This window comes from Tupaia chinensis, unplaced genomic scaffold, assembly GCF_000334495.1.
Source record: "Tupaia chinensis unplaced genomic scaffold, TupChi_1.0 Scaffold000689_1, whole genome shotgun sequence".
NCBI lineage: Eukaryota > Metazoa > Chordata > Mammalia > Scandentia > Tupaiidae > Tupaia > Tupaia belangeri.
In genome coordinates this window covers 700,587-842,578 of record NW_006160212.1, presented here as the reverse complement: position 1 = coordinate 842,578, position 141,992 = coordinate 700,587, and the positions used below count along the sequence as shown (strand labels likewise).

Here is a 141,992-nt window from a genome sequence, read left to right as displayed (position 1 = left end):
ATGTGTGCTTGCCAGAAAGAGAGAGACAGAGAGATAGAAAGCGAGAAATCACTCCCCAAGGGGGATGGCCACGCAACAATCCCTTCTTCTCCATCCTCCTCTTGGGATCCTGGGCACGCAAGCCCATGAGTCCAGCATAAGTTTAAGCCACCAGCTCCAGGACTTGAACCACAGTCTGCTACGTGGGAGTTCAGCGATATAGCCATTATGCTAACTGCTTGTCCCCATTATGACTATTTTGAAAAGGCATGCCTTGAGGAATTTTTACCTATTAGATGAATCTGAATACGTTAAGAACCTTAAGAATATACGTAAAGTGGAAGCTAATAAACGTGTAAAGTAAGCACTCTCAGAAGCATTGGGTAGTACCAGGAGGTCCCATTTTAATCTTGAATCTGTCTTTAACTTTTTTGGGACTTTGAACAATCGTTAGGCTTTTCTATATCTCAGTTTGCTCACCTGTAAAATAATTCCACTGTATTAGATAATTAAAGTTCTTTCCACACTCCACAATCAATTATTCCATGAACACTAGGACAATAGGTCAGAATTAATTTTGATCAAAGAGAACATGATCTCAGAGGAGCAATGAGTTGAGAGAGGCCAAGGCTTACTGTTAGTCTTGCTCTTAGAAGGGACAGGCTCAGGTTACACATGATGCAGAAGAGTTAAAGTAGGGTGTCCTTGTATATAGTACATGGTGGCTGAAAAAAAGGCCGAATGGGAGAATATTAACTGAGTTCAATGTATTCTGAAGGCTTGAACCCTGGACCCAGTGGCTTGAGAATTACACTGCATACTTGTGCATATGTGCCCAAAATCCTAGGTGGAGAATGAAGGAGAAAGGATTGTGGTGTGGCCATCCTCCTTGGAAATGATTTCTCACTTCCCCGCTCTCTCTGTCTCTTTCTGTCTCTCTTTGGTGAGTCCACATGCCCTATGGCAAACCTCCTGCCCCCGACCCCAAAAAGAACAAGATATGATCAAAAGGAGTACAAGAGATGGATAATTGAGCCTGTACTTAGAATTACAGAGCTGGGGGACCAACAGTTAGCGTAATGGCTATGTCCCTGGACTCCCACGTAGTCAACCACAATTCGAGTCCCGGACCCGGTGGCTTAAACTCACGCCGGGCCCGTGTGCGTGCGTGCCCAAGATCCCGAGAGGAGAATGGAGGAGAAGGGATTGTGGCATGTCCATTCCCCCAGGGGGGTGATTTCTCGCTTTCTGTCTCTCTGTCTCTCTCTGTCTGTCTGGCAAGCACACACGCCCTATAGCAAAAAACCTCTCCAAAAAAAGAAAAAAAAAAGAATTATAGAGCTGAGATTTAGGTACTGATGTTCAGATTTTATTATTTCTGTAAGTTAAGTGAAGACTAGAGGTAAAATAACATGCCCAAACACTAACTGGGAGATTAAATAGCCTGCCATGTGAAGTTCTATCTGTTCGCTTTTATAGATTATTCCAATTTAAAAAGAGAGGTTAATTCCTAGGGATAAAGGAAGTCTTAGGAATTAATACATAATTTACAATTCACTCAAAATTATTTAATCTACCATATATTGTGGAGGCTCTGTAAGTACCAGATCTATCTTCTGTGCTGCTAAGGCAATATGATTTCTTTAAAATCAGAGAAATAGTATTTCATATCTTCTCTTTTGTATCTTGCAAATATCTTTTCTGGTCAAGTACCCTATCTCAGGATCGGGTATTGATTTTTTCCCAGCTATAGTACAATGCTTCAGCCTTACTCACTCCATTCCAATAGCTTCTAGTTTGTAATTATAAAATGTTAAAGGTACAGTAAGTAATGTACTTTGCTATACTCACCAGTGTATTTAAAAAGCTAGCCACAGCTTATTAATAAATAACATTATTGATAATAATGAATTTGGGGAGAGAAGCAGAATCGTTGCTTGCCTAAACCATTTCATATCCTCCCATAGGGTCAAAGATAGCTTTTAAGACAGGAATTGGTAGTTACTCACTACTCAAGGCATAAAATTTCTTTTGCTCTGAGTATTTTTGCTACTGAGATTCTCAAAACTATTCAGGGTGGGAGATGTTAGGAAGAACTCTGGTTCCATGTCAAACGATCTGCTTTCTAGTCCTGAGTCTGTCACCAACTACTGTAGTTACTGTTGACTTAAATCATGGGAAGGGAATAAGGGGATCCTATTTTTCTACTTACATAATTGAGGGAAAAAAAAAAAAAACTCCTTCTAATCACCTCACCTGCACCTCACCTGGCTTTTATTGGGAGAAATATGGAGAATGAATGTTTATTTTTTTTTCATATACATGATTTATAAGGGTTTATTTTTATTGTATGGAAAGATATTTTACAAATAAATTTAAGCATCTATAAATATTATATTTCTGTTTCTTCACCTGGATAAACAAGAAATAGACTGACATTTCTGTATTTTTGTAATATAATTTGATGGTTAAATGAAATGGAGTCATGAATAACACGACTTAGAAATTACGAGAAAAAAGTGGGTCTTTTCTAACTAAAAATTACCATAACCATTCTATAAGAGACAAATTAAAGAGGCTTTCTGTAAGTAGGTTTCCATTCTGTTGAGAATAAGAAAACTGAATCATAAGGATGGTTTTACCTATTAATGTTCATTTACATTCAGAAGAACATAGGTTCTTGATATTTTAGTGCAGAAAACACACCATTTAGTAGAAATAACAGGGTAAGAAATAATAACTTTTTCTGGAGGGCACGTGCACTTGCTGGAGAAAGACAGAGAAAGAGAATGTGAGAAAGCACCCGTTATCCTCGTCGGGTCTTTGGTACATATGCACATGCACCCAGTGTGATTTTTTAAGCTGCCAGTTAGCGACCTGGACCACGGTTGATCATGTGAGAATCCAGTGTCTTAACCACAAGGCTACCTGCTGACCTGGCAGCCATATTTAAAAACTCCTTCTAATCACCTCACCTGGCTTTTATTGGGAGAAATATGGAGAATGAATGTTTATTTTTTTTTCATATACATGATTTATAAGGGTTTATTTTTATTGTATGGAAAGATATTTTACAAATAAATTTAAGCATCTATAAATATTATATTTCTGTTTCTTCACCTGGATAAACAAGAAATAGACTGACATTTCTGTATTTTTGTAATATAATTTGATGGTTAAATGAAATGGAGTCATGAATAACACGACTTAGAAATTACGAGAAAAAAGTGGGTCTTTTCTAACTAAAAATTACCATAACCATTCTATAAGAGACAAATTAAAGAGGCTTTCTGTAAGTAGGTTTCCATTCTGTTGAGAATAAGAAAACTGAATCATAAGGATGGTTTTACCTATTAATGTTCATTTACATTCAGAAGAACATAGGTTCTTGATATTTTAGTGCAGAAAACACACCATTTAGTAGAAATAACAGGGTAAGAAATAATAACTTTTTCTGGAGGGCACGTGCACTTGCTGGAGAAAGACAGAGAAAGAGAATGTGAGAAAGCACCCGTTATCCTCGTCGGGTCTTTGGTACATATGCACATGCACCCAGTGTGATTTTTTAAGCTGCCAGTTAGCGACCTGGACCACGGTTGATCATGTGAGAATCCAGTGTCTTAACCACAAGGCTACCTGCTGACCTGGCAGCCATATTTAATGGGGCCAATCTAGATTTTCCTTTTTTTTTTTTTTTAGATTTCATTAAAACTTTGAAGAAACTTATTATAAATAATTCTACTTCATGGCAGATCAGGCAATTGTTACTTTCCCCGTGATCTTTTTAAATTTGAAATTCAAAAAGAAAATTTCTTTTAGAATTAACCCTGTATTATGATAGTTTAATCACACAATGCAAGTATGAGAAATTAATCTCTCTGAAAGTAGATTCTTTTTTTGTCCAGACCATAATCTGATGGTTAAGTTAGCTAGATTCAATATGGCTGATCACACCACTAAGAGTCCTAGTCCTGGTGGTGGAGAAACACATCAGGCACATATGCAGGTGTGTCCAAAATCTCAAAAGGGGGGAGGAATGTAGGAGAAAGGATTGCAGTATGACCATGCCTCACAAGAAGTATTTTCTTGCTTTTCCTCTTTCTCTCTCTGGCAAGTGCATGAAATCTCTGGCAAATTAAAAAATAAAAATGTAAGTAGCATTTTTATATATTTAATAAATATAACTTTTGTTATTTCTCAGTGTAAAATTACTATTACACTTCCCCAATAAAGCTGAAATAAAATTGGCAAAAGCCCCTGTCAACTCACAGATAATCTTATCATTAAATGCTTGTGATATGTAATGGAAAAATTATCCATGACTCCATAGACATGTGGCATACTACAACTACCTACTCCTCCACATCAGACATCTTTCAAAGCAAGCTTCTGTTCAGGATGTAATTCATCACAGTTATCCCAGGTCACCACGTGTTCCACCGTGTCATTTCACAGGGAAACACGACATGACATGGTGTAATTAAAGGAATGCAATGTGGTGGCTCCCATTAGAAAGAAAGGACGTATTTTCCAGATCAACTCATAGGTCTCCACTCCAGCTGCCACAGAGAGGCTCAGAAGCTTTCGCGATGAAAGCTGGCCAATCTTGTGTGTTTGAATGCACAAGGTCTCTACATTTCTGCCCATTTCTATTAAAAGTCAAGTCAACCACTGTCAGAGAGTATTACAGATCTCCTCCCTCAAGCTGTGATCTTGTCAGATCTCATAAGCCAAACAAGGTTGGGGCTGGGTGCATACTTGGATAAGAGATCTATTAGGGAAAAACGAAGGTATGCTGGGTTGAGACCAGGGGGCCATTTCACCATCCCAATGCAAATGGGCTTACCTTATGGTTAGTTCATCCCTGTCCTAGGAACTTGGCCCATGAGCCTAGACTGGGAACATGCTCACGTGTCATACATTACACACTTTTCCCAGAGTTGGGGAGTCTTGTCTTGCTTTCTTGGCTCTTTTCCAGTTCAGCTAATTGCTTCCTCTCACTTTAAATTCCCCCTGCAGTGTCTATTGAAGGCTGTCTTCTCATTTATGATTCTAAACTGTTGTGCCATGTTGCTGTGTGCTGGCAAGCAGCTGTTGCTCTCCATTCCAGCTGTGGTAAAATTTTTGTAGTGGCCAGAGTGAATTGTACACATGCCATACTCAATGGAGTAGAGAGAAGTCGTAAAGTCCTGGAGCTCGTCCCAATGATGCATGCTATTTCAGTGAAAAATTATTCTATATAATCATATAGATGCAAATGCAGATATATACTCCCACAGTCTAGACTTGTTAACTCACTACCATCTGTCTGAGACAAATTCTCAAAAGAAAACCAGGGTGGTGAGGCAAAGCGTGGGTTGGAAGTTATGAAATTGAAAACCCTTATTTTCATGACATTTATTTTTATTTTTATTTTTGGGTTTAGCAAGAGGATTCCAATTTATATAAGTCATTGAAAATACTTACCCATGTCAGTTTACAGAATTTTATTTAAACATTATTTCTTTATTTTTATTTTAAAAGGGAACAGTGCACTATTTTTCCATCTATGAAAATAACTTTAATGTACTAAGAATTGTAGAGCATAAAATATTTTTCCTGGACACATATATAAGGGCATGAGAAGTCATTCAAAATGACTCTGTTTTGGACAAAGATCTCCTTAACCTCATTCCTATTCTCTTTCATTCCTCATTTTCACAATAGTCATATAATCTTTGGATCATTGGTAATTTTCCACTCTGATACTCCATCTTGATTTGTGTGTTCTTGCCCCCCACAGAAACTTAATCTCCTAACCAACTTGTTTTTCTGTATTTTCCTATTTTAAAACCTCCACTTTCTCATTAACAAGTGATCTACTGTAGTTTAAAAGGCAATGGCCTGCTTAAAATAATTCCTATTAAAATGAGTGTCACTATATTTGTCTGCCTGCTCTGTGGTTTGTTTTAATCCTGTCTCATACAGTCAAGCCAGGGTTTGAGGACCCTTATTCTATTTCCTCTGTCACCTTAGTCTTTGTTCCAAATCTGCTCTGTTTCAAATCCAGTCTCCACCAAATTTTGAAGTCCAGTTGAAATGCTTCATTAGAGATGATATTTTATCATCTTAGCCTTTGAATCTTGGGTTTCTCCCTTTTAAATCTCGGTTTGGTTGACTCCTCTAACTCTCCTAACATCCAGAAGACAGTTTCTTAGTATAGAAACTTTCCCTCAGCACTACCCACATGGATGGGACTGAGGAAGTCTACTTCTAATAGTCTCTTGTTAAAGAAGGCAAAAGAGGGAGTAAGGAAGTCATGAGTCAGAGAGAATTTCCTAAAACTCTCTCATGCATATTTACACCTGGAAAAGGCTAGAAATCCACTTCCTAAAACAAACATTTTATCTATTTCTTGTGTCTTTGGGTAAGTAAGTAATCCTTTTAAATGAAGAAATTATGTCAGGATTAGACTTCAAAATGTGAAATTATCAGAGTTTGTTTTATAAAAATTCTCTGTATATAGACAAATTTTGGCACATTCCCAAGGCAGCCCCCCATCCAAATGTGAAAGTTACAGTCTTCCAGAAACTTGATGGTTAGTAATCCTTGGATTTTCAAGACCCTCATTCAATTTTTCCAGTCCTTCTTTGGAATTGCTTAAGCAGGAAGGTAGGTAATATTTATGGACTATCTACTACTGTTAAGTTTTTTCTCTATATTATATCACATTTTCTCACCAGTCTTTTACAGTAGATGTTATTTGTCAATGATAAAGCTGAGGCAGAGATCTTAAATAGCTTGCCCAAGGGAATATGACCCATGAGTGTAGGGAGAGTGTCTGAATCCCACTCTGTGAGTCTGATGTCCCTCCTCAGGTAAGATGCTTTAGAGTCTTGGGTTTCTGGAACTTCTCTCTCTCTGAGGAAAGGGAGTTTGCAGGGAACTATGCACCTGTTTGTATTGACACTTATTTGACAGTGTCATTCCCAGACCAGAGGACTGAGGTATTCTAGAATTGTAAAGATTTTTAGATGTTACTGGATTTGGTATTCTTGCAAAGTTTGTATGCTTCTTATTGTCATCCTTTTCGATATTAATAAGCAATGTCCTGTTCATCAGGCTACCTGAATAGCATTAAGAAAAAAGGAAAACAAATATACTACTATCATGCTCCCAAAAGCTGAGATAGAACTTTCCACGAAATGCTTTAGTTTTTTTTTTTTCCCTTTCTTTTTAAAAATAGAAAATCATTAGGGGAAGAATTTACAAGTTCTAAAGAAGCAATAGTTCTGAAGTAGTGTTTCCAACTTATTACAGGGATATGTGGATATGAGTAAGAACAAATTGGAAAACAAATTGAGTGCTCAATAGGCATCTTGATATCATGTGTCTATTATATGTGATTTCATTAGCATTCAATTAAACAGAGTGGAGACATATGACCCAATCTCACTGCACTTTGGTAGATTGAACCTAATTTTTCAAACTCTTCATACTATGCAGTTTTGGCTGTTCTGATTTGCATGTCCACTTCTGGAATTAGCATTAGAATCTCCCACTGTCACCTCTCATGGAGGACCATCTTTGTGGTTTTGTGACATTGCCTTGATCCTCAGGCTAGTCAATAAGCCTAGGATAGCCTTTTTATCCTGTCAGTTGTGCTGATTTTCAAGTCCTCTTTTCTTTGAGAAGTTCCTTTTTTTTTTGTGAGAGAGATTTTTGCTATAGGGCCTATGTGTTTCACCAGAGAGAGACAGAGACATAAAGTGAGAAATCAACCCTTAGGGGGATGGCCGTGTCTCAATCTCTTCTCCATTCTCCTCTCAGGATCTCTCAGGCATGAAAGCACACATGCCTAGCATGAGATTTAAGCCGCTGGGTCTGAGACTCCAACCACAGTTAACTATGTGAGATTCCAGCAACCTAACCATTAAGTTCCATTTTTTTTTTTTTTACCTCACCTGTGCTGTCTGTTCTCTCTTACTTCTGGAATCCTATTTAGTCTAACAGATAATCTGATGATTTTAGTCCTCTGATATCTTGTTTTCCTTTTGGCATATGTTCTTCAAGGTCAACATCTATGTGGTGTGAGTGTAAATGTTTATTAATATGATAAATATCAGTAACATGGTAGGCATGCAGAAGGTACTCAAGAAATTATTGCCAAATAAAACTCCATATTTCACTTACATATGTTACCTCTGATTGAAAACCAAAGAAAGACCTAGACTGGGGATGTCACTTGAATAGAAAAAGAGGTTCCAAGCACAAAACATACTTGTTTGCTCAATGTGCATATATTCTACATTTGGTGAAATCTAGAAAGGTCTTGGCTTATCTTTCAAGGCCTTGGGAGAGCACCTAACCAATAACTGCCCCAGGCATTGAGAGAAATGATTCCCCAGTAACTGAGTGGTATATTTCTCCCTGGATCAGGTTGTCTATTTAATCACTTTTCAGCAGCCTCCTCTATTCACATGTCCACTTGATCTACATTAATTATTTTAACCGACATCCTTGTTAAGTGAAATTGTTTTTCCTAGCCAGACTATAAATAGCCTCCACCTTATTCATCATTTATCTCTTTAGAGATCACACTGGCTGCATTTATAAGGAAAGAAAGACATGGCTTGGCTAAGATACAGGAAGCAGCCCTCTCTAGAGGCAAAGAAATTTCACAGTTACTGGAGAGACACAGTTTATTTTTTTCTTCACAACACACACAGGACAGGGCATCGGCCTTTTTAGGTGTAAAAGATTGCTTTTTGTAGTGTTCTTTCTCTGATGTCCAAGGAAGAGACAAAGGGGAAACACCAATAATAAGAGAGAAACATCAGGAATAACTAAAATTCATAAAGCCTCAACTCTGTCACTTCTTCTCATACACACACATACACATACACACACACATATATACACACACAAACTAATTCAAGGTTAAAAGTTACTTTAAAAGAGAAGAACAAAAGGGAATAAATTTACTGTGACAATGTGTAAAAGGGTTAGGGTTAGTTAACTTCTCAACATCTCTAGTTCAATAAAGAATCCATAGCTCATGGGCCAGCAGGTGGCATAGTAGTTAAGGCACTGGATTCCCACATGGCCGACCACAGTTCAGTCTAGACCTGGCGGCTTGATAATCACACTAGGCATGTGTACATGCATGCCAAAAATCCCAAGAGGAGACTGGAGGAGAAGGGATTGAGAGATAGTCTATACTTTCTTACTGGGTGACATCTTGCTTTCCCTCTCGCTGTCTCTTTCTGGTGAGTGCATGCGCCCTGTAACAAAACCAAAACATAAAGCACAGACAGCTGAAAAGGAGATGAAGTTCAGTGCAAATTATGCCCAAGAGATTCTAATTCTAGCTCATATTATCACTATTTTTACAGAGATATGGTGGTCCCCTGTGTCAATCAGGACTTGATCATACTAAAGCAACAAACAATCCTACAATTTCAGTGGCTCCCAAAAGCAAAACTTTATTCCTTTTCATGGTACATCTTCACCTATGATCAGAAAGGTATGCTATTCTCTATCATGTTCAATCAGATATCTGTGAAGACTATACCATTTGAAAATTTATAGTTATCTGTTAGAGTACAAGTAGCTGGCAAATTGGACATAGAGTTAAACCCTTTTGACCTTAAAGTAACTTGATACTTTTACTATGTGATTAGCTGAAGTAAAACCCTGCACCACCTATATTCTGGCTTCCAGTAAAGTGCAGTCTTGTTATGTTCTTGGAAGAGAAATAATGATCTCAAATATCTCAGTTAAACAGCAAATAACTTCCGTGAACTGTCTCTTCCCATGTTATATATGATTTATAGTTTTCTTCTTGCATATCTTTTTTTATTTAAATGTGATCATCCTGGGGCCAGCAAGTGATGTGGTGGTTAAGGTGCCATACTCCCCACATCACCTGTCTGACTATGGTTTGAATCCCAGACTCAGAAGCTTGAAACTCAAACCAGATGTGTGTGCATGTTGCCCCAAATCCTAAGAAGAGAATGGAGGAAAAGAGATTGCAGTGTGGCCATCCCTCCTGTGGGATGATTTATCACTTTTTCTCTTTGTCTCTCTGGAGAGTACACACATGCTATAGCAAAAAAAATTTCTAAGAAAAAAAAAAAGAAGATCAACCTAAAATCGCTTCTCAAAGCTCAAATTTCAGAATCTTTTGAAGATGCAGAGTAGTCTTTTTAAAATAAATAAATAAATATATGTTTGGTTGTTTCTTTCTTCCATAGTAAGAGAAAGACAGAGGAAAAAGGGAAAGAAAAAAGACACAGTACCTCCATTGAATCCCAATGCCATAATCCACCTCCAACTTCAGCCAGCCCTGGATCATGGTATTTGCCTGTCTGGCATAACTCAGGAAGCCCAGATCTTTTCTATGTGGGTCAGTCTTACAGAGTGTCACCTTTTACTCTGTGCCATCATCCAGCTCCCTGCTGAGAAGTCTTCATACTAGGATGGGCTATGGCTGCTCTTGGTCTTGACACCCGTACATTAAAAAAGAAGGCACTTTGGGCATTACATCGATCATTCAGAGACTAACTACCCCAAAAAAATCAATGAGATTGTCACTTTGTCTGTTAAAACAATTGTACTGTCAAGCTGGTTATTTCACTAATCTTAATTAACAATTGAATTTCTTGATCCAATCAGAAGTATACTTGACTATGGAAAGATGCCTCAAACAAAGTAAAGACAAAACATTCTATTTAACCAAAAGGTCTTATGAATAAGACCTGGATATTATTCTAGTTTTTATTTTGAATAATTATTATTGTAGCTGTTTTTTCTAAGAATTATTTTATTTATTTAACTTGTTATTATTGTTATTATGTTAATTTGACCTGAGAGAGACAGTGAGAGAAAGGGAAAGTGAAAAAGGAAGTCACCAGCTTCAGGACTCAAACCAAGTTTGACCATGTGGGAGTCCAGTGCCTTAAGCAACATGCCACCTTCAGCCCCTGTTGTCTTAATCATTGTAAAATTTCATTCTGTTTTCTGTATTTATTATTGTACTGTGTGTATGTATGCATGTGTGTTCATGGTCAGGATGAAGGATAGATAGAGAAAATGAAAAGTTAATAGAATCCTTTCTTTTTTAATTAATTGCCAGAAGGCTTGTATGCTCACTAGAGAGAGAGACAAAGAGACAGAGAGGGGGAGAGAGGTGCATGGTCATGCAACAATCAGTTCTCCGTTTATCCATCCTGTTGGCATATTGAAGCCAATGGAGCCAGGATTTCAAACATTATTAGCTAAGTGGGATCTGGCTCTCTTAACCACAAGGCCACAGGACCAACCCATTAACTGAATAATTTCTAACCTTATTAAAACTTATAGTGTGTTTTAGAAGTTTGAAGTCAGCATGTAGAATTAGTACTGATTGTGACTACTCTCACCATTTGATATTATTCCCACCTCTCCCTTATTGTCTCAACACTTCTTATACTCTCTTTATTTTTCAGTTCTTTTACATCCTTCCTGTATACTTCATGTAAAGTTTAAAAATAAAGCAGGTTGTAGATTTTTCTCATTTATAAATGTCTGACTACTATATTATGGGTTTATTTCAAAGAAATAAAGTTTCTAAAGTTTCTATATTATTAAAATTCTTTCCATAGCAAGCAATTGATTCATGACTCAAAGTAGGTTACATTTTAAAAAATGCATATATTAGTTATTGGTCTGCCTCAAATCACCCCCCCAAATTTAGTACTTTAAAATAACAATAATTTATTTTCATTCAAGAATCTGTGGTTCCTCTTGTCTCAGCTGAATAGTTCAGATTTAAACTGTAAATATAGCTGAAGTTGGCTTCTTATTGTGGGTTGGGCTTGTATCTATCCAACATATATAAATTGTGAAGCTCAGGCTGAAAGGATAAGTAGTGCTTTTCCTGGTGTGGAAGAGGCATCATAGTCTACATGTAATAGTGCAAATACCCTTTTAAGCCGCTGTTTACACCACATTGATAAACATTTCATTGGCAAGGGAAGTTATAAAGATGAATTCAGCATCAAAGAAGAGGGGAAATATGCCCCTCCTAGGGAAGAAGGAGAAAGGGAAAACCTACTTTTGAACAGTAATCTAATCTTTCACAAGAGCATTACATCAGTTCACATATCATGGCAACTCAGAGTAAATAAGACTGAAGACAGCAAGATCCAGGTCAGATCATTGTCTTTCTCTTTTTTCCTTGGTCTCCTTCTGCCCATATTCCATCTCTGATCCCTTAGTGTGCTGATTTTATTCTCTGGCAGGCTTCCTAACATAATGAAAAATATAGGCTCCGGTAGTTTGTGTATCATTTTCTTATGTACTATTACTTAAATAGAAAAGGAACTTTTCTTTCACCAGATTCTTCTTTGAGAATCTTCAAAGAAGGTTCTCACTGGTTTAGCTGGGGTATCAAAATTGGTACAAATCAATGAAGAAGGTCAGGGGAATTGTGTGTGTGATTAAAAAACCTAGTTAAAGCCATTCATTGAGAGAATGAGGCATACATTATGATCTAACAGTCTCAGTAGAATCCTACGAGTTGAGATTAGAAGGCACTACAAACACAAACTGGGTGGCTATCATAAGCGAAAGAACTGATTAATGATAAACAAGCCAGAAACAATAGATGTTCACTACAGTAATGGTGTGTAAGTGATTTGCACAATCTTACATAAAATAAGTATGTGATTCCACAAAAATGCATAAATTGTGGAATGGAATTTAGTGGCCTTTACCCATTTACAAGCATTCAGATTAACCTTTTATCTGAGTTTTGGAAAGGCAGGCTATTCTTTAAATACCAGAGTTCAAAGGTGACTTTTTCCCTTAAGACTCACATAAAAGTGATTATTTTTACTTTACCTCTAGATATTATATCTATATTTTAGTTAAAATGTTTGTAATGAAAGTTTGATAGCATAACTGAGCTGCCATGGAGCTTAGACACACATGATATAGCACCCTCACTTAAAGAAAAAGAAAGTAAGGCATCAAGATAACAAGTGCTTTTCCCAAAATTATAGCTAGAGATTGACAGGACTCAGCTAGGCCAGATTTTGTAAACAAAAATAGACAATAATAATAAAATCAGATTATATTCAACCATACCTATTTCTTAAATAGATCATATCAACCAGATCACATCGACCAGAGAATGGATAGTGTCCTCTTTATTTCTTAATTTATAGATGCAAGCCAACCCTTCTCAAACCAGAGAAGACTAGGTCTAGTCAACCCAGTTGTTCACAATTCAGAGAATTACAGAGATGCTGAAGTGCATACCCTGCATCCCCATACCTGGAGCTGTAAAGAAGCACTCATCTCTCAAGCTCTCCAGACTCCGTATCTAGGCAGAGTCATCTATGTGTTAGGCCTTGACAGAATTAATTTTAATTTTTAATAAATTTGTTTGGGGAAGATATTTTGGCATAGTAGATGAATGGAAGATATACAAAAAGACATACAAAAGAGAGGGTTAGAATTAAAGAATAATAGAATTTAGTCAAAAAAGTAGTGTATATGTTATTTATTTATTTGTTTGTTTTTAGAGAGAGATTTTTGCTGTTTGGTGTATGTGCTCACCAGAGAGGCAGAAAGCAAGAAATCACCCCCCAGTGAGAACGGCCTTGCAGTAATTCCTTCTCCTCCATTCTTCTCTTGTGATTATGGTCATGCATGCACAGGTGCCCGGCATGATTTTTAAGTTGCTGGGTCCACTACTAGAACCTCGCTTGGCCCTGAGGGATTCTAGTGATGTAGCCATTATGCCATCTGCTGGTCCCAGTAATGTACGTGTTTATGAGTGAGAAAAATCCCAGAGGAAGGCATCGTGGTGGTATTGGTTTCCTGTCTGGGAGGGCAGGTATGTAATCAAAGGTATAGTATATGTGGTATACATATGCTCACATGATAACTTTTAGAGAATAAAAAACTAAGACTTTTAGTTTGGTTAGAATGTTAACTGAATTGTATACTGTTCTTTCTCACTTTGGCCAGAGCCAATTTAAGCAGATCTTCATTTTCTTCTCATGCTCCATTTCCACCAAATGTCTTTTCAGTTCAGATAAAGCCTCTCTCAGCCAGACTTTACTTCTGTCTTGCACTGGCATAATTACAGAAAATTGCACTGTTTGCTCAATTTTTGCAAATTGAGCTAATGCAAAACTATGTAAATTATTTACCAAAAAGGAGCAAAATCAAACAAGTAAATGGGTTTGTGCTACACATTAAGGGAGCAGAGTGGCACAGCCAGCATCTTGGTTCCAGAGCCAGCTTGATTAACTCAGCCCTGGGCAACACAGTGGGACCACCCTTGCTTGGCTCCATTGAGCATTAGAAGGGGTACCCCTTTTTCCATTCTCCAAAACCCTAATCAAATTATTTTCAACATTTGAGTCAGCTCGAGAATGTGAAGTGGTTAATATTTTGAAGTCTGATTAAGGCAATGTTTTCTTCTTACTCCTTCTCTTCCTTTTTATTCTTTCTTTTCCCTTCTTTGTACTGCCTTTGTCTCCTTTCCTTCTCCTCTTTTATGATAAAAAATGGAATATGGCTAATTAAGAGTACAACTTTTAATTGCAAGATTGTTTCACTTTGTTATTGTTGTTTTAGGTCAGACCATTATAATAGACTGGATCAATTAAGAAAAATATCTGTACTTTGGTAGACTGGATCACACGTGAAATATTCTCATACTCTTGTGTGGTCAGTAGAAAGCCCAAGAGGAGTTTTTGTGAAAATGAGTATTCTACTCTCACTTAACCCTAAAGCATGCACTCTATCTGGATCTTACTTAAATTAGCACTTCTGTTCTTGATGACTGCTGACCTCTCTCCCACACTTAACTTTACAAAGGGTAGAGAGTGATCAAGGAATGGAGCTGGAAGCTGAGATTACAAGATACTTCATTTATTTCTATGTCTTTGTCTATGGATTATATATTTATGTTGATCCAGGGAAGAGAAACTTACTTTTTATTTCAGTTAATTTAATTTGCTATATCTTTAGGTTCTTCAAAATTAATAAGAGAAAGAAGGAGCCAAATCACTTGAGTATGCTGTGTAGTAATAATATAGTGGATTTAGATTGTATGTTGTGTAGGTATTCCGAAAAGGACTAGGTTGATAGAGATATGTAAATTCCAGGGATTAAATAATTTATAGTTATTCAGCATATACTGTGCAAAGCATACAGTGATGAACAAGACAAACATGGTCCATTCATGGGGTATATTTGGAAGAACAAAAACCTGAATTGGACTTTGAATAATAGGTGATTTTGAAGAACTTTACTAGAGATATAAGGGTGTTACTAGAAGAGACAGCAGTATGATAAAAGTTACTGGAATGTGAGAAAAATTTTTAAGAACTATAGACACAAAAATATGTCTGAAAAATACTATATATATAAATATACATATAGACATCACACACATAGTTATGTTTATACTCATACACATATATTTACATGCATTTATGTGTGTGTGCTTGAGTGTGTACCAGGCTTTGAATTCTATTTAAAAAGTAATTGACTTGATTAATTGGTGTATAAGGGAAAATAACCTTGAAAATCTCTATTTGATTTTAGGGTTTTCTTTAACAGTTGGTTGGTTATGGTTTCCTCTATTGTTACACTAGTAGAATTAAACTTTAGCTGCTTTTTGATCTTTATGATCTATTGGGTTGCTGGGAAAGTCATGATGCATTTGTGCATCGAAAACATGGAAAAATACTTGTGACTTTCCCAAAAACCTAACATATGCACCTAGAAATGATATAATCTAAGCTCTATTGGTATGTTTTTGTGCCAGAGATGGTTCCCCTCTTTTCTTTTCTGTCTGTTGTATTTGTAGAAATTAAAATACAGAGAAAAATAAGCCTTCCTAGGCCACCTATTGTTTGTTGTCAAGGATTTGTAATTTTGATGTAATATACACAGTAAATATCAGAAGTACAGTCCCCACACACATACAAAATACAACTAATTCATTTTATTCAGTTCAACTCAATTCAATTCGACTTGAAAGCTCTTGGGAAAACAGTTGATCTCCTGAATAGTTATTATGATAATTTTAATAGTTGATATATAAGATATTCCACTTTGGGATTGGTTTAATTAGTTTAAAAGTAACATTAATATATGGGACATTAAGACTCCATCTTCTCCAACTGTTAGAACTGCTTTAAAATATCAAAAAAAATCCAATTACAACAATGTAGTAATTTTATTTTGAATCCAGTTACCCCAATCTTAACATTTTCCTTTTAGAATCTCTTTGATGACTTTTTTACTTCACTAGTTTCATTTTTATATTACTGATAATTCTTTTCCCATCATTTTCTATAGGTCCTTTGCTTACTCATGCTTCCTTAAGACTTTTGTTTTTCATTTATTTCTCTTTTCTCTTTTCTTCTCTTCTAAGTGTTCCAGAACATTTTCCCTAAATAATCTCATTGATTGTCAGAACTTCTCTTCTTAATCCTAAAATGACTAACACATTTTACAGTTTGTCAGAATCTGAACAATTTTCTGCATCTTATTTTTCCTTTTCAATCTGCTGTTGAGTATTACCATTGGGATGTCTGGCCATTTACAACCCTTCAAATAAAATTGTTCTTTCAAATATTTTTTCCCCTGTTTTCTACCATTTCATTAATGGAAGTACCACTCTCTTACCTGGGCTCATAATCTCAGAATTAGGTTTAAGCCTTTATTTTCAATAAATTATATCAATGTTATTTAGAAATCTTTTATAACTTTTTTTAATATTCACATTCATGTTATTTGAGTCTCTTATACTATCTAAAACCTTCAGTGTTCCTTGTCTGATGGTGACCTGGACTAATTCTCCTCCTTACTGTGTTCACTGTTAATTTGTTGTGCAGGGACCATTTTTTCTAACATGAGACTTCACCTAACTCCCTTGGTCAGGGATGATGATCCAATAGATAAAAGTGCCTATGGTTTGTAGAAAGTTTAGAACCAAATTCGGAAACAACTCTAACTATTTTAAGGAAGTTTCATTATGTATTACAGGCTAAGCTCACATTAAGCTTTATTTTATCTTTACTACTTTTACTCTCCACTTTCAGTCTTCTCTTCCTTTTGAATTCTTAAATTTTATTTAATCATATTTCATGAATTTTTGAAAGTTTTATGGTTCCAGATACTCCTGTCATCTAATGCCTTGTAACAAATCACACTAAATGTTGTGGCATTAAATAAAAACTGTCATTTAGTATCTCTTACAGTCTTTCTGGAGGGGGTGAATGACTGGGATCAACTGGGCAGCTATTATTCAGAGTGCCTCACACAGTTGTATTCAGACAGTGGCTAGAGCTGAAATCCTCTTCTAGTTTTCTTCATGTACATATTTGGTATCTGAGCTGGGAAGATGCAGAAGGTTTGTGAAGGAATAGCTGGGATTCCTCAAGCACCTCTCTTTATCCTTACGATCCACAAAATATCGCATTTAGGGTCTCTGGACTTCTTTTTTTAATTTATTTTACTTTCTTTTTATACATTCAATCACATTACTTAGCTTACAGAGTGAACATTTCAAGACGTGACATTTCTCCCCAGTCCAGTTGATCAAAATATCTTCAAAAGATAAGACCATATCTCCCCGTCTCTTCAATGCTCTGTCTCCGTATCCCTCCTCCAAAAGTCCTTCTCCAGGCCCCACTCCTCCACACACACTACATCTGGTATTCACATCTACCTCTTGTGTTTGTACATCCTTTAGTCCGTCAGTCTCAGTCATAGAGTGCGGACACTGGGTATATATTAAGTGGCTCTGCAGTTCCAAAGTGCATAGCCTGAAAGAGTCAGGCAGAATTTGTATCCCCTTTTACGACCTAACCTCAGAAGTCACATGTTGCAACTTTTGTACCTATCATTGTTTTAATAGAGGTACCCACGAAAGGTGAATTAATTTCAAGGAGAAAAGATTTATTCTCTACTTAATGTGACAGGGACAAGATGCTGGGAGACCATGTGTGATGTAAGATATTGTTTCATATGTTTTCCAAAAATACAAACTGCTATACATGATTAAGTGGTAAGATAAGTGAAAATATAAAAATAAAAATTTATCTTCTTACTTCCAATGTTTGTAACCTACTCTGTCAGCCTGTTAAAGATTAATCTCCCTATAGCATAACATTTATCCTATAGTTCCCTTCCAATCAATAGACAACAACTCTCATTTTCATGATATGTTAATTTGTGTCCTGTGACAAAATGATTTCTGAGCTAAAACATTGTTAGAACATTTAAATAATGTGCTACACTACAATACCTGTGAATATGCATTGTGAATGTTCAAGGACAGGTATTGCATACAAGATTTTCATAACAGTCTATAGAAACCATTCGTTCAGAGTCTCTATCAACATTTTTTTAGTACTTGTATTCTGTAGTATGCTCTGTGGAAAGCATTGATCTACACAACACTGTCCTACTTCCTTATGTGCGGAATAGCCATATAATCTGCTAAACCCAGACACTTTTGAGAGAAAGGAGTTTATCATTAATAACAGGCATTAACTCTTCCTGGACCCTAGGGTAAGGGTCACTCTATTTAGATGTTATTGGAGGCTCTCTGTGTTGGGTCCTAAACAAATATCACAACCTCATCTTTAGCAGCATATTCTCTATCTAATGCTCCTCATAAGCATTTGAACACAGCACATTCTTTCTATTCTTTGTGTTTTTGTATGTACTCACCCCTAAAATCTACACACTCCCATCAGGAACCTTAACAAGTTCTGCATTAAAAAGACAAAAAATCTTCGAAGAACTGTAATAGCAATTTTCAAGACAAGCTCTTGTTCTGTCCTACATCACATAGATATTATCTGTTGGGTTGTTGGAAAAGTCATGATGCATTTTTGCATAGTAAAACATGTCGTGACTATCCAACAATCTAATATATACATGTTTAGTCCTTCATTTGCAATGTGAGATGCATATGATTTGCTTAATGTTTTATTGTGCTTAAACTGATAAACATCAAGGTATATAGTATCTAACTGCAGATGATTATGTATATATGTCTCCATATTGAAGAGTTAACAATGGAATTAATTTTTAATCAAATATAATTAATTTATAGTGGTTTGGAGGACTTAAGTATCAGCCTTTCTAGTACCGGATGTCAGGGAAGATTCAAATAAAGACATTGACAAATCTTTGAAGAAGAAGAGACCCACATCTCTTTAATATGTGTAAGTGCTCAAGGCAACCAATAAGCAAGATAAAAATGTGTTGAGATTATGATTATTGGCATACAGTTCTATGAGATAGATTGGCATTATTATAGCCTTCATTTGCAAAAAAAGGGGAAATGAATAGTTATTGACTAGAACATTTAGAAGTGGTAAGGGAAGGAAAGGATGAACTTCTACTGAGCGGTTATAAAGACAATATATTTATTTATTATTGTCTGCAATAATAAAGTTCGAGATACTTAGCTGTTTGTTTTCAAATGCAAATAAGAGAAATAAAAGACTGAAGATACCCTATACCCAACATGACCTAAAAGAAAACTCAAAGGCAGATACCAACAGTTGGCTTAATGTCTATGTCACTGGACTCCCATGTAGTCAACCATGATTCGAGTCCCAGACCCAGTGACTTAAATTTATGCTGGGCACATGTGTGTGCATGCCCAAGATCCTGAGAGGAGAATGGAAGAGAAGGGATTGTGGTCCTTCTGAAAGTTGTATCTTCTTCTCTTTTCTGTTACCATTTATGCTCTCTACTTCAGCAAGTTCATACATTCCTACTACTGAAACGACCTGTAATAAGAAAATAACACAAATATGATCCAGTAGGTGGCATGGTGGTTTTAAGGTACTGGATCCCTTATGGTCGATTCCACAGTTAGAGTCCTGGACCTGGTGGCAATGTTGTGTGCATTTGTTTGCATGCTCAAAATCCTGAGAAGACAATGGATAAGAAGGGATTATGGCTTGACCATCTTCCCTGGGAGGGACATTTCCTCATGCACCCTGTGGCAAGATATCTAAAGAAAGAAAAATGAAAAGAAAATAAATATGTACCCTTAAGTGAGATGTCGCTCTCCTCCAGATATATTTAGCTATATGCTCACCTGGCATCTCCTCCTAAATTTTTCAAAGATATTTAAACTCAGTATGGTGGAAATTAAATTTAATAAAATTATCTTACTTTATTTCTTATCTCTGCAAATGGTACCACCATCCATCCAATTTATGTGATCAGAAATTACGAGTAACTGTGACATTAATAGTATAAGTTTGATTCTAAGTCTTGTCCCTATCACTGTCTAAATATCTTTTTATCCCCTCTATTTCTCTTTAAATCCACATCTACCACTTTAGTTTGGGGTACCATATGTTCTCTCTAGGACTTTTACATCAGCCACTTTTCTGGCTTATCTTTATCTTTTTAACACTTATATCTTTTCTCCACATTCTTGCCAATTATTTTCACAATGAAAATTTGAATCATATCCCTCTTTAGCTAAAAATCATTCATGTCTCATTTTTTTAAATTTATATTTTTCCATGAGAGAGAGCAAGAGAGAGAGAGAGAGACAATGAAGCAGGTACTTCAAGTCTCAGTCCACCCCTATGCTCAACTGACTCAAATCATGGGCATGTGCATGTAGTATGTTCACGGAGTTTCTGAAACTCGAACCCAGGATCTTTCCTAAATGGACCAGTTGTTCTATCACTGATCTAATACCTGATGCCCCAAATCTCATTGTTCTTCAATTCTGCTTTACATTTCTTCACTTGCTCTTCAAGTCCTGGTGTGATCTGATTTCTACCTAACTTCTCACCCTTGTCTTACTATTTAATATATTCCAATCTTTCTGTTCTAGTCACTATAGTCTTCTCTTAGTTATTTTCGGATTCTATGCTCAAATCTTTTTGCATCTCAATGTCGGCACACTCTGCCTCCAATATGCCATAGTTTTCCCTTCATCATTCAGTACTTTTCATAGCTGCTCAAATGTCATTTATTCAGGAAACTTTCCCTAACCTTCCTGACTGGGGTCAAATGTGCTTAGGGAAGTATACCTTTTAACTTCATAGAGTATTATCGCAGTTACAGTTTTACATTGGTTTGTGTGGTTGACAATGTTTGTCCCTTTTATTAGAATAAATATTCTATGAGATCAAGGACTATCTTTCCTTTTGATCATCATTGTATTCCCAGTACCTCAGACCATACTTCACACATATCAAGTACTCAGCAAAGACTTGTTAGATGGTTAAATGTATCAATCAATGAATCAAAAGCACATGATAGTCCAGATGAATATGAATAACATATCCTTTTGTCCTCATCAGAAATATGGTAGAGAGCAGAGTCAATATGTATGATACTAGTTAAGGAAAGTAATTAATTGTTGAGTTTCTTTTCTTGTGAATTTCAAAGGAATGTATTACTCCAATGAGGATCATCTTGATGGCCATGGATGGCTTGTAGTCAGGGACTTAGACTGTTTTTAAACTGTGTTATGAAAACTTAGAGTGCAGAAGCAATAAAAGAAAGAAATACAGCAGGCCAGAGCCAGTTGGCAGTAATGAGGGAAGGAGTGATTGCCAACAACTGCACTTTTCAGTGAGACAAGAATGTGATCAAAACGATTAAAACCTCAGGGATCACACATCAAGTCAGTGTACTTGCCAGCCAGCAATCAAATCTTCATCCAATGTACCAGAAAAAACCATTGGCAGGAAACCAGAGCCAATTTGTATTTAGTTATAAAGTGTCTTAGTTGTCATCAACTTTAGGAGTGTTATGTTTCATCTGCTGATTGTCCTAGAAAGGTTGTTCAACATGAGCTTCAACAAAAGCCTCTGCATTCAATAATCCAAACACGGATAAGGAACTCCAGGACACAGACATCTCTGAACTCTCATGGATCCCAATTTTGTCTTAGGCACTGGACTATGTTCTGGAATGTGTGTGTGCATACATGTTCACATATATGTTTGAGAGAGAAGGGGTTAAAAAGTATGTCTTTATGTTTTTTTAATTGCCACAAGGCATATGTACTCATCAGAGAGAGAGAGAGCAAATGAGAGAAAGAGAAAGCATGTTTCAGTGCCACAGTACTTTTTCTTCTTTCTGTCCTTCTTCCTCTCTTTATCTATACTGTCAGGATATGAGGCATGTGCAGAAACACATCTAGTGTGCTTTTCAATCTACCAGGGACAGGATTTGAACTGCATCAGTCATGAGGGATCCAGCTTCCTATACCCAGCATCCAACCACTCTGCTGTGGGGCCAGTCCACATTTTGATCTGTAATAAGTTTATTTTAGCTTAGCAACAGTCTCAGCTTTCTGTTGCAACCTGGAGTTGACTCATAAACTTACAAAGACCTTACGGTGCCCCATGTACAATAAGATGGCTCACATACATCACTTAATTTAACTTTCATGACAAATCCATACGTAGGTATTACTATGTCCTTCAAGAAATTTAAGAAACAGAGGCATGGAGAGGTTATAAAACCTATCTGAAATGGGAATTGAACACCTCTGTGTTACTGTAAAGCCTGTGTGTCAATCACTGCAGGATTTAGCCTCCAATCTCTTAGCCAACTGCAAATATAAGCTATAGTATACGTTTGGTTGGACCTTTGGGGCACATAATCTTAAGACAGTGTCTCGGATATATCATATGATACCATACCTTGGTGCATTAATTCAATAACATGCCCGGAGCAAAAAGAAAAAAGTAGACTAAGCATTTAAGTCTTACAGGATTTATCATGCCCATTTCTCCATTTCCACAAACACAAATAAAACAGATGCAAACACTTTATGGTAGATATTACTTTGTTTTTGTTTTTGTTTTCATTTTTGTTTTTCCTTTGGAGAGGTTTTTGCTATATGGTGCGTGCGCTCACCAGAAAGACAGAGAGATAAAAAGCGAGAAATCACCCTCTGGGGGAATGGCCACACCACAATCCCTTCCCCTCCATTCTCCTCTTGGGATCTTGGGCACGCATGCACACGCGCCCGGTGTGAGTTTAAGCCCCCGGGTCCAGGACTCGAACTGTGGTTGGCTACATGGGAGTTTAGTGACATAGCCATTATGCTAACTGCTGGTCCCATGATAGATATTATTTGTATAATCACCTTACTTGGCCTTTTGACTGGGTAATAATCCATACAACTTGCATTTGTCTCTGAAGAAGAAACCAAACTACAATTGACTATCCATGAGCAGTCCTCCCAGCTTTCTCCCTGTTAGACTATTATGATTTGGAAGGAAAAAGCACCAGTTCTAGCCTGGTCACTGCACATAGGTATGATGGGTTTAGACTACAAGTCAGTTATTATTGTACAACTTGTGATATTACAGCCAAATGGAGCTAGAGGAATAGTAACAATAAAATGAACCAGACTAGGATGATTCTGGAAATATGACTTACCCAGAGATGTTTGGAAACCTGGATAACAGGATTTAGATACCAGAAGACTTGATCAGTTCATTGTGATCATCTTCCCCACAGTGTCTCCAGGGAAGAACTAGAAGAAACGGGGTGTGGGGGTGGGAACAACTCACTGAATAATCTTCATTTTTATCTTCACCATCATTTTCATCTTCACCATCATTATCTCACTTTATATAATTACTACTTTTTGCTAAACATGTATCCCCCCTTGGCTCAATGAAATAAACCATTATTCATATGCTATCTGTGGGACCTAAATGTCAGTTTTCTATGATCTTTACACCCAGAGGAGACTGATTTCTTCTTTGGTTCTCTCCATTAATGATATTCATTGCCCACAAGTCTTACTTGCTTAGTTAAATTTGAGTGATAGTGAATCAACAACATTTTTATTTAGTATATTCAGGTGAGAATTTTAAGCATATTCTTTTCCTCTTCACCCCACCCCATTTTTCTTGCTTCATTCCTTTTAATGGTACATAACTCACAATGCATCTTTCTTTGAGAAACAGAATTAATACTTATCATTTATATTGTATCTACACAATGAGGATTTAAGCTAGCATGTGTCCTTATCCACAGTGCTTGCAATTTATACATTATTTTGAAGTTTCAATAATTTTTTTTTGGTAGAATGTTTAAGGAACAACAGACATCTGTAGAGGAATAGATAGGTATTGTTTCTGTGGAAGGATCAGGACTGAAAGAACATCCAGAGTCTCTGGGATCACACAGCAGGAAGACCCACTCATCTGCCAATGAGAGACTAGCTGGCACCATAGGGGGAATGGGCAGAAACAGATAAAGTGGCTCTCTCACTGGATGCACTTGTACCTAAGCCTCCAAATGGCACCCAACATCCTTTCCATGCAGCAGGCTCCCTTGACATTAGAGGAAATATCACCGATACCAGCCTGCCATATGGGCATCTCCAGGCAGGGCATCTGCTGTGTGCTGTGGCGGCACATGGTGGAGACGAGAAAGGTTTAACATTTTTCATTAGTGTATGCCATAGACAGTTGAACTCCATTATAATGTCTGCAGGAAGAATCCGATCCATTCCATTATCACAGTGACAAAGAGAAAGGATGGCTTGTGATTTCAGAAAGGTCAGAGTGAGCTGGTATTCAGCTGTAAGCACTCAAGGTATGATGATAATAATGGAAGAAAGGGTTTAAAAGATGAAGTTTACAGTCAGACAAAAATTAACATTTAAAAAGAAAGCCTTATCTGTGAGATATTCCTATTCCTCTCTATTTCTCTCTTCTCGAAATTGCTAGTTGTTCGTGTATTTATATAAAAATATGCTCTTTCTCCTTCCAAAATTCGTATCTGCACTCTGATTATTTCCATACTGAAGCGTTAGAAGGAGATGCCTGTTGCTATGAGAGTGATTGTGATGTCACAAATGGATGCTAATTGTTTCATTGTGTGATTAAACAAAAGAAGAAAATGAATTGGGAATGGAGAGCAGGTGGCTTATCTATGTTTCTGGCTATAGGTAGCTAATTATTAATTCCTTTGGCAATCTTGGGAATAACATTAATCATAAGGAAACTCCTTGGGGTAGAAAGGTGGATGGGGAGTGATGTGTAATTGCACTAGAAACCACATTTTACAATGACGTGTCTAAAATAGCTACTTAAAATTACCTATACATTTTAGAACACTGTCTGCATAACTGACAAGAGAGATCACGCTACTGGCTGCTCCCTCCTGAAAGTCTCTCTAATTAATGAAAACCTTTATGATCTGTTTACCTCCACCCACTCACCCATTTCTTTCTTTGTTTTTTTTCAGTAGTTTCTATTATGACGCACAAAAAGAAAGAAAAATAATGACTTAAATTTATAAATAACTTCCCTTCACCACATAAATTGCAAAGACAAAGCCTTTATTGAGACCGATATTACCCCGTCTTTTCCCTCCCAGCTCTCACCTTCATCAGAGGAATTTCTTTTCATCTATTTAATATTTTATTTAGTAGTCAGGGAATACTATCTGAAATAAATCTAGTGCTAGATATTTGAGACTCTGCAGCTTTAAAGTGACCCAGTCCTTGGCTCACCAGGTTAGTGTGTGCTGGTTTTTGTGGTTACTGTGCAGGTTGAGGCAACAGGAGAGGCCAGGTCTGACCTCTGGCCCAGCTTAAAATCAGGCACAGAGGTCAAATGGTGGTGTGGAGGGAAAACAGTCTGTGAGGTTGACCCCCATGGGAAGGTACCAGGTTTGCATCCAAAGACCTCTCTGAATATGCCATGTGTGCTTTGCTTATGATCAGGGACTGGCTGAAGCTGGGGCTGTGGGGCTGTGGGAATACATCATGGCACCAATAATCTCTTGGGGTGCTCTCTCTCCCTCTCTCTTTTTCACTCATAGAAGAAAAAAAGAAAAGAACAGAAAAGAAAAAAATAAGAAAGCTGGGACAGTAACATGCACCTCTAGTCCTAGCTACTTAGAATGCTGAGGCAGGAGGATCATATTATTGGCAAACTCTGACATAAAAAAAAAAAGGCTCAATCTCATCTAGGTATACTGCAGCTTCTGCTCAGTTAAAATCAACGAGGTTTGGTGATTAAGGTGCAAGACTCCCACATTCCCACATGACCTACCATGGTACAAGTCCTGGATCTGACGACTTGAAACTCATACCAGGTGCATATGTGTGCAAGACAAAATCTCAGGAGAAAAACAGAGGAGAAGGTATTCTGGGTGGTCATCCCCCCCAGATTTCTCACTTTCCCTCTCACTGTCTCTGTTGGTCTCTCTCTCTGGCAAGCACATGTGCCCTACAGCAAAAACCTTTTAAAAAAAATAAATAAATCACACCAGGTGTGTGAGCATGTGTGCCCAAAGTCCTGAGAGGAGAATAGAGGACAAGGTATTGTGGTATGGCCACACAAACCCCCTGGGGAATTGATTTCTCAATTTCTCTCTTTCTGTCTCTCTCAGGCAAACACACATGCCCTGTGGCAAAAATCTAACAAACAAACAAGCAGAAATCAATAAGAGCATGTTAGCAATGTTTCCTGGATTGAAATGAAATCTTACATTGAATTTGTCATCCTAAATCCAGCCCTTAATATCTCACCCTAAATCTAAGTTCTAATTTTGAACCCCAATACTACCAATGTTTTCAGCCAATATCCAATTTGTCCTAATTCATCATGGCTAAGGCAGGTAAGCTGAACGCTACGATATGCATACAACTGCTATATCCCTTTAACTTTTATCCCACATACCTAATAAATCTTTGATCATACACTCTTCATCCATCGCTGCTAAAACCAGACAGCTTCCAGATGAAATAACATTACTTTTGCTTAGATAATTCCCTCATTCAAAGATATTTGTTGGGCCAGCAGGTAGCATGGTGGTTCAGGTGCTGGAAACTCCCACATGGTCAACCATGGTTTAAGTCCCAGACCTAGTGGCTTACCTCCTCACTTTTCCTCTCTCTCTCTGTCTCTCTGGTGAAATTAAAATGAATGAATAAATTAATTAATTAATAATTCTTTAAAAAAAGATATTTGTTCATTTTTTTCTTATTGCTCTGGAGCAATATTTGATATTATAGAACTATTTCTCCTTTTCCACATTGGTTTTCTTCCTTAGATTTTGCAGTGTCATCTCTCCTTTCTCATTTCTAACTATCCCTTGATATATTCTCTCAACGTTCTTTTTTCTAATTATGCTCAAAATGTATACAGCACTTTAGGTACTCTCTTTGTTTTATGCTCTTCGGGCTCTACATATTTTGCTAAGGAATTGATATTTGTATGTTGCTCACTTGTGGTTCCAACTACCATTTATTTACTCAAGTCATATAAATCCTCAAATAAATATCTCAAGATTATATATCTTGATTAAACTCTAACTTTATATTAGTTACTAAAACTCCCATAGGCAGCTCTTATGCAATTTAACTGTAATATAAATTCATTAATTGATTAAGGACTTGACCTTCTTGTGTATCAAACTTCTTTAACACAAGAATTTTCCATTTCAGTCTATGGCCAAATTACATGAAGATTTCCAACATCCAGTGAATTTTTTAGCCGATAGATCCTGCCTCAGAAATATTTCTAAAATACCTTTGCCTCCCCTCCTTGATTCTCATGCCAATATCATAATTAATATTCTCATAGTCCCTTCTACTGTATGTTTTTCTAACTGGAATTCTTGTTTTTAGCTTCCTACCTCTCAACCATCAACAGTTTTTTCCACATCTTGTGTTTCTTCTTTCTAAAACATAACTGCTTTATTCTTTCTTCAAAAAGCCTGAGAATTGATCAAGTTGAGCAATTTAACAATATCTTTTAAAGCCTTAAGATTTTGTTTTAGTAATTTAAATTCCCTCTCAGTGCATACAACCTACACTAAACCATAAACTAATATCAAATACTACAAAACCCAATACCAAATTTCCAACTAAACATACAGAAGGAAAGGACCAAAAAGAAAAAAGAAACCCATGATCTAGCCACAGCAAGTCCTAACACTGAAATTAATATAAAAACATTAACCAATAATAATAAAAAATACTAAAAAAATAAAAAAACTCCTAAAATCTTAGACATTACTATATATGCCAAATTTGCAACTAACTCTCCTAAAAACTTATTCATTACTATATATGCCAAATTTGCAACTAACTCAATAAACAATTACTATCAAAATCTCAATCCTACAAAAACAAAAAATTATTAACTATACTATTAACTTTATTCAATTGTCTATAAACTAGTTTTTTACATGTAAAATCTACGCATTTAATTATATTTTAATTAATCAATCTCATAAAACCTTATACTGCCTTAATTACATAACACTAATACGACTCTCTAAAAAAATAATATTAACTAATTTTATACTATACTACTTAATTATTATAATAGTCAATTAATTTATGTTCTAATTCTAACCTCCCTCCAAACAACTAATTAAATTTTTAGTAAATTATCATAAAGAATATTTAGGCAAGTTAAGAATTATGTAGAAAGAAAAATGTCCACCAAATAATTGCTTAAAGAATCAAAAACTATCTCCAAATAAAGATTGCCATTATTCCATTATGGCAGCTCCACATAATAGAATATAATATTAGTCACTAAGATTTATTTTACAGATCTGTACACTCACTATATCTATATCGATGTACGTACATTGATATAGATATATTGATAAGATATATCTACTTATATTCACTATAGATATTAACTAAATAGATAGATAAAAATATCTACTTTTTTTTCCTCTCAACAAAAATTGTATTCAGTTCATTCGGGAAACATTACCAAAATAAATTTCAGTTCTAATTCCACATGTATCAAAAATACAGGTGATACTTACAAGAATAATTTACAGATACAAATTAATGATACACTACATTTCACAGAAGATTGTAAACATTTGGCTCACTAGTCAATCCTTTCTTTCAGGAAAGTGCTCTTTTGATGACAGATGATAACAGATACACAATAATGTGAGCTAATATTTCAGACAATGCAGAAAAAGGTTTTGATTTGTTTTTCTCTCATAAACAAAAGTTTATCATTTATAATTTTTCTTACCCTAACTGAGGAGCCCAGAGCTGCCCCTGGGGAATCAAGGCTTAGTGCACCCCCAAAGAGCATCTGCCCAGATCTCCCATCCTCTGCACGGTCCATCTCCTGTCTGAGGCCAGGGAAGGAGGAAACGATAGGGGATATGTGACTAGCTGTGGGAGTCCCAGTCTTTGGGAGCTGGAGCAGCCCCCACCCAGGTTTCCCAGCTCAGCTCAGCCCAGCCTCCTTGCCTGCTGGTCCTCCTACCCTGCGAGTCGGGGCTACAGGATTGTTAGATGGAACACAGCTCCATCATCACCCAGGTGTGGAGGGATGATGCTCTGGTGCTCACTAAGCAAGCCTTGGTCCCCAAGTCCTCTCCTAAGAAGCTTTGTGGACGTAATATTGTCAAGTCCCTGTTTGCTGTTTACTCACCCCAGCATGTTGAACAGTCAAGCTCCTGTTCTGAGCTCACTGTGTGCAAAGAGAAAGCCAACATCATCATGAAGTAAATCCTGTGCTACTGTCTCCAGTACTAGCTTTATCAGATCTCAGGACCTCCCTGCTCCCAGAGGTGACAGAGGATGGTCAAGAAGCAATCTGTGCAGTCATTAACCTGAATGAAGCCCTTGTGCATAATTCCTTTAAGCCAATAAACAATGCTGACTTTGTAACACCTGTAGAAATTGAGGGTCCCACCTACCAGGTGTGCGTGATCAAGAAGCCTATGTGGATCAGTTCTTGAGACTAATGGGAAACTTCAAATGTGTTCTCTTCACTGCCAGCCCGACCAAGTTTGCTAGTTCTGTAATGGTCTTAGACAACTGTAGATACTCAGGACCAGTCTGTTGCAGGAGTCCTGTGTGTTCCACCAGGGTTCCTATGTGAAAGCCCTCAGCCACCTGAGGTCCCTTCATCCTAGACAACTCACTTGCTTCTTTGACCTTCTACTCCGAGAATACAGTGCCTGAGCAGTTCCAGTTTAATGACATGGCAGATAAGTTGTTTAACCTGATCCCAATCTTCTGTTGAGTGGAGCAGAGAAATCTATGCCAGCCTTGGGCAGCTGCAGGCCCCTTAGCCCTCTTGGCTCCTGAGCAGTAGCCATCCCATTGGGGAATTTCCCACATTGTACCTTTATGATCATCCTGACATGCAGAGTGGAAGCTGGAGCACCTCATCAAATGGGGCCTGGGAGTAGTGAAAATGACTGAGAGGAGTGCTTGAACAGGCTAGGTGCCAGGCAGACAGGTGTCAGACCAAAGAAGCCCAGAGCTGCTCCCTAAATTGGATTCCTAAGAGATGTGTGTGTGTGTGTGTGTGTGTGTGTGTGTGTGTGTGTGGTAGTTAGAGGGAGAGTTTGTGAGAGAGTGCGTGTATGTATGGCCGTGAACTGTGACCCTGGAATGCAGCATTTCAGGGGAAGAGAAACTGACTCTTCCCAAGTCAATTCCTTTCCTCTCACCCTAAGAGCCACTGAACTCTAAGAATGAAGACTATGGAAGGCTCCATTGCCAAACCATGGCCTGTCGTTGGGGTTGTAAGACCTTTGTCAAAGGGAAAGGAAGGGTCAGAAGCTGCCTTTGGATACCCCAGGCACGCACCTTCCTGATACCTTTCTCCAGCCAGCTGCTGCATACAACGCGAACAAACGAAAATGTCTGGGCAGTTGAGAACTTGTTTCTACCCCAGTGGCCATCAGGTCCTGTGGACTGAGGACTAAACCTGCCTCCTGACCTGGGCCATTTCTATGTTTTGGGAGGACTGAGTGCTGGGCCTGCCTTCTTCACAATATATTTTAATGTAAAAATGTAATTTTTAAAAATTCAGCTTTGGCCGATATGGAGTAACAGGGAACTAATTTACCCTCTTTGCTAAAACAACTAGGTTCAATATATATAAAGCTATAAATGTTAATATTTTTAGTTTAAGTAAAAAAAGTAAATAAATAAATAAAGTGAGTGTTACAATTGTCCCAATTTACCGTCTAGATAAAATTCCTAGGTTTGGGTACAGGGAAAGTAAACCAAGTTTGAACCTTGAAATCTTCAACAGAATATACAAAAGCAAAGTATGGACAAGGCCAAGACAGGTAGATTTCACTTGAGAGAATGAGAGTGAGAAGAAAAATGCACTGCACAGAGGAAACTTTGCAAATATGCAGAAGGTCTCTATCAAGATTTTAGCTGAGTATTGCGCATTTAGTGTTCATAAAAAAATTAACTAAGACTGGGGACAGAGACACTCAAGATGATTAAAGCAAGCAATCTTTAGAGCTTTCACAGGACTGGTAATATTTTATATTACTACCAGCCACTGTCACAGTCCATGGGACAATGGTGGCATGAGGAGAAAGAGTTTGGTTTGGTAGTAGAGGAAAAATGGGCCTTAGAAGAAGTGCGACTCTTGTTACACAATAATGAGTTAAGAGTGAGACCTTATATGATAAAACAGTTTCCAAGAATATATCTGTATCCTAGAACTCAAGTTAAAGAACACAAAATGCTAGGAATCTTCAAAAAGTTTATAGCAAATGTGAATTATGAAAAACCTATACATGAATTTCAAAGAAATTTTGCATAAAATATGTGCTTCCATCATAACATAGTAGTTAAGTATTGTGCAAAGGAAGTCAGATCCCATGTGACCAACCAGAGGTCAAGTCTCAGCCCCAGTAATTTAAGAGACATGCTGGGCTTACACTCCTATGACCAGGATCTTGAAACGATAGAGAACTGGAGAAGAAAGGTTGGTGTTGTGACCAGGCTTCATTGGGAAGTGCTTCATATCTCTCTCTTCCTGGCTCTTTCTCTCTCATTCATACATGTACCTTCTGGCATAAAAAATAATAAAAAAATAAATCTATATCAACTTGTGATAACATGTCTTAACAGTATATAGTTTGAGGCACTAAGACATAAATTTGATAAGAGCCCTTATCAGAGCAGCATGAATTTTGTTAAAATGAAGCAGAAGCAAACATTAAATTTATTGTGAAACATAGGTGGAAGAATGGGGAAATCATTGATTCTTTAAATGCTGGTGGGGACAAGTTTCAAAAAAAATAAGCACTTTGCAAGTGGATAACTTCTTTTTAGAAGGGATGAGAAAATGCAGAAGATGCTAACAGCAGTAGACCATCTACATCAATTTGTGAGAAAAAAATTAATCTTGTTCATGCACTGATTGAAGAGGACTGATGATTAATAGCAGAAACAATAGCCAACATCACAGACGTCTCAACTGGTTCAGATTGCACAACTCTGGCTGAAAAATTAAAGTTGGGTAAACTTTCTGCAGGATGAGTGCCAAAACCGTTGAGCCCAGGTCAGTTACACAAAAGAGTAGAGTTTTCAATGGAAATTTTAAAGAAGTGGTTTCAAGATCCTGAAACAGATCTTCAAAGAACTGTAACAGGAGATGACATGTGGCCTTATTAGGATGATGCTGAAGACAAGACACAGTGACAGGAGCAGCTACCAGGAGGGGCAGGGGTCTAGTCAAAGCGATAGTGAACCTAGCAAGAGGAAAGGTCATGGCAACAGGTTTTTTAGGCTGTCAGAGGCATTTCCTTGTTGAGTTTGTGGACAGCCACAGAGTGATAGTATATGCTTACTAGGAGAATTTTGAGTATTTTGAAAAAGTTAGAGGACGTTTTAGCACAAAAACACCTGGAAAACTTCACCAGAGAGTCCTTCTCTACCACACAAATAATCCTGTTCATTTTTCTCATGAAACAAGGGTAATTTTGTTAGATTTTCAATAGAAAAACACTAGGCATCCACCTTAAAGTTCTGATTTAGCTACTTCTGACTTTGTGTTTCTTAGTCTTAAAAAAATCTTCAAGGGGCATGCACTTTTCTTCAGCTCATAATGCAAACACAAGCAAACAAACAAAAACTGCATTGCTGTGGTTAACCATTTAGGACCTTCATTTCTTTAAGATTGGACTAAAAGGATTGTAGAAAGTATCTTGAATGTGATGAAGCTTATATTGAGAAATACAATTTTTTTCACTTTCATCTTTTAATTTTTTTTCTTAAATTTTGAAAGTTTCCTCTGTACAAATACAAAATACAAAACTAAGACCCAAAGAGGAAAACTTTGCAAGGTCTGGCAAAAAGTCTCTTTACAATCCAAATGATGTATAGCAATTGAATGCGTAAATAATAATAGTAATAATAATAATAATTGGCAGCAAAATTAAAAAAAACAATAAAAATATGATTTTTAATGAAGAGAACAATTAGTCAATCAAACCTACCTAGTGGCAGTAAAATAGTTTTCATATTGTATATCATATGTTCAAGAAATTAAATGAGTTGAGGGTATTAAGCAGAGACATAGTATAAAGTTCAGAATAATTTTTTAATCTTTAAAATATTTTTATTCAGTCAAAAATATGTAAATAGTCTGTTTAGTTTATTTTTTATAAGTTCTTATTTACATTTAATTGTTGTCCATCCTTGGGGTTCAATATATTATAAATTTCTAAGATTGAAAATTACAACGTATAAGGTGAAACATTCTGATGAGATTATCTATGAAGTCTATACTGCAGAAGTTAAATTACTAAATGAAAGATATTACAGGAAAAATTATACGAATTAAACAGACAAGATATAAGGGTTTTAAAAACGGAATGAATATTAATGAGTTGTGGGACTTCTAGAGACTTGATGTACATGTAAATAATGCTTCTGAGTAAAGAGATAAGAAAGACAGAAAAAATATATACTTAAAGAAATTAAAACCTAGAATTTTCAAACAGAAAGATAACTATAAAATCATAAATCTAGGAAGCTCAATGAACCCCAAGCAATTAAACATGAATGCACTTACACCAAAGGTAAATAAATTACTTAAAACCACTGGTGCACAGAGACATTTTCAAACTTCCAGGAGAGAATGGCACATTATATACAAAATATAAAAGTTAACAAAGATAATATATTTTACATTAAAAGTGACTCAAGACAAAAAACAGCAGAGTAACATTTTAAAGAATATTGAATAAAAACTGTTTTCTTAGCATACTCAGAAAAAATATCTTCCAAAAACAAAAATGTGATGGAAACTGTTTAGACATGCAAAAGATGAAAGAATAAATTACCAACAGACCTGTACTTAAATAAAAAAAAATTCTCAATACTACATGGATTTTTGGATATATAAAAAGTAAATAGTGGGGGGACCAGCAGTTGACATAATGGCTATGTCACTGGACAACCATGTAGTTGACTGTGGCTCTAGTCTTGGACTCAGTGGCTTAAACTCACTCTGGGAGCAAATGCTTGCATGCCCAAGATCCCAAGAGGAGAATGGAGGAGAAAGGATTACTGCATGGCCATCCCCTGGGGGTGATTTCTCACTTTCTGTCTCTCTCTGTCTTCCTGGTGAGCACACAGCCTATAGCAAAAACATCTCAAAACAAAACAAAACAAAACAAACAGTTAATAGTGGGGCCAGCAGAAGGTGTAATGGTCATAGGACTTTCAAGAGGTCAATTGCAGTTCAAGTCCCAGACCTGGCAACTTAAAACTGACACCATATGCATGTGTTTGGTTGCCCAATATCTTGAGAGGAGAATGGAGGAGAAGGGATTGTGGCATAGCCATTTTGTCTCACTTTATCTTTCCTGCAAGCACATGCACTCTATAGCAAAAATCTCTCTAAAATAAATAAATAAATAAATAAATAAATAAATATAATAAATAAATTTGAGATTATCACCTGATTACTTTGGACTCCTTATGACTCTGAATAAACAAGGAAAGTCTGACTGTACTTTATGAGGTGCCAATCAGGAATAATTTATGCTGATTATCATAAATAGTAACTATATGAGTAAATGTATTAAAATATTAAAATCCATTTAAAAGTTAATTGATGATGTAGAAGGAAAATAATGAAAATGCACTGCATTGTGTAATCCATAGCATGTTTAAAAATATAATTACAATGAAAAAACCCAGAGACAGAAAATGAATATGTATCATTTTAAGTTTCTTAAACATAAAGAGTTATAATGTTACTTGAAGAAGGTGGACCGTGGGACCAGCAGTTGGTATAATGGCTATGTAGCTAGACTCCCATGTAGTTGACCATGGTTCGAGTTCCAGGCCCAGTGGCTTAAACTCACGCTAGGTGCACATGTGTGCATGCCCAAGATCCTGAGAGGAGAATGGAGGAGAAGGGATTCCGGCATGGCCATGCCCTCTGGGGGACATTTTCTCGCTTTTCGCCTCTCTGTCTCTGTCTTTCTGGTGAGTGCATGTGCCTTATAGTAAAAACCTCTCAAAAAAAAAAAAAAAAAAAAAAGGAGCTGTACCGTAGTAAGTTAAAAATGTATACTATGAAGCTAAAAGCAACACCTATTTATCATCTATCTAGCTATCATCTATCTACCTATATACTTCCTAAAAAATATTTCTCAATCCTAGAGTCTAGCAACTGTCATGGTGGTAAAGGCCCTGTACTCCCACATAACTGACCATAGTTTGAGTCCCAGATCCAGTGCCTTGAAATCATGCCAAGTGAGTATGCATGTGTGCTCAAAATCCTGAGAGGAGAGTGGAGAAAAAGGGTCATCCACTATGGTTATCCAATCTGGGGAAGGAAGGTGATTTCTGTTTCCTTCTCTCTCAGTGTTTCTCTGTCTTTGTCTAGCAAGCACAATGCCCTATGGCAAAAACCTAAAAATAAAATAAATTCTTATCCTAAAGAATACAGAAAAAAGAAGAAACAGAAAGCAAAAAACAAATGGATCAAAACAAAATCTTAGAGTAAATGAATCAGTATAAACACAATCATGTCATTAATCACATTAAGTCTAAATAAGCTAAACATTCAAATTAAGTGGCAGAGATTGTGATATCGAATAAAAAAGAAATCTAGACGAAGCATCATATTACCTGGAATAAAATCACTTTAATCCAAAAAAACAGAACAACTAAAAAATAAAAGGATAAAAATATATATGTCATGGTAAGAGAAACCAAAGGAAACCTGAAGAGGCATTATTGATTTATATTACAACTTTATATGGAAAATTTGATAATTTTATCATTTTTACTTTATATTTACTTTATTTTGAAAATATTAGTTCATGCCCTTTTTTTCTTTTTTTTTTTTTTGAGAGATTTTCACTGTAGGGCGCGTGCGCTCGCCAGACAGACAGAGAGAGACATAGAGACAGAAAGCGAGAAATCACCCCCCAGGGGGGATGGTCACGCAGCAATCCCTTCTCCTCCATTCTCCTCTCAGGATCTTGGGCACGCACGCACACGCGTCCGGCGTGAGTTTTAAGCCACCGGGTCCGGGACACGAACCGCGGTCGACTATGTGGGAGTCCAGTGACATAGCCATTACGCTAACTGCTGGTTCCCATCCTTTGCCCTTTTGACCTGATCATTGACATGTGCTTGGTACTCCAATTTTGTCTTTAAAATCCTTCCCCTGCATGTGGGGATTGCCTTGGGGAGACAGTCTTTCAGGATAAGCTGCCCCTTCTCTTTGCTTTGTGCTTTACAATAAAGCTGTACTTTCCTTAAAAAAATAAAATAAAGTATTAGTTTCATGGGGAAAAATACTATCAAGAAGCACAACAACTTTATTGAGCTAGAATTTGAGATTATCACCTGATTGCTTTGGACTCCTTGTGACTCTGAGTGAACAAGGAAAGTCTGGCTGTACTTTACTAGGTGCCAATCAGGAATAATTCATGCTTATTAGCATACATAAGTTTGTTTCATTACATAATAGAGGTAAGAAATAGTATGTTCAGACTATGGAAGATTTACATCTTATTACTACTACTTACTGTAATTATAAGTAATTAAAAACTACAACAACCCAGTTGAGGCAGAACTTCTAATCTCTCAGACCCTTTAGGAATCATTATTTGGTAATGAGACCCGGCAAAGAAGAAACTATAACTACATGACTTGTTATAGAATAAAGATCATCATTGTTATTAGTGTTTCTTTCTTATTTTGTTACCAATATGACTTTATACATATATTAATCAAATATTTTTCTTATTCCCTTATCATCCAATTTAAAGTATATTAATGATTAAGCTTCTATCACAGTATATATTTATTTTAATTACTAGATGGCATGTGCACTTGCCTGAGAAAAATGGAGAGAGAGAGAGAAAGTGAGAAAGCACCTCCCATGGGCTATAGCCACACTACAATCCCTTCTCTTATAGTTTTCCTTCCAAGATTTTAGGTATGCACACATAAAATGCCCATGTGTATTTCAAGCTATCAGATCCAAGGATAGATTTGCTGTCAGTCATATGAGATTCAACCACCTCAACCAACACACTACCGACTGACCCACATCATGTTTTTAATTAATAGAATGCAAAAAGAATAGGGAGCATCACTCAAAAACTTTGCATCCTCTTGGAAACGGGGAAAGGATTAATGCATTTTTCATATATATATATATATATATATATAGTATAGTTTTCTCATTTTTAGGCAGACTATTATCTTTGTTATTATCTTTATTTGAAGATCAATCGTGTATTAAGGAGCTATGCATGGGTGCCAAGTTGAGAGGAGAGAATGGTGATGGTCAGTTTTAGATGTCAACTTGGGGGGGTGATAGTCCCAAGTCATCTAAACACCGAACTAAGTGTTTCTCTAAGGTATCTTTCAAGTGTGATTAACATTTGCTATTAGTTGATGTTAAAGAAGATTACCCTAGATAATGTAAGTGCGGTATATCCATCAGTTAAAAGTTCTTATGAGAAGAATGAGGTTTCCCTGAAGAAGGAATTCCTCATTGTAAACTGAGGCTTCAACACATGCCCCAAATTTCTAGCCTGCCTTTCCTAATGGCCTGCCCAATGGATTTGAACCTACTGAACCTAACCTAACGATTGCATAATTCAATCCTTTGCAGTAAATTTCTCGTTATCCCACTTACTTTATTTTTCTAGCTGAACCCTGATCAATACATATATGTACTAAAATTTTAATGATGACTTTCTCTAGATAATATTTTCAGTAATTTCCCCCTTTCTTGCTCATTTGAATCAAAATGAAGAGTTTTCCTTTTTAAAATGAAGAAATGGATGTTCTTCTCTATTAAGTTTATTTTGATATTTCTACTCTTTTTACCTTTAATTGTTTTATTATCATATAATCTTATCAGGTTCTTTTCACTGCATTGCCATTATTTGTGTCCCCTTTTTCCACATCCTATTTTATTCACTCTCATGCAAGGGTAAATCTGCACAAACATAGATCAATACATAGGGTAATCAGATTACACATGTTGAATTAAAATTTTCCTAGTAACATTATGATATATGGTCCACATTCTGACATCTGTGCTCTATAGTCGTCAGGTTAAAACTCATGAGGTATATATAGATATATAGAGCCAGAGTGCATATGTTCACCAGAGAGAGAAAAAGCACTGACCAATGGGGCATGAATATGTCACAAACCATTGTCCTCCATTGCTCTAGCCAATCAAGATTTTAGGTACACATACACATGTTCCTAACATTTTTTATTATATTTTACCTTTTCAAGCTACCAGATCCCAGGATTCAAAACATAGCTGACCATATGGGATCTGGCTACCTATACACAGGCTTTATTCAGCACTATGGAGCCAACCCAGTCATCAGGCGTATCTTTTTTTTTCAGAGATATTTTTGCCAGAAGGTGTATGTACTTGGCAGAGGGAGAGAGAGACAGAGAGACAGAAAGTGAGAAATAATCCTCAGGGGGGGATGGTCAATCTTCAATCTCTCTCCAGTCTCCTCTCAGGATTTTGGGCACACATGCACATGTGCCTGGCATGAGTTTCAAGCTGTTGGGTCCAGGACTTGTATTGCAGTCAGTCATGTGGGAGTCCAGCGACCATCACCACAGAATCTCCTGGTCTCATCAGGCATATCTTAATCCCCGAGATATTATCTCATTTCCTGAGCTCTATTTCTGTATTTTTTGAGTCTTAGCATCTCTCACAAGGTCTTATCTTATCAATTCATGCATAACACTTTTAGATTAAATATGTGACTTGCAACAGACAAAAGCACTGGAGCAAAGCCTTGAGCAAGAAAAGTAAAAGAAGGTTAAAGCAAATAGAATCCAATTTTCTCATCAGTGTGTGACACCCTACACAATCACAACCTGGACAAGACAGAGACTCCATCTTTCCTTGGGATTTGTTTTGTATTGAATTTATGACACAAGTATACCAATTATTGGCTTCAAAGAAGGAGTGGTTGGGGACAAAATTAGAGAAGATGTAGTCAGTCTAACTATTACAGTGTAAAGTGAAGGGACTTAACCGTACAGCAACATGTTGATATGTGAAGTTGTTGGCTCCATGCCCCTAAGTGTAGCACTTGCTTACTAATGACCAACTAATAGAAAATGTTTGTTGCACTAGTATTTTACAAAACCAGTTTGAAACAGTTAAGTTTATATCCACGCATATGTATACACCTACATAAATAAATATAAATACACACACACACACACACACACACAAATCTCAAACTAATGATATAAATTATGATTCGAGAGAATTAGTTCTTGGTTTTCTTTTCCGGCTAATAACTGAAGTCCGCGCAGCTGCTTATACTTGCTGTCATGATTGAATCTCTTAGAGTATAGAAAATAGATTTTAGAAAGTTTTCATTGGGTCATACGAGATCCTATCTGTTTCCCAACATCAAGGCTAATATTGACATGAGACACAATGTATCCAAGTCCTTTAATAATCACTTTCCATTTTACTATCATGTTTCCCCTACCAATTGTTCAGTTAAATTCAATATGTTCTTGTTTTAACCACTGGTAATTTCTACCCAAGGACCTCACTTCTCTCTTCTACCTCCATCAGTAAGACTTCTGCCAATAGAATTTCATACTAGAATCCAAAATCTAACTCTTCATCCATCTACTCATTTGGCAGCATGGTTTTTAGAATCTTCTAGAACTTCAGTTCTGCCATGATTATAACCACCTGCCTTGCTATCCTCATATGAAACTCAACCTAACGATAGAATCCCTGTTGAAAATTATCCCTAATACTGACTACCTGCTTGTTTGTATTTATTCATTTCCCAATTTATTTGTTTCTACTCCTTTACAATAATATTCCCCTTCTCAATATACAAATTTTGTTTTACCTCATTTCCTCAGATCAGTGATTATTTAGTGTTAAGTGGTGAAATGTATTGTTATGTTCTTCTCTGTTTGTAGCTTTAAAAAGTCATCACTCTGTTTTTCATCTACATCTCCTATGGTATACAAAAGTACAAGCCAGTTTCCTGCCATAGCTTCTTACTTATTGACCCAGCAAAGTTAGAAATCAGTTGAATTTTGTATATAATCCTGTGCAGCAAAGAGGAATCAGCTTTTGAAGTGGACCTACTTTTATCCTTTGCATAAATTAGCAAGAGACAAAGCAATATGGTGACAGCGTTCTTCAACATCAAGCCAAATAATAATACAAGGAATCATGGATAGAGCTTCATCTAAAATAAAGAAATTCCACATCTCCCAAAAAAGTTATTGGCTTCAAGAATGAAAATAAAAGAAGCATATTTATCTCAATCCAAATACAGACACAAGAAAGACAAACTGGGACTATACAGTGAAGTAGCTTGCAGGATAATACATTGAAAACTGTAATTGCGCATAAATCATGCACAAAGTAGAAACCACAAATTCTGTATTTGGCAAGCCTTCGATTCCTTTGCATAATTCTTTCATTTTCATCTTGCTGTTTCCATTCTCCTCTCATAGAAATAGCTACATAAAACAAAGACATAAACTGTATGCAATTAAAATGGGAAAATAGCTGAAAGGAATGTATTGATAATTATGTTAAAATCTATAACGTAAGGATTCTTGCATTGTTAGGCATCTAATTTGTCATGTGTTGACATCAGCATCTCAGTTCTCTCCAACATCTGAAGCTTTGTTTTAGCCAATTTCTTTTAGAGTGAACAAACTTATATTCCATTGAATTGACAAAAGTATAACTATACCCGATAGAAAGAGACCTTGAATAAACCTCTAGCAGCCAAGTGGCCTTTGGTGAGGACAGAATGATTAGTGCGGGGCAGAGCTAGGGAAGACAGTTTCCATAGTCTGAAGCTTTGCTAAAGTGGTGGCCATTTATAAGGTTGGAAGGTGTTGACTAAAAGGAGAAGAAAGCCCATTTAGAGACATGGATATATTGGGTCGCTGGAAAAGCCATGACGTATTTTTGAATAGAAAAATACGTCAATGACTTCCAATGCCCCAATATATGTAATCTTGCTTTATCTTCATGACCTTGAGTAAGTGAGTCTACTTGGAAAGAAGAGTGTGTTGTCTTTATTTAAATGGGAAGGTGCTGGATAGCATTCCTCTGTCTTTTCTTTTAATTATTGCCATCTTGAGCATGAAGTTGGATATAAATGATCTCTCCTTTCTGTCACAACCTATTCAAACAATAAAAGCCCTAAATCTCACTTTGAGACTTAAATGTTGCATTGGAACTTAAGGGAAAACCTTGCTCTGATATTAAAATATTAAGTTGAGAAGCAATATCGTATACTGCTTTTGAGAAAGACTACACAGTTCTTTCTGAATGAAAATCTCAGATGAAACATCAGCTCAAATGATTTACCAGGCTAAGCGGCCTTTTTTTGTATTTCAATTTCCCCAATTATAAAATTGTAATAATAATAGTACTAACATTTAGAATCTTGTGGGATTAAAGTATAACATACACAAAAATTATTTAGTAAATTGCCTAACATTAACTGTAATTTAAACATTTTTTACTTTTAAAATATTAAAGAAAACTAATGAAAAGGAACAAATAAGATGGAGTAATGGTAAGATTTAGTAGGTAATAACATAGGATGATGTAGAAAACAGTTTTTTTTTTTTTTACTGTGTTCAATATTTTTATAACTCATTATTGTTCTTTGAAATAGATAATGTTATTATCTCCATTTTAAAGACAGGAATACTGAGGACTACTTTGTCAAGATTTATACAGGTAACAACTGACAGAATTTGACCAAGAAAATAGAAACTGAACCCTTTATCATTATATATATATATTTTCATTTTATAAAAATAGTTTTTGGGTTTTTGTTTGTTTTTAGGTTTTGCGATAGGGTACTTGTGTTCACCAGAGAGAGATAGTGAGAAAGAAAGTGAGAAACCATTCTCTGCCCAGGGGAGATGGTGACACTGCAATCCTATTGCCTCCATGCTCTTCCTGGGATTTGGGGCAAGCACACACTTACATCAGTGTAATTTTCAAGCCTCCAGGTGCGGGACTCAAAACGAGGTCAGGTTTGTAGGAGTCTAGTGCCTTAACCACCACATCACCTGCTACCCTTTAGAAATAGATGTTAATTCCTTATTAAATTTTAATAAGTCTAATAAAAATATAAAATAAAAATGGACATTTATTCATATTGTCTATGTTTTCTCTTCCCTCCCTCTAGTGGGATGTCATGAGAAAAATGTTTGGATAAGCAGTTGGGATATTTCCATTTTTGTTGCTGACTGGTAAAGGGACCGGGGTAGAACATGTGAAAGCCTACTGAAAACATATAAAAGACCATATACATGAAAGATACAGCAAAACATTTGCAGAGGCTGTTGCAGAATGTGGTACACTAACGGAATCTTATTAATTATCTTATTTATACTGCATATGCCTACTGCCTGAATCTCACAGTGGGTAAACTCCTAAAGATAAAACAAAGATTGAAGATGTTGTATTACAAACATTTCAGATACTATATTCATTAAAAGGATACCCTCTCCTTCTCTATTAACTGGTTTCTGGCCTGCTCAGTTCTTTACAATGTTTCTCAATCAGATGAAGCTTCCTTTGTCTTTACACCCAGGTATATTGACACATTTTCTCCTTGATTTGCAGCATTGAGAAGAGTACAGGCACTAGAAGAGACAAAAAAAAAAAAATCTAGTCCAAGGAGCCCTGCGGATAATTATTGTTAAAGTTCATTACGGTGGCAATGGAGAGAAATAGAGCATTCATAATTTGGTTAAGGAGGAACTTGAACATCAAAGCCGACTGCTACTGTGTGGAGCAGTGTCAAAGTGACATGGTTTGCTCTGCTTTGGAGTGGGTTGTGCACCACTCAACAAATCTTATATAAGCACTGGATGAAGCATGGCGAAGGCAGAAAGCAGCAATTAGATCAAGGCTTGGCCCCATAGGGAGCTGAGTCACAGAGTCAAAATTGGTGAAATTAGTAAATAGGCACAGTGTTTAGAACTTACCATCTCCCCTTCTTTGTGTCTCTACCTGTTCTTTTCTCTGGTCTCAAATAACGTCTCACATTAACTTCACTAATCTAAAGTGCTCTGCTGTGTCTGATTCCAAAGCCTTGGAGCAGTAGCATGTATATATAGCTTTTGTTGTTTAATTTGCATTGAATCATAGACTCCTATTTTAAAGGCAAGGAAGTTCGCCCAATCAATGCAGAAGAGGTGGCATCTCTTACACTTTTATATTATAGTTGCTGATCTTTAAACTATAATGTTTATGTATCCACATAGTGTTAGGATTTAGAAATCATATTTTACAAATAAGAAAACTGAAGTTCCCGTTAGTCAAGTAGCTGGTCCATACTATAAAACCAATCAAGTCAGGATTCAGCAACACATCTAACAAGATCTGAAATATAAACATTTTTCCCATCATGTTGCTTAGCATAAATGTGCTCTGTAAGAGACAATGTAGTCCACTTCCCCCAAGTATTTTATGACAAGTGAAAAGCTCACTATTCTGTGTTGTTGATTGTTTCTAGAATTCAGTATCGGGATAAACAAAAAAAGGAGACGCCTTTATGAACAGAAGAACCTAGTTCACATCTTTTAAATCACAAGCTTTGATGTCTCTGCTTACCTTTTCGTTTGTTATTTTTGAAGTGATTATTTTACTGAGTCACGTTATTTACTTGCAATTACATAAGCTCAGCAAATGTCTATGCTTTACCTCTTCAAAGCACGAGTTAAATTGGTAGAAGACTCCCACAAGTACTCTGTCCTTTCTTACTCATGGTCTTTCCATTTCTGCTGGCATAGTTAGTGTTTTCTCCTCTGAATTTTCTGAAATGCTGTTTCAGGTCCCTCCTGTGACTTTGAAAAAAGCACGTGTCATTTTAAAGCATATATCAATAGCTGTGTAGCCAATTCTTCCTTTACAACTAGAGTGGGTTTGGGGTAAAGATGGGTCCATCAGGGAAAAAAAAAAGAAAAGAATGTGCCTGCTTTTCCTTTCTTCCAGAAGGTGTGTGTAGTGATGATGTATTTCAGAGCCTTGAGATGGCACCATAATTCATGCAGGGTCACACAGAATTTGAGTACGGAGTGCAGAAGAGTTAAGTGTCTCACTTTATTGTGTCAGCATTTCCAAACAAAGAGTGAAATTATCTTATGATATGCCAAAATTGAACTTCTCAAAGAAGTAACTTTTAGAGGAAGCAAAGAAACTTTTAAAGTTTTGTAGCACTTTTATTGGGAAAAAAATTCCATTTTAATACTGAAATAATTCCTCTGCAATCAAATGGAAGATTTCTTAAAGGATGTTTATGCTAGAGGTTTTATTGTGCTAGCAAAATAGTTTCTCTTTTATGGCTTATCGCAGCAGAACAAGGAAAACCCTGCCTAGCAAAATGCCTCCACATGCCAAATGACGGGGTCTAAGGAGCTTTCAGGAAACCAAGAAATCTGATCACTGCTGAGGGCAGTTTAATACTTTTAATACAAAAATTACTTAAGCTTTGCTTTTCTCACTACTGATTCTCTAATGGAATGAGAGTTCAAAGTGTATTTTGATGGTCATTTTTCTTTTTTCTCAGCTCCTACTAACACTCAAAAAATCTTTGCTAATAAGCAGTATCTCAATAAATATTTATAAACATTCTGTACAAAGCTCTTAGCAGGATATTAGGGGAATACATAAACATAAGTGTATTTGCCTTCTAGAATTGTGTGGATCAACAAAGTATGAATAATACTGTTTTAAAAACTAAAGCAATAAATGCAGTGTCCAGAAACTGGTCCAGAAAAAGACATGCTGTGAGAATGTAGTCCCTCTCCCAAACTGGAAACTTACAGCAAAGAAACTTGATGTGTTTAGGGTGATGAGCATTTTTAATGCTCTCATTTGGACTGCACAACATAGAATAATGGCCACAGGGGCACATTTTTAAACATTTGTTTAAGTTTTCATATTCTAAGTGATAGAGTGGTTTTCTGAAGCTCATAAATAGGATTTGAAACAAGGGCTTTGACCCTGAGCCCGCTGTTTTGATAGATTCTCTGTTTTTTCCTTTGGCTTGATTTGCTGGCAGTACTAACAAGAAAACTGAGACTGATCCTCAGCAGGGAGTTTATCAAAAGTCTAAGCTCCAAAGCAGTCAAACTTGAGTTTGGATTTTAGCCCCAATGTGGAACCACCATGATAATATACGAGGAAGAGGAAATAGGAAGGGGGACACACTTTACCAGGCACTACACTGGACAAGGAAGAGCATCTCTGGAAATCCTTAGCACAGGCTTACTATTACACTACTTTTGTTTGTTTGTTTTTGTTACATGAGCTAAACTACACTTACCTGTTTTAATGGGATTGATTGCCTAAGCGAATAATGTTGAAGAATATCTCTGGTTAGAACAGCATTTTCTCAGGACCCAGGAAAACAGTAAAAAGAAGGTGTTTAGAGGATATTGAGCTGGTAATAGGGTTATTATTTATTTATACAATATATATTTGATGAATTCTAATTTGGGGCAAGCACTGGAGGTGTGGGCGTAAATAATATAAGGCTTTGCAAAATGTACATTAAAATAATGTGACCATGATGAAAGAAATACCTGCACTCTATGAGCACATTGAAACTAACTCAGAAATAGAGTGAGGTGGGAGAACTAGGAATTTTTCTCTGGAAAGAAAGTCTTTACTATGAAACTTGGAGCAGGCACTATGGAAGAGTTGGAGAGCTGGAGGGTGTTTGAGGAAGGGGAACAAATGCCTAGAGGTAAAAAGAGGGCCAGGGAGATAAAAGGAGATGCCCTATGGACCGTGTGTTGCTCAGAGGCCCTCATTCCACTCTGCAGAATCTCTGATTCAGATGAGGTGTTTCTATGCCACAATCTGAGTCTGACTTCAAGAAAGGAAGAGGCTAGTGGTCAAGACTTGACTATCTCTAGGCCCCTTGAATTTAAGCATGTATAATGTTAAACAGTTTAGAGATACAAGATGGAAAATTACCTACTGAAGATAACAGGTATGGTAATATTTTTGATTGGGCCAATATTGAGTGTATTCTGGATGGGAAAAATCAGTTTGTATGCTGTAATGATATACAGTAAATTAATATAAATTAAATTTAAAAATATATATGTATAATATTATTTCAGTTTGCTGTTACATAATTTTATGTACCCCCCCCCCACAAGCTAAATGGAGCCAAATGTTCATGTGTGGGAATCTAATGCGGGGTGTCTCTATTTATTACTATCAGCCTCTGCTACTTGTGTTAGTCAGACTGATAAAAATTAGCTTCTGTGTTTTAACTTTTGCCTCCCCTCCAAAACCATGTGTCTTGTCTTTCCTTGATAATGGGTCGCCTGGAAGAGAAATGAACGATCTTTACAACCTGCCATTCGAATACAAGGAATAAGGGCACATAAGAAAAAAAAAAAAAAAGAAAGAAAGAAAAAAGAAAAAGATGTAGGCCAGCAGGAGGAGTGGAAGTTTAGGTTCTGGATCGCAGATGGCTGACTATGAAGCTCAAGTTTCAGATGAGGTGCCTTGAAAATCACACCTGGCATATGTACTACATGCCCCAAATCCGGAGGTAATGGAGAAGAAGGGATTCCAGTCTGGCCATCTCCCTTAGGGAGTGAGTTCACACTTTTTCTTTCTGGCAAATGCACACACCCTATAACAAAAATCTTAAATAATGGATAAAATGAATTTGCAGGGGTACAAAAGTTCAGCTGGAGATAGGATTCCCTCACTGATGACTAACAATGTTGGTCTCACACCTGGTCTCTAAGAATGCCTCCATCAAAGGAAATTCAGAAAATGGTCTTGATGAAGAAAGAACTGGCTTCAGTCAAGCTTATCTTTTACAAAACTAAGGTCTGTGTATTGCAAATGGAGTGAAGATGGTTTAGTCTGGCTCCCTCACCTTCTATCTTATCAGTGTTTGAAAGCCACAAGATAAACAATTTATGTTATTCGTTGCACTGCACTTGTGTAATTGTTACATAATTATGACTTTGCTGTTTTGTGCCATTGAATATAACATGCCTATGCCTGTGCAATGGTCTGTTTTTGACAATGAGTCACTACCGTCTGCAGCCCCTTTAGAGAAAGGAGCACTTGGTCAGTCCTGGTCAGTGACGCTCTGCCCAGTTAGCTAGCCCTGCTCTACTGGGCCTTGGTTCAGCCTGGTGAGCCTGATGGCTCAGCTCAGCTCAGCACTGTATGTTGTGAGCTTCTGCTCCTAGAGGGAGAAAAGTGCTCCATAAACAATCTCTGCATATATTACTAGCTGCAAGAGGGAGAAAGTGCCCTAGACAGCTGCTATGCACTTTGCAAGTCTACTAAGAGTTCTGTGAGTGACTACTAAGCTTGGGCAATAAATAACATAACATTAGTGCCTTGCAACTTTTTCCAACTCCCTGCATCTCTGTTTGATCCACCCTTCAGAAGAGGAAAGAACCTCACAAAATAGACTCTTTATCAAAATATTTTCTACTTCTCTGGGGAAATCCAGCACCAGCCAACAAAAGGGGAAGAAAAAAAGAGATCTGTTGTTGGTGTCCTCTAGGAAGCAGAGCAAGTTGTAGTTGTAGCTTTTTAGTATTACAGAGAGGTAGAGGTGAATACAGATAGCTGAGATTACATATATATCAGAACATGCCATGTAAGGAATTACAGTATCACAGTTATTAATCTTCTGCTCAGAGGGTGTGATCCTGACCCTAATATGTGTCTGTGCCATTGTGTATTCGGTGAGAGGGTCTGCTTTACACTGAGTTTATCTATGGAGGCATAGAGTATAGAGGTCAGTTATGCTAGCATTCAAAGGGCTAGTTAGAAAGTTCTATGTGTTAGAGAGAGTGGTGTCTGTGAAATGTTTTATATAAAGCATTCTGGTTCATTCTGTTGCTAATAATAGAAGTACTGAGTCTAATTAATTTTAAAAGAATAGAGCTCATGGTTTCAGCTCATGGTCTGGAGGTCCAGGACCCAGGAGCTGCATTTGGTGAGGGCATTCTTGTTGCCAGAATCCTGTAATGTAAAGGTTCAAGGCATCACATGATATTACAGGTTGAGAAGGCAGACTATATGTGAAATACAACCTGATGTTGTCTTATTCCCTCTCCTTATAAATCCACCTGAACTCAATCCATGGAGGCTCCACCATGATTCCTAATTGCTTCCCATAGACTCCATCTTTCCACACTGTAATCAGATTAATTTTTCATCTTCTTAACATTAATGGCTGGCGTGACCAGCAGTTAGCGTAATAGCTATGTCGCTGGACTCCCACGTAGTAGACCGCAGTTCGAGTCCCGGACCTGCTTAAACTCACGCAGGGTGCATGTGCATGCATGCCCAAGATCCCGAGAGGAGAATGGAGGAGAAGGGATTGTGGCGTGCCCACTCCCTCGGGGGGTGATTTCTCGCTTTCTATCTCTCTGTCTCTCTCTGTCTCTCTGGCGAGTGCACGCACCCTATAGCAAAAACCTCTCCAAAACAAACAAACAAACGAAAAGCAATGGCTGGTTAAGGATGGCTCACCAGATTTCAATGCATGCACTTTGGGGGACACATTCAATTTTAGTAGATGTGCTGCTGAACTAAGTCCAAGGGGGACACATTTAAACCACAGTACAAACGTTATGGATAACAACAGGAATCTTTAGAAAAATGCACAGCCTGTTCCTGGATTGATCCATGTCATGACCAAGAGACTGAATTGTAGTTAAACTTTTTAAACTTTGTCATAGCTCAGATGTATCATGGATGTACCCAAAGCCAAGCTGCAGAACCCACAGGGGTGTTTTCCCATGGCATTTATACCCAAGTCAGAGTTGCATATTTAGGAGGAAAGAGGGAAAACTGTAATAATTGTAATATTAATACACAAAAAGCAACTACAAGCTGAAGCCAACTACACAGAAAACAAATCAAAATCTTCCCAACTCAACAACTCTGTCTTCTGTATTTGCCTGATTAATGTACCCTACGTGCATTGTATGGTTAGCTTTATCCACAGTAGCTACATTCATGTTTAAAATAATGGCAGTATTTAAGAACAAAAAATACACACTGATTATCACATTCCCCTTCATAAAGGTTACTTACTGAGTGGAGTGGCACGTGGACCTGTAGACCCATTTTATGTGGCAAACCTTAATTATTCTACTCCCTCACAAGATACTGCTAGTATTTAAAGCATATTATTTTAGAATAAAGGTTTCACTTTGCCTAAGCATTAAGACTTTAAAAAAAAACATTTAACTTTGACATTTCATTTATAGGCATTTTAATTATCTGGATGGTTTCCTTTAAATGCTAGATGTAGGCAGAGGAAATTTGTACTTATATAGAAGAAAGTGCTTCCAGGACTCCCTAATTTTCATGTGTTATGAATTTTAATGCCTTATGCGGGTCAGGTTTTCATAGCCATGGAGAGGGAATACATTGACCTTAGACTATTGTGTAGTTGTAACAGTATTTTAAGTCTCTGTTTGTTATGGGCAGACAGGAAATATATTTTGTTTATGTTTTCGTTTTTAAAAGTTCTTGCAGGAGAAGTAAGAGAGCCCCAGGCATCTAAGAAAGGTCTCGCATTTTTGCTATTTTCTCTTTTTATTTATTTATTTATTCGATGATGAGGTAGCAACTAGACAGGCTGTATCTGCATGGTTTAAAATCAATGAAGTGTTGCCTAGCAGATAAGGGCAGCTTGGCTGGCAGTAGTTTTCCACTCCCTCCTCCCCACACATACAGATATGACCAGTCATCTACTACAGGGCAAGGCAGATAAAACCAGCTATCTATATGTCCCACCCCTGGCAAGATGCTTTCACTCAAGTGTCCAGAGTCCCTTATTACTCCTTGACTCAAGCTCTGTTTCTTAGAGGTTTTGCCTTAGGTCCTGTGTGCTTGAAGAATTGTTTTTTAGAGGTTTTGCCTTAGGTCCTGTGTGCTTGCTTGCCAGAGAGAGAGAGACAGTGAAAGGAAAAGTGAGAAATCACCCCCTTGGGGGAATGGTCACACCACAACTCCTCCTTAATTCTCCTCCCGGGACCTGAGGCACACACACATGTGTGACTGGCATGATATTCAAGCCATCAGATTCAGGACTGGAACTGTGGCTGGCCATGTGGGAGTCCAGTGATGTAAGCACTATACCACCTGCTAGTCCCTCAAAATCAGGAATTCCTCTAGGTTGCCCTACCCAGCTGTTTCTCCCAGGGCATTAACCCTGCCCATGTATTTTTGTGTCTTATCTTACCTTATCACAACTTAATCAGTCACACTACTATTCTTCATCCAGTCTTCTCCAGTAATATAACCAAAAGACTTAGAATAAGCTGTTATATTAGATGCTATCTCAAATATATTGTGAGTTATTGCCTATAGAGAACAGTTAAGTTGTGGATGGATGAAAGGAAAATGCCAAAAAATCATTTGATTTGTCTTTATTTCCAGACAATATATACCCTTCAGGTTTGGGTACTCGGAGGCACAATCGTTCAGTGTAATAAATGTATCACCGACAGTGAATATCACAAGGAATATGGGGCATCATCTGTGTAGGTAATCAAGTGTTTTAAAAATAAAAGCCTGGCCTGCCTACACTCATGTTGACAATGTGATTCTACTTTGGTTATTAAAACAATGGAAGCCAAATTTGAGATTTGACATGAATGTAATAATAGGCAATCAGGTGAGGTTTTTTTTTTTTCTTTATGGTATTGATAATCAAAATATTTTCTTTTTCAAACACCCAGAATGCATGCATATATTCTATACCATATCATTTCATTTATAACTAGAAACTAGCATTTACTGTTCTCCAATACTCTGTGTGTGTGTGTAAACATTGTCTTTCCACATGATCTTTTTAATAGCATCTTTTGAATCCCCACACTGTCCAGCACAGGGCTGAGTGTGTGACAACCATTAATAAATACTCCTGGACTTCCTTTGTATCTAGAAGTCCCTGTGTGTCAGGGAGACCACTGCCAACCAGCCTACTGTGGCCCAGTAATTGCACATTTGCATCATCCCAGGGAATCCATCTGAGTGAACTCTCCTGCATCTTAAAACCATGCCAGTTTCTTTCATAATGAACTTAACCAAATATCCACAAACTTTAGTAAAATGGATTTTGTTCAAGGTCAAAAAAATCTAGGAAGGCTCTGTCCCCCACCTCCTGAACTCCCTCCCCAGACCTGGAATGACCATCTGTTGCTCTGGCAGATTTACAGTTCATTCACACTGTGAGTGATAGGAGGAGGAAGTGAGCAGAGCTAATCAGAGCTAAGTAGTTAACGAGCAGAGGGCTAACGAGCTGGTGAGTTAACGAGCTAAGCAGAGAGCTAATGAGCTGCTGTTTCCCACTACATGCAAGCAAATATATCTTTCAGGTGATTGTTTACCTTTAGCATTCTTAGCAGATGTCCGTAATGACATAGCTAAGTCTTTGATGGTTCCCCCACACATCTCAATTTAAAGCAAATTCTGACTTACCTTCAGTCCTAGGTACAAACACTTTCCTTGCTGCCACTCTGACCTTGGAATGAAGTCACCTTACTTTTGACTCAGGCTGATGACCACTCCATCATGGTATTTTGCATAAATATTATCGGTATTTACATAAAATTAATGATGGCTATCTACTGGGCACCTTTCTATACTAATTAATAGGTATAACACTAATGATGTAGGAAAATCACAAAATTTAAAAATTAATTTCTATCCCTCAAGAGTAGTCCATTTAATTGGGTAGAGACCTAAAGGACAGATGAAGGAATAGGGAAAGTAGTGTATTAGGTATCAATGCTAACTGTTACTAGGAATCCAGAAAAGTGATTCCATTGTATGACGGAAACCAAAAAGGGCCTGGGGCTAAGGACAGGCTACTCTTTATCTGAGCCTTGAGACTGAGGTCAGGAACCAAGGGAGGTATTCTAGAGTTGATATTCTAGAAGAGAAAAAGAGTAAAATATGGTCTGTAGTCCTTAATATTGCCCAAAACAGAATTACCCAAGCTTGGCTAACTTATAAAAAGTAAGGGTTTATTCAGCTCATGGTTTGGAGGTCCAATGACCGGGGCCTATCTAATGAGGGTCTTCTTATTGATGCTGAACATGGGGGAGTTAAGAATCTTGAGCAGAGAAGAGTCTGTCTCGTTCCCTTTCCTTATACCACCTGGACTCAATCATGGAGTTCCCACTCTGATGCCTAATCACTTCTCAAAGGCCTCACCTTTCCACATCCTAGCCAAATTAAGTCTCTTTTTAATACCATCACAATACAACCAAATTCTAATGCATTTGGGGGCAAAAGGGGCCACATTTAAAATATTGCAGCACAAATTGGCTAATTATGTCACAATTACCTTATGTGTAATTTTACATCAATTAGACATGAAGTACTCCTATTGCCACCTTCGTCTGAGTCAACTTGGCAGAGTTGCTGGCTGAAGTGGGGTTAACACTGTGCCATGAATGTGTAAAGATATGTGCAGAGCACAGTGCATGTTAACTGGCTAGTGAGGTTAAACTAGGGACCCTTCCAAACCTCTTTGCAGCCATGGGCTTGACAATGGGGAGCCACATGCCACACTGCTGTTTATCATTCAAGTTGGTGGTTTAAAAAAGGGATGGTTTTTGCCTACCAGGATCACTTGTGAGAATGTCTAGAAATATTTTTGATTATTAGAAATGATGGGGAAAGCTATAGTCCCACAACAAAAAATGATCTGGTCTATGTCCCAATTATGCCAAGACTGGATGAAAAAGGATCATTTTTCTATTTCTTACATAGCAACTGTTTCTGTGTACTTTTGAGACATTTACTTCTGCCACTTTTTGGAGGCTAATTCCCCCATATACCTTAATTTTTCATCACATCTAAATATGAATAATTTCTTTAGTCAGTAAATATTATGTTCCCAAAAGATAGTGAGCCTTATGGTTAAAGTTACAAAGTAAAACTATTAAGTCATCAGGAAAGTCATGAAGCATTTTTGCATAGAAATATATGTCATGACTTCCTCGATGATCTAATATAATAGATATTGGATATATTAGTCCTAGAGAAGATAAAGATCTGCACACAAAGATCAAAATAATGAGTTAGTTATCAACAAAAATTGACAATGTAGAATAAGTCACATGATGCTATTTATTTATATACTAAATGAATAATAAAAATTAAGTTTAGATGTAATAGTTACAGATTATTTGCAAGACTCTTAAATGGTCTTTCTGTTTCCTGACTTTTTTGGTTGGTTTGTTTTCATAGGGCATGTGTGCTCACTGGAGAGAGACAGAAACAGAAAGAAAGAAAGTGAGAAATCACCCCCTGGGTGGGCAGCCATGCCATAACTCCTTCTCTTCCATATTCCTCCTGGGATTTTGGACATGTATAAACACCCAACATAATTTTCAGGCTACCAAGTCTAGGACTTGAACTGTGGTAGGACATGAGAATCCAGTACCTTTACCCTCATGCCATCTGCTAGCCCCTGGTTGTTGACTTTTTTTTAAGTTTATTTATTTCCTTCGTCAATGTGAGAGTGAGTGAGAGAAAAAAAGGCGATACTCATGATAGGATCTTTATAACATGTACCACCCTTCAACCAGTTCCAGACCATGAGCAAGCACTCATGAGGTATACTCAAGGCGGTCTCCAGACTTGAACTGAGAACCTTCCCATGTGGGATTGCCTCTCAGGGCATCATGCTCTACCATTATGCCACCATCTAGCTCTTTTTTTCTGATCTTTTTTGTAGTGACTCATACTTCATTAAAAAAAAATGCAAAGTGGGGACTTAGAATAGCAGATACATTCATAGAGCTGATCTTATATTGGAACACAAGGAAACAAAAGTATAAATAATTTTTAAAATGACAATTAAAGCATAGTGAGAAAAAAATGTAATTTTAGAGTAGAGGGCAGGTTATTTTAGAGAGAGTGGTCAGGTCAGGGAAGGCCTTACCAAAAAAGTGATTTTTCAGCAGAGACCAGATAGAAGAGAAAAAGCCTTAACATGATCTGAGAGAAAATAATTCCAAGAAACAAAATCTCAAGGATAAATATTTAGCCAAGATAACAAGTAAAACTGAGCTGCTCACCAACAGGAAGAAAGATAGTGTGGATGGTCCTAAATGTAGGACTGGAGATGAGGGTAGAGAGTGAGCAGGGGTTGCCGTGAAGGACCTTACCAATCAAAGAAAGGGGTTTGGATCTTATTGAAAATGTACTAGTCAGTCATTGAAGGACTTTTGGCAGAGAAGTGTCATTAAATCATTTGCTTTTGGAATATTAATTCCAGTTGGTCCATTTTATGTGGAGGCTAAAAGATGGAGGGTAATTCTCTAAATTAAAATATGTTAAAGCATAAGGATTACCAAGGTGACAGAGAATGGGTAGGAAACAGGTCTGTTCATTGGTGAAGTAAATGATGGAATCATAGATTTTCTTATGCTGTTGTTGTTGTTGAAATATGTCAACTTTGTTAAAGCTAGGACACTTTGGGTTACAACCACATTGTACTGGATCACCATTCTGTTCCATCCTGTTGTCATTCCTGCACCTCAAGCACAGTTCACCACATTAATCAAAAACAACAACAACAACAACAAAAAACAGTGTTTTCTCATGCATGCATTGTTCACTAGAAAAAGTATAAGTTGTTTAAAATGGCTTTGATGTTACTCCATTAACTAACTCTAGTTAACCTGTTTCTCTTTATCCTGATAGTCTTTTTCATGAGTCTTTAAAACTAGTTAAATCAAATAAGTTGCAGATGTTTATATGTAGCCCATGACTTTTTTTTAATGTAATGAATTCCTGTTGATAGCTCTATATTCAAAATTTTCATTTTTCCAACTCTGCTTAAGAATGGTCTAAGTTCATTTTGTGTGTTCTAATAATATGCAGTGATTGAATATTAAATAATAATAATAATACAATATATATTTTGGAAAAAATGTCCTCTACTCACAAGCATTAAGTAACTTTCTCTTTCTCTCAGTTCTGAGTCTATGGGGCCCTGCTTACTCTTTTTACAATCATTCTTTCTGTGCTAAGTGGTTTTTTTTTTTGAAAGGTTTTTGCTGTAGGATGTGTGCACTTGTCGGAAAGACAGAGAGAGACCGAGAGATAGAAAGTGAGAAATCACCCCCCGGGGGGCATGGCCACGCATCAATCCCTTCTCCTCCATTCTCCTCTCGGGATCTTGGGCACGCATGCACATGCACCTGGCATGAGTTTAAGCCACAAGGTCCGAGACTTGAACCACAGACGGCTACATAGGAGTACAGTGACATAGCCATTACGCTAACTGCTGGTTTCTGTACTAAGGGTCTTGAAGACAGAGACCTACCTCCTTTACTACTTTACTACTGCTACTTCTTTTTTCAGAGATTTTTGCTATAGGGCGCACGTAGTCACCAGAGAGACAGAGAGACAGAAAGTGAGAAATCACCCCCAGGGAGGATGGCCATGCCACAATCCCTTCTCCTCTATTCTCCTCTCAGGATTTTGGGCATGCACCCAGCATGAGTTTTAAGGCAGCAGATCCAGGACTTGAACCATGGTCTAACTATGTGGAACTTCAGAATATAACCATTACACCATCTGCTGGGACCAATATCGCTTCTTCTGAAAGGCTTAGCTTTGCATCTCAGATGTACTTATTTAGTTTTAAAAAAATGTGTTAAATGACTAGTCAAGAAAATTATTATAGAGGAAAGTGAAATGGTTATGAAGTTGAAAGATGGGTCAGGACTCAAGTATGTGCAAAAAAAAAAAAAAGGAGGCATAATTATTGGGAAAAGGAACAAAAATCAGATTTTTGAAAGTGAAGTATGACTGTAGAATGGCCAAGGAGAACATTGCTAGAAAAGTATCTCTGGATCAGAATGTATGGGATATTAAATACTAAATTGAGGAGTATTGGATTTTTATTCTCTTATATTTTCTACCTTCTTGTACTTCAAAATAGACTGTCAGAAAATGTTATATTGAAACCAAATGAAAGCTGAAGCCGAACACCTTCAAGAAGTTAAATAGATAGTTGTCATTCAAGATGGTATCAGAGAGCATAGATTCCAAAATCTTGTGTGCAAGAAAACTCTATAAGAGTCACAATAATCTGAAGATAGTGAACATGACTTTGTTAGAGATGAAAACTGTGAATGCCCTCTGCTATGCAAAGAGCAGATTGAATCTTACTTGAAAACGAGAGTTGGCATATTGGCTTGCATTTGTTGTGGTTATAAAGAGGTGGGTATAGAGAGCTCATATTGATGTATAACTCATCTAAATAAGATGGACAGTAACTCTCTAAATTATAATACTATTTGCAACGAGTAAATACATTATTTAATCTCTACTTCATCAATTTATTCATTACAAAATTATTTATTGAGTATTTTCCTTGTGTCAAGCACTGTTATAACTATTGGGAATATAGTAGTAAAAACAGAGAAAAAATTAGAGACAAAAGTCTTCATGTTCATGGAACTTATATCATAGACAAGTGGATCTGATTTGGTGAAATAATCTCAATCAACAGGAAAATAAGACTCTCAGGAGGTCTTAGTTTGAAACTGAATTAAAGCCATTGCAAGGTGTTCTCAGGAATAAAGTTTAATTTCTATGAAAAGAAGACTAGATTGGAGTTTGGTTTCCAATGTCTAGAATTGTAATACTTTTGGAAAACCACCAGTGTGGCTCTTAGAACAACGGGAAATGCATATCAAGAGGAGGGGAGAATATGGTAGCAAAGTAGACATTTATGGACATTCCCATGCTGGACCTTGGGCAGTCAGATTCTTTCTATATCCCACCTCCTGCTAAAAATGACTCTCCCACTATAATAACTATTCCTCTAGGGATAAGAATGAACTGAGCACAAAGGTTGAAGGACCCTGAAGTGGTAGTACAGGGTAGTGGATCACAGTGGATTTCAGCAGTGCCTTCAATGTGCTTTAATAACTTACTAATTGTTTGATGTCAGCAATTTTCTTTTGTCTTCTAAATTTCAACTATCTTATTTGTACAATGCACCTGTCTCATAGGATTGTATATGTGTGTATATTCACAAAGGTGTGAGATTGTTTATGCATGCAAGAAAGCATGGTGTGAGGTGATTTATTTAAACCCTATATTGTAGTGTTGGGCTTGTCTTAGAGTAAACAATTAAATGCCATGCATATTTAACCATCTCCCATATGTTGGTCACGGTTCAAATTGTGACCCCTACAATTCAAAGAACGGCTTAGCTCATGTGCATGCATGCCTCAAATCATGATAGCATGGAGAAATGGAAGATAAAAGGATTATGGCATGACCATACCCCATTGAGATGTTCTCTCTTTCTCTATCTGGCTAGTGCATGTGCCCTCAGGCAAGAGAAACAAAACAAAACAAAACTATATTAAACTTGTAGCATAGTTCTAACATTCAGTGACACTCAAAATTGGCAGTTATCATCTCATTTTAATACTGCCAAGTGATGCAACCAGAGTGTGAAGGCTTGGTTTTGAAGCAGTGGGAGATATAGAGGACGAGACATGTGTGAAGGAAGGAAAGAGGAGGAAAAATGGGAGATTCTGCAGTAGGCTCAATCTCATTTTCCTTGACTGGGGATGTAAAAATGTATGAACCCTGTGTCATTACACAGAATTTCATTCACAGAAATGCATAAAAGACAGTCTCATGGGAGAGTTGTGACCTGGATATTGATTTGTACATAGTCAATTAAACCAACAATGCTTCCATTGCTTTTTGTCTGTAAAATGAAAATAATATTAAAGTTTTACCCACAAAATTTTACCCTTAGGGTAAAAGTACCTTACCCAGCACTTAATACATGATAAGTGCTCAAAAAATGTTTATTCATCCAAACCCTTGTAGAGTTGGATAAAGTAACTAAGAGGAGCATTTGTTCTTGCTATAGAGCAACTGTGATGGTTCATTTGATGAGATATTTGGACATTGTCCTGGTTGTTCCTTTGAAGTTAGTTTTTGGATGAAATGAACATTTACATTTGTGGATTTTGAGTCAAGCTGATTGCTTACTGCAGTGTGGGTGGATATCACACAGTAGAAAGCCTGAAGAGAACAGACACTGACTTTCTCTGAGCAAGAAGGAGTTCTGCCAGCAGACTGCAGATTTTGGGTTTACCAAGTGAACCTCCATACTGTGTAAGCCAATTCTTTAAAATAAGTCTGTGTGTGTGTGTGTGTGTGTGTGTGTGTGTGTGTGTGTGTATGAGTTTGTGTGTCTGTTCTTGGGGAACCCAGATTAATACGATAACAGAAAGTTGCAATCGGCGGGTGGCCACCTTTCTCAGTGGTACTGATAGGTGTGATGTGTAGACATGGGAGGAAGCAATGTGGCAACAGACTAGAAAAAGAAAAAACAGATGCCAGCCAGTGCTGGGATAGATACCTCACTAGCAGTAGAGATTCTCTGAAGAGATGTTGGTAGAAGACATGTGATTAGGATTCCACTTCAAAAACAACTGTATATTGTTTAAATATGCTGAATGATTTTATGAGTAATAATAAAACGTTTCTTTATTCTACAGTTAAATTTAGCTCTTCTTAATTAACAAAAGCTCATAGTTTAAGATAACTATTTCTATTTCAAATTTATTTTTCCCAAATTGAGTGCCCCTCAATGGCACTTTGAAATTATCATGATAATTTTACCAAAAGACAAAAAAAAAGTCCTTAAGCATTGTTATGAACTAAGTGTTTATATCTTCTGGCAAACTCATGTTGGGACCTTAATCCTCAATGGGATAGCATTTGAAGACAGGATCTTCAGGAGGTAATTGTGGTTCAATGGGGGTCATAAGGGTATTTCTCATGATACCATTAGAGCGCTTATAAAAAGAAACCTGGGAGCCAGCAGATGGCATAGTGATTAAGACACTGGACTCCCACATGGCCAACCCTGTTTCGATTCCCAGAACCGGCAAGCTTAAAGCTCAAGCAAGGCACATGTGACTTCATGTGCAAAATCTTGAGAAAAGAGTGGAGGAGAAGGGACTATGGAGTGGCCATCCCTCCTAGGAGGTGATTTCTCACTTTCTCTCTGTCTCTCTGGAGAGTCAAGTGCCCTATCGCAAAAATCTCTTAAAAAATAAAAGAGAGAGAGACCTGAGAACTAGTGCTCTCTGCTGTGTGAGGATGCAAAGGAGGTTGTCTACGTGTCAGGAAGAGTCCTCACAAGACACTGACTATTCTGACACCCCGATCCCAGACTTTCATCCTCCAAAACTGTGAGAAAATAAATTTCTGTTGATTCAATCACCCAGCCTAGGTTATTTTGTTATGGTAGCCCAAGCCAACTAAAACAAGTGTATTATCTTTAAAAATGACATTTTAAACTAGAGCAATGAAAAATTCCTATACGATCACTTTTTTATCTTTTCATATTATGGTATAGTATTTGTCTATATACATAGACTTTTTATCATAACTCCTGTTCATAAAAATGCCCACATTTGAAATCATTATCCCTGTGCTAACACTGGGTAAATCAAATAATGCAATCCTTACAATTATGCTGACCTCTTTTTAAGCAGAATTTTATGAACATGTGGAATTCAATAGATGTATGCTTATTTACAAATGTAATTTATAGTAACCAGTAAAATTTTATGATCATAGATAATGATATAATGAAAAATAATAATAAAAATACCATATATGTACTGGATGGTATCATATGCCACCGTTTGCGTAAATAGTGTATACTAACTCCATTTACATAAATGGTTTGGATAAATTGTGACTATTACTATGATTACTATATTAATAATGTGTCTGGTGGCAGTTTTAATGGAGTCTGTTTGCAATTGGTGACCCTCAGATTGAGTCTCTTTTATCCTTTTTTCAAAGCAGGTTTAAGTATCTCTCTACCCTTAAAATAAGACCCAACTGACAGGGTAGCTTTCCTCCCTATTTTGCTTAAGGTTTTAGTCATAGGGTGCATGTCCTCACTGGAGAGAGAGAGAGAGAGAGAGAAAGAGAGAGAAGGGCAGAGAGAGAAAAAGTGAGAACTTACCCCCCCTTCAGGCAGAAGGACATGCAATAGCCCTTCTTTTCCATTCCTCTGTGATTTGGGCATGCACACACATACACTCAGCATGATTTTCATGCGACCAGGCCTAGGACTCAAACTGTGGTCAACCATTTGAGAATCCGGTGCTGTAACCACTATGCTACTTGCTGGTCCTGAAAGTAACTTTAAAAACCTTTTTCAAAATATGTATTAGAAGTTTTCCTTCCATGGCAGAGGCATAGAATTGGAAAATGTAGCAATCTTCTTCCCGCAGGATTTAGGTACGTGAGGAATAAGCCCGAGAATAGTTTCTGGGAAGTCATTATGAAATGGTAAATCTGGAAAGTCCTGCCAGGGAGGTAACTGTTACCATGCCCAACCAGGACCACACTGCTGGGTGTATGCTGCAGCTAGATGGGGACTGGGCTCTCATTAAGTGTGGTGAAGGACATGGTTCTTGGTCAGGCTGCTTGTTCTAACTTTGGCTTTGATCTGAGGTCATCGATTCCCTGCCATGCCATGTTTACATAACGAGTGAAATACCTATTAATGATAAACTTGAGAATATGAAACTGGCAGCATTGCACAAAGACCATTTATTCTTTGTAGATATAGCATCTTAGTGTTAAAAGGGTTAAGATTTGGTGTTTGTGAAAGGATCCAGGAAGGAAGAGGTTTGAGACAGATGTTAGTAATCTAATCTAAGGTCTGTGGCAAGGTGTGTGTGTGTGCATGTGTGTGTGTGTGTGTGTGTGTATGACGGAGAAGCCGAAACAGGGTGACAGGGATATCACAATGAAGAGGACCTTTTATTTTGATTTATTCTATTTCTGTTTCTATATAGCAACAGCAAATCTTAACATAGCAAACTGATATTTATTTCCTCTGTTATGCCTTACAAGAATAGTATTAGTCTATATGATACATATATTACTTAGTCCCCAATTGAACCCACGCATTTTGATACTTGTTTACAATCAGTAAGACCCTTGACTATACATAGTCTTGTTTTGTAACTTCATTTTGAAACTTCTCAGTGTTGGGAGGTAGTTGGAAAATAAAACTAGATATTTTGGAGAAGGACTTCTTTTTTTTTTAAGATTTATTTATTTATTTCCATTTGTTATTGTTAGTTTTTTTTTTTTTTAATTTGATGAGCGAGAGAGAGGGGTGGGGGAGGGAGAGAGAAAGGGAAAGTGAGAAAGCAAGCCACCAGGTCCGGGACTTGAACCATGGTTGGCTATGTGGGAATCCAGCGCCCTTATCCACCACACCATCTGCTGGCCCCAAGAGAAAGACTTCTTATATTTTCAGTAAAATATGAAACATTTTCTATTATATCACTTGTTTTCAATATTTTTCTTATTTTCTAGTTTTAAAATAGTTAATAGAGAATAATTTCTGAACACTAAGTATTGCAAAGTATAGAAGTAACCATATGAAAAGAAAAGCTAAAGAAAATATGGTTATTGTAAAGTAAAAAAGGATATATATATATATATATATACATAACACACACACATATATATATATACACACACCTATATATTCTTCATACATACTGAAGAATATATGTACACAATACACCCACTTCCCCCCCACACACACACATACACATGAGTACATAAAACAATTAGAGAACAAAATATTGTACATTTTTTTCTTTGCTATGCAGTAGGAGATTTTACAGAAATAGGCTGGAAAAATTTGATGATTATGCAATACAGACTATAAATGTAAGAAAGACTATGAGATAAATCTAATATGAGGAAGGGTGCTGCAGTTTAAGCATGGTTTCAATAATTTCAAAACAGACCATAGTGAAAATAATAGTTCCTTTCATCTCTATAGTGTTTTAGAGATTTCAAATCCTTCTCACCTATCCTACATTTAACCAACATTATAATGTTGACACATCAGGTACTGCTTTTCATTTCTCAGTTTACAGATGAGGACATAGATTCCCAGGATAGTCTAGGTATCTGTATAAAGGAGAGGATAAATTAAAACACAAACTTCTCGCAAGCCATTGTCATTATTCATGCTACTGCTCTGGGCACTCCAACTGGAAGCAACCAACTTTGTATGACTGGCTTACAATATTTGCTATTTAGGAAGAAGTTAATTTGAAGATTTGTAGCCAAATAATGGAGTTTGCATTATTAGAATAGTTAAGTTGTTCACCAAATTAAATAAGTCCACAACTGTAGAGACATGTTCTTTTCAAGCATCTCCTGATACTAAATTACTCTATGCTGTTTGCCCGCCAGTAAGAAGCTAAAGAAAAGGAACAGAAATTAGAATTATTAGAAAAATAATTAATAATACAGCACTGGTAAAAAAAAAGTTACTATGTAGAGAACATAAATATATATGTACACATAGCATACTAGCTTATGAGAGTTGGTGTTATGTTTTCCCTCTATGCATACTAATCTTCTTGTTCCCAGTTGAATACCTTATTCTTAAAGGTTTCAGAGTAATCACTGCGTTTCTCTCTACTTGAAGGATACAGTTGGCAGCACTCACTGAAACACCTATTCAGAGCACATATAGGTTCTAAAAGCTACTGTCCTGGGAAGTGATTTCAAGCCATGCTTCTCAGTGGGAGGTTTTCTTCTGAGAACTCTGAAAAATCTCTGACATTCATTTGCAGGTCACTTATATCTTGATGATATTATTATTGTTTTTGTTTTAGTAATGGCTTTCTCCATTAGTGTTTTATAAAATCAAGCAAGAATTTCAATTCAGATGCCCATATCTTTCACCTAATCCAACTGAGGCATTTTTAAGATACTCCCAAGATTCTGAAACTGCTTATAGAAAGAGAAATGAATACATAGGCATTTTACTGTCACTTCACCTTTTTTTCAGGGAAAAATGTATTCTTTTTACAGAAAATTTAAGACTGGCCCTATTGCCTCAGAGAGCTGGGTCCCACATAACTGATCACAGTTTGAATCTCAGGCCCAGTGGTTTGAAAAGCACATAGGTATGTGGGTGTACATGTCCTAAATCCTGACATTCAGATGGAGAAATGGAAGAAATAGGATTGCAATGTTACCACACCCAAATGGGAGCAGGTGGTTTTTCCCCTTTCTCTCTTTCTCCATCTCTCTATTTCTCTCTGGCAAGTTCATACATCTCCAGCACTGACAATTTAAAAAAGAAAAGAAAAGAAAAGAAAAGAAAAGAAAAGAAAAGAAAAGAAAAGAAAAGAAAAGAAAAGAAAAGAAAAGAAAAGAAAAGAAAACAGCCTTGCACACACTAGGAATATAGCACATTTCAGATTTTTTTTTCTTCAACTCCTCTTTCTTTCCTACTTATTTCGATCTTGGAAAAAGTTAACAAACATGCGAATTTGTTCTTGAATTCTGATATGATGATGATTTCTAGCATGTGAAGAATTAAACTCTGTACACCTCACTTTCTAAAGTCTTTTATAGCTAAAACATTTTTATGAATTTAAGTATTTACATCCTTAAGGAAAAATATCTAATCTTTATCTCCATTAAAGTACTCTTAAGTGCAATAATTCTCCCTAGAAATAAAACAAGGGTATTATAAAATATAGGGTCCAATCTGGATTTGGTATTTACTGACTTGTTACCTTTTTGCAGTTTGGCAGACAAGTCACTGAGCCTCACTCAAAGCAGTTTTTCCATCCCATGAGGCATGAAGTAGAAAAAAAGTCTCAATATCAGTTATAAAAAGTCAATTAAATGTCTTCAATTTCTGGGAAATACAGTGTGAAATTAATGCTTGAGCATCAGGTTGAGCAGCCAAATGCTGTTGGATTTCACTCACTTGCAGGAGAAGGAAGATATTGTCTCACATGCTTTCTCATTCAGGACCCTTATATTTCTTATTCTTTCAAAAGTTTTCCTCTCACTTCTGAGAGTACATTTAAAAAGCTTGTGGAAAAATGAAATGAAAGTACCCATTTTTTCTGGTATAAAAAAGTTTGATATCCAAGCATAGTTTTTCCAGTAACTGTGAATTTCTCTCATATGCAGAAACAGAGTGAAACATACCAAGACCATGACAAGTTGTATTGGATGGTACAGTATGTGTCCACAAACCTAGTATTTATGTACCTTATTTACTGAATAATCTGAGACATTCTAACCATTATGTAGTAACTTTGCAGGTAGTTTTATTAATTAAAAAAACTACATTTACAGGAGAAGATTTGGAACTCTGTGGTTGGACATTATAGCTAGTAGTTCTGGAGCTTTAAAAATTGAACACTTTGAGGCCAGCAGGTGGCACAGAGGCTAAGATGCTGGACTCTCATACAGCCAACCACAGTTAGAATCCTGGACCTGGTAGCATGAAACTCATGCTGGACACATATGTGTGTATGTCCAAAATCTTCAACAGGATGGAGTATGAAAGAGAAAGGATTATGTTATGGCCACAAAGAAGAGATTGCTGCATAGCCATCCCCCTAGAGGGAATGATTTCTCTCTTTGTGTCTGTCTGTTTCTATGTCCACCAAGTACACATGACCTATAGCAAAAATCTCTCTCTAAAAACAAAAACAAAAACAAAAAAACTACTTTGCATTAGTTAAATAATAAAGAAATAATGACGTGGCATCTGCTTTTAGAGTCTCTACTATTGGAAAGTACTGAATTAGTAACTATAGGACTGAACTCATGATTTGGTACTTAGAGGAGCCACATACCACCTGGTCAAACAACAGCTTGAAAAATATGCTGGGCCCAAGTGTGTACATGCCCCTAAACCTCAACAAGATGGAGATATGGAGGAGAAGGGGTTATACCATGGCCATGTTCCATTAGGGGAGGGGTACTTTCTACCCTTCCCCACCATTTCCAGCAAGCACACTTTCTTGCAATAATAAATATAAATAAATAAATAAATAAATATATAACTATAGGAGGCCATATAATTAGAAATATAAAGGTGCTGCATGGGGAAAGAAACCTAGTAATACATTTTCAATAACAGTGAATTTAAAATAATAGTGTATTCTCAAGTAACAGGAAAATGAGTGATGCAGACAATAGAAGCTATTACCATACAGAGAAACAGGGACACTCCTGGTGATTTGAAACAGTAAAAGGGCAAGTGGCATATGAACCAGACCTTTGAGAATACGGATTCTAGGGAGAAGGGAGGAAAAATTGGCCTAAGAGTGATGGTAGTGCTCCAACTGGTCCTCTCTAATACAATATTGGATAAGATTCCTTTTATTTTTTAGTTCACCCGAGAAAAGTTCATAGTATTTCTAAGAAGTTATTTTTATTAAGTAATTTTAAAGGGGAATTAAAAAAGTAACAAAAAATGAAATAAACTGTTCATAAATAGCAAAGATTCCTAGATTTAGGTTTAACTAATACCTGATAGAATTTTCCATGAGTTTTGTTGCTCAACAATCTGGTCTGCTTCAGTTCCATACCAAGGAAGATACATGTGAGTTGGCTTTAATGCCCAGATTATAGAATTATTTTTTCTAGTTGTTTCTTGTTGTTGCTCAGTGGGTTTATTCTTTCTACTTGCAGTCTCCTCAGTTTCTGAGTGTACGTACACACACACACATACACAAACACACACACACACGCCCAGGTCACAGTATGCATTCTCTTGGCGCCTCAGTTGTTCTCAATCTGAATGTCTTGGATATGTTTTTCAAGGGTCAGTTTGTTTTGTCTGAGATGTTCCTATCAGCATGTTGTTAAGAGTAGCTACCTTCTTCACTTTGACATCTAAACCTCTGTTTTGGTCTTTCACCTCCTTTTGACAAAATAGACTATTGTTTTTCAAACTCATGCAAACCTCCATCACTTAAGTAAATTTGTACCATCTAATGAAGATTCCATGTAAATCCATGTTCAATAATTGATAAGAAAGCATTGACTTTTATGTCTTGATTCCCCAAATATCCAGTCTTCTACCCTACAAGTAACCAGTTCTGTTCCTTGTCCAAAGTTTCATTTATAAATTATTATTCGGATTCTTCCCAAAGGAACATTTTGTTCAGAATATTATCACTACCATTTCAAGTTTATCTAAAAAATATAGCAGAAAATATAGCAAAGCATTTCCTACAAGAGAACAAAGATAAATAACATTGTAAATAAAGGCTTGTCACTCTTCCAAACTAAATTTCATTGGTAGACACAGATCTACCAGAGTATAGAATCCTTTTCTATAGCCCTACTATGGGAGACTGCTGTTTTCTCAGTAGTTTAGAAGCCAATACATACAGGCAACAGGAGACAAGGAGTGTATCACCTTCTTATTCTCACATACTAGTAATGCATAACAAACAACACTAAATATACTATATGAATTCAGAAAAAAACTTCAGAACAGAGGGGATTGCAAGGAAGTACATTATTTCCAAAATGTCTTCTTCATAGGCAACTTAGAGGAGAAGGATACTTTGAATGAAGTCCTTCCCGCTCCCTCCATAGCCTCTTCTTTATCTTTTCCCTTTTCGTTCAGTCTCCAAGGAAAGAGGCCAATCCATGCTGGCTAAGTCAGCGACTATGCTATTTATTCTATTCCTGTTTGCCATGAACCACTGACCCTGCAGATGGAATTGTGATAGAAAATGTACATAAATATATAGGAGGAAAAAAAGAATCTCTACTCAGCTAAAATATATCAATGATTATTTAATATATTATGACTTACTTCACAGAATTTCCTTTCTTTCTTTAATTTCTTTTTCAATAAGAACAAATACTTTAGGAAACCCAAATACTCAAATGTCAAAATTTCCCAAATGTAGCTGTTCACCCATATCTGGGGACACAAAGATACTAAAGTGTGAAAGAATACAACTCTCTTGTACTTATTAGAAAATGAAAAAAGGAATTATGTGATATCCAGGATATGAGAGATTCCCAGAGAGATGTCCCTGGCTTTAATGAGAAATCACAGAGAAGGCTGCCATCGCTTGCCTGGATGCCTGGGCTTATCAGCAGGTCTCAGAGTTTAGGCCTCTGCGATATTGAGTGAAGATTATAAGCCAGATGGGCCACAAATTCTGTCAAGCCTTCTTGGCAGCTGCTCTCATTACAAAAGCCAGCCAGCCTTTTCCAAAAATAAGAATGTGAAGCAAATTGGGCTTATAGACCCTTATAATGCAATTGCACGCAGAGATAGGGGCCTGAGCGGGCAGGCAGAAATATTATTGATGGCTGGTGAAAACAGGGAATAAGATGTTATTAAGGCAACTCAGAGATAGATATCGATAGCTAATATAAAGCCTTTATTGGTTTACAGGCTCTAGGAAAAAGGGTTCACAGCTTCGACCCTTTACTTTGCTTTTAATTTCACTGGAGGTGCAAAGTTTATGAATAAAACATATCTTCACTCATGATTCTTATATTAGTCACTACTTTCTCTGTTCCTTGTTCACCAGAAGCAAGAAACACACACTAACGATGTGAACTTTAAAGGCTTTTACTGAGGAAGGGAATTCAGTTCGTGTGTGTTGGAATGAGGAGAGACCATTTTCTAGAAACACAAAAGCTCAAAGAAAATAATAAATGGCTTTAAAAAAAAATTTCCAGAACCAACTGCCAAGGTATAACATCACACACAAAGTAACTATGTGATAAAAGAGAAAGTCACTTGCATGACACAATAACTTAAATTGGAAGGGATGAAGAAAATCTCTGACGGTCGCAATGAGTCAGAATTCTAGTGCTTAAGAACACGTGATCCCGTGATAATATTGACTTGTGAATAGAGACGCTGGTGGAAGAATTAGTCATTAGTTTTGTCTGATATGCAGGTTCCAAGTGGAACTGATCCTCAGTTTTCATGAGGCAGGTATTACCATGATGGTGACAAATTTGCTTAGTTTCTTTCATCCTAATGGAAAATAATAGCTAAAAATGCACTCACTAAAATAATCAACCAACTATTTGTGGACTATTATGCAATCAGAATACTTTTTCCCATAGTATTGATAAAGGGTGCTGGAACCCAAATTTTATGTTAGTTTACAAATAGAGGTGGATTTATACAACGCCTCACTCCCCTCTCCTTTCTTACTTCTACAGAAATGTGGAAACCACAAGATTGTCTTGCTTTACTGGTATCTATAAACAGCTCATGGATCAGACTCTGCAATTTGAGAGGGCGTGTTTACCTGGTGTATGCATCTGGCTGGGTCTTGAATAAATTTTTCACCTTGAAAGATCTTGCTTGTTTCGCAGGTTGCCCAGCAAAGCTTAGGGCACACTAAAGTTTTGTCAATGAGGATCTGTTTAAACCTAAATCTTCTATCATTAGTGTGCTTATGAGGACTTGCTAAGCTCTAAGAGTATCTGTAACATATGAAATTATGAAAGAAACAAAAGCTTTTGTTAAAAAAAAGTGGTACGCTTTGAGACATGTCCCTTTTCCCCTCACTTACACCTTGCTGGTAACCATCATTAATATTCTCTTTTTATATGAGTTTGCAAATTTTAGGTTTCACCTATTTGTGGTATCAACCAATTTTTCCTTCATGTCCAGCTTATTTCACTTAGCATAACATTGTCCATGTGAATCCATGTTTCCATATTACCATAAGTGGCAGGATTTCCTTCTTTTTAAAAGACTTACTATTGGGCCAGTCAGTGGTATGGTGGGTAAGGTGTCTGGATCCCATGACTAAGTTCGCCATTTGAGTCCCAGACCCAGCAGCTTGAAAAATACACCAGGCACTTGTGTGTGCCCAAAATCTTGAGGGGAGAATAAAGAAGGGATTATGGTCTAGCCATTCCCCCCTAGGGGGTACTTTCTTACTCAACCCCCCACTTCTCTGTCTCCAGAAAATTCACCTACCATATAGCAAACAAACAAACCAAAAAGACTATTATTCCTTTACACACACACATACACACAGACACACACACACACACACACACATTTTCTTTATCCATTCATTTGTCAATAGAGGCTTTGATTGTCTTTCTATCTTTGCTATTGTGAAGAATGCTACAACGATCTTGAGAGTAGTGGGATTGTTTGAATATAAGGTTGTTATATTTTTTAAGGAAATTCCATACTGTATTTAGTAATGCTTCCAACAATTATATTGCCACCACAGTTTATTATACTGTTTGTGTGTGTGTCTGTCTGTGTGTGTGTGTGTGAATAAAAACATAAAGTCTTGGGACCAGCAGTTGGCGTAATGGCTATGTCTCTGGATTCCCATGTGGTCGACTGTGGTTCAAGTCCCGGACCCAGTGACTTAAACTCACACCGGGCGTGTGTGCCCAAGATCCCAAGAGGAGAACGAAGGAGAAGGGATTGCGGCATGACCATCCTCCCCGGGGAGGGGGGTGGTGATTTATCACTTTCTGTCTCTCTGTCTCTCTTTCTCTTTCTGGTGAGTGAACACTCCCTATAGCAAAAAACTCTCAAAATTTTTTTTTCAAATTCTTTGTCAGATTTGGTAGACCTCCATTTCTTTGGGATCAATTTCTGAAAACTTAGTGTGTTCATCTGGTGGTACCAAGTTTACTTTTTTTGGTGGGAGAGTATATCTCTTGAAATCTTGTACTACCCTCTGCATTTGAAAATGGTCATTTCCTCAGTCTTTACTGATTGATTTTGGGAAAGAAACATCTTTACTAATCAGTATTGACAGAGATTGTGAGATTCTCTGAGACATCTTTAGATATAGTCCTACTCCACATTGTTGTTTTTTCCTTGGGAAGAGGAAGTTCTTAAGATTGCATGTCTTTTCTCTATCCTGAAAATCCAAGAAAGTTTATGAGGAATTCTAATTCATTTTCCCTAGGGAAATACCTTGAAATGCTCAAATCTGTGTTGTTTTCCTAGCCCACCAGAGCTGAGCTGACTGACTGCTCATATTCATAAGTCATTTGCAAAAGTTTACACTCACCATCTGGATGTTATATATGGGGGCTGGCCATGCATGGAGACATTGCAAAGTATGTTGTGGGCACCTGTGAGGCACTGTATAGTAAGCAGGCAAAGCAACCAGAATGGTTCGTGTGTGGGGTCTCCTGATAGAGTTCACAAAGTAGTTAGTAAAATATGCAGTCTTCTATTGAATTTCATATTGTGGTTGCCGTGAGCTCATCCTTACTTTACTTCTTCAACCTCTCCTAGCCATTCTCCCATGCTCTTTTACTCAGTATTCTGGTGGAGTGAGAAATGGTTGAGCCTTTGAGTAGTGTCCTACAGAGCTAAAAAAGCCAGATGCTAATTCATGATGTTTTCACATTCCCTTGTGGAGGGAATCATAGACCAAGAGGGGATCTCTTGGCACTGAACTGTCCTGCTTTGGGATACAGGTGATGAGGTTAAAGTGACACTATTTTACTTACCCTGTTTAATGTGCCTGTGTTTGTATTTCATTTTTTGTGAGGAGGCCTCAAAAATGTACTGACATTTTCAGGAAACCAAGACATCCAGAAAGGCACTCTCATAATTAAGTGCTGGTCAAAATTGGTAATGTGAATAGATTACAGTAGAAAACTTCTATTTCACTAGCTTTTTGACATCTCCCCTCCTTTAAACAATTATTCAATTCTTTTTTAATAACAGGTTCTGGATTGTTTGAATTGATCAGTATAAAACGTATTTATATAAAATTACTTACTTGTTTAAATCTGTTATTATACTTATGTAAGCAGAAATATGTGATATATAAATTACCTATCATTCTTCACATGCTATTCCGATAATCCTGGGGTTATTGAAATTATTTTATCCAAATTCCTAAACCATTTATAAATCTTTTATTCTCTTAATTTTATAATAATGTCACTAAAAATGTCAGAAAATAGTCAAATGCTGTGTTTATATTAACTTGAAGCCCATTTGTGTCTGTATCACTGACAATCAAATAATTCTGAGAAATAGTTACCCAATATTGTTTGTAATTGTTTTGTATAGTTTAGTCTATACTCTTTAATGTGTAATAAACTCATTAAAAAGAATATTCATGAGTATAAATTTTATTTTTTTCATAAAATACAGAATGTCATTTTCTATACTTTATAAGCACAGATTGTGTGTCCTCATTTATATTTATTTCATGGAAACCTTGCTATGAAAAATATTTTCAGACACTGGCCTTTTGCCTATTTATTGTCCTTTGGCATTGGAAGAAAGTTGTATTTCTTCTTTTCTAATGCATTAGTTGTATTCTCATATACTCAGTCTTTAGTAAAATACATCCACAAACATAATTGTAACTCAATAAGTATATTTTATAGTGGGCAAGGTTTTAGTAAAAGGAGAAAAGGCATCTTTTTTTTAAAGTAGCTTATATATATTATAGGAAGATAGGTAATTTTTCTTTTGCAATGCAGACTTAGAGATGGCATAAACTTACAATGAAATTGGCCATGCTATCATGTACAAGCCAACAGAGAAGAAACCTTTGTTCTGGTACTTATTTTATTTCAATTCCTAGTGGCTCCAGGGTCACTGAAATGATGCCTCCTTGCTCTATGGCCTCATTTTTGCATCTTGTAGTGTCTATGTCCAGAGGGCTACTTGGGGGCATAGGATTCTTCTCCTGCTTTTCTGTTCTGTGCTGTCAGGTCTTCTTAGCATCAAGCCTTACGTTACTTATGAATTGGCAGTTGGCATACAGCAAAGAGAACTCAGAGTTTCCCAAAAGACTGATTATTGAAGTATTGGGCATGAGAGAAGAAACAGGAACTACTTTGTCTTCTCCTTATTCTTGTTAGTATTGCAAAAGTTTTTAATCACATTGAAGCCTAATTACATATACCTGGACAGCATCATGTGATTCTTGCATTTTTAACTACCCTCCCACCCTAGGGCAAAAAGTTGGTCTAAGCTTCATTGAGTGGGAAAAGGAATTGACTTGCCTTGATCAAACATTGTAAATCAAACATTATTATAGGTAATTTTTGCTTGTAATTGTCCAAAAAATATATACAGAATTTCTGAAACCACATATTAACCATTTATTTTCAAATTGAGCATTAATGTCTCTACAAATGCTTTAAGTTTTCCTTCTTCTTTAAAAAAAGAAAGAGTTAATTTCTTCCATAAGGGAGAGATGTGCACAGAGAAAAAGAGAGACAGAAGGAGAGAGAGAGAAACAAGCACCTCTGGTGCCTATGATTCATATCTGACTGAAGCTAGGGATAGATTGTGGCATAAAGACCCCGTTGGACTTGCCTTTCTCTTTCTCTCTCTCTTTCTCTGCATCTCTCTCCCATAAAAGAAGAAATAAATAATTTTTTTAAAAATGAAAAGTAAAAATAGTGTTTATCCAACTAAGAAGGAAATGAAGAAATGAAAAAGAAGTAGATGATGGATACAGATTCTATTTACAAAGGATAAAACCACTATCTGAAACCAATGATCATGAAATTCAGGATTCATCACTTGCATCTTCACTTTCCAAGGCCTGGTGTGTGTGTGTGTGTAGTGTGTGTGTGTTTTCCAGGGGATAGAGTTCCTAGTATTATGTTTACAAATTCATACATTTTTTTAAGTTTGCAAACAAAAAGCATTTTAATCATGGATCAGGACTTCCACATTTACTTCAGTTTCGCTTATGACATATTTTTCTAGTTGGAAAAGCTACATATTTTTTTGAACCAACAAAAGGGAAATAGACTTAGGGCTCTTTTTTAGTTAAAGTATAATTGGATATGTTCATGTGATTCATTGTCATTTCCATGAACTATAACGGAAATGTCTGATACCTACCACTCATCGTACCACATGCTCACTGGAGAGACAGAAAGAGACAGAGAGACAGAAGTGAGAAGTCACCCCGGGAGGGATAGCCACATAACAATTCCTTCTCCTCCATTCTCCTGTCAGGATTTTAGGCACACATGCACATGTGCCCAGCATGAGTTTTAAGCTTCAGAGTTTAGGACTTGAACCACAGTCAACTACTTGGGAGTCCAGCAACATAAACTTATACCATCTGCTGGTCCTGATAATTGTTTTCATTTAAAACAGAGTTTAATCATGATACCAGAAAATTTAAAATGCTTTGAAATCTTATATCTTGTTTTAAAAGATATTCTGATAAAAGTCATCCTAAATTTGGTAAGTAATACAAGTTACATACAAATTACAAATTTGTTATCAATCACAAGTTATGAATCAGCAAGAAACATTTATAGCTATAAAAACGCATACATTGATCATTCTAGAAACAGACTGAATTGTATATTTTCTCACATCATATAAATCATTACAAAATTATTTTCATATGAAGTGGTTATTAAATAATATATAGTCAAAAATTAAAGGGACAATAATATTAGAGGTAATATTATATTATAGATTGTTAATATAAAATACACGATTCCCTAGGTTTTAGAATGCTTGCATTTATTCATTTGCTGACATTTCTAATTTGTTGTGATATCTCAGTCAAAAGAAATAATGTTTTTTTAATCTACTTTTCAATCATAGTTTTGCATTATTTTAATTAGTGAGGGACAAATTGTTTGTTCTCTGAGCGTCACCAAACTCAGATCTGCCCTTGGGTTAGAGAAAACAAAATCTTATATAATATAAATCATGACAATGTGAAAATAAACAGATGGTCAGAGTCTGGGTAAGTTATCTGACTCCCTTGTCATTTTTGATAGGTGAGGAGCGATAGATATTTTGTAAACCTTATAACTCAAGTCATAGGAATATATTATTGAAAGTCATAAATATAACAACTAAACTATCTCAGAAAAAATATATAACCAAAGTATCAATAAAGGAAGAAAGCTGAAAAAAGGACAAAAGTTGGTTCATTTCCTTCTGTTTCTTGGTATGGGCCCTCAATAGTTATCAACAGAGCAGGAAAAAAATAGCAAGCTATAGAGGCATAACAGTGGTTTTTAAAGGCATATTTTAAATTCCTTAGAAATATTTTCATATGCATTCATTACACTCTATGTAATTTATGACAATAGTAATTTTAGAGGGTGGGAAACAGGATAATGGGATTAATTGGAACTTTAGTAACTCATTGTCATTCATATTAGATCCTAATAAACACTCCTTGGGGAAAAGGGAAATTAAAGCTATAAATGAAAGAAATAAAACAGATTGAAAACGCACAAATAACAAATAAATAAGAGGAAACACACCCAATATAGAGACATGAAGGTATTAGGAAAAACTGAATACTTAAAAGTATAACAAAAATTTAAATTTTGAATGAACATTCTGTGGTATTTCTTAAAAATATTAGATATGAATTCAATTTAATGGGATCCTTCTGTTTAATCTAATTGTTAAAGTCTAAGTTTTCACAAACAATGTAAGAAGAGTTCTCAAATTTATGAGATGAATTTGGCAAAAGAATCTCTGATTAGTGCTACATCTAAATTATAGAAATACGCCCTCCTTCACTTTATGTTTATGTATATCTTATATATGTGTATCAAAAATCGAGCCTTTTGTAAAGGAGGATGCTTTCCTTAGCTGGAATTCTCAGAGCAATAAAAAAGGAATTCTGTTTATAGTTTAAAAATAAGCAATTGCAAATATTTGCAAGCCTGTTTATTGAGTAAAGCAAAATGAACCTTCTCCCTGCTTGGGGTATCATTTTTGAACTAATGTTATCCAGTATTAGTCGACCTATACCAACAACTGGGCAGAACTGGAAGGCCAAGTAGATAATGTTTTTATTCCCCCATCTGAGCTTCAAAAAATATTCACTGTTGCACCCATGACATACCCACCTGGTGACTCTCCTATCGGACCCACTTTGAAAAATCCACATCAAAGTCAATACAAACAGACAGAAAAATTCACCTTCAAAACTCTTGAACTAAATCACAATCTGCACAGCAATGTGTGGAAGCAGTCGTCTATTTATTTCCAATTACCTGTGAATAGCAAGAAAAATTTGCTTTCAATATTCTTGCACCCCAGCTGGTCTTCAGCTTTCTGGGACGTGACATCGAGGGTCATTAAAGCCAGGAACACTTGTTTTCCGAGAGAACTAACTAAGTGTTTCACTGTACTGGCTGCTGTCGGCTCAGCTGCTGCTTGCTCTGGTTGTACTTCAATTTCTCTTTTCATTTTAGGTTTTGGTCTCCCCTTCGTCCATTATACTGAGTAATATATGATTCTGAATGATGTGTGTAATGGGAAACTGATGTTATGTTTGTACTTTATTGACACAGCTGCCCAAACAATGGCTTAGCCTACACCTCTAAATAGCACAATTTATTGTCCACTGTCCCCCACTCACCCACATATAATAGTAAATGAAATAGAGTGATGAATTATAATTTCAACTCTTTCCCCCAACACTTAAATAGAATCCAACCCTTAACCATTATACTTGAAACACTCAGTTCCTTCTACTAGAACGAGAGTCCTGAAATATATATCCCATTACAACACAACTGTCTTCTGGCCTTGGTGCCCACTGCTTACCCAACAAGAAGACAATTTGGGGCTCAGTTATCATCATTATCTTACTCAACAGCTAGAAGTTGCCCTTGGAGAATATTCCCGTGTCCTTTGCTCTGGTAGTAAAATGATGTATTTCTTCTTCTGTTGAACATAGAAACTTTTAAGCATCTCATGTTGGGCTGGATGACCGTGAGACTCCGGGAAAAGACATTCCTCAGTCATATGTTGGAGGAAATTGTCATTTTGTACTTTTAGTTTGCAGCTATAAATTATGGTTGATATGCTTTAACTGGCTAATACCCATAAGTATCCCCCTGGTACAGAGAAAATGAACTTCTCTGTTCCAATTAATAATATTTTATATAAATAATGGTTTGTTGATGTGCTTAAATATTTGTGTTAGAACAGTTAACTAGCACATTTAATTAAAATAAGTATATTGTAACAATCAACCTTGGTAATCAAAAGTGTAAGTGCAAGCATTGTTTAACATTTTGCCAAAGATCAAAAAATGTTACTTACTTGAGTATGTGTCTAGGGAATGGGAGGGGAGGGAGTGGGGGATCCAAGAGCCTGTAATGAGGACAAAAACCATCAATCAAGCAAAACAATATTCTCATAGATTCAAATGCCAAGCTACAATTTTGCTGGCTGCTGATAGATGTATCTACTTGATTTAGGATTGTGCATGTGTATTTGTGTATATAATCACTTTGTTTTACAGACAAACATGTTTACAAAAGCAAGTGTATTTTATGTATATTTTGCTACACAAGAAAGTGTATTTTATGTATATTTTGAAGTGCTGGAATAAGAACACGTTATTTTTTGCAAAAAGTAATCTAATCTAAAATATCTTTCTTGGAAATGAGATAATGAAAATGAAAATACCTGTAAGTTAGACTACCTGGGGGGATGGCTACACCACAATCCCTTCTCCTCCAGTCTCCTCTTAGGCATACATGCACACTCACCAGTGTGTTTTTGAAGCCACCATCTGGGACACTAATAGAGCAGTTGCTCATGAAGAATCCAGCCACCTTAAACATCAAACCACTGACTGGCCTGTAATTGTAATTATTAATGTGCAGTACAATGGTAATTTTCTAGTAAACAGTGAGGCACATCTTCAGACAGTTAGTTCAAATTAAATTGTTCTGTATTGAAGTGTCACATTTTAGCATATAAATACAAAGCTCCTCTGCAGAATCTCAAATTTTAAGTTGGAGAAGTTAAGTTTTGCTAATACAATGGCATCATCACTAAACTATTTTGGCTGTTTTCTAGTAGCTTTTGATTTAAGTGAAGATAGATAAATTATTTCTTTTTTTATCCCCACCTTTCCAGTTTGGGGACATGCTTGGAATAATAAATGCATAAATAAGATAGAACATGATCTATTTTTTAATTATTTAATAAAGATGATTTTATTTTATTTCATAAATTTGCTAGAGGGCACATACACTTGCTAGAGAGAAAGTAAACACATTCTATGGGGGAAGGTCATATTGCAATTCCTTCTTCTTTATTCTCTGGGGATTTGGGGCATGTGCACACACACATGGATAGTGTGTTTTTCAGACTGCTGATTCTGGTACTCAAACTATGTAGTCAGCCTTATGGAATCATTGCCTTCACCACCACACACTGGCTGAACCTGGCCTACTTTTCTAAGGCAAAATAATGCAATTATTTTAAGTTAAAAATCTACTTTTTTCAACATATACTCAAACCATTGATTTGCTATGTGAGTCCATTTATTTAGTGCCATATTTATAATATAATGTTACTCTGTGCCAGGCACTTTACTATCACTGCTAATGTAGCTGCAAACAATTAGACACAGCTTGTATTATCAATGCATTGGGTCCAGTAGAGACACAATTAAATAAACAAATAAATATTAAAATTCTAATCATTAAAAGACCACTATAGAAGAATACAGATTAAGCAAAATTCAACAAATTAGCTGCCTGGTAAAGTTTGAACAATATTGATAATAAAAGGTTTACTTAAGAAAGAAAAGTTGAAGAATAAGGAAGATATAGTCAGGTAAGAGTAATAAAAACAATAGATATGAGTGCACTGAGGCTGGCAAGAGCTTGGAGTGCTCAAGATTAGCAGAGGAGGGAACCAGCAGTTAGCGTAATGGCTATATCGCTGGACTCCCACATAGTCGACCGTGGTTCGCGTCCCGGAACCGGTGGCTTAAACTCACGCCGGGCGCATGTGCGTGTATGCCCAAGATCCCGAGAGGAGAATGGAGGAGAAGGGATTGCGGCGTGACCATTCCCCCTGGGAGGTGATTTCTCGCTTTCTGTCTCTCTCTGTCTTTCTGGTGAGCACACGCGCCCTATAGCGAAAAACCTCTCAAAAAAAAAAAAAAAAGATTAGCAGAGGAAGGTAGGAAAAGCACTTTAATGGAAACACATCATGGTTTGTGAATTCTTCCTTTTTTAAATGAAAATTCACAGGGATTACAAAGGAAATCTATATTAAATAAAGAGCAGTTTGAAGAGAGACCTTTAGGGGCTACTTGATGGGCAAGTTTCTTAACTGGCAACAAATACATTGAAAGATTTCAAGTGGGGGCTGATGAGGACATTTCAATTAATCAAATAACCATATTATATCATGTATTTATATAGACTAACATACCAGTTTACCCTCTGATTCTCTAGGGGAGGAGATAGAAACCTGTCAACTGAAACTAGACATATTTTGGCACAAGAATATATAGTATTGATTAGGTTGAATATAAAGAATGATGGAAAATCATTTAAACAGTATTTCTTAGCTTCATTGATAAAGTGAAATGTATTTAGAAAGGCGACCCTGAAAAAAATGTAACTGTGGAAACATATCAAAAATGGATTTTTACACCTCCATTTAGTTTGAGGAGCTTTTGAATTGCTGTTATGGTGCTGGAAATGTGCATCTATTTATGTAGTGAGGTCCAAGAACAGTCAGTCCAGAAGTCCTGTAGGGGCTTTATGACCACATCAGTGTTCTAGGCTTCAAACTTTATTCTGTCCACCTATGCCACTTCCATCCTTAAGGTCATGTTATAATTACAAAATGGCAGTTTAGTCTCCAGCTTGACTTCTGTATTCTAAGTAGAACTAGCAATGGTGATTGAAACTTTCAATGTTATTCATTATATTCTCTAAAAGAAATGGCAACTTTTTTTTAAAAAAGGGATTTTTTGCTATAGGATATGTATGCTTGCCAGAGAGATAGAGGCAGAGAGACAAAAAGTTACAAATCATCCCCCAGAAGGGATGGCCATGCCACAATCCCTTCTCCTCCTCCATTCTCCTCTTGGGATCTTGGGCACGCATGCACATGCCCTCAGCCAAGTCTGGGGCTCAAACATCAGTTGACTATGTCAGAGTCTAGTGACATAACCATTACGTCATCTGCTGGTCCCAATAGTAACTTTTTTTCAGTTTACCTATTTTATTTCTTCTGAGAGAAAGAGAGAGAGAGAACCCTTGACAGGGTACCATCATGCCATGGTCTACTTCCTCCTCACAGCCTTCCAGCCAGTCAGGATATAATCATGTGAGTCCATGTGCTTGGCATGTTTAAGGTGAACCCAAGATTTGGACTATGGTTTTCTATGTGGCTCTAGCATTACAGAGCAATATCCTATCCTACTGCCTGTGCTATTGTGTCTGGGCCTATAAATGACATTTGTTGAAGGCTGTTTTTGTGCCAAGTGTGATTCTAAGTGCTTCTCTTTCCTATTTATATTGTCTATCTTGATACCCCCACCACCCCTGCCCTTTGAATTGAATAGCATGCAGATAAGGAAGCACTCTGCAGGTTCTTGCCCAAGGTCACACATCTGACTCACTGTTGAGCCAGGATTGAAACTGTGGTCTATCAGAATTTAGAGCCCACAAGCTCACCATACATTTTGATAGGTAGCATTGTTAGACTATGGCTCAGGGACTGGTCTACTTTCAGTCTAGTACAGAGACTCAGATTCTGCATTTTTAAGCTGACCCATCTGCATTCAATTCTAGTTCCCAATCCTTCTTCATCATGTGAAAACAGGGAGCAATTTACTGATCATTCATTGCCTCTGCTTACACTTTGTAAAATGAGGATGATACTATTATATAACTCATAGAGTTGACATGAAAATTAAATGAGTTAATATTTGTAAGCCCTTACCACAAAGCAAGCATATTATATAGATAGATTAGTATACATATTTGTTAAATAAAAAAAAATTTCATTTTTGTGAACATTTAAACCTCTTGTTTAAATATTATTTTGATGTGTCTCATCCATTCAAATATTTTTTCAAATGAATATAGAAAATTATTCTTTTATTTGACTGTGTCTTCTGATTGTTTTTGTGTGTCTATTTTGACTTCAGTTGCTCAATTTCCTTAATAAATCCAATATATTCAGTGCTAGTCTAAAAATTTGCTATTATATTGAGAGCTTGGCAAACATGCTTTCTTTAATTTTAATTGCTCATGCAGTGATGACAAACAGTTATTTAATATCTTATACAATTCCAATATGTAGCTAACATACATGTAACTAATATCTCCCTTTACTCCCTCTGTTGGTAGACATGATGCCATTTTTTCTCAGAAATAGTCTTATGAAAGTAAGATCCAGAGAGAAAATAGAAAGTGTAAGAGAAACAAACCTGTTTCATTGCTTGACTTTTACTTCTAACAAACAGAAAAAAGATTTATTCTTTCTCTGGAAGATACATTTTTAACTAAGCCCTGAAAATTGTGTTTTACATTGGCTATTGCCATTATTAGAGTGTTTGTTATTTTTTTTTTTTTTGTATCATGTGCTGGTGAGGAGGTATTTACTAAACCAAGCATGATTCCAACTATAAGAAAACTGTGCATGAGCTTAACTGAGGCAGTCCTAGAAGCCATGGGATGGATGTAAAGCCAAGCAATCTGGCCAAGACTGAATTTCAACACTCAACTTCACAGCGATAACTCATGATTTTATCAGTTACTTGGATCTGATACTGGGCAGATTGTGGGTGGTTGTTATCTCCAAAGCTATAAACATCCAAGAAAATGGGGTACTTCTCCAAAGATCCAGCTAAATCCTGAGTTCCCAGGATGAATACATGTGCTAGTGAGGAGGTATTTACTAAACCAAGCATGATTCCAACTATAAGAAAACTGTGCATGAGCTTAACTGAGGCAGTCCTAGAAGCCATGGGATGGATGTAAAGCCAAGCAATCTGGCCAAGACTGAATTTCAACACTCAACTTCACAGCGATAACTCATGATTTTATCAGTTACTTGGATCTGATACTGGGCAGATTGTGGGTGGTTGTTATCTCCAAAGCTATAAACATCCAAGAAAATGGGGTACTTCTCCAAAGATCCAGCTAAATCCTGAGTTCCCAGGATGAATATTCCCAAATAGGGTGTTTATCTGGATTTAGAGGGATATTTTCCTGGATTTAGAGAGAGAGATTGGGGATTATGAGTCCGACTCCTTCTACAGATAGCCTTATGCAACTATAATTTTGACTCATTTTCTAGCTCTTGTCTGCATCTATTGATATCTTTTTGTCTTGGATTACTGTGACAGCCATGAAAATAGGAACACTGAACAGAACTTTAAAATTTACTAAATTCAGAGGGAAAGAACATGTAGAAAGAGAAGGATGTGTGATAAATTAAAAACCTTTTCTCTTCTATATTCACAACACGATGAACACCAAATGTGTTGTGTTCTTCCACATCAAGTAGTTCTCCAATTTTCTGAACACAAGCTGATTGTCTCACCACTCAGTCTAATTTTCACACTATCTACCTGGAGTTAATGACAAATCGTACAAGTTAGGAACTTGGTCCCACAAAGCTGTCTCCATTTCAGATGCTGTCTGCAAGTTCAAGCCTCCTGTTATTTCTGACAAACTGGTTTAAATCAGAACTTCCCATGCCCATCTTTTTCAGTGTTGTTAATATACAACTCAGAAAAAACATATTACTTACATTTACTGGTTTATGAAAAAAGATACAATTTAGGAGCAACCAAATGGAAGAGATGCACAGGACAAGGTATATGGAAGACATACAGAGCTTCAATGCCCTTGTAGGTGTGAGTATCCCTCCTAATGCATTCACATATTCACCAATTTGGAAGCTTCCCAAACCCAATTTAGGGTTTTATGGAAGATCAATTGCATAAGCATGATTGATTAAATAACTAATCATTTGGAGTTAACTCACTATCTAGTCCCTCTCATTCCCTGAGGTAAGGAAGAAAGCAGCAGGCACTGCTGAAACTTCTAACCCTGACATTCAGGAGCTTGGTCCCTCCTGGTAACCATCCTATCATCCTTAGGAGAGGTCCAAATGTCCCCTTTTTAACATAAATTCAGATGTGGTTGAAAGGGCCTTGTTAGCAACAAAATAGACTCCTTTCATCTTTATTTCTCCTGAGCTATCTCTGGAATTCAAGACACAAACCTAATATTACTGCAAAGATAATTCTATTACTCTTATCATTTAGAAAAATTATACAAGTTTTAAAAGCTCTGTCCAGGAACTTCAGATGAACATCTAAATATTTACTTATTTTATAACAATATTATAGGTTTTATGACTTGTATAATTTCTGTTGCCTAAGCCCAAAGCTCAGAAGTAATGGTTGTCATGTGGGTTAAGAACATTCCAATTCAAAGGGACTAGAGGGAAAGATTTAGGTTTCTTCTGCATGTAAAGACTGTGATGAGGTTGAAGTTAAGAGAAGGAAAAAAAAAAAAGTGGGAAAGATTTACTACTTAACTCTTTTTGAACCGATAAGTCAATAACACTCTAAGACATTCTTCCTGCCATATGGGGGCTATTCTATTTACTTATTGAATGTGTGTCTTGGTATCAGATTTGAGAATGGCACCTTATCTATCTAACAGAAGAAAGAATTGAAATGAAATAGTAGACCTGGAAAAGAAACAGGCTTCCTTAACCACTGAGCTATAAGGCTAGCCTGAGGCAAGTGTTTTTCAGTAAAAAACATACTGGATCCTCATCTATCAGGACAGCCTTTTTGTTAAAGTGACCTTGCACCAGAAAAGCTGAGGTCTGGAAGAGCCATACTATGCAACATCCTTCTCTACTCATTGCAACCAGACTCCAGTTCAAGATCATATTAGAGAGAGAAGAAAATGGGATGTAAATTGGGTTTAAGATGAAAGTTTTAAACTGGCATGAGTTTTTATAGCTAGATCAACTGGAAAGTTATGGTTTCTGCCCAAAATGTTATTAAAGGATAGGAAAGGAAGATTTAGCCGAGCTGTGTTGAAACCAATGGTCGGGGAAAAGATTCATATTTTCATCCTACTTTATAATTTAGAATGGTCATTAAATGTGTGATATATAAGATGTATAATATACACATCAAAAGTTAATCTTGAATCTTCATGCTTATTTGAGTGTTTACTTGTTTATTTTCTCTCTCATTCTACTAGATTATAAACTCCATTAAAATCTCAGAAAAATAAGTAAATTTTATAATTATGCTGCATTAAATCAGCCTAACAATTATAAAATATAAAAATCAAATTTTCTCAATCCATCAATGTTTATTAATAGACATTTAAATTTCCAAGACTCTCCCAGTCCTCTGTTCTTGAGACACAGTAATTCACTTTTTTATTTCCCCATTTAGTCACCCAGTAAGTATATATTCTACTTCATTCTCACTGTAATATGGTAGGTGGTGTGGGGACTACAAACATTAAGAAACAGCTTTTCCCAAGAATATAAAATCTGACCCAGACTGACAAGATAGAGTTCATGAAATCAGTTGAGAGGGTGTAAATTATAGAATGTAATTGTACTTACAGTTGCTGTTAGCTTTCCAGGAGACCATAGGTTGGTCAGATATGTGGTTATCTTCAAGAAGTAACAGGCACGTGGAGTATGAGGAGGTGACAGGCATTGATTATATTGGTATGAGGGCGTGAGGATGGAGAAAAAATAAAAATTGGGGTCATTAATGAGATGTGAGGACCTCTCAAGGAAAATCATTAAGTGTTTGTAATGTCTAGTAGAGGGAAGCCATAGAATATAGGGCTGAGGAATTTGATTTAATAGGAAACCTTGTGCCACCTTTCCATAGGAAAGTCTTAAAATACAGGGTTGGGTTTAGGGAATAAACAGAGATTACCAGCAGGAAGCCTAGGTGTTAAGCCAAGTTTGGGCCTAGAATGTGGGTGAGGATTCAAGCGGGATCAAGCTGCAGGTAGTAGAAATATCCTGAGGCAGAGAAACAGTTGTGTTAGTCTTTCTCTCTGTCACTATTATAAATCTAAATTTATAATCCCAGTTATGATATTTGCAATATGATCAACCTGATTTTAGAATTGTTTTGGGGCTAATAACTGGAGAACAGTGATTCTAACCCAAACTTCCTTAGCTGACTGATATAAATTGAGAAATTTAGAGGGCTATGGAGAGCAGTTTTTGTCTCTATGGTATAATCCAAGAAATGTATTAATATAAGATTATTACATTTGATGTAAACAGTAGGGGCCAGTATTCTTGGAACTAGGTACTTATATGGTCTTACAGCTCAGCCACTGGAACATCCACAATATGAACAAACTGAATTTAATATCTTTTCATGTTGCTTTCACCCTTAAGAAAAGTCCTAAACAGCTGATCAATATGCCAAGCAGAGCTCCTTCCTGAAACTGCTGGATAATTTTTACTGCAGTTATAATTATAACATTTACTCATTTTTTGGTGTAATTACTGATGCTCACAGTAGCTCAACTTGAATATTTCAAAATCATTTGAATATTAATTTAAAGTATATTTCTTTGCATATTATTTTATTTTTAGCTGCTGTAGTTGATTCCTTCCTAAAAAGAACCGAAAGAATGCCTCTTCTCAGAAGCCAACCCTGATATTTGTCACCTAATGATGAAATCTTAACACATGAGTTATGCACTATAATTTGTCAGATGCTGTGATATAATGAGAAATACATATTTGGTATTTGTCCTGAGTTCCTGGGTTAGAGCTTTTAAGACCCTTGTAACTTTCTGAGTAATAGAGTAATAGGAGTTCCTTTTGTTACAATATTATTTTGTGTGTTCCTGGAACAGAGCTCTTAAAATTCTCAGAATTTCTTGAGGAAAAAGGGTGAGAGGAATTTTTTTGTTGTTGTTATCTATTTCTTTTTAGCAACTACAAAATATAAAATTTTATTAAGTAAAAGGGGATATAATGTCAATTATTTGCTTCAAAAGTGGAAATCTCAATGAAGTTATTTTTTTTTAAATGTAAGGTAATCCAAAGAAAAGCTTAAAATGAAATAAAATCATACCATTAAAGGAATGGAAAATGAACATATTTAATAATAAAAGGCTTTCCATTCTTCCACAAAACAAATTATCTGCCTGAATATTTTCTGTACTTTTCAGTCCAAACTTTTATATGCGAAATATTTCTGTAGTTTCCTAATCACATTTACAACTGATTATTTATGTTTAATTATTTTAAGTCTAATTCTATCCAATACATTTATACTATGTTTTAGAATATAGAATATTTTTAAATGAATGACAAGTATGGAAAAGTCAAAAAACCTCAGGTTAACTCATATCAGCAGAAAAAATAAACTACATCTCATATTTTTAAAATATTTTTTAGCTTTTCTTATTTTTTGCATTTAATTACTGTACATCTTTACAGTATATGGAATGAACTTTCCCAACATAGATGTTCTGGATACCAGTCCCATCAAAGATGTAACCATACATATTATCATCAACAATAGTTTTCCATTTTTGTATCTGTTAAATGTTTTGCTTATATTTTTCCCTTGATTCCCTCCCTCCCCTCACAGTTGTCCACCTTCCTCTCACACTGTCTTTAGTATCCACAGTTGATCTCCATGCTTTGATACCTTCCAATCTTTTGGTTCTGCAATAGAGTGCAGACATTCAGTCTATACTAAGTGAGGACATGTAATGCCTCTCTTTCATAGTCTGGCTTGCTTCACTGAGCATTAAATCTTCCATATTCGTCCACTTTCTATCAGATGCCAAGGTCTCATTGTTTTTTATGTCTGAATAGGATTTTATAGCATACATGTGCCACTCTTTTTGATTTATTCATCTGTTTGGGTTGATTCCCTGTCTTAGCAATTGCTAAGAATAATGTGCAGAAAACATAGATGCACAAGTGTTTGTTTTTTTTTTTTTCAAATGAGTGTATTCCTATCTTTTGGGTAGATACTCAGGAATAGAATTGCTGGATCATAAGATAGTTCTATTTGTAGGTTTTCCAGGAACCTCCATATTGTTCTCACAGTAGCTGTACTAATTTACTCCCACATACAGAATAGGAGATGTCCCTTTTCACTACAGCTTTGCCAGCACTTATCACTCCTTATTTTTTTAATCTTAACCATTCTGACTGGGGTTAGGTAGATATCTCATTGTGGTTTTAGTATTCATCTTCTTTATGATAAAGGCTGTTAAGCATTTTTGCATATACTTTTTGGCTGTTTGTATGTCTTACTTGGAGAATTGTGTGTTCATCTCATTTGCCCATCTTGTAATTGGATTATTTTTTGGGAGTAAGCTTCTTAAGTTTTCTATATATTCTGGTTATCAGTCCCTAATCTGAGGCATATTTTGCAAATATATTCTCCCATTCCAATGGTTGTCTCTTCACTCTAATGCTTTTTTTTTTCTTTTGCTATGCAGAAGCTTTTAACATGACGAAATCTCACTTGTCTATTTTCTGAATGATCTCCTCTGCTTTGGTGGTCCTATTTACGAAGTCTGTCTACTCTGAGTCACCAAGAGTTTCCTCCTTTTTTCCACCATAATGTAGTTTGAGGTTTTATATCTTTGATGCACTTTGGGTTGATTTTTGTTAACAGTGAGAGATAAGTGTCCAGTTTCATTTTTCTGCAGATGAATCCAGTTTTTCTAGCACCATTTGCTGATTTTCTTTTCTCCATCAGGATTGTCTGGTGATTTTTGTCAAAAATCAGTTGTCTGTCTGTTTGAGTGTTTATTTCTTGGGTCTCAATTTTGTACCCTTGGTCCACCTGTCTGTTTCTGTGCCAGTACCATGCTGTTTTGATAATCACAGCTTTCTAATATGGTTTTGGGTCAGGGCATGAGATGTCTCTTACTTGATTCTTTTTGCTCAGTATTGCTTTGGTAATTTGGGCCTTTTATAATTCCATAAAAATGTTATGATAGTTTTTTCTATACCTATCAAGAATATCTCTGGTACTTTGATAAATATTGAATTAAATTTATAAATCTATTTGAGTGTATTTAACATTTTTATTATATTAACTCTTCCAATCAAGAAGCATGAGTTATTCTTCCATTTTTTTGTATCATTTTAAATTTCTTTTAACAGTTTTTTATAGTTTTCCTTGTAGTGGTCTTTGACTTCATTAGTTAGGCTTTTGTCATTATTCATAATAAACCATTTCAACTACACCTGTGTTTATGTTAATGAGGTACCAACTGGAAGACAGGGACTACTTTCCAGAAAAATAAATCATGTGATGAGAGAGTTGTAAGATTAGCTCCAATTCTCCACATTTAGGGAGGTAAGAGAAATGAAGCTATGGATTGAACTAATTACCAATGGCCTATTATTTAATCAATTACATCTACAAAATGAAACCCTTAAAAAAACACTAAACAACAAGGGTTAGGTGAGTTTCCAAGTTGGTGAATGCATCCATGTGCCTGAAAGGTGGCATAACCCAATGCATGGAGACAGAAACTCCTACACTCAGGACTCTTCCAGACCTAGCCCCATGTACCAACGATTGAACTGTTTGTATTCTTTATAATAAAATAGTAATAATAAAAATAGCATTCTCCTGAAAATGTGAGCTATTATAGTAAATTATTGTCGTAAATCCAAGTAGGGGTTTATAGAAACCTGGATTGATTGCCAAACTGGGCAGCAGTATGAGTAACCTGGGCCCCTCTACTTATGATTGGTTCCCAAAGTAAGGGAGCAGTTTTGTGGTACTGATCCCTTAATTCACAGAGTCTATAATAATTCCAGAGTTAGAGTCAAAATTAAGTTGAATGATAGGGCACCAAGTTGATGTCTGTGAAGAATTTAAGAGTTTCCTAGTGTGGAAAACTCATGCGTTTGGTACTAGAATCATGAGTAGAGAAACATTCCACTTAGTAATGAATTATGGAATGGAATGTGTGAATCTCTTATTTTGTTTTTAACTCTTACTTGCTTTAACTCTATATGTACTTATGAACTCAACCAAATTTCGTGCTCCTTCAAAAAATGGTGAGGGATCACAAATTGCTGTTCCTATGAAGTATAGATGCTATTTAAAAAATATATTTTATGCCTAAAGTCAATGGAATATGACCGCCTTCCCTTGAACCATTTTCATTTGCCCTAGGAATGAGATTTCAATTTTCTTTTTGCAATTCTACTCAAATGCTCTCACACAATCTGAGTTGTCTACTGACTCTTTCTCCTCCAACAGAATTTCAACAGCTTTCTCAGTTCTTCTCTGACACTTTTATTTTTCTCTACCTTGCACTCAGCTTGGAGACATAGAACCTAGTTTCCATAATTATATTAAATAAGTGACTGTCTTTTCAATGCAGTATAGTGACTTAGTCATTCAATAAACAAAGTCATAGTAGAAATTTTAGTAAAACGTTTGTTTATTAAGAAAACTTTTGTTGGGACCACCAGATGGCATAATGGTTATGCTGGACTTTCACATAGTCTTCCGCTGTTTGAGTCCCAGATCCAGCAACTTAAACTAATGCCAGGTGCATGTGCATGCATGCCCAGGATCCTTAAGGAGAATGGAGGAGAAGGGGTCATAGAATAGCCACTCCCCCTGGGTGGAAAGGGTATTTCTTGCTTCCTGTTTCTCTGTCTCTCTCCAGTGAGCTCATGTGCCCCATAATAAAAATCTCTCTCTCTAAAAAAAGAAACTCTTTTTATCAACGAACTTCAACTGCATTAGTAGTTACCTATTCTATAACCTGGACAACTTAAATTCATGATGATTCTGAAACATGCTCTTAAAAGTGGTTTTAGGGACCAGCAGTTGGTGTAATGGCTATGTTGCTGGACTTCCATGTGGTCAACCGCAGTTTGAGTCCTGGACCTGGTGGCTTAAACTCATGCCAAGCACCTGTGCATGCATGCCCAAGATCCTGAGAAGAGAATGGAGAAGGGATTGTGGCATGGCCATCCTTCCTGGGGGGTGATTTCTCGCTTTCTCTCTCTCTGTATTTCTGTCTTTCTGACGAGCACACACGTCCTATAGCAAAAACCTTAAAAAAATAAGAGAGAGAGGAGTTAGGGGACAATAGAGGGAAATGTCAGAAACTTAGGACTTTTCTCCCATCTTCTCAGGAGTATGAGGATGGCAACAGCTTCCAAAGAAGCCATAATTTTTTGGGGGGTGATGGGGGAGAGGTTTTTGTTATAGGGCATGTGTGCTCGCTAGAAATACAGAGAGACAGAAAGTGAGAAATTATCTCTCAGGGGGAATGGCCATGCTGCAATCCCTTATCCTCCATTCTCCTCTCAGGATCTTGGGCACACATGCACACATGCCTGGTATGAGTTTAAGCCACCAGGTCCAGGACTCAAACCGTGGTCGACTACAGGGGAGTTCAGCGACATAGCCATTACACCAACTGCTGGACCCCTAAAGAAGCCCTCATTTAGATATACAAAGTATGTGTGCACAAGTGTGTATTATAGGTGTTTGTGTATTTCTACCATAGCTTTCAGTCTTCTGTGTCAATATTGACTAATTTTCGCTAGTGAATTTCATAATAAGAGGGAAATCCAAATAACTCTTTTGTTCCCCTGATGGGTCAGGTTTTTTTAACTATGAGATTAGTATTTTCAGCAAACTAAACAAAAGTCAAGCCAGATGTAAACTTTCACAAATTTACTCTCCTTCAAACAGAATAGAGAATTTTCCTACAATCCTTGCCTTTTTACTAGCTCAGCAATGAAGTTGTATTTACATACTTGCTTCAGTTTTGAACTAGATTGTCTTTTCTATGTTGCCTGACTATGTGAATTGGTCAAAATTCTCCAGAGAAAAAGAACCAGTGAATCAATATACATGTAAAAAAAGTTTTGTTATATGCATAATCTCACAGGATCACAAGGTGGAGAAGACTCACAAAACAGAAAATCAGGGAAACAGTTGGAAGACTCTGAAGCAGGGAAGTTGATACAGTTCTAATCACAGGTCGGAAGGGAGCCATCAGGAGGCAAATGTGTGTGGTCAATGTATATATTAAAAACTAACCCATCATATTAGAGACTACACCATCCCTTTAACAAGTAACAACTAAAATTCTTAAAATGTTATCAATGTTAGGTTTCAGAAAATAATAATAAAACTAATCTGTTGAAATGGTAAAGATAACGGATTATGTTCTTAATGCAATATATATATATATATATATACACAATCAGAAGTCGATAAGACAAGGTCCAGCTATTAGGAACGAGGGAGATCTCCTTTTAACCAATACTTGTTGGGACCAGCAAGTGGTGTAATGATTGGACTCCCTTACGGATGACCATGGTTCGAGTCTTGGATATGGCAGTTTGAAACTGACGCCAGGTGCATGTGTGTGTGTGCCCAAAATTCTGAGAGGTGAATGAAGGAGAAGGGATTGTGCTGTGGTCATCTTCCCTGGGGGGTGGGGGGAGGTGTTATTTCTCACTTTCTGTCTGTCTGCCCAGGAAGTGCACACACCTTATAGCAAAATCTCTATAAAAAAAGTAAAACACTTTGTCAGTAGAAAAATAAAAACTGAAAAAGAAAAGTTGTCTATTACACAGTACTGAAATCATTATATATTTAAATGTAAGGATTCAGCCAAAAAAAAAGAGAGAAAAATTTACATACAAATATCAATAATGTTTTATAAAGAAAATAAATTAAGTAAATACTTTTATGTTTAGAAAACTTTTCATTTTATTTTTATGTGATGTGTTTGTATTCAATGCTACTCTATCAGTAGAATCAACTGGGGAGGTTTATAAAAAATGTTATACCTGCTTCCCAGTATTATATCTCTTATTTGATATAACTCTACATTAATAAAAATAAATTTCAGAGAAAATAAATTTTTAGATTTAAAAATGCAAGCTTATTTTCTTAAGAAAAAAATTCCCATATGATAGCATATATTTTTAAGTAATATAAAAATAGCACAACACAAAAAGAAGAGCTTGATAATTGACTACTATATAAGGGTTTTTTGAGTTTTATATATAGTACCAAACACCAGCAAAAATAGCCCAAAATAGTAAAATGTTTAAATAAGCATATAAACATATGTACATATATATGAAAATTAAGAACTCATTAAAAGTGGATCATTAAAACACTGAGAAAATGCTCATTAACCTCTAAATGCTCAAAAATGAGTGAAAAATTTTAAGATACAGATTTTATGTAGATTATAACCTTTTTTCAAGTTTATTTATTTTACGAAGAAAGACAAAGAGAGAGAGAAATAGGCACCGTCAATAGGGTGCTCTGCTGTAATCCCTCAGCCTTCTCAGTTGTCCAAGATTGTGGACACATGTGTTGGCACCCAGTATGCACTGGTGGGCCCAGGAACTAAGCCCTCAACTTCCATGTAGTTTCCAGTATTTCAGAGTATTGCACTATGGCTGAACCACTATATCCAGTCTTAACTGATTTTGAAGTTTATTTATTTACTTATTACATGAGAGAAAGAGAGAGAGAGATCCCCAGTAGGGACCCTATGTTGCACTCCATCCTTAATCTTGGCCTGCCCTATCAAGTGTTCACACTCTCAGTATGCTCAGTAAAATGCCTGGATACAATCCTAGGACATTTCCCACGTGAGCCCAGTTTCATTACTACTGCACCACTGCCTAGTCCCATGCAATCTTAATGTTAAAGAGACATATCCATATGCTCCTTCACATAACGAATGAGAGCAATACAAAAAATAGTTCAAAAATGTTGATTTTTGGGCAGTGAAATGAGTGTTGATCTTTTACAGTTTTTGACTCTTTTCTTTCTCCAGTTTCTGAAATGATTCTGTATTTGATCTGTTTAAAGAAAAATATGAGCATTTGAAAATGTAAGCGGTTTCAGGTGAAGTAAAGCATTTGCACTTTGACTCGATCCAGTCAAAGTCATGTCACCACATGATTAGATACACCCAGATGCTGCCTACATGCAGCCTTTCACACCCATGAATTTGAGCCTCTGCTCTGCCAAGTGGGCAGTAAATTGTCATACAGAAGACAGCCTGAAAGGAAGTGTGTTCTGCTAGATAGAATTAAACACTATAATGACAAGTATATGAATTATGTTCATAATGTAGTAACTTACTTTCTGTTCAACTTTGAAAAAGTAATTTAACTTATGTGTTTCTGTTCCCATTAAATTGATGATAATAATCTTTCTTTGTTAACAAAGTGCTTTGAAATCACTGTGTGACAAGTAATATATTACCAGAAAGTATTCTTATTTCACCCCGCATTGTAACCTCTCAGGAAAAGGATCTATGCATCATTGTATTTCAATATATGATGTTGGGGGAAAAAAATGAGGATATGATTGAGAATGATATGGAAAATACTGTAATGCTCTTCTGTAAGTCAGTGTTATGAACTCACCTTGAATGTTGAATTGACTAATAGTACATTTACATCAATGGAATGACAAATGTAAAGAAGTTTCAGAGAAAGCACAATGAGACCCTATTTATGAAGGAGGCAGGGAAAAATAGAAAGTAATATAACTTAGTACGCAAAAATAGGGCTGTATTTTAAGAAAGGCAACTGAATTGCAGAAAGTACATATCAGTGAAGCCAACGAAGGCATATTTCTATTCTATGAGGACTTACAATTTGATTGAGGGACTTTAGGCTTAAGTAAATGGAAGGACAATTTTACCAAGTTAGTTCCCATCTTATTATGCAACTCATAATCCAAATGGTGGCAGAGAGATGAAATATAAATTGATGCAAGATAAGTCTAAACATAGGAGTGCTCCTAAATTTGTAAATATACATGCTTGAGTTACTAGTGAAACAAGCTTCTCCTCTTGACATGAATGTCAATGGGGAAGAGTCTCTCTATTATCAAATTATTAATTGCTTTGGAGCTTCCTTAGTAGACAATGACTCTAGTTCAGGAAAACCAATAAATTGAGCAGACACATTGTTGAATTAATTACATATTCTTATTGTTCCTATTCCAAAGCAACAAAATAAAAGAAACAAAAGTGGTTATCATATATAATAATGTATCTTGTAACATAATACAGGATAATATCTGAAAAATAATTAAAAACCCTAATATACCATATGAGTAGTACTATGCTCTCACATGGTCTCTTTTGGAAAGCAGAGATTTTATCTGCACTTGGCTAGTTAAAATGGTGCACTCATGATGATGAATCTGCAACGTTTGTTCTGCCACAGTTCTGAAAAATTTAGGAAACAGCATTTCCTCCTTGTGTATGTGGCATATAGAGCGATACAGTCAGAATCAGTGAATTCTGGTAGAGTTGGCCTCACATTCAACACACCGGTTACTGGTGATCAAGTTTCAGAATGTTTCTGTCTCTATTCCATTAAATGTAAATGGAAATAAGAAACCACACTTAAAATCTGCACAGAGAAGTAAATGAAATAATGCATGTATAAATGGTGAGCAAAAATGAGGAAATTAACATTAGCCAATAAATACTAGATACATCATCAAATGGAGGATTTGGATATTAACTGTTCTTTGTTATTTGAGTAACAATCAGAAAATCACAAAATTGTCTAAGTGTGTCAGATTCTATGCACATGTCATGAGGATAATAACTTGAAACTGTTACTGAGAAGATTATTGCACATAAATCAGGGATCACTAATGACTTTCATCCTCACCATTCTTCCCATTCACATTATTCACTAGTTGTACCATTAACGACAATAGTACCAGGGCCGGCCCTATAGTGCAGTAGTTAGATCTGTGCAGAAGAAGCCACATCCCACATGGTCTATTGTAGTTCAAAATCTGGCCCCAGGGTTTTGAAAAATACACAAGAAACATGTACATTTGCCAGGATCCTGATGGGGTGAAGAAATGGAAAAAAATATTGATAAATAAAAAGGACTACAGAATGACCAAGTTCTATCCAGATTGAGATGCTCATTCTCTCTCTCTCTCTCTCTCACACACACACACACACACACACACTCACATCCTCTGTTTCAAAAAAAAAAAAAAAACAGCTACCACATTGAACATTTACAGATTGAATTAGTCACCAAGGGCTTAATTGCTCAATCTGCTTTGGTTATTTTAATGTTCAAACTAATAAGATTCAGCAGTTTTATACAAGTAAATTATATGAACCATTTAATGCTTATATAGAATTTAGTGATCAACTTTTAAATAATAAGTTACATTGAGCTCTCTTATATTCCTTTCAATACTATGTTTTAGCCTTTGCATTTCTGAACTTGAAGAAATAAAAATAACACTTTGAGCAAATTAGGTGGAATGACCAGAAATTTTTTCTTAGAACCTTAGATGAAGTTGAACAATTATTTTGGCTATCAAACAAGGTAACTGACTGTCAAATACTGAGCTATTTAAGGTCTACTTGAATTTAGTGAATGGAGGAGAAAGATCTTTGGCTGTCACAGAGAAATTTAAAGAACTTTCTGTAAATATGTTTTATATATTAGCTGTAAATCATTTCAAATTAGAAACTATCCTCATTTTAGTAGCACATTGCCCCTCCTGGTGCATTTAATCCAGATTGCTAATTGAAAAATAAACCCTGAAGTTTTATGAAATGGAAATAATTCTTTAAAAGTGTTAGGCAGAAGGAGTTGTTTACTAATTTTGGAGCACTGTTCAGTGTAAGTAAGATGAGAATTGTGGGCACATAAGCCTCTTTTCTATCCCTGCATATTGTGTAATAGGGGCAATAGGCATAATGTAAATAGCTGTCCTATGCCTTGGTATAAAAAATATCATCAGAGTTATAAGAAATAAGTAGTACCTTTATATTTTATCCAGGGTCTTTTTTTTTTTTCTGCTACACTACTCATAGAATGTTTTACACTAGATGGACTTACTCTGAATCAAAAACATTTTAACGTAAGCTGCCTGGCTGAGTTTAAGCCACCGGGTCTGGGACTCTAACCATGGTTGACTACATGGGAGTTCAGCAACATAGCCATTACGCTAACTGCTGGTCCCTCTACATCCTCTCTTGACATCCTACAGAAGCAAGATAGAGATTTTTAAACATAAGAAAGTAAATGTGAAACTCTAATATTTCTATGTAGGGATAAGGTGATTAGTTTCCAGTAAGAGAAGGAAAGAAGGGAAGTAATAAATGTGCACTTTACACTCAAGAACTTTTCATCAAAAAATCAGAAAAAGTGAAAGCTCTACACTTGGGGGCTTATTTCTGACCCCAAATTGTTTAGTATATCACTGCACATTCTAATACTCTAGAACTTGGAATAGGCCAGGGATATCCTTACAGACTGGTTGAATTATAGATTTCAACCAATTTAGGGAAATATTCTAGCCTCTGAGAGTTATCATGTCTACAATGGTAGATCTGTGGTCCAAGGAAGGTTTCTTATTTTGTTTATTTTTTAATAAGATGTGTACACTTAATTTCATACAAGTTGCCTTATCCTATGTGTTTGGGAAAGGTAAATAGAGTTGATTAATGTGTAGTGGTGAAGCATATATCATAGAACCGAAGAGGTACAGTACAGATTACACAGTCAAAATACGTAGTAAAAAGGTTAAGTCACCTGAAAGGTGCAAGTTTTGGGTAAATATAGCAAACTGAATAAACTGCCATATGAGGAAGAATTAATGGAATGATAAGCAAAAACCTTAGTAGGCATTATCCACAGAAAGTTAGAAAAAGGGTACTGGAAATACAAATGAGGTTGAGAAGCTTGGTATGACATACAGTCAATTGGAGATAATAGGTATTTTTAAGTTTAAACAAACAAAACTGAATAAAGCTATTGACTGAATATTACCCAGAAATAAATATGATCTACTTATTTTATTTATTTCTTCTGTGAGAGAGAGACAAGGAGAGAGGCAGAGAGAAAGAGAGAAACAGATATGTCCTCCCCCAGCCCCGCACCAAGAAGGTCCCCATGCCTCAATCCACTCCCAGTCTCAGCTGGCCCAGATCACATGCATGCATATCTGATGTTCTAAGGGAGGTGTCAGGATCTTTCCCAGGTTGGTCCAGTTACATCAACACTGTGCCACCAACTGGTCTACATGAATTATATTTACATTTTGAAAACTTAAGTTTGTTTTGTTTTGATTTTTGACATAGGGCATGTGTGCTCACCAGAGAGAGACCAATAGAGACAGAGAGAGGAAAAGTGAGACTTCATCCCAACCTCACCCCAGGGCCATGACCATGTGGCAATCCTTTCTCCTCTATTCTTCTCTTGGGATTTTGGGCATGCATGGCACAATTTTCAAGTCCCAGGTTTGAGATTCAAATTGAACACAGCCAGTCATGTAAGATCCAGTGCTTTAATATCTACTCCATAAGCTGGCCCTAAAAACAAAACTTTAAAATTGAGTTGACATTATCAGAAAAGTTGTTGCAAAATCATAAATAGTAAGTTATTGGGGTTATGAGATAGGAATGAAATTAAAGAAGATAGAAGTCTTTTTTTTAAGAGTGCTGGATGGAAGAAATAAAATAAGAGCCCACAGTAGACACTGGAATAGAAGATTAATGTGTGGCTACGGCAAAGCTAAATTCACATCAAATTCTGTTATTTCATCCCTCAAATCATTCTTGCAAAAAGAAGCATGATAGCAGAACCAGAGACTGGACTTGTTTCTATCAGTAAGAGCTGGGAAGTTGGACAAGACAGTGCACTGTTTAAGAGTCAATATCAGAGAGAAGAATGGTATTGCCACCAGTTATTCTCTGGCATCCTGGCCAAGCTAAATGGATTAAATGAATTCAATGGCTGATTCTCAACAAATTTACAGATGGTTTCAGTTTTTGTTTTTCTCCTTAAAAAAAGAAAGAATTCTTGATAACTATAGGTTTAAAATACATATAACTTCATGAGAGTATTTACCTAAAGGTGACTTTATATTCTAGCCAGATTTCTTTTCTACTCATTTTCTTGCAATAAAAGATATGCCCATTGAGATTCTCACTAAACATTTGATTGTGACTATATAGCACAACAATAATTATATCTAATATTTACTATTCACGGGACCAGCAGTTAGCATAATGACTATGTCACTGGACTCCCATGTAGTCAACCATGGTTTGAGTCCTAGACCCTGTGGCTTAAACTCACACTGGGCGCATGTGCGTGCATGCCCAAGATCCCAAGATGAGAATGGAGGAGAAGGGATTGTGGCATGGCCATACCCCCTGGGGAGTGATTTCTCACTTTCTGTCTCTCTGTCTTTCTGGTGAGCACATGCACCCTATAGCAAAAATCTCTCAAAAAAAAAAAGAAAGAAAGAAAAATTTACTATTCACTAATTTATGATCACTTTGTTTGACTATCTTCCATGTACCAGAAAATATATTAAAAATTAAATAAAGATACATAAAATTGGAGCCCTGATAATGGTTTAGCACCTATCCTTATAAAAAAATTAATGTGATATGATTATAGCACTAAAAAGATTGCATTCTATTTGGGACGCATCATATTTGTGATACTGGTAGGAAGTTTAAATGAAGATGCCCTGGAAGTAACTGGAAATAAGTGCCAGAATCTTCAGATCTGCCAAGAAACATAAATTTGGAAGTCATTCCTATCTATGTGAGGGTGGAAGCCATAAGAGAAGAATCAACTGCTCCGATAATACTTGTAAAATACTAGATATATATTAATTTTAATTTAATTTGATATTAGCTTGGTTATTTATAATAAATTTTTGTGGGGCTAGTAGTTAGCATAATGGCTATGTCGCTGGACTCCCATGTAGTCAACTGTGGTTCGAGTCCCAGACCCGGTGGTTTAAATTCACGCCGGGTGCATGTGCATGTGTGCTCAAGATTCTGAGATGAAAATGAAAAATGGAGGAGAAGGGATAGCGGTGTGGCCATCCCCCTGGGGGGATGATTTCTTGTTTTCTGTCTCTCTGTCTCTCTGTCTTTCTGGCAAGCGCACGTAAAAACCTCTCTTAAAAAATTCTTTTGTAATACATTGTTTATGGAACAATCTTATCTGTTCATATGTCAAGCCGTATATTTTTTATTCATATTTTCTTATTATTCTCATGGGAAGCATTATCGTGCTATAGAAACAGCCCTGTCTTTCCAGATATGTTACAAGGAATTGAAATGTAGGCTGACGCCTCATTTCTGAGTAGATAAACTGAGGTAACCAATGTTAAACACAGAGCATATGGCCTGACTTTGAGGAAGCAATTGAAATATTAGCAGATTTTGTTCTTAGGAAATTTGTTATTTGAATGGACATGGAACAACAATCAGTACAGAATCAATAGTTACAAATTATTATCAATAGTTATTGAGGGATATTCCCTTAACATAAAGAAAGGATTTTAATTGACAACAAAGAAAACATCAAAGGGTAAGGGAGACAAAAGAAAAAAGGCAAGAGAGAGAGAGACAGAGAGAGAGAGAGAGTTAGTTTTGTATTTTCGTCCTACATGAAGCATTATTGTTTCTTTCTTCTCTCTGAACTTTTGGTTATTCTTGCTTTGAAGCTCAGTCCAAAAGCCTCTGATTAGGCTTTTAGTGCCTCTGGAGTCCACTAGGAGAAAATTATCCCTGGCGTGGAAGAAGGAAAATGGATTTAGAAATCAGATTCTATTTCAGGTTCTAAACTGATATTAATACCCTGTGAACTGAAGGAGATAACTTCATGGTGAGGGGAGGTGCTTCAATTTCACTATCTGTGAAAGGGGGTTTTGTACACTTTCCCTGCATATATAGTAGGGTCCTGATGAGAAGAAAAAAAATAATCAACTGGATATATACCACAGTGGTATTTAAAAAAATAATATATTAGTATTTTCTTGAACTTGTATAATAAATAATATTTAGAAATTACATTTTTGCATATATTAGCTCATTTCATCATTGAAAGATACTAATTTTTCTTTTAATAAAGGGTAGTGGAATTATAGTTTATAAAATATAAGTAACTTGCATAATATAACCAGAGTATAGAGTACTTTGGAAATGACAACCCAGGTCTTCTATTAAGATAAATTTGTTCTCTTTTTACTATGCCTTAGAAGAGTGAGAAGGAAAATTTTGAGAGTCAACTCAAAATAGAAACTAAGGTAGCAAGAAAAATTTATGTTCTATCCATTCCATCTTCTCCATTAATGCATAGGTCTATTCTATCCAGTCTACTTAGCAAATTATTTTCTGGCTTAAACTGAACACTTCTTCCAAGGTCAATTTGACTTGGACAATTTATATGACTAGGTGAATAGATAGCTTTAGGATACTAACACCCACAAATGGAATCAGAATGCTAAAAAACACCTGTAATCATACACAACACACATCTATACACACACATGCACTTATACACACCCCCAATACCTTAGTTTAAATATACTATGCACACTTTCTACACTAAAAAAGATACAAGATGACAATATGTGACTCAAGAAATGAAAACCTGAATGCATATGTAAGATAAACACAATCCATTTGTATTTTGCTCACAGAAAATGTTTTTATCCCATCAATAGTCTTTTTTCCCTAAAACCCACTTGAATCATCCTTTATCTAACAGAATATTAAGATGGTTTCTCACTATCTCAGTTCCAGCTCTATCATATTATATATCATAATTCAAATTTAAATTGTGATACTAGAAGATATATTTTCGATAGGCAACAATAAAGTGGCACAGCAGGAAGACCTGACCCATCGTAAGCCTCCCATAAATATGCAGTACAACAAGAGAACAGGGTCTTCCTCCTGGAGTCCAACCCATGGCGTATCCAGTTGTGCCTGACATAAGCATACTCCTCCATGAGAGTCCAGAGAAACTCATATTATACCTGTGCTTTATGTTCTTGTTTTCAAAACAGCATGATCTACCATTTATGTATTTTCCCCCCTCACTGGGCAATCAATATAGATCACAATGAAGAAATTCCAAAAAAGATGCCCAGTGTTTATCTAAAAATTAGTAAGAATAGGAAAAAAAAATGAAAAGGTCAGAGCAATCCGAAGAGGCAAAAATTAGGAAACTAGATTTCTGCTTGGAACTATTTTATACACTCTAGGGAAGATATTTAAATAATCTATATTTAATATATTAAGGCTCCAATAGAGAAGTTAGACAATGTATTATCGAATGGATAATTTTAGAGCCAGCAGGTGGCATAGTGGTTCAGGTGCTGGACTCCAACATAACTGACCACAGTTCAAGTGCTAAACCTAGTGTTTGAAAATGATGCCAGGTGCATGTGCATACATCCCCAAAATCCCCAGAGGAGAATGGAGGAGAAAAGATTGTTGTGTGTTCCTTCACCCGGAGGTGTGATTTCTCACTTTCTCTCTCTTTGACAAGTGCACGTGTCCTATAGCAAACATCCAAAATAAAAATCAAAACAAACAAATAAAACATCTCAGTGAAGAAAAGTTAGTGAACTTGAAGATGGATCAATAAATGTTATCCAAATAAAGAAAAACAAACAAAGAAAAAAATGAACACCACTGTAAGAAAGCATGAAAAACCTGTGGAAGAGTGTCAATGTTCCAGTATGTGTATGTAATTGGAACCAGAAGATAAAGCACAAAAGCGAACAGAGCAGAATAAATGCTCAAAGAATAACACCCAAAGATTTCTAAAATTAGTTGCAAAAAATAAGCCAGAGGCCCAAGAAGCTCTGAAAGCACCAAACACTGAAAACTAAAGGCAAGCAAACAAACAAACTGGAAAAATAAAACAGAACAAGTTAACTATAATTCAAACTGCTAGAAGCCACAAGGGGGAAATTTTGAAGGCAGAAAGACCACAAAAGAAAAATTTAGAAATAAATAAATATAAGAATTATGACATATTTCTTGTCAGAAATTGGGAAATACTAGAGGTATAGTTTTAAACTACAGAGAAAAAGTAAAAAAAAATAAATAACAACAAAAAATAATGTTAATATAGAATTCTATAACCAGTTTAAATAACTTTTTAAAAATTAAAAGAGAAATAAAAGTCTGTAATTGCTAACTGAGCAATCTTTCAATAAAGTTAATTGACAAAGACTATGATGACATCCCTCAGAAACTTGGAACTACACTCAAAAACAATGTGAGTTGGAGAAAAAAATATATAAATGTAAAATGAAATTCTGTCTTTCTATTTTCAATTAATTTAACAGATGAGTGACTTTCAAAAGCAAAAGCAGAAAGTATTGCATGTTTATAGCATATTCAAAAGTTGAAAAGATTATAATTGCACTTTTAGAATACATATAAAGCAAATAATATTATTTCATATGCACTTATGTTAATTAAAATGTATGATATAATGCCTAGATGAACACACGTTTATTTTTTTAAAGTATAAAGAATCAGTAAAGAAGAAAAATAAAATATTCAATTTACCTAATACAAGAAAAAGAAGGGAAAAAAAGAAAGAAGAAATTTTAAAATTTTTCACATAAAACAACTTGGATGTATACACAGCTAATTTTTAAAGGTTATATATGCTATGATTCTGCTTTTAGCACAAACCCATAAAAACAAAAAATAGTGACCAAGAACAGCTCAGTTATTGTCAGCTATTAGGGGAAAAGTAGGTAAATATAAATTGATAGTTTGAGGGAACTTTGGAGGGGATGAGTAGATCTGCTTTACACATGCATACATTCATCTACTTATATAAATATATGCATGTATAAATATTCACAAAAGTATACTCCTAAAAAGTAATAATTTGGCTATGAAACTTTAGAAAATAAAATATAAACTGACCAAAAAAGATATGAGAAACATTGTGACAGAGTGGGTTATGGAGACACATCCTAGGGCTCATCTCACAAATAATGTGAGAAATTATACCAGAGTTTAGCTATAAAGGGTGAGCAAAAGTTGCCCCTTTGGGGGATCAGGAGTTCTAAGAAAAGGAACAAAAATTTTGTATTCTTGACTTAAATAATGTTATGTATGTAGCCATGAAGTAAAAGCTCCTGGGCCACTGGCGGGTTTGTAAGTAGTTCCACATGGAAGGGTAGTAAGGTGAAAAGGAGGGGAACAACACACAACCAAAGGTCAACTCAGGTAGAACACAAAAGTTATTAAAAGCATCCATTTCTATCCTAAATACAAGGAAAATCTTGAAGAACTGGAAAGCTAGGGAATGCCATGGAAAGACCAATATTTCAAAATGATCAATGTGATAAAAATATAAGATTAATGTTGTGTGGAGTGGAGGAGGATGTAGTCCACACTAAGGTGGTTTGAGAGAATTTTTTGTGACGATGGGATTGTCGTGTGTCTTGCGTAGAGTACTACTCACCTGAATACACACATATGTCAAAACATGGATGGAGGGTGAGTACACAGTGGTAAGAATTGTACCTCGGTAACCAGATCCCATGTAGCTGACGGAGGTTCAAATCATGATCCTGGTGGCTTGAGAGACACTGCTGTGTTCCCCAAATCACGATGAGTCAGAGAAATAGAGAAAAAGTATTATTGCATGACCATACTTCACTAAAGGGTGATTTTCTCTCTGGTTTGCACACGTGCCCTCTAGCAATTAAAAAAAAAAAAGCGTATGGTTTATTGCATGCACATTGTACTTCAATAAAGTTAATTAAACACTACTATAGAGCAATTAAAAAGAATAAGTCATTTATACACACCACCACATGGATGGATCTCAGAAATATGATATTGAACAGAACAACAAAAAAGAATCTATTTAAAGCATGTTCAAAAACAGACAAAATTAATTCATGTTTACAGAAGTCAAAATAAACCTCACTTTTTTGTGAAATAATGATATATATTTTGACTTAAAGATCAAATTGGTAGAGGCATTTTATATGTTAGTGATATTTCATATGTATATTAAGTAAAAATTATACCCATGCTTAATTTGTAAAAACTTAACAAGAGATATTCTCAATTTATAGTTTATATAAATTTGCTAAATGTATCTTTTATTAACCAACAAAAAATAAAAACAAAAAGGATGGTTAGAGAACCCTAGATGGTATACACAGACTATAATGAAGGAATTTAACTATGTTACAGATTCTTGACATAGACACACTGAAGGAGGAGGGGAAGAAAGGATATAAACTAAATAATTGTATTAAAAATGTTATAACTGGGACCAGTAGATGGCATAATGGTTATATTGCTGGACTACCACACAGTCTATTGCAGTTCAAGTCCTGGACCTGGCAGCTTATAACTCATGACAGGTGCATGTGAGTGAGTGCTCAAAATCCTGAGAGAAGACTGGAGCTAAAGGGATTGCAGTGTTGCCATTCCCCTGGGGGTGAGGAGAGGATGATTTCTTGCTTTCTGTCTCTCTCTCTCTCTCTGTCTCTCTGGTGAGCACACGCAGTTGATAGCAAAAATCTCTCTCTTAAAAAAATGTTTGGGGACCAGCAGTTAGCGTAATGGCTATGTCGCTGGACTCCCACGTAGCCGACCGTGGTTTGTGTCCAGGACCCAGTGGCTTAAACTCACGCTGGGCTCGTGTGCGTGCATGCCCAAGATCCTGAGAGGAGAATGGAGGAGAAGGGATTGCGGCGTGGCCATCCCCCCTGGGGGGGGTGATTTCTCACTTTCTGTCTCTCTGTCTCTCTCTGTCTTTCTGGTGAGCGCATGCGCCCTATAGCAAAAACCTCTAAAAAAAAAATGTTTTGACTAAATACATTTAGCCAAGAAAAAGGCACATTGATGGGTAAATTCATTTTTTGCAGGGATACATGTTAACAAGCTTATTCACATGCATGGACTTAACAAGTAAAAAATATTACAGATAATGGGAAGTTACAGATAATGGGAAGTTAAAAATAAACAAAATAAGCAAGTTAGAATGAGCTCTAAGGTGGGAGGTCAGAATGAGAGTTACTAGGATATACTCATGTTTTTTTTTTTTTTTTGATTCATTGATTACTAGATAAAGTAAATACAAGTTAGTCTTGACACAAAAATTTCCAAGCATGCCCACCGAGAGGACTTAAATCAGTGAAACCTCAGTAGCAGTGAACACAAATCTTGGTCACTAAATACTGTTTCCCACCAAAAGGATCTAAAGTTTCTTAAAGAAGTGGTTGATTCTAGACCTGGGGCAAGGAGAATACCAGAAGACTAAAAATACTAGTGAAGCTAAATTTAAAAAATGATATAAAAGGAAAGAAAAACAAAACAAACCAGAAAGGATGAGCATATATCAAAAAGATACAAGAGCCAACATACTAAGAGTGCCGTGTGGCCAAAACTTTAACAACAAAAAAATAAGGACAGTGTTACATTTTGGCCAAAAATACATACTCATGAGCCTATTTCAATATAAGTAAATAAATAAATGAACACTAAATAAATATATGGAGAAATAATGATGACTCTTCCTTATAGAATTATCACATTTATTAAATTTGAAAAGAACAAGGGGAAAAATTATTTTTAGAACACAGTGATAACTTATAGGAAAGATCCATTGAGACATTAAAATTAGTGTATAAGACTTTAAAGAGCAACAAACTATCAGCCTAGCCTCAAAGACTCCTTCCCATTTATTTGTTTTTAAATATTTTTTGTTTAAACATGTTTAAAAATTCTTTCACAGTTTTCCCTTCAAAAGTTTCTCTCCCCTTGACTGTGGACTGGACTTAAGAATACTCTTCTAAAAAATGGTACATAGAAAGTAAAAAATAGTCACTTCACAATGGAAGAGACAAAAGACAATCCTTAACCAAGTTGCTGAAATTTACATTACAAATAATAAGACATAAGGCAAAATGAAATTAAAAGAATGCTTCGATTCTGCGGTATTTTTTTCAAATATTCATAACACCAGTATAATCATAAGAAAACATCAGACAGAAACTGAGATGCATGCAACAAAGTAACTGATCAAAAGTGTGAATGTCATAGAAAAAAAATAAAGATTGAGAAATTGTCATGCACCAGAAGAGACTGAGATATAATGACTAGATGCAATGCAGTGCTTGTCCTAAATTGGGTTCTTCTACAAACAAAGGACATTAGAAAAAAAAAAAATGGAGCAATCCAAGTAAAATCTGGAGTTGAGTTAATGGTATTTTACCAGTCCTAATTTTTTAGTTATGATATTGAACCAGAGACAGAAAGATGTCATCATTAGAAGGAACTACATTAAGTATTCCTGGGTCCTTTCTGTACTAGCTTTGAAACTTCTGTAAGTATATAATCATTCTGGTGTGGGGTTAAGGCAGTTGGATCCCATATTACTGACCATGAAGTTTGAGTCTCAGATCCAGTGGTTTGAAAAACAAGTCAAGCATGTTTTCACACATATGCACACTTCAGGAGGAAGAAATGGGGAAGGGAGCATGGTATAAATATTCCCCATGTGGGGTGATTTCTCACTTTCTCTCTCTCTCTCCTCTTTCTCTCTCGGGTGATAATTATTTTGGAAAAAAATAATAAGAAAGCTTAAAAAGACATAAAAAATTAAGTTGCAATATAATTTGAGAAGACAGAAAAATTGGAAATACGAATGTGTGGGTTTCAGTTGAGAAGATACAACTTGCCTTGAAGAAGGAGAAATTAGATCACCTGGTGAAAGTGAATGGTTTTTGAGAAAAGAGAATTGAAGACCTAATCTCCTAATCTTCTAAAACAATCAAATTAATTCAGGATTCTAGTAATTGGAAATTCCATAAAACTGTATCTGTGTATTTAACAATATTTTGGTCACAGTACGGCTTTAAAGACAGCAGACAAGTCTAAATTTGATCTCAATTTCAGATCCAGAGAAAAGTTAAACTCACACTTAACTTACATTGAATATATTGTGATTTTTTTCTCCTTAAAATAAAGGGAATCTTGCAAGAGTTATTATGAGTAAAGTGCTTAGTAGAATGCCTAGTACTTAGTAGGTCATAAAAAGTGATATCCCTATTCAGTGCTCATTTGGAACAACAGAAGTTTAGGGAAAGTAAAAGGTGTTAGAGTTTACCTCCTGACATTATTGCTCTTGATTAAATTTGATGATAAAAATTGGATTAACTTGAAGAGTTCCAAAAGAACCAGAATTAACATTCAAAAGTGGTCACAGATCTTCCTGTTGAGGTGTCTCCTATGTCCTAAACCATGTCTACTTGATTTTTCTAGCCTTTGTTTTTATTTCAGAGATAGGTGAAGTCAGAGGTATGAGGCTCTAGATAAGAGGCATATTGTTTTTTGGGGGAATTTTGTTCTATGTGGACCCATTGTCTATCACCCTGATGATTTTACCTCTGAAATTATTACTTTGAGGAAGTACAGTTAAATGCTGGAGTATTTGCAAACCACTGATGCTTCAAGCCTCAAACAACATATTGCTCTTCTTTAATTATGTATTTTTAAATGAAAGGTTTATAATAGCAATAGGGCCTTTGTGCACTTGTGTTGAACCTGAGAGATGTAGTATATGTAATAGTGAGATTTATTGCCCAAGTAAACAGTCAAGAAAGTCTATAATGAACTGTAGCAATCCAGCCAAGATGTAATGGGGACATGAATTAGTGCTTCATTCTTCCTTTGAAGGGAACATTGGTTTTGTACTACAGAAACGAAGTGTATGAGAATTACTATTATTATTTAAAATGGAGTTAAGATGAAGATTGGAATTAGAATTTGACTGTGAAAATTATGCTACATTTTTTATTACAATTCCTATTATGCACTTATTCCAAGTTTATCAAGTAGCTGAAAATGCATTTTTATCTGTGAATTAAAGTCACTCAGAAGATGGATAAAAGAAAGACAAAACTTCCCCATTTTCAATGTCATTTTCTAATAATTTCACTGTGAGACATTCAGACACTCAAGACTGAGTGTCAATTGACTGGAAAGAGCTTCCTTTTGGTCAGGGAAAAATAATTCATATATCAATGTTATTTTAAGTGATTCCTTTGAGTGATGATATGTAACCACCCGGGAACAAAGAAGTGAACCCTGTCGGACTATGTCGTACATTTATAGCCGGTTTGGAAGAGCTGAGCCATGATGGCAAGTGATGTGTCCTGCATAGAATAAGTCCCCAAACTTTTCTAAAAGTGGCCTCCTATAGAAACAAAGTTCCAGTTTTGTTTGTTGTGGTTTGCCGGTTACCTGAAAGAGGCAGCGTGAAGCAACACCCTGTAATGGGGCATGGTCACACCACAATCACTTTTCCTCTATTTTGCCATTCTGCAGGAATTTAGGGGCACACATGTGCATGCCTTGTACGTCTTTCAAGACACCAGGCTGGGATTTGAACCACAAAGTAAGCCATAACAGATAAACCATGAGGCCAAAGGGCCAGTCTCAGTCCCAAACATTTTAAAAGTCCTGAAGAACCAGAACTGTAAAAAATAGTACCTTTTGATTATAGCCCATTCACTGTTATATTTGTACATTTGCACTAGGTACCAGCATGAAAGCCAAGCAGCACACAGCATGCAGCCCTCCTCTCTCCCTTGTTGGGACTGTCTACCACATGTCTCCTCCAAGGCTGAGCAGAGAATCATTGAAAATTTTGGAGGAAACAGCGGAGTTGGGTAAGAGCAGTGGTAGCAAATACTCTGGAACTACCAAGTTCCAAGTTCCATAATTCATTCTGAGGCAAGCTATGCACAGTGTTACCCATGACTGCAGTCAGAAAGAAATTTGTCTCTCCTTTTGCCACTATGGAAAACTCCCATTTCACTTTAGTTTTTCATAAGCCTAATCTCTGTCTTAAGGCTAATTTCTGCTTTTCATTGAGTCTCTTTTGCATGTCCATAGGTTTATATAAAGGAGGCATAACCAAAGGCAATGATGACAGTTATAACAGCCAACAAGAGGGCCAGCAGGTGGCGTGGTGGTTCAGGTGGTTGGATGTCGCATTGCCAAGTGAGCAGTTCAAGTTCTAGACCCAGCAGCTTAGAAAATAAATCATCATGCTTGCCCAAATTCCAAGAGGAGAATGGAGGACAAGGGATTACCACATGGCTAGCCCCTCGAGGGGGGAATTTCTCACTTTCTCTCTCTCTGTCTCTCTCTGGTGAACACGCACATCCTATGGCAAAAAATAAGTAAATAAAAATAAAAATAATATAAAGGAACCTTGGGGTACACCCTCATAATCTAATGGTTGAAGACGCCAATCCCAAGAGCTGACTATAGTTGGAAAAAAACTAAGATACTGTGCTTCGCCGGAGAGAACATATGGGAGGTGCTTTTTAATTTTTAGTCCTATCTAAAGGCCTAAAGTCTGGCTGTGGTGACTTGTGCCTGTAATGCTAGCGACTCCCAAAGCTGAGACAGGACAATGGCAAGCTAAAGTCTGGCCTGCACAGCACAGAGAGACCCTGTCTGAAAAAGAATCAGGTGTGGCGGCGTACACTTTTAGTCCCAGCGGGAGGCTGAGCAGGAGGATCATGACATGATGAGCCTCTATTCAAACAAACGAACTTATAACGAACAAAAAAAAAAGATATAGTTTCTGTGACTGAATACTGGCTTCTCTCTTTAGAAATTGTGTAACCTTGAACAACTGCAACTTAACTCCTTCATCTTCAACCCGGATATGAAAGTGATACCTATCGGAATTCCGTGAGAGGACAAATGAGGTATAAGTGTAAAGGTTTTATGAGATTGCTCGACACACAGAAACACCCAAGTAATTATTACCTATTTTTGGAAAATTATATTTAGATTATGCATTTGAGTCACGTTGTTTGTAAATATCAGAAAACACAACTGTAATTAACTTAGGGAAAGGAACAAAAATTTACTGAATCATGTAACTAAATACTATAGTGGCTAATATGGATTAAGTTACAGGTTGACATCAGATTTTAAATTACATAATCAAAATCTAATTTTGTTCTTCATGTCTTGGATTTCCAAACTCTGAGAAGACATGTGTTGAGTCTAGTCACAAAACAACCATGAGTAGTTCTCAAGGGTACATGCCTCCCAACTGATAGCAAGGAGAAAAGAACCAAAGACTAGCATTCCCACCTAAAGTTTTATTGTGGACCAGTCCTTGAATCAACATTTGAAACTGAAAAAAAATTGCAATATTGATTGACTAATACCCAATTCATATTATCTGTTTCCAGCTTGAGGTGGAGTCAAGCTGGAAACATAGAACTGACCTGAATTCAAGGCAAGGAAAGATATGGTTCCAAAAAGAAATTGAGTGACCATTACCCCACAGCTGATGTGGCTTCTAGGCTGCAGAAACAGTTAACAGTCATAACTACTTAGAAATAAGATGAAAACCTAGACCTAAAATGACAGTCTCAATCTATATATAGAATTGATTGGAAAAATATAGTGAACATTTAGAACAGTATAGAAATGGCAAAATAATAAGGTAAAATGATGTATACCTTATTTTGTTTTTACAGTCAAAGGTATTTTTCAGTTTTGAAAGAATTTTGCCTATACAATATAGTATCTCAAAAGATATCTATGGATTTATATTTATCATTGTACTTAGAGGGAAATGGAAGCTTAACTAAGTTTTATGAAGCATTTTTCTAAAGCTTTATCAAAGAATTAAGATTGGAACCCAGACCTGCTAATTTTTTTTTATCTTGTACCACTTTTATTGTATCATTTTATTTTATTAGTGAGACCTAACCAGTGGTTTATACTGGATGAGGAAGGGATTCCCATGTTAGATATTGACACCTTTACAAGATATATGAAGTGGACTGCAATTGGTAAGCTCTGCCTGTTTGATGCTTTAGAATTGTACTATATGGCACTGCTATAAAAATCATGCCACTCTCTCTAGAGTGGGCAAAAAACTTAGTTAATGGAAAAAATGATTAGAGGTAGAAAGCTGCTCAGCAGCTCTAATGGTCTCAATTTTGTTCACAAAATAACTTATAAACCATTCATGGTATTCTACCAGTACCTCCTTCTCTTGATTTATAATCTCTTTTTTATGGGTTCAGAATGGAATCAATGGTCTGGAAGAGCACAGGAGGGTAATGTTTCCCAGAAGAGATGATATTAGAAAAAAATGTGCTGCCCTTGCAGCTTTTGATGCATTTTCTCATTGGTCTACAGGTTGTTTTCTTTCTCGACTGTGATCTGGAAATGTACAACCAGAGGATCTCAATAAATGCTCCAATGTGTGACCGGCTAATTTTACTAACATCAGTTCTCTCTGAAATGATGCCGCATTTACTTGATAACAGAAAGAAGTGCCATGAATGAGGAGGCTGTGGGTACAAATCTGAGACCGAGGTAAAAAAAAAAAAAACTTATGCTTGTGAAGACCAGACATCTGGGCCTCAGATTTCTGTGAATTATCTGTTTCAGTAAAACAACATCAGGGTATCGATCTTCCCTTAAAAGTGCTACCTTCATAAAGAAAAGACCGTTGATGGTTTTCTTTTCTTTTTTTGATGGGGGGGGGAGGGGCAGGGACAATTTTCTGTCATCCACAGTCTCTTTTCTAGTCCTCCTTTAAAGTAATAAAATGCATTATGAAAATATTTTGTTGGAATTAGAAGTGCTCCTGTTACCTTTCGCAAAGTAAAACTAACCTTAACCTCATGAACATTTAATAAATTAGTATTCAGTTATCCCAGAAAGCACTCTTCCATTCATTCAGCCAATTATTATCAGACCTTGAGAAACATAATTATCTAGAATTTGAAAGAGTATGCTCCCATTGCTCCTACTAAAAACTATTACCTCAGGTTTCACTTGGAAATTACTACCTCCCTTGCTCAAGATAGGTATTTGTCATAACAAAGAGATGTATCATCAGCCTATGCAACTGCTTGTTGAGAGCCATAATGTATTTGTCACTCTTGTTATGGGATACAGCAATGGAAAGTAGTCATAAATATTGTTTTAAATATGTGATTTATATCAGCTTTTGCCTTAGGGTCATTTAAATAAATTGTGGTAAAACAGCTAATTTTCTCTTTGACTTTTGTCTGGTGCTAATAAAAAAGTTAAAAAGATAAATTAATCATCATTTAGTAAGTTTCTATATTGTGCCATGATTATACTTGAGGATTGAAAATTCATATCACTAAATAAATTCTAAATGCAAAGATAAAGATCAATGCTTATGCTGCAATTTCAGATACTGATATATAATGCTCAGACGTTCTATTGTGGTATTGAATTATGCTTAATTAAGTAAAGTAATAAGAAGATCTCCTATGAACTTGCTTTTAGGTAGCAATGCCCCAGACACCATGTATGAAGCTCAGGTGGGAAGCATCCTCTCTACTGATTGAAACTAATCTCTGCCATGTTCCAGGAATGACTACCAAATGCAGTCAGAAGTATCTATTGTGTTATTTCAGGAAGACGAACAACTGTATACTTGACCAGGCAAAGGTGCAATGAGATCCATAAATCAATGTTAATCAGGTCTCTTTTCTAACATATGAACATAGCTCACTGGCAACGCCTATGGTGTATGGAAGCCATCTTTTTCTCTACCTAATAGTGTAGGAAAATAGATCTTCATTAACTATATGAGGTTGTGAACTTCTTTTCCTTGCCTTTCTACCTGTGCTCCCTTCCATGGCATCTGAAGCCATGGAACATTAAACCTTGCTGCACTCCAGTCCAGAAGCTCTTATCTACCTGAGATCATATACGAAGTGATGGTAAATTTGTGATTACATAGTATTTTTCTACAGAAAGAATCCACATATTTCACTACATTCTCATAATCTCACTAGAAGATTAAGAGTTAAGGATGATTGGTCTACTCCATTGCTATTTTCTCATAAAAAAGAGAAGAAAATACACAGGTCCAAAAAGATACGCTAAGTACCCATACCTTAATGGAGGCAAAGCAGAACTGCTGCTTAAATCTTTTGTCACTCAGTAGTTACTACTTTTATTAAATGACTAGCCTACTGTGGCAGTGTCTTCACCTCCAAACAACATGAAATAAAAAAAAATGAGGTAAAGAAGGGTAAGAGAAAGAAAAGAGATTAGAGAGAGAAAGAGTTGAAAAGAAATATTGAAAGTGCAATGTTTCTAAGTTGTTCAGGCTTCAAATGCAAGTTTTGTAGTTAGGGTATTATTTAAATTAAAAATTTCCTTTTTTTGTTCTTTTACAGAGGCAAAAATTAAGAATTGGTCTTTTTGAAACTGGCTCTAAGCCATCTCTAAAACAACATCATATAATCTATTAAAAGGAAAAGTTATAAATAAAAAGTTAATCACTACTTACTGGACAATAAGAAAAAATATAAGATGATTATTTTTAGGTTTATTTATTAATTTATTTGTCATAGGGCATGTGTACTTGCCAAAGAGAGACAGAGAGAGAAAGTGAGAAATCATCCCCCAGGGGAAATGTGAAATGGCCATGTGGGAATTCCCTCTCTTCCATTTTCCTCTGGAGATTTTGGACACACACACACACACACACACACACACACAGAGAAGCCTGGGACTTGAACTGTGATTAGCCATGTGGAAGTCTAGAACCTCAACCACAATACAACCTGCTGGCTCCTAAGGATGTTTTTTAACTTCAACTTTTAGTTTCCTTCCATTAAATTTCAGAATCTTTGACTTTTTTTTTTTTTGTGTGTGTGTGTGTGTGTGTGTGTATGCCCAAAATCTTTTTTTTAAATTTTTATTACCATCATAATCTTCTTTATATTACATTGGATTACATATAACTTTACAGTGTATTACATTGCCTTTTCAAATCGGAATGCCATGCATGTCAGTCAATAGAGACATTAATCTCCCCACTTCATCATTCAATATATTTTCTGTTTTTCCCAATCATTAGTGTTATTATTCTAATTATTTTTTAAAACAGTCAATCTCTATTTCTCATTTTGCTTGTAAAAAGACTTTACCCATTATGAAATACTTCTCAGACCAATCCAGTTGAGAATACTATACATGTCATCATCAACAGGTAATAAGCCATATCTGTTTCCCACTAACGTCCTGCCTCTCTATTTGTTCTCTTGCTATCTTTCTCTATCCTCTTCTCTTCACTCCCCTCCCATTCCACACTCTCCTATTCTTGTTAAGTACTTTCATTGCTTTTATGTCTTCCAATTTTTCCCTCTCTACCATAGAGTGCGGATAGTCGGTATATATTGCGTGGATACATACAATACAATATCTTTCTTTCATAGCCTGGCTTACTTCACTCAGCAATAGATCCTCCATATCTGACCACTTTCTATCAAATGCCAGGGTCTTGTTATTTTTTATGGCTGAGTAGTATTCCATAGAGTATATATACCACACTTTTCCGATCCATTGATCAGTTTGTGGACATTTAGGTTGGTTCCATGTCTTGGCAATTGTGAATAATGCTACAATAAACATTGATGTGCAAGCACTTTTCGGACTGAGCATTCTCCTGTCTTTCGGGTAACCTTTGACTATTATATGCAAAATAATGTCCAAAGAAGTTAGGTATCCTATTGTATAAGAACTATATATATGTGTATATATATATATATATGTGTGTGTGTGTGTGTGTGTGTGTGTGTGTGTGTGTGTGTGTGTATGTATTTTACTACATATATATAGATGTGTGATTGTTTTAGGAATTGATTAACATATACATAGTAAGTACTTAGCCTTTACAGCATATGCTTTCTGAGTTGTATGTAAGCATAATTATCACCTAAAAGATGATTGGCATCACCAACCTTCCTTTCTGTCCCGATTTTTGAATACCTTTTACTAGCAAAATGCACTTTAAAGTTTGGACTCTGAATTACTTATTTTAGAGTCAAATGTTGCTGATATGCTTGTTCAAATGCAGAGTTATTTAATAGAATTACCGGCATTACTGAGTTGTAATCACAGGAGGAGGCTTGGGAATCTGAAATTTGTAAGAAACTCCACAGATGGTGCTGGTGTAGACCAGTGTTTAGCACTCACTCTGAAGCCTCTGGTAACTTTCAGGTGCCCTATGCCTACAGGCCCTGGCACTACAGAGGTAGTGTGATCCATAGATGATGAAATTAGTTTGCCACAATTAATCAAGCTGAAGTTAATATTATACTTATGAAAGTGTAATAAAAATATCTACCTTACAAGAAAAATAAAGTACTGCCGACTGTCCTTTAAGACTAATAATAAAATAAACACAATAGAAGACAAGAATTCCTAAAATTGGGTCTTTCTCCTCTTTCCTTTTATTTTAGACATAAGGTTTTTGTTTTGCTTTTTGTTGTTGTTTTTAAAGCAGATTTATTGAGATATAGTTAACATATTAAAATCCACATTTAATTATACAATTAAATGAGTTTGGCCATGTGCATACACCCAGGAAACCATCACCATCAGGAACATAATAGGCATATTCATCACCCTCAAAAGTTTCCGTGTGTCTCCTTTGTTGTTGTTGCTATGATAAGAACACTTAACAAGATTTTATATATTGTTGGGGGAAATTATGCATATTGTAACTTTTCCCTATTTCATTTAGCATTTACAAGGATGAGTTTTGGTTTGTTTACTTCTTCCATCAATTAAAATATGGCTGCTTGGAAAGATTTATAAGGTTATCCCAGTGGGTTAATATACGTGAAAAACAATCTATTTTAAAAAACTTTTAAGGGTTGGGCAATCTCTGTCTTTTTAAGTTTGTATAAATTATAACCACAGGCAATAATACAGCAGGAAGTAGTATCACTCAGGTGATTGAATTTATCAACCACATAAGGAGCTAGTATTTGACTACTTCATGAAGGGAGTCATATAGCAAGCACTGGAGTGGAGAGTCATGAATATTTACAATTCTTGCCTATGTGTATGTGTGTGCAAGGTCCGTATGCATATGCTATAGAAGTAACTGCTTGCTTTTCCATGTCATTTTACATAATTAACCACCGTTTTATATCTGAAATATTTTTTCCAGATTCTGAAACCACACTTACTTGGTTCTCCATCTACTTCATTGGCTATTCTACCTTAGTCAACTTCACACGCACAATTTTCTCATTCTGACCTCTATATGTTCTTTGTCAACCTACATTCCATAGGTGAACTTACCCCATCACACATCATTTAATTGCCAAAACATATTTCTAACATCCAAGTTTCTACTGCTGACCTTATTATTTTGCTTGAGTTCTACCCTCATTTATCCAATTGCCCTCTTACTGCTTATACTTGGATGTCTGTTCAAGCTCTTCAAACTTCATAAATAAACAAATAAGATATTTTTCCCAAGTATACCTTCTCTTCTCCACTCTTTTGCATCAAATGTAGTTCTCCAGGCTCAAAACCTTGCGTCATTCTCAGTTCTTCACACTTCTCTCTGCTTATCTTATCCATCAGCAAATGTGGTCAATACTAGCTTCTGATTATTTATTATACTCACTGTTTTTCTTTTCTTTTCAAATGTAATCACCTCTGAATAAATCACCATTATTGCTCAGATACTACTGTAGTAATTTTGTCTTTGATTACTGTGTTTGTACCTCTGTGGTCCATTCATGCAATAGCCAGAGTAATTATTTTTACTTAAAATCTTGATAGTTCCATCTTCCCATAGTTTCAATCATGCTTAGAATTAATCCAAATATTTTGCCATGATCTTCATGGCCAGATGCTTGAGTTCTACCCTCATTTATCCAATTGCCCTCTTACTGCTTATACTTGGATGTCTGTTCAAGCTCTTCAAACTTCATAAATAAACAAATAAGAAGATATTTTTCCCAAGTATACCTTCTCTTCTCCACTCTTTTCCATCAAATGTAGTTCTCCAGGCTCAAAACCTTGCGTCATTCTCAGTTCTTCACACTTCTCTCTGCTTATCTTATCCATCAGCAAATGTGGTCAATACTAGCTTCTGATTATTTATTATACTCACTGTTTTTCTTTTCTTTTCAAATGTAATCACCTCTGAATAAATCACCATTATTGCTCAGATACTACTGTAGTAATTTTGTCTTTGATTACTGTGTTTGTACCTCTGTGGTCCATTCATGCAATAGCCAGAGTAATTATTTTTACTTAAAATCTTGATAGTTCCATCTTCCCATAGTTTCAATCATGCTTAGAATTAATCCAAATATTTTGCCATGATCTTCATGGCCAGATCCTTGCCTACTTACCTGTGGGGAGCTGAGACGAGGATGTGAGAGATGTGCAGGATGTGACTATGGCCAGGTGAATATGTGGACTTGGCCTTTGGCAAACAGATTGTTATGAGCAGGATGTCCTGGGATTGTTTTGAACTGAATGTTCCAAAGTATTATTATAACGACCTGATAAATTCAATAAGGACTTAAAACCTTACATCACAGATATCTCTGGAATGTGTTTAAATATAAGCAATAAAGTACACTCGGGGCTAACCAGTATTGAGTCACAGTCCTCCCATTTCCATCCTGTCTCCTTGTCTTTCTTTAATCCTCACCCCCCAACTCCTTGGAACTGTTGGCTGTCTGCAGGTCTGACACTTACTTACACAATGTTATTTCCTAAAACTTTGCCTTTCATTGGCTTTCATTGGCTGTTTTCAGCTCAAAGACATTCCATCCTACACATATACCTGTAAAACTTATTGCTATTTGCATTTCTTAAGCCCTCTGTCTGTAATTATCCTCCCTGGAGGTCTTCCCATCATTAGGTATTAGCATGAATGGCACCTTCACTGACTGTAGAGAAAAACGATTCATTACTATCCCATACTACTGATTATATTCAACTTTATAATGTTTTCTGATTTCTTTGCTCATTAAACCCACAGTATCCATTATAAGTCAATCCACACAAACCCCAGGATACTTGTTCTTGTCATGGGGACAAAGACATTTTTCTTCTTCAGTATTGAATTCCCATCACCCAGATTGGTGATTATGTATGATGGGTGCTCAATAAATAATTCTTGAGTGACTATTTATATTCATCATTCAATCATTTACTACATATGGGATTGTCTTAGTAAGCCAACTATAACAAAACTTGACTTAATCACACCATTTGAATTAAGTAAACATGTAAATATAATCATCATCTGATTTAAGAAAACATCTAAATTTTAGGAAGACAAGTGGTAAAGAGCAACAGAAATCTCCCTAGTCAATTAGTACAATATTTGAAAATGTATTTAGTTGTATGTCATTGGTTCTGTTCAAACTCAATCATTTAATCTATATCTTCATTTTTACCTGTCTGTGTGGATCAAGAAATTTGAATCAAAAAGTTCTCTAAGAATGATCCTGAAGCCTCATGAAATTCATAGAGAAAAAAAAAAAGAAAAACAACAACAACAACAAAAAAACATTTGTTTTAAACCCTTAATTGACCTGTCTCAAATAAGTAAAAGTATTTGGGAATTTAGAAATGATTTCTCATGGTCAGAAGTAAAATAGATGCATTTATAGTCTTACTGATAATTTTGTTCATTGAGATTTTACTATAGAAAGTTTGTAAATAACTAACTACTCTTCAAACTATTTTAAGTGTCATATAAGTTTCCATAAATAGCATATACATATTATTTTTATCTTTTAATGTGAAAAATGTCCCAGTAGAAGTAAGAATGGACTTGAGGGACCAGTAGTTGCCATAATGGTTACATGGCTGGACTCTCACATAGTCGATTGTAGTTTAAGTTCCATATCTGGTTGCTTGAAACTCACGCCGGGTGTGTGTGTGTGTTCCCAAGATCCCAAGAGGAAAATGGAGAAGGGATTGTCGCGTGGCCATACCCTGAGTGTGTATGTATAGCGAAGGGTGATGTCTTGCTTTCTATCTTTCTTTCTCTCTCTGTCTCTCCAGCAAGTGTGTGCACCCTATAGCAAAATTATCTCTTAAAAAAATGGACTTAAAAGGGTCATCTCTGTAGCAATTGGCACAGTATGGTGCTATGACTTCAATACTAGCTTTATCTAAACCGAAAAGCACTGCACATCCCCATCTGACAGGCAGAGACATCAAACTAGGTAAAGCATAGCTGTGATAAATTAGAACCAGCACCAAATCCAAGTCTTAATGATTTTTAATGCACTTTTTTCTTTATGGGGAGGGAAATAATTCAGAGAAATAAAAATGACTTATTACACTTACTTTGCCAAACTTACTTGAGCATGATTTTCAAAACAGTGAAAAAAATATGTCTTTGTCTTCTAAACAAACACTTCCAAAATTTTTGCTCTAAGTTAAGGTTCTAGGGTCACTCAAGGTCTCATTCTCAGAGGCTTTAAGAAAAAAAAAAAATGGTGGGGCAAGGGCTTTGTAAATCATGTAGGTTACAGAACTGAAAAGAAAATCTTTTGAAGAATAGGTCATTGGTTTTGATATTAGAGAATAAGGTATGAGATGCACTTTGAGGAACTGTAACCTAACCAAGCAGCTCACACATAGTGGTTTTCATTAAAAAGTTGCCATTTATCTTATCATGGTGAGTTTATCTTACCATGAGCTGTCATTGAAAGGATAGGGAAATACTGACACTTAATACAGAATAGCAGATACAAAAAAAAAGATAGCAACTTTTTAATGACAGACACTGTTCTCCAGGGCTTGTTCACATCTCCAAATTCTGGAGCAGTCAGCATAAATACCAAACCTTTGTGACTGAGGAGAAAGGAGACATTAACAGAGTGGATTCTGTATTAGTATTACAATCTAGAAATCTAGGGGAAAATCTGATTTCATGTGGAATCTGTCCTGTTTATGCAAAAAAAAAAAAAAAACAGCATGATGATAAAAGAAAAATTTGTATTTTAGTGTGTTAATCTTATCTTTTTAATAATGTATTTTGTATTACATTTGTGAACTTTCTGAGTTTTACCTAATAGTTAAGAACCTGAACTTTTGAACCATATTCTCTTGCATGAATTTCCTTTACTGTTTCTCAATTTCTTCATGTGTGAGATGGGGAAAAAAGTAGTGCTCTTAATTCATGCGGTTGTGTTAAGGACTATAGAAGACAGGGAATAATAGACTTGGGTTGTTGCTGTTATTACTATTAATACTAACTTATGAGTTCCACAGGACTTGATGTTGTATTCAGTACATCAAATCTTAGCTCTAAATAAGAAATTCAGTTCCACGACTGTTCTCTAAATACATGGAGACAATTGTTTTAAATGGTATTAAATTCCACACACATATTAATCCTACTTCTGAAAACAATGGCAGGTATTGTTTAGTTCTTCAATACTCTCAGGCTCTGACTGACAACATAGAATGAATATTCTCATTTCCAGTCTTACCAGTTAAGCTAGCTCATGGTTATCTCTCACTCTCTTGGCTCCCCAAAGCTAGCTCATGGTCATCTCTCACTCTCTTGGCTCCCCAAAGCACTTATTTCTCTTACCAAACATTTTAGTCCTTTATACACTGCATTCTATTGTTTCATATCTCAGCCTCTCTCTATCCATTAAATATAAATTCCTTGAGAGCAAATATACATGACATATTTTTATAAGCTTCTAAAGAAAGATAGCCTAGTATAAGGAATTCATTAGAGCTCATCAATTTTACCTTAAAACAATATTAATATTAATTTACATAACTAAATTTAAAATGTCTTCATTATGTTTATATTCTTTACACCCCTCAATTGAATAGTGTGATAGAGATACAAAATACTAAACTCAAAAAATTGTTAAATCAGTGTTATAGAACTGACTTTTCTAGGAAAACCAATTATCCACTTTGGGCCTCAGTTTTACCACCTATTCAATAACAAATTTGGACAAATGCATACCATATTGAATATTAGTTTATTAACTTTTATTAAGTTTCACATGCATTCTCTAATTTTAATGCATGTTTCAAAAAACTGGCTCAGCATTTGTTCCAACCAAATATAATGACATTGGCCATCGCCTACACAATTTTTAAAAAAGGAACATCATAGCAAAATGCATGTGACCACTAGTTGTTTTGCTTAAAAATATAAAATTATTGAAAATATTTAAAACCTCAAAGTAATTTCCTGTTAGGCCACTTTAACTTACTCTTAGTGTTTTGCTTAGAGTGTTTATTTTTTTTTTTCCTTCCATTTATCAGATGCTTAAAAACTCTGAAGAAGGAAGTTAACTAATTGTCCATTAGATGCCATGGATCTCTCATCTATTTAAGGATGTCTCCTTGATGCAGTTTCTCTCATTAGACAGAGCTATGAGCTTTGCTATGTACTCACAGATGGGATCCTGGCTTCTGCAGCAATGGGCACTTAAGCTCCAGGAAGCCCTGTTTAGACAGAGATGTTTTAATAGAGCAGTCCACATCCAACCTCTCACTCTTGTCTAAGTACCTGCTGGTGCTGATCACTTTGTTTCCTGCTGTTCTAAGTGGAGTCATTAAAAGAAATGCAACTTTCAGCTGGATTGGGAGAAGGTGGAAACTTCTTTCTTCATCAGAAGGTCAACTCCACCAAACGTTTTACCTGTCCACCTTCATTTATTTAATCATTCTGAGAAATCAGATAATCCTTATTGTTAAGAGTCCTAAATGATCAGTGAGTTCCTTTTCTTCCAGCAGTAAGGGGAGGAAATGAAATAAAGATTTAGAAAGTTAGTGGTCTTTCCTATTTGTTTTTAGATATAAGCAAATAGTTTATAGTATTCTTCAGAATATATTTCAAAGTTTGAATTTTGAAGATTTGTCTCTTCAGACAAATTCAATACTGGTAAAGTACCAGTGAAAAATTGTTAATTTGAGATTATCATTATCAGAATAAAATACACGAAGCTTGAAACAGGTGCTAAAGAACAAAAACAATCATTTCAATACTGAATGAATAATTTAAACTTTTAAAAATATTATGTTTATACATTAGTTTCCAGTTAATCCCACAGATATTTTTCAAGTAGTTATAAGAATTGAACCATGTATGACATCTGCCCTCAGGATTCTAAAATCTATTTGAGTAAGAGGAAACATACAGAAAGAATAAAATTTGTAGTTAGAGGAGAAACAAAACAAAGAAAAATGTAAACCAACATAAAGGTAAGCACTGCATTTAATATATTCAAGTACGGAAATAGAGCCTACAGCTTCTATTTGCAATATGTTGTCAAGATATTCAAGAGATTACCATTATTCAGGTTAATGCTCCCTATGAAATTTTGGATTTGAAATAGTTTTTGAAAAAGTAGAAGGAAAATTTTAAGTGAGAAAATACAATGAACAGAAGGTGAACCAACTTCTTTAACTCAGGTACTCTAACACAAACCCTCATCTGGAAAGAGTCCTACCTCTTTATCTGGCTCCTGAAGGACTTCATCACTTTATTACCCACATGGTCTCCATGCCATCTGTTTTATTTTTCCTTATTTCAATTGTATATTTATGAAATTGCACCCTCCACTTTCAATAGCCTCAGGGTACAAGTACCAATAAAATTCACATTGATTAAAGTATTAAAATACATGAAAAGGAACAATAGCCAGCAGCAATAATGATTAAACACATAAGTATCAAACAAAACAAAATTGTATTAAAAACAACAGTCTTCTCCAATCTATCCCTTAAAATGGTGCAAGCTATTTTAGAATGTAGGAAAAATTAGTTCAGTTGTAACTATATACAGCAATCCTGGCTATAAAATATACTAAAACTCTCATGTTATTATTGGACTTAGTTTCTGGGGAGTCTCATAACTTTTACCTCTCTGTGCCTGTTTCTTTAGCTGTCAAATGAGAAAAATGCTGTCCTCCAGGAATAGCGGGAGGAAGAATGAAATAAGACATTTAAAATACTTCACTGATATTAGTCGCTCCTAATATTACTTATCATTCTAATATATTTGGAAAATGTAATCACAGCCTAAATCCTTACTTTGATTATATAATGTGTACTTTTGGAGATGTTATGGTATGCTAAAGTTGTATTTCTATATTCACGTTATCTAACATATCATAACAGTACTTATATTTTAATGTGTTAATACTTATGGCTGATGACAGTGTCTGAGATGAAATGACTCTCTCATCTATGAGGCATCTTAAACTCCATCTGACACATTTTTGAACCTTTATTAAAATAATAGAGACTAAATTTATCTATTTTATGTTAAGACTTCAAAAGTGATGGGCACCTTTATTCCTATCTACTCTCCTTCCTAGATCTGTAAACATAACTTTGCAAATGACCCTATCTATCAAGGATAATATCGGTTTTATTTACATTTAAGTCTCAATTTTCAAGTTAAACTCTAGAAGATTATTCTTTATTGGAGTTTTCATAAAGTCTGTTGAAACACCTAGGAGACACTCACACACACACACAAACATACATATAGCATCTGCCATTCAGAATGCCCTGGATATTATATTCTCATTCTCATTTCCTGAAAAGAGTAAACCCATTGGACCTCACCATCACTGCAAAAAATATGATGGGCAAATAATTCAAGTCCAACCAACTATGCATATTATCCATCAGTAACAATAACAATAGTAGTAGAAGTTAATGATTCATATGTCATTTCATCAACAGTCTAGTGGGATGAGGGTATGTATGGTTTTTTGTTTGTTTGTTTTTATTTCTTTGTTGGGCATGTGTGAGATGGTTGCCATACAACTTGCAGTCATAGAATTATGCAAGAATAAGATGCTGTAAGAATACCTTTATAAATCAAAGGGACTAAAAACTCAGACATATCTCTATTGATACATACGATATACCTTCTGATTAAAGTCAATACATATGTAATTCTATGATATGCACTGAATCTGTTAGCAGCATGATTATATAAGTTAGACATTTTCTTAGAAGACATTCAGCAGAGCTTTCTGAATCTATGAATTCTTTTAGCAGGGACATAGGAATACATTGCTGTAAAGGAGAAGTCTGAGCTTTTATTCGTTTAAAGTCAACCCTACATGCAGGTGAAGAAAGCACTTTGAGGGACCAGCAGTTAGTGTAATGGCTATGTCGCTGGACCCCCATGTAGTCAATCGCAGTTTATGTCCCAGACCCGGTGGCTTAAACTCACGCCAGGCGTGTGTGCGTGTGTGCCCAAGATCCCGAGAAGAGAATGGAGGAGAAGGGATTGTGGCGTGGTCATCCCTCCTGGGGGATGATTTCTCGCTTTCTGTCTCTCTGTCTTTCTCTGTCTGTCTTGCGAGCGCACGGACCCTATAGCAAAAACCTCTCCAAAAAAAAAAAAAAAAGCACTTTGATATAATAAGTAGTATATATGTATATGTAGACTATATTGGGCATACAACTAGATTTTTCTCCAACAGTAATAAAGATCGAGATCTTAGATTTTAATTTTTTTTAACTCGAGTCAGTTTTTTAATATGTATTCCTTTTGCTATATTGTAAATATGTTACTATATATTCAAAGACATAATTATTCAAAAACCATTAATGGAATTCATTATTTTAGAATAGAAGTTATAGCAATAAATAAAGGATAAAACTCTAGTTTGAGGAAAGAAAATAAGTGTAGAGTCAAATACATATATCGGGTGTCAAAAATGGTAAGATAAATAATAAAGCATGACAAGGGAAAGAAAGAAACTGAGACAGAAAAAAGAAAATCAGATAAAATTATTAGGGCAACTTTTTGTAAAGACCTGAGGAAGTGAGCATACACCCATGAGGAGACTATTTTTCAGGGACAAAATACACTTTACAGAATTCCAAAAGTGTTCTTGGGGCTTATGTGAAATAAGAATATTAAATGAAGCTGAGAAAACATTGAACAAAGTTTATTATTCCAATGCATATTCCTACAATCTGGTTTTCATTATGAAAAATTTTCTTATTATCTGATTTAATGTTTATAGTAATCAAGTAAATTACATGCCACACATATTGTTCTCCATTTTCAGATAAAATAATATGAGTTCCAATATTTACTTCTGTTGTCTCAGCTATTGAAGATAGAATAGCAAAATCAAAGCTAAGTTTATTGACTTAAAATTTACTACTTTTTCCAATACTCCACATCTTCCTTGTTGGTAGGATTCTATTAATATGTCTTTAAGAACTTGTTTGCACAATGTAAATAAAATACTTCTATGTTTATGCAAATTGTCACACATAAACACAAAGATATGTATACATACACACACACAAATGCATCTTATCCTGAAGAGTAGATATCTTATGGAATACAGTGGATTGAAAAGAACTGAAATAAAGCATAGGTTCTAATAAAAATGACAAATAACTTTTAGAGAAAAGACACTTTAGATTATTTATTTCTCATTATAGATGCCATAAAACAAGGTCCCACCAAGGAAGCTTGAGAGGTAGATAGCCAAATGCCACTAGAAAAGATTCTTTGGGAGTAGTGCATCATAAGATGTCTAAGGCATCCATGAAACAGTTTACCTTAGAGAAACCAATTATGATGAAAAAGTATCTTAAATTTTATACACTAAAAGGCTTTTTGGGTCAGTCAGTGGCATAGACAAAGCAGTTGAATCTCACACAACCAACTTCATGGTTTGAGTCTCAGACCTGACAGCTTGAAAACTATGCTTGAGGCATGCACATGCATGCCCAAAATCCCAAAGGAAAAATGGACAAGGGATCACAGCATGGCCATCTCCCATGGGGATTACTTTCTCACTTTCCTTTTCTCCTTCACTTTCTTTGTCTATCTCTCTAGCAAGCACATGTGCTCTCTAGCAAGCATTTATTTTTAAAGGAGGCTTTGCATCAGAATGTCTTGAAACAGATGAAAGAGTAATGAAATAAAAAATACAATTAATTAATCCATTCTATTTGCATTGTTAAGAAAAATGACCATTAGCAGCCCAATCACTCACTCTGTAAGTCATAAGTGCATCAGTACTAACAATATCTGTACTTCCTCATAACAGTCCACTCTACCCAGTCTTGCACAATTCGGCCAACTCATCACAAAATGCAAAACTGATCATATATGCCTCATCTCAGCCTTAGATAAAAATTTTCTCAGTACACATGCATGCTTGCATTTGCACACACACACCCACACACACCCACACACCTTTTATCTCTATTTGTTTGCATACCACTTCAGAGCCACTCTTTTCCACCTATGAAAATGCTTTCCTTACTCTCAAGCCAATGTTAGAATATGAGTGACCATGGGGACCAGCAGTTAGTGTAATGGCTATGTCACTGGACTCCCATGTAGTCGACCACGGTTCGCATCCCAGACCCGGTGGCTTAAAACTCATGCCAGGCGCGTGTGCGTGCGTGCCCAAGATCCCTAGAGGAGAACGGAGGAGAAGGGACTGCGGCGTGGCCACCCTTCCTGGGGGATGTTTTCTTGCTTTCTGTCTCTCTGTCTCTCTTTGTCTGTCTGGCGAGCGCACGCGCCCTATAGAAACAAAACTCTCAAAAAAAGAAAAAAGAAAAAGAAAAAAAAGAAAAAAAGAATATGAGTGACCATGGATATAGGATTAAAAACAAGCTTTTATATATATAAAAAAATGTGTTGCACATATTTCCATAAATATGGAAAGCTACCCTGCATCCTAATAAATTTAATAAGGGTATGAAGGTATAGCTAAAAGAATACATATGTGAGTATATCTGAGAGTCATTGGAAATACTTTCATAAATACATTGTTTATGAAGCAATGCCTCAATGCTTTTCTATGACTATGCAGCTTTGTTCCTTTAGGCAATGCTCAGGAGGTGGGGTGAGTTCTTCCTGATGAAATATGCTGTACTGAACAAATCCAAGAAACTTGGAGAAGATTATATACTCCTGACGGCCCAAATGTGATAAGTATATCAAGATTTAGTGTCCCTTTATTAGTTTCTCTTACAAGAGAACACCACGGCTGCCAAATCTGAATCATTACCCTCATTTTTCCTGATATAATCAGTATGAAAATGGTGACTACTTGGATATTGCCTCAATGTGAGCTTTTCTAACTGAATAAGGTAAGATCAACCTTATTGTATCATTCACTGATTAGAATTCTGATTAATGCTTTTTCTTTTATTTTCATTCCCCAGGTTGAGGTAATGCATATGCTCCTGAATTACTGGGCCCAGCACCTGTCTCTGAATCAGACCCTTTAGATAAGTTTGCCAAGAGTTTGGGGAACTTATAAGCTTCTGGGAAAGTTTAATTACTGCCAGAGTCTGCCCTTTCATCTCTCTTTTATTTTCCACAACTTCAGTCTTAAAAAAACTTAAAAAAAAAATAAAAGGAAAAAAAATATTGCCCCAAACTTGTGTAGTGTGTTTATTTCATTATATTGAACAATGTCCTGGTTCGAAACAGCATTGGGCCAGAAGCTCTAAATACAGACACGTTACGTTTTCTACTGAAATATTTTTGAAGAAAGAAGGCAGAAAAGCATTGAAAAATTCACCACCCCCAAAAACTTAACTGACAGAAAATCTTTTGCTATTATCTGAAAAGATTTGGCATTAAGTATAAAGACAATTGAGTTGGGTTGAGAAAATAATAGGCTGCTCTCCCGTTCTCTTCCTTAAAAGGAGCAGTCTGGCCCCCTGGAAATAAATTGGGGAGAAACGTCTCTCTCAAGAGACTTAGGACTGTAACAAAAAGCAAAGCACTTTTAGTCCACTACAAGATCACTGGTTTTTAAAATGAACAGATAACCACCTCCTTCCAGAACCGCAGTATTGCTTTTCTATTACGCCCGTTAAAATATTGCATGCACTTAAAAAAAAAGAGCAGGAAGATTAGAACTGAACATGTAGGCTGAGTGATGGCCACAGATATGCCATAGAAGGTATACTTCCCATAAATGAGGCACTGGAGGCTCTTCTCTAAGACAAGCTCCTAGGACAGCAAATGCTGCACATACAATTTTAGCTAAAGAAAAAAAAAAAATCCAGAGTTCATTATTCTATTTCAATGGCTGGCCATCTATGGTCTGAGGTTTCTGCTCATTCTTGTAAATGCAGTTTTATTGGAACAAAGTCATACACATTCCTTTATATATTGTCTATTGTTGTGTTCCCACAGCAACAGCTGAGCTGAGGAATTGAGGCAGGGAGCATCTGGTCAACAAAAGCTAAAATAGTGACTACGCAATCATTTACAGAGAATGTTTGCCACCTCTCCATCCCCCGTCCTGTACAACTAAATTATTCAGAGATGATTCCAGATTCATGATGTTTAGAACCTAGGGCTACTCTCTCTCAATCTTCATCTCTCTTCTTCCATTTCTCAACAATATAATTGATTATGTTAGGCTTATGATCAGGTAGGTTTTCCACAAACGATGACAGGTAATTGTCACTGGTAGCATAAGATCCATATGATCACATCAGCACACCTGAGAAGGCAAGTGGAGCAGAGGTCCAAGGAGGCGTCGGCCCGACGTGGCAAATGTGTCTGTCCTTGAACTATTTATGGAGGCCAGTTAGATCGAGTAGTGAGATTTGACAGGCCTGTATTTTATACTGTCTTCTTAGAGACATAGGCAAGATAAGATGACTCCAAGATCCACGTATTGAACATTACTTCCATAAAACATACTGTTTTCTATAAGAGTATTAGATCAAGGCAAGTGAAACAGAAACAAAGCATATCCATGGAAGTGGTGACGAGGAGAAAAAGAAGAGTGTGGTAGCATGGCGTGCTTACATAGTTTTCCCTTGTGATGCAAACAATTAAAGCATAGCCCACATGTTTAAGTCCCTCAAACCCTTAGATACCACTAGTCAAATAGAAATTTGGTATGAGCAGTTGGGTTGACTGGCTCTTCTGTTGCTACTCTGAAAAATTTAAGCCAGGATCAAAATGAACAATGTGAGGTCTGAAAAAAAAAATAAAATGTCATTCACACATTCCATATGCCTACAAGCCCAAAGTATCTATATTTTTTTTCAGCTGATTTCATATTATCATGTGAAAAATAGTTTGAGTCCTGGGTGTGATTGAGTCATGCCCTACTTTTAGATATGACTGTAAGAATGTGAGAAGACAGTGAAAATAAGCTAAATGATATAAATAAATTACCAGGCAATTTATAATAGCTTGTATTTATTTAAAGACAATAAAAATACCCTGTAAAACCTCTGTTAAGAAGAAAACTATCCAGCTTAAAGTCTCAGAGTAAGAGCATGTTAGGGTTCAAAGGTGTCTACTATGAAATTCACAATGAAACTTAATCCTCATGGTGGTGGTACTCAGAAGTGGGGCCTTGTGGAAAGTGATTCACTCATGAGGGTTCCAACATAAAAAGGCTAGAGGAAATTAGGCTCTGTTGCCACTCTACTTTCTGTCATACAGTGTTTATATCCTTTTAAGAATACAGTAACAAGGCACTATCTTGGAAGATGAGAAAGAAACCCTAACCAGAAACCAACCATGCAGGTCCAGTTGAGTTGTTTCTATATAGTAGACATTAGGTAAATGCGGTAAAGCTCTACAACCTGGTCTCAGAATGTCCAGGGATGATATATGTGGTTAAAATAGAATGCCTTTTCTTTAATTATATAATTGGCATGGCTTCTATTGTATATTATATCTGAGTCTTATTGTGGACTTTAGGGTAAGAATAAAAATAAAAGAAATAGTGGGACCAGCAGATAACATAACAGTTACTACATCACTGGATTTTCACATGGCCGACTATCATTTGAAACTCTTATCAGGTGTGTGTGTGTACACGTCTAAAATCCTGAGAGGAGACCGGAGAAGAGAGGATTGCAGCATGACGAACCCCTCTGGGGAATGATTTCTCAGGTTCTGTTTCTTTGTCCCTCTCTATCTCTCTGGTGAGCGCACATACTCTTTAGCTAGAATCTCCCTATATAAATAAATAAAAGAAATATTAAAGAAAATTATTTTTTACAGAAAATATTTATGGTAGTAAAGATATAATGGTAGAACTAAAGGTATGTTATATACATATCATTATCATTTTTATTTTTAACATTCTACTGGCAGTAATTGATGGAACAATTAATCATTCAATAAGGTTATAGATGACTCAAACAGCAATAAAAGTTACCCAGCTTCCATTATACAACACTAAATTCAATAATGCAAAATACATTTTCTCGTAAAGTAAATATGGAAGTCCCCAAAATATCATATATTGGGCCATAAAACAAATCTCAATGAATTTCAAAACAATTAAATAATATACAATATGTTTTATGTTGACAAAAATATTTGAAAATGGAACAATGTTACTTTAAATAAGCAGTTGGTTAATGAAGAAATTATAATGAAAATTTTATAAAGTTAAATATAAATGATTATAAAGCACAACATAACAGAATTTGAGAGTTATCACTAAAGTAAATAGTTAGAAATTTATAGCTTAAAGTGTCCATATTGAAACACAAGGACATTTTACAATTAATGAATTAAGATTTCAACTTGATACTCTAAAAAGATATGTCACAAATAAACCCTTAAATAAGTAGAATAAAATGAAAATAAGAACAAAGATCAATTAAATAGAAAATGAAGACTGGCTCATGGCTTTTTTAAGGCAGCCAGATCCTGCACAGCTGGCTGGGCAGTTCAAGTCCAGACCCAATGGCATCAGAAACACATTGGGTACATGTGCGTGTATGCCCAAAATTCCAAAAGGAAGGAGAGATGGAGGAGAAGTAATTGTTACATGGTCATTCTCCATGGGGAGGTGCTTTGTTCCCTTCCTCTGTCTCTGTCTCTCCACTGAGCATACATATCCTCCAGTGAAACAAACTGAAATTAAAAAAAAAAAAAAAAAAGTAGATCATGGAGAAACAATAGAAGAAAACAACAGAAGCCAAAAACTTTTATTTTAATTTCAAGAAAATTGATAAAAAAAAAAACAGGAAAAATTAGAGAGAAAAGGATGGGCCCCGCTGTGATGGTGTGGGCAGTAGGCACAGCTGCATGAGGCTGGGGGTGCAAGGGAAGTCTTGTTTGTTTCTCAGGGCACCCTGGTCAGGTGGTGCACTGGTACACCTGCTGTACTGGGTGACTGGGAGGTTGGGGCAGGGGCACCGACAACATGATGAGACAAACCAACCTCTCTCTATCCCTTTCTTTCTCTCTTGCTTTTTTTCTCTCTCTAGCTGTTTCATTAAAAAAAAAAACAAAAAAAAAAAAAAAAAGAGAGAATAGGTAGAGGAGGAAGAAAAGACGGGAGAAATAAAAACTTCCAGTATCATAGGGATGTTGTAAAAAAATAAATATGTCAGACCAATAAAGCTCATGAAAAAAGTTATTCTCAACAAATAATTTGCAAAACTATTCCAAATCTTTATTTTTCTGAAACTTGTTGACTTTTGACCATAATGTCAAGACAATTCACTGGGGAAATCTTTCAACACAGGCTGTTGGAAATACTGGAAATATATTTAAAAAAATAAAAAAGGCATGATCATTTACTTGGCATCATATACAACCATTCATTTCTTTTAAAAAAAAGTTTATATTTTTACTGAGAGAGAGAGAGAGAGACAGAGATTTCAATAGAATCTTCACACTCAGTCTCAGCTCTGAATTGGGTCGGATAATGGGCACGTGTGCTCAGAGTGCACAGGGGTGTCGTGGGGCATGAAAAGAGGACCTTTCTCATGTATATCCAGTTGTGTTACCTCTGTGTCACCACCTGGCTCCACAAAAACGTTAACTTGAAAGTGACTATAGAAACACCTAAATATGGGACCAGCAATTGGTGTAATGGCTATGTCACTGGACTCCCATGTAGTCGACAGTGGTTCCAGTCCCAGACCCGGTGGCTTAAACTCACACTGGATGCGTGTGCGTGCATGCCCAAGATCCTGAGAGGAGAATGGAGGAGAAGGGATTGCGGCATGGCCATCCCCCCCGGGGGATGATTTCTCACTTTCTGTCTCTCTGTCTCTCTCTGTCTTTCTGGTGAGCGCACGTGCCCTATCGCAAAAACCTCTTCAAAAAAGAAAGAAAGAAAGAAAGAAAGAAACACCTAAGTATAAAAGTTAAATCTACAAAGCTTTATTGCTTTATGAAGAAAATATGAAAGAATATTATATAATCTTGGAATAAAGAGACCTTTTTAATTATTTATTTGAGAGGTTTTTGCGATAGGGCACATGCACTTGACAGACAGACAGAGACAGAGAGACAGAAAGCGAGAAATCACCCCCCAGGGAGGATAGCCATGCTGCAATCCCTTCTCCTCCATTCTCCTCTCGGGATCTTGGGCACACACGCACACGCACCCAGCGTGAGTTTTAAGCCACTGGGTCCAGGATGCGACCCGCGGTTGACTACATGGGAGTCCAGCGACATAGCCATTATGCTAACTGCTGGTCCCAGAGCTCTTTCATAGCAAGTGAAAAGAAAACAAGTATCACAAAAGGAAATAAACAATAAGCTGGAATACATAAAGATTAAACATGTCTTCTCTCTCAAATAATCATTAAGAAAATGAAACTGCAGTCCACATATTAGCATAAAATGGTGTTCTTAAATACACACGATAAAAGGTGTTTAGAAGAAGGGATTCAGGAAAAAGAAAGAAAGAAAACATTTGAGTCATAAAAATGGAAAATTATCTGTTGATGATAATGTGTATGATAATATCTTGAATTGGACTAAAACGCAATGGACTCATGATGGGAAAATTAATTGTGCATGTGGTAAGATATACAGTGATTGAATGAAAAAAATTAATGAATATTCTTTATATATAAATTCTTTATGTATAAAGAAAATATTCATACATAAAGAATATTTTCTTCATACATAAAGAATATTTTCCTAAGTCCTGCAGGTTAATAAAAAGACAAAAATGCAAAACTCTTATAAACCTCCCAGAAAGAGAGAAAAGAATAGCCAACAAACCTGTTTGAGAGGGCTGACATCATTAGATGTTATAAAATAGTGAATTCAACCTACAATGAGATATCACTTCACACCCATTAGAATTGATAGATACTGGAGTCTCGGTACCAAATGTTCTTGAGAAAATGGAACAACTAGAACCTCATCATTTTTTAGTAAGAATGACAAATGTTGCAACACTGTGGAAATCAATTTGGCTGAGGTTTTTGTTTTGTTTAGTTTTTATGAAGTTAAACACAGTCCTGCCAATTCTATTCTTAGGCAGTTTAGAAATAAAAACATATATATTGAAAGAAATTTTATTCATAATATTTCTAAAGGGAAAACAAAACCTAAACCTCCATCAACAAAAACAGGAAAATAAATGATAGTATATCCATATATGAGCTAGTTGTCAGAAATTAAAGAAAGCAAACCTGTAAACAAATGCAGTCATATATATGTATTTCAGTCAAACTTGACATTTGGCTAAAGAACGAGACACAGAAGAGTACTCAATTGATCTGGACTTAGATAAACTTCTATGTTTATAAATCAGAATAAAAGCTGGTATAAGAATGCCAGAATGGGACCAGCAGTTAGTGTAATGGCTATGTCGCTGGACTCCCATGTAGTTGACTGCAATTTTACAATTGGTACAACTGTAAATGATGGATAAACAAATTAATGGATAAATTAAAAAAAAAAAAACACCTTAATTTTTACTCCTAGTGACTCTCTTTCTAAAAGACAGCATTCTGGGCATGAGCATATGAACTGCTTAGCTTAAAATTTCAGGTGTATCACTTTTAAGTTATAACTTTGGCAATGTTATTCAACTTTTTTCCATTTAAAAGATCTTATTATCTCTAAAATGGAAGGACTGAATGAATTAAAATACATCAAGTACATATAACAATACAAAGATATAGTCAAAGTATTAGTAACAAAGCTGACAATGCATGCACATCAAAATACATGGGATTTTGCAAAAATCCATTAATAGCTTCACAAACTTTCATCATTAAATAAAAAGAACTAAAACAAAAACAGAAAAAAATACTGAAATGCACTTTTGCCAGGCAACATGGGGAACAATAGATAAATAAAGGCAACTGAGCACACACACACACACACACACATAAAATGAAATGATTAAAGAATATGTAAAGTTAAAATAAGGATTATGTAAACTAAATTCATTTATTTCAAATAAAGTAAAACAAAGCAGGGACACTGGAATGACAGATACAACAGTCTATAACATGAAGTTTTAAAGGATTCTATAAAACTGCATATGTATGTTAAAATGTTTGCTCAAAATTTGATAAACTTTGTGAATTGGGAATGAAATGTGTGTGTCCATGTGCATTTGTGTATATGCGTAAATATACTCTTTTCAGTTAAGTCGGAGTGGTGCTGTGCTGTGATTCCCCTGTCTCTGACATCTCATTCTCTGGGGTTACAGGTGGAAGCCGCCACACTCATCCTAGAGGCCAGAGAAGGAATCAGACCTTGTGGTCCCAGCCTGCATAACATAGTATTTTAGTAGTATGTGCCCCAAATCCATATTAGCATGAAAAATACATAAGTACATTAAAAATGGTCACAAATTCATAGTCGATTTTTATTTCCCGTAAGAAAAGATAAGTTTTACCACTTAGTTTTTTTCAACTTCTCAGATAGGAAATCATTTCCTTAAAATATAATTTGTTGAAAATGATGTATATACTTATATCCTTGATTTGATTATTACACACAGCATGCATGCTTTGAAAAACCATATTGTATGACAATAAATACAATTAAATTAAAAATTAAACATAATAATCCTTTCTATGTTCATTTTTTTGTGTCAGTATTAAAAATCTTCAAGAAACTACTTAAATAACTTAAACAATGTCTTAGTTGAATCATTCTAAAGAAATAATTATTGGGTCAACCGTGGCATGGTGTTAAGGCAGCTGAATCCCACACAGTCCATCCTTTCTTCAAGTCTCAGATCTAGCAGCTTGAAAATATGTCCAGCGTGTGAGCATACACCTGTGAGCCCAAAAATCCTGAAAGGAGGGAGAAATGGAGGAAGAAGGATGGCAGCTCGATCATTCCCATGAGAGCGTTTTCTCACTTTCTCTCTCTCTCTTTCTCTTTTTGACCAGCTCATGCACCCATTGGCAAAATATATTTTAAAAAAAAGAGAAGGAATAGCCCTTATTCCAAGATTATTAAGAGATAAATATTCAAAATCTATAATTTAATAACTAGAAAAAATCTAAGTATTTTACATTAAAAAGGCCAATAAGAAAAAAATGATACACTGTACTTTAAAAAATATTCATCATTCCAACTAGTATTAAAACTTATAATACCTAAGAATAGAAGTGCACATAGCAAAGTAATACAGTGTATATAAAATTATTACAGCCCTAATAATAATGATGCATTATTAGAATTCTCAATATCTTTGTAACCACCAGTGTTGTGGAAACTTTTAAAGAAGCTCTGACCAATTTAATAAAACATAAAGTAATATTAAAGGTAGTGGGAGCTAGCAGGTGGTGTGTGGTTAAGGTGCTGGACTCCCACATTACTGACTATAGTTTGAGTACCAAACTTGAAACTGAAGCTGGGAAACTCAAGCTGAGAGCTAGAAACTCCTCCAAAATCCCATGGCCTGTTCTACCTAGGCGTGATTTCTCACTTTCCCTCTCACTGTCTCTCTCTGCCTCTCTGGATCACACATGCCCTGTGGCAAAAACCTTAAAAAAAAAAAAAAAAAAGACAGCATTGATGGAAAAGAGAAGATAAATTATCAGATAAATTATCCTTACAAATACTTCTAAATGATATATGTAAAATGATATGTCTCATAAAAAGAGCTGACAATTAGCAATTTAATACAGTATCTAAAAGAGTGGGCATGTCTGTGTATCGTAAATAACTTTTTAAAATATTTAACAGTGCCCTGAGCAACTTTTTTTTTTTTTGCAAAATACTTAATATAATTTATATTGCAATGTAGTCTTCCCGAATCTATATATAATCATAATAATTATAGAATTAACATGATTTATTTAGTTAGTTATACAAGGCAATGAAACAAGAATCGTAGTGGTGAGTGGAGGGTTGAATTGGACAGATCAGTTTTTTAAATTATCTAAAAATAAATATCAAAAATCATTATTTTGAGTCTGATAATGTGAGTACATTTTTACTTCAATTTTGAGATATTAAATAGGCTATAATAAGTAAAAGACAGTAATTAAAACAACAATTTAAAGAAGAGTAAAATTGTTTTTTAGAAACAGGAGTGTGTGTGTGTGTGTGTGTGTGTGAGAGAGAGAGAGAGAGAGAATGTGTGCGGCAGTGTGTGTTATGTGTGGTATAATGTGCAATAAAGATAGCATTTAGATTATTGAGAGGTAGAATTAAAAAATTAAGAAAGCATGTAGAAAAAGAAGGTCAAAAGAGTTTTATCTCACAACATATTAGAACACAAATGCATGGTAGATTCAAAGTGAAATATTCACACAGAAGTATGTGAAATATAAACAGCTAAGGAATTTACAGATAAAAACTGATTTTAATTTAACAGATAGTAAGAGTAAAAAGATACTCTATAAAGCAATACTGATACATTTTACCACCTGAAGTTTTAGATCTCAGAACTTTAAAACTCCACAAAATCATAAATTAAAAATTTGGGGATTGTTTTTCTTTTATTTAAGAACAATGCAGTTTCTTTGTAAGTTAAGAGATATTAAGAATTGGGTCCGGCAGGTGGTGTGGTGGTTAAGGACACTGAACTTCCACATGACTGACTGCAGTTCAAGTCCCAGATCTGGTGACTTGCTTTCTCACTTTCTCTCTGTCTCCCTCTCTCTCTCTCTCTCTTCCTCTCTGGTCAAAATAAAATAAATAAATAAATAAATACACAAATAAGTAAAGTTAAATAAAATCATTCATTTTCAAAAAAAGAGATATTAGGAATTAATAAACCTAGGTTAACAAAAGAAAAAATAGCAAATGGCATGAATATTTCAGTACTAAATAGAAATTCTTAATAAAATACAAAAAAAAAATTAGCCATGATTAATAATGAAAGTAGGTAAATCATTCAAGATGATTGTTTTAGAAAAGGTACACTTAAAGGGACATTAAAATGCCTTTTTTTTTAATCTTTTAATTTATCGGTTCAATGAGTGAGAGAAAGAAACAGAGAGAGTAAGAAATACAATAAGGTCATTAATCCTCTCAGGGTCTTGATATCACAATATGCCCCCACCTTCCACCAGGGATGTTTGTCCCGGCATACTTAGGGAGGTCCCTGGATGCAAACTGGGAACCAGGTCAGCCTCACACAGTACTGTATTTTAATGCTATGCCACCATCTTATTCTCTAAAATGCTCTTCTAGTTTCCTTCCAGAGAGATTTTAAAATATCTATTTGTCAAGAAGAATCAAGAAATTTATAAATGATAGATATCATGTTTTAAACTCCTGATTTCTTACCAGGACTATGCAAAAAATAATTATGAGACATACACATTAAGACTAATAAATAAGGAGAGCTTTTTTTAAAAAACTTATTAACAATAGGAAAGAGGAACAAGTAAATAATCAAGACTAATATATAAAGAGAGCTTTTCCAAAAAACTTATTAACAATAGGAAAGAGGAACAAATAAATAATGAGTGCTATTAAACTGACTGAGTAGATTAATAAATAAACTGAGTAAATTAATAAATGAATTCACTTCTTCTCTTCATGTATACTATCATATCAGTCAATCTCCTAGGACTGTAGTTATCTACTGGCTTCTCTTTTTCTTATGCCCAACATCCTTTTTCATTAAACTGAGTAAATTAATAAATTACTGAAGAGTCAATTAAAATAATCATTTTTCAGAATTATTTATACACTGGAAACATTCTTACATATATTTTGAAAAATAAGTATATGAAAATTAAAATAGAATATTTATCTATTTAAAGAGTTTTTTGCCTTAAGATATATGTATTCAACAGAGAGAGAGAGAGACAGAGAGAGTGGGAGGGAAAGTGAGAAATCCCACCCCACCATGGTGGACCATGCTACAATCCCTTCTCCTCCAATCTCCTACCAAGATCTTGGGCACACATGTACATGCACCTGGCATAATTTTAAAGCCTTCTGGTCCATGACTCGAACTGCAGTTGGCCATGTGGAAGTCCAGCAACATAATTGCTACACCATCTCTTGCCCCCCAAAATAAGAGTATTTTAAACCACATGAAGTTGACAATTTTTTGGCTGCTTTTAAATAAAATATTACATTATGATAAGATTTTATTTCTATAGAAACTCCGAAATATTTAAAGCCATTTAACATATAATCCCCAGACGATCAGCAGATGGCATAATGGTTAAGTTTCTGGACTCCCACACAGTTTATCACAGTTCAAATTCCTGGACCCGACAGCTTAAAACTCATGCTGGGTACATATGCATGTATGTCCAAAATTTCAAGAAGAGAATGGAGAAGAAGGGATTGTGGCATGGTTATCCCCCTGGGAGTTGATTTCTTGCTTTTTGTCTCACTCTGTCTCTCCAGCAAGCACACGAACCCTATAGCAAAAATCTCAATAAAAAAAAAGATAAAAAGATAAGTCCCAAGATATTTGTAGAATATCAAATTATTCAAAACATAGATATTATTGCTGCATTAGTAAAATAATTCAAAACATATGAACAATTTCAAAAATTGACTAACATGGGAACCAGCAGTTAGCGTAATGGCTATGTCACTGGATTCCCACATAGTCGACCGCGGTTCGTGTCCCGGACTCGGTGGCTTATAACTCACGCCGGGCGCATGTGCGTGCATGCCCAAGATCCCGAGAGGAGAATGGAGGAGAAGGGATTGCAGCGTGGCCATCTCCTCTGGGGGGGTGATTTTTCGCTTTCTGTCTCTATGTCTCTCTCTGTCTGGTGAGCACACGAGCCCTATAGCGAAAACCTCTCCAAAAAAAAAACAAAAAACAAAAATTGACTAACATTTTGACACCTGGTTTCTCTCTCTCTCTCTCCTAAACCCACACATCACAGACCACAACACACACAAACATATATAGAAAACACAGAGTCTATTGAACAGCTTCTATCTAATCCAAACTAGGCTAGAATCTTCAGGAAATTCAAAGAAGAATATAAAAATCACATAGCTTTGTAATTTCGAAGGGAAAATCAAGATATACACATAAAACATTAGTAATTCTTGTTACCTACTTTTACATAAAAATGAGACATATAGATAGTGTTTATTGAAATACAGAAAGGTTGGAGGACATTTCATGGAAACGTTCTACTGAACTTGGGACTTGTGTATGTCATTGATGAATAGGACGTGAGTAAGGAGAGATTATGAAGACTTTGTAACAGAAGTATTTGGTCAGTTCCTTAAGAAACTAGGCAAGATAACATAAACACCTAGATAAAACCCATTGTCTAGTTCATATGCTTTGCCAATGGTGGGTCAGCAGAATCATCTTTTGCTGTGAAAGATGGCATAGTAATTGTGGGCCCTTCAATAAGTAACATAAAATGCAATCATGAAGCAGCCTCCAGAACCACTCAGCCGGAAATGCTGAGATGTATTCTGCACTAGAAAATAGCAGCTGTCTTAAAAACAGTTTCTTATTGATTAGAGAGTAAGGCAGGCCATTTTTAAGGCTTACTCCTTGGAAACTTTACCATGTTGTTTGTCATCATGAAAATGTGCGCAGTTTGTTCAAAAAAAAAAAAAAGTAACAATGGAAGAAATGCTAGGATTAAGAATCCAGATACTTGCTTTCTTTCTGTCCTGTATCAACAATAAACCTATATAATAACACCTCCAGATCTACCTCAGTTAATTCCCTGTGTTTGGCTGAAAAATACTATCTAGATGCCGAAGAGACCAAAATCTATATTTCCATCCTCAGTGATTTCTGAAATCACCAGGAATTCATCTATTTGACCTATCTTTAATGATCTCTAATATATCTATCAAACGTGCTGAAAAGATAGCTCTGGATTTCTATCATAAACTTCACCCCATACACATCTTTTCCATCATAATAAGTAGATGCCACCCATTGCTCAAGACAAAAATCTAAATATTATCCTTCACTCATCGCCAACCCTTTAGGAGATGCTGTCCATTTTACCTGCAAAACATGTGATAAACGAACCCACTTTTCAGCATTGTTTCTGCTATCACATCAGTTGGTCTCCTAAAAGACTGTAGTTGTCTTCTACTGGTTTCTCTCTTTCTTGTACCCAACACCCATTTTTTCATGTATCAGCCAGACTAAATTTTTAAAGTGAAAATCAGATTATATGATCACTTGAAAGCATCTAAGAACTTCCCATTTCACTAATAATAAGACACAAATAAGTAATTACTGGCTTAAAAAGTTCTTAATCAATCTTAAACTCTATTTCCAATCTCATGCCATGTTTTCCTTCTCTCTAAATTCTATAATTTTATTGTTTCCTACATTTTCCAATATGTGGGGTAGACATTATAGGGTTCATCAGTATTCACGTTTTTTTCTAAGCATGTAAAGTTTCATTTTTAGACCCTCTTTTCAATTCGGCAGTATGTTTCATAAGAGCTTTCTGTGAAACATAGGCAGAAGTGATACCTCACTTCTAGGCTAATTCAGTGAAAACCTGTAATGATTCTCGAGTCTCTTTTTCCTGTTAGCTTTGTGTTGGCACAGCCAAATATGTTAGGATCTCAGTCTGAGAGGCCTAAAAGCTTGAGATCTTTTTATTGTTTTAAAGAGAGATTTTTGTTATAGGTCATGTGTGCTCACTGGAGAGACAGAGACAGAGAAACAGAGAAATCACTCCCCAGCAGGGTATGGTCATGCCGCAATCCCTTCTCCTTCATTCTCCTCTCTGAATTTTGGTCATGCACACATACACGCCCAGCGTAAATTTTAAGTCACCAGGTCCAGGACTCAAATCGCAGTCACTTATGTGGGAATCCAGCAACGTAAATGCCATCTGCTGGTCCTTAATAAAGCAGAAAATTTGCCAAGCCCTGAGGAATAAACATTTTTAGAAATAATCTTTTAGATTATAAACCATGATTAATTTAGCCTTCCTTGAATGCTATATCACCTTAAGATCTTCGTAAGAACTATTGCGTTTGTTTAAAAAATTCTTCCCTTTTATCATTCCTTACTTTACTTCTATCCCTTTATATTTTAGTTCAAATAACATCTCATCAGAAATACCTACCATGAGTAATCAACATTAGCTCCATAGTTCTACCCAGATTCTATATAATATCAGTCTTTTAAAAATTCTCTATATATCTCTATCTGATATTTTCTCAGTTCACTTTTTTATTTATTTGTTTAGTGTTTGTCTCCTGTTAGTCCCAGTAAAATAATCTTGACTTCTCTTTGTGCTATATTCCTAGGACTTTTATTGTAACCTGATAGGTAGAAAGTGATTAAAAAAAGAAAAGGTTCTGCTAAGTGTATCAAGTAAGTGATGACTAATTTTCTTATTTTGTATTAAAAATTCATACTTTATGGCACTATTTTTATGATACCAAAAAAGTAAGTAAATAGAGTCAAAATGTCAATCATTACCTGCAGAGTCAATTCCACTCGTTTCTGAAGATCTTGTGGAATTATAGCTAAGCTTATGGAAAAGGTACAATACTATTTTCCTGCCATTGACTTAAAACTTATTTTTTTCATAGAAGAAAAGTATATTCTCCCAGAGGTGTTTATATAAGTAATACAGTATAATCATTTTGATATTTGAATAATAATATAAAAACAGCTTCTTACAAGCCCCAGCGAGTGTCCCCATAAATAAAGCCATATTATGCACATAGCTTATGTGCATGATGCCTGCAGCTTCCTTAAAGGGGTACAACAAAAAGCATGAAATTGTTGAAAGCTTTCTATTTCTGAAAGCATCCAAGGCAAACATCAGAGATAAAGATCACTTGAGCTATGTTTGTCTGCCTTATGGTGTTAATTAAATGCCAATATTTTTTTCTCTTGAGAAGCTCAGAATTAGATTCATATTCTCTTCAGAGAAAGACAAAATCATGAAGTATGTTTGTCACATGATACGGCCCTTCCATCCTTATTGAAATCCCCAGGAGGTATTTTCCGTTTACATATTTCTCAACTATTATTGAAGGTTGTAATTTTTTTTTTTAAGTACTGTTTTACCAGAGTGGTAAATCTTCCAATTTCATAGAACTTAAAATTGAAACAGTTAGGGTCAGGTGTTATTTAATGTCTTTTTGTCTAATGTTAAAACTTGTCTGTATTTGTAACTGGCAACAAAACGATGTTTATTTACAGAGTACATACTGTGTATTTATAAAACAAGCTAGATGCTATGAATGGTAGAAAGGAAGTCAAACACAAGATCTCCATATTAAAGAAGCTTTAAGGTCATGAAATTAACTTTAATTATACAAAGTCATGGGGCTCTACTATAAACCAGCATATGCATTCAAGGATTACCCTGGAGGCAGGAACAGTTTCAGTGATTTTTGTTTTAAACAATTTTCTGGATTTATGGGGATGAAGATGGAAATGTATATAAGGAATTCTGTGATAAGACAGGGATCTTAACAATGTGAATACAAAAGTCAGGTTCATAAAAGCTGACTTCCAGAATACTCCCCAAAAGTGAAATATTTTATTGTTGTTCCAATAGAAATAACATCAATTAGAAACTATTGCAATACAGTGGTTATCTGAAACTTTGCTTTAGGTCAAAGTCGAGAAATAGCATTTAGATTACCATCCTGCCTGATCTCTACCTTCCCCCAACAAACTCCCCCCCGCAAAAATAAATAAGTTACAAGACATCAAAAGGCAGTGATTCAAGAAAAATAGAGGGAAAAAGTAGTGAATCTGGTGATTTATTTCTCGATTCTTTGAGAGAATTTCGAGGCTGCAGCACAGAGAAGTAGAATCCAGGCAAAACCATTCTGAACAGAAAAGACAGCTGAGAGTCTAGGAGGATGAAAGCAGCTAGAATTTTTAAGACAGAGTACCTGATATTTGAGATTGAACAGAGAGAATTCCAACACCTGCAGCTGTGAGTATTCAACAAGATAGAAATTCATGCATGGATATGAAGTAATTGCTGGAATCCAGGAAAAGAACCACCAAGAATAACTAAAGATACAGCAGGTAATACTGACACAGTGCTGGGCATAGTGCCTACTATTATCTGAATGATTGCAAAAATCACATCATTTGTGTGACACTGGCTAGAACAATCAGAAGGGACTTTCTTCTGCAGTGGGAAAGA

At 35.9% G+C, this 141,992-nt stretch overlaps 1 long non-coding RNA gene and 1 pseudogene across 1 annotated transcript; both read left to right on the top strand.

The window, feature by feature from the left end:
• Positions 1–29,287: 29,287 nt before the first annotated feature.
• Positions 29,288–30,072, top strand: LOC102487492 (carboxy-terminal domain RNA polymerase II polypeptide A small phosphatase 2 pseudogene; annotated as a pseudogene).
• Positions 30,073–58,370: 28,298 nt separating this feature from the next.
• On the top strand, positions 58,371–110,865 carry LOC102487207 (uncharacterized). The gene is made up of 4 exons (XR_336292.3): positions 58,371–58,493; positions 107,408–107,539; positions 108,496–108,592; positions 110,049–110,865. It is a non-coding gene; the product is annotated as an uncharacterized LOC102487207 (long non-coding RNA).
• Positions 110,866–141,992: the final 31,127 nt, after the last annotated feature.